This window comes from Dryobates pubescens, chromosome 29 (assembly GCF_014839835.1).
Source record: "Dryobates pubescens isolate bDryPub1 chromosome 29, bDryPub1.pri, whole genome shotgun sequence".
Classification (NCBI taxonomy): domain Eukaryota; kingdom Metazoa; phylum Chordata; class Aves; order Piciformes; family Picidae; genus Dryobates; species Dryobates pubescens.
This window is the reverse complement of record NC_071640.1, coordinates 4,465,989-4,602,236: the sequence shown is the minus strand read 5'-3', so window position 1 is coordinate 4,602,236 and position 136,248 is coordinate 4,465,989. Positions and strand designations below refer to the sequence as shown.

General features: G+C 42.2%; 6 protein-coding genes across 6 annotated transcripts; 4 read left to right on the top strand and 2 right to left on the bottom strand.

Moving 5' to 3' along the window:
• The first annotated feature begins 10,056 nt into the window (after window positions 1-10,056).
• On the top strand, window positions 10,057-18,241 carry STOM (stomatin). Its single transcript, XM_009907520.2, has 6 exons — window positions 10,057-10,156; window positions 11,190-11,262; window positions 12,681-12,763; window positions 14,810-15,013; window positions 15,568-15,702; window positions 16,450-18,241. The coding sequence occupies exons 1-6, from the start codon at window positions 10,145-10,147 to the stop codon at window positions 16,642-16,644; spliced, it is 702 nt and encodes a 233-aa protein (XP_009905822.2). The 5' UTR covers window positions 10,057-10,144; the 3' UTR covers window positions 16,645-18,241.
• A 260-nt stretch (window positions 18,242-18,501) lies between these two features.
• On the bottom strand, window positions 18,502-31,477 carry GSN (gelsolin). Its single transcript, XM_009907463.2, has 17 exons — window positions 31,255-31,477; window positions 29,794-29,995; window positions 28,746-28,900; window positions 27,474-27,635; window positions 27,119-27,268; window positions 26,726-26,815; window positions 25,663-25,795; window positions 25,174-25,262; window positions 24,344-24,559; window positions 23,457-23,590; window positions 22,628-22,718; window positions 22,042-22,212; window positions 20,952-21,126; window positions 20,566-20,690; window positions 19,988-20,065; window positions 19,320-19,380; window positions 18,502-18,875 (listed from the first exon to the last, which is right to left on the bottom strand). The coding sequence occupies exons 1-17, from the start codon at window positions 31,387-31,389 to the stop codon at window positions 18,706-18,708; spliced, it is 2,337 nt and encodes a 778-aa protein (XP_009905765.2). The 5' UTR covers window positions 31,390-31,477; the 3' UTR covers window positions 18,502-18,705.
• A 21,585-nt stretch (window positions 31,478-53,062) lies between these two features.
• On the top strand, window positions 53,063-55,604 carry LOC128898639 (uncharacterized). Its single transcript, XM_054174179.1, has 2 exons — window positions 53,063-53,094; window positions 54,995-55,604. Exons 1-2 carry the CDS (start codon window positions 53,063-53,065, stop codon window positions 55,602-55,604), a joined length of 642 nt encoding a protein of 213 aa, XP_054030154.1.
• Window positions 55,575-71,932, top strand: RAB14 (RAB14, member RAS oncogene family). The gene is made up of 8 exons (XM_009907462.2): window positions 55,575-55,784; window positions 63,490-63,548; window positions 64,856-64,909; window positions 66,352-66,529; window positions 67,624-67,690; window positions 68,541-68,628; window positions 68,948-68,978; window positions 69,808-71,932. Exons 2-8 carry the CDS (start codon window positions 63,497-63,499, stop codon window positions 69,983-69,985), a joined length of 648 nt encoding a protein of 215 aa, XP_009905764.1. The 5' UTR covers window positions 55,575-55,784; window positions 63,490-63,496; the 3' UTR covers window positions 69,986-71,932.
• A 2,043-nt stretch (window positions 71,933-73,975) lies between these two features.
• CNTRL (centriolin) lies at window positions 73,976-107,424 on the bottom strand. Its single transcript, XM_009907461.2, has 42 exons — window positions 107,301-107,424; window positions 105,508-105,763; window positions 104,951-105,084; window positions 104,347-104,477; window positions 102,918-103,059; window positions 101,914-102,100; window positions 101,626-101,819; window positions 99,781-99,900; window positions 98,715-98,940; window positions 98,157-98,266; window positions 97,242-97,436; window positions 94,235-94,388; window positions 93,363-93,583; window positions 92,527-92,703; window positions 92,308-92,442; window positions 91,369-91,514; window positions 90,770-90,950; window positions 89,670-89,849; window positions 89,190-89,369; window positions 88,562-88,678; window positions 88,011-88,155; window positions 87,115-87,254; window positions 86,433-86,616; window positions 85,877-86,187; window positions 85,362-85,570; window positions 85,008-85,200; window positions 84,579-84,709; window positions 84,321-84,461; window positions 84,085-84,211; window positions 83,445-83,609; window positions 82,499-82,658; window positions 81,693-81,808; window positions 80,448-80,665; window positions 79,902-80,059; window positions 79,562-79,635; window positions 78,727-78,915; window positions 77,295-77,520; window positions 76,780-76,985; window positions 76,371-76,511; window positions 75,090-75,359; window positions 74,923-74,985; window positions 73,976-74,374 (listed from the first exon to the last, which is right to left on the bottom strand). Exons 2-42 carry the CDS (start codon window positions 105,728-105,730, stop codon window positions 74,000-74,002), a joined length of 7,095 nt encoding a protein of 2,364 aa, XP_009905763.2. The 5' UTR covers window positions 105,731-105,763; window positions 107,301-107,424; the 3' UTR covers window positions 73,976-73,999.
• Window positions 107,425-109,336: 1,912 nt separating this feature from the next.
• Window positions 109,337-135,995, top strand: C5 (complement C5). Its single transcript, XM_054174426.1, has 41 exons — window positions 109,337-109,481; window positions 110,472-110,664; window positions 111,054-111,216; window positions 111,805-111,875; window positions 112,439-112,530; window positions 113,552-113,634; window positions 114,279-114,369; window positions 114,653-114,758; window positions 115,409-115,535; window positions 115,851-115,966; window positions 116,203-116,403; window positions 116,938-117,141; window positions 117,922-118,131; window positions 118,304-118,453; window positions 119,118-119,247; window positions 119,553-119,618; window positions 120,204-120,404; window positions 121,039-121,129; window positions 121,557-121,633; window positions 122,299-122,438; window positions 123,086-123,301; window positions 123,862-123,922; window positions 124,889-124,978; window positions 125,248-125,460; window positions 125,606-125,681; window positions 126,476-126,635; window positions 127,553-127,648; window positions 127,950-128,121; window positions 128,590-128,795; window positions 128,948-129,100; window positions 129,458-129,520; window positions 130,327-130,408; window positions 131,017-131,068; window positions 131,743-131,845; window positions 132,557-132,631; window positions 132,728-132,833; window positions 133,032-133,118; window positions 133,943-134,032; window positions 134,574-134,657; window positions 135,447-135,585; window positions 135,852-135,995. The coding sequence occupies exons 1-41, from the start codon at window positions 109,417-109,419 to the stop codon at window positions 135,979-135,981; spliced, it is 5,031 nt and encodes a 1,676-aa protein (XP_054030401.1). The 5' UTR covers window positions 109,337-109,416; the 3' UTR covers window positions 135,982-135,995.
• Window positions 135,996-136,248: the final 253 nt, after the last annotated feature.

Below are 136,248 nucleotides of genomic sequence, written 5' to 3'. Positions count from 1 at the left end.
CAAACATTCCACACCCGGCAACTTTTTAAGGTAATGACAGTTTAAGGTAAAGACAGTTTCAGGAATCTCCTTTGATATCATTCTATAATCATTATGGACTACAAAGTAATTAACTATGAGAAAGGGGTTTAAAATAAAGACTGAGGTGCCAAAAATCCATATGCTTCAAACAAGACTGTCCCTGCTAGTCCCTGTGGTTAACATCGCGCTGACATCTAATGGCAGCGCTGGATACTAGTCACAGCTGCTTCAGGTTAAAAGATCATAGGTTGATAAAGAACACATGGGAAATAACTACACTGATAGTAAAGTGGTTGCCTTTTGAGAGGTAACAGAATGCTGCAGCCACTGCCCACAAAAGAAACAGAACAGGGGTTTTCAAGGCTGATACACTTCACACAAATCTCTAAAACTGCCTACCAGTCACATTAGAATGTAAGGAAACATTAAATAAACTCAGACTTCAGTACTGAGTAATACTGAGGAGTTCTTGTCGACCAGAGCTGCATATTTCAAATCAAATTGACTTATGTAAGTGATAAAGGCAAAACCCAATGAGTTGTTTCTCTTCATAAGGCCTGGAGGTTAATAAATCAATTTTCAAGTTCACTGTTATCATCTAGCCAGACCAAAATAAAATTTTCATTCCTTTTCTTTTTATGAAACTAAAATTAGAATGAGAGGACACTCAGATATTATTATTCAATAAAAGTGTTTTGTTTTTTTCTCCTTTCATACTCAATCTGTTAGTATTTCACAAGCTTTCACAGACTGCAGAATGCATCTGATTGAACTCACTCAGACTCACAGAGGCAGGGCACGCTGGGTCGTAACTTTCGAGTTACAACAGCCACCTCTTCCTGATTCCGACGCCTTTCTTAATGTCAGTATTTAAGGAAAAAATAAAATTGTACTAAAAAACATAATGCCATCACTCAGTTCACGTAGCTGAAAGGAGAGGTGCTGGTTAACGTCCTCGGAACGACCCGTGCGAAGCGCCCAACAGGGAACAGTAGATGGCAGCAAGAATCCGCACAAGGAGCTCCCTGCCCTCCCTGCCCTGGGGCTTTTCCGGCCCTACTGGCAAATACCCAAACTCGGAAAAATAAATGGAATGAGTGCCATCTAAAATTAGATAGAAGGCCGCCTCCTTTTCCAGTAAAATGCCATCATACATTTGTACAGCAGCCCACTGCTGAAATACTGCAGCTTTGGATGATAAAGGTCTTCATTGCCTGTTTTGGTGTTTTTTACTTAAATGAACAGGTGCTGCTTCCTCTTTGCTGAAAAATAGACAAACCAATGCAGTACCTTTTTTGATGCTCGATTTTTCTAGTGCCAAATTTGTTATGGGTGACAAGGGCTCTCTCTAGCTTATCCACCCCTGTTTTCACAGAACCTCTTGCTCCCATTTCGAGCACATGCTTGCTTCCTTCCTCCAAGCTTTCCAGAAGGCCCTAAGGTCTGGAATGCCATTAATTCTAATTTAATTACATCATGATATTTACTACTCACAGTTAAATAACATATCACATTGCAAGCTGCCTCATGGTATTGGAGAGCTGTACTGGGATGACAGCTAGAGCCTATGAAAGTACATTTCCTCAGCAGTTCTCATTTGGAGAGCTCAAAGGTTCTCACTTCCACTTACCTGTTTCAGAGTAGCCCTTCCTGTGAAATTTACCCAGCAGTTCTGGACACTTCTGTCATTTCTTCTGTTTTTCTTATGGATGCTTTGCCTGGTAGGGAAATGGAAAGAGACATGATGAATTTCAGAGAAGCTGTCAAACAAATCACTTTATACCCATTATCAATTGCACTGCTCATTCTTAAGACATTTTAGCAGGTTAGTATAACTGCTGCTGGTGGGACCACTGTACCTACTCAATCAATAAAGATGTGGCCTACAAAGATGTTCAGATTCACTATGCAAGAGTACAGGTAAATTCACACAAAACTACAGGGAGCTGGGATTGTTTAGCCTGGAGAAGAGAAGGATCAGAGGGGACCTCATTGCCCTCTACAACTACCTGAAAGGTGGTTGTAGACAGGAGGGGGTTGGTCTCTTCTCCCAGGCAACCAGCACCAGAACAAGGGGACACAGTCTCAAGCTGTGCCAGGGGAGGTTTAGACTCGAGGTGAGGAAAAAGTTCTTCACTGAGCGAGTCATTCATCATTGGAATGGGCTGCCCAGGGAGGTGGTGGAGTCGCCGTCCCTGGAGGTGTTCAAGGGGAGATTGGACGTGGCACTTGGTGCCATGCTCTAGTTGTGAGGTCTGTTGGAACAGGTTGGACTTGATGATCCTTGGGGTCTCTTCCAACCTTAGTTACTGTGATACTGTGATACTGTGATACAGACAACAGAACAAAACATATTGAGGAGTTACTAATATCAGGTCTCAGTCCTCATAAATGTATTAATAGCAACTGATGTTCCTCATATCACTTGGAGACTTCAAGAAACAGGTCTGCATTTCAACACTTCAGCACTCTGCTCACACATACATTCTTCTCAGTCAATCGTGCTGCTTCATCGAAAAGTTTGCTCCTCTTGGTACATAATGAAAAGCATAATTCAGACTGTCTCTGAGGAGGAGTCTAAGCACAGAATAATACCAACACTGAAAGTGAAGGCCTGTGTATTCCACCAGTCTGATACTGTTTCATTCATGGGCTGCAATATGTTTTACAAAGAAGCCAGCAATTGCACACTGTCAGCACAGCAATTTAACATGGTAAATGTATTTTCACGTGCCTCTTTACCCGCTCATTAATTACCAACCCCTTGTGCACTAATCAAAGACCAGCCATAAATCATCTCTAGTCCTCCTAATCTAGCCTCACATGGAATTCAACCCTGGAACTTTATTCAGATATGGCAATCTTTAGGACACCCGGTATGTAATGACTGCACGTGTAACGATATGCTTCTACGCACACCTAGTTTCTGTGGGACGAGCCTTATAGAAAAGCAGCAGAGATCACAGCTTTGGGGACCTCAAAAAGGCATGAGGGTCCTGCAACAAGACAGGAAGCAAAGAGAAACTTTGCTGAAACTTTATCTGAAACTGACGAGGAAATTCTGAACAGCAGGGATTCCTTATCCACTTGCTAGATAAGGAATTGGCTGGATGGCTGCACTCTGGGAGTTGAGATCAAAGGTTCAGTGTCCCAATGGAGACCAGTGACAAGTGTCATGCCTCAGGGACCAGTGCTGTTTAACATCTTTGTCAGTGATATGGACAGTGGGATTGAGGCACCCTCAGCAAGTCTGTGGATGACATCAAGCTGTGTGGTGTGGCTGACGTGCTGGAGGGAAAGGATCCATCCAGAAGCACTCGGACAGACTTGAGAGGTGGGGCCATGCCATGTTGAAACAAGGCCAAGTGCAAGGTCCTGCACCTGTGTCAGGGCAACATCAAGCACAAATACAGGCTGGGTGAGGAGTGGTTCAAGAGCAGTCTTGAGGAGAAGGACTTGGGGGTGTCAGTTGATAAAAAAACTCACCGTGTGCTGGCAGTGGTCGCTGGCAGCCCAGAAGGCAGCTGTGTGCTGGGCTGCATCAAAAGAGTGAGCAGCAGGATGAGGGAGCTGATTCTGCCCCTCTGCTCTCTGAAGGGACTTTTTGCAAGGCCTTGCAGTGACAGAACAAGAAGGAATGGCTTTAAGCTTGAGGAGGGAGGACTTAGACTGGAGATTAGGAAGAAATTCTTTCTAGTGAGGGCGGTGAGACACGGATGCATCTTCCCTGGAGGTGCTCAAGGCCAGGTTGGATGAGGCTTTGCGCAGCCTGGGTCAGTGGAAGCTGTCCCTACCCGTGGCGGGGGGCTGGAGCCAGAAGTTTCCAGAGCCCCTTCCAGTCTAAACCAGTCTGGGACTCGCAGAGGGCGGGGGGAGCACGCGGGGGCCGCGGGCGTACCCCGGCCGCACCCCGGCCTCGCGGGGCGGGGCCTCGCGGGGCTGGGCCTGGCGGGGAGGGGCGGGGCGGGCGCGCGGGACTAGAGGGCCGCGGGCTGGCGGTGAAGCAGCAGCGAGGGGGCAGCGGTATCGACCATGGCGGATCACGAAGCGGGGATAACGGCAAAGGGCCGGCGGACCCAAGGTAACCGAGGTGCGGGAAACTGGGGGAGCGGAGGAGGCTCTCCCCAAGTGACAGCTGGGATGTGGCTCCTCAGGCGGTCGCTCCCCGCCGACTCTGAGCCCGGGGCGTTTCCGTGCCGCTCTCTGGTTTTCTCTTTCGGTTTTGATCACTCTTGCATTTAGTCGCCGAGGAAAGTTTGCGGATCCTTCGCCGAAGTCAGTCCCTCGGAAGGAGCGGGATGCGGTTCTGTCTTGCCGCCTGCCGCAGCCCCCAGCAACACTGCGAGTCCCGCCGAGGCTGCCCCCCCCAGACCCCATCCCTTCACCCCCGGAGCGGCCCCGGACAGCCCCTCGGCGGCGTCCCCGGCTAAGGGCGGCGAGAAGAGCGCGGGAGGCAGTGCAGCCCCGCAGCCGCCCGTCCCGCTTCGTAGCTCGGGAAACCCGCGCTCGGGGAGGTGACAGCGGCGCCGGGAGCTGGCCCCGCTTGCGCAATTTGGGTTTTTTATGTGTGTTGTGTTTCCCTGTGCGGTAACTCGGGTCGCTAAGGGGAAAGCTGCACCAGTAGTTACGAGCAGTCAACAGAAGTAATCCCGGAGGCATCGCACCAGTAAAGGAGAACAAAGCGAAGTTGGGGACTGGTTGTTTGCACCGCTGGTGCTTTTCAGCTTAGATATGTTTGACTGGAGGAAGTGATCACAATCAGCTGTATTTCTTCAAATGGGACAAGGAAGCTGTAGTTAGTTTTTACTCCTTGGTGTCGTTTTGGTGTTTTTATTAGGATGTGTGAGTGTAACCCGGGTCAGCAAGTTTAGGAGGTGAGGCACTGAAACTGACAGTTTCTGTCATAGGGAGCTGGAGTGCTCTGCTCTGAACTGTGTTGCTCGGAAACAGGCTGCAGAAAAGCCATGATTTATTTTAGGGTCTCATCATTTGCAACTGGAGAAGGAAATATATTTATACAATCACTATATACAAAAGCTTTGGCTAGGTAATTGGAGTGGGACTATAAATAACACTAGATCTGTTTGGGCCTCATGGCACATGCTAATTCTTGTATCCTTGGAGGGCATCTCCATTTCATTCTGTGTCAGTTATTAATACTTAACAGTGCTCACTCCAGCATTAACCTTCTCTGGGACATAGTGAGCCTTCCACTCTACATGCCCCTGAGGTTATTTCTTCTGTACTCACTTTGTGATGTGGTGATTTGGAGGCTAAAGCTGGCTATTTTTTTCCATAATAAAGTATCTACAGAATAAATTATATTAGTCATGATTTTGGTTATTAGAGCTAATAAATTTGGCTGTTGCCCATGTGAAATGCTTTCAGAGGCATCCACAAAGACCTTTATCCTTGATTGTTTGCTAATTATCAAGTAGATGAATAACTGTGGTAGAGTAACACTGTTCAGTCACTTTCAGACTATCCCGAATTTGACCAAGTAGTGTGAAAGTGGAGATCTCTGGTACCACTTGCCTTGTGCTCAGTCCAGTCGATCTCCTACGTGCATTTTGGTTCAAATCTGGCAGGTTGTTGGCACAGCTAAGGGAGCATGTCCCCTTCTCTCATGGTACCAAGGAGTCTGGCACAGTTTTGCACTTTGAGAGTGATGTCCTTGTTCAGGCTGTGTAGGCTTTGCAGAAGAAAATAAATCACAAGTGAAGTGCATGCCGCACCCCATGCAGTAATGAGAGCTTCCCCTCCAGCACTAAGTGTTTATGAATTGTTAATAGTGTTGGATGATTTAAATGATCATTTCTTGCTAAAGTAACAGTTCCAGTCAGCCTTAAAGGGACGGAAGGCTGATTCAATTAGAGTATTTTTTTAATGTTCTTTCTCCATCTTTATTTCTTAAAGAAGTATGCAATCTGTTGGAGACTGTCCCCAAATGAGACTCCTCTGATTAAATTCCAGGTGTGAGGTTTTAATAGTGTGCTGATAATAGAACAAGAATGTCTCAAGAAGAGAGATTGGGAGATATGAGAGAGTCTAAAGAGTTTGGTTCTTTAGGAAATCAATGGAGAGGGAACAAAGTGGAGTATCTGGAGTTACTGCATATGGCAGTCAGTGCCGTAGAAGATGTGTGAGCTGCTGAAGAAACAAGATGAGTGGAGGTCCATCTTGTAATGAAATAATAGATGCCTTTCTACAAGGGAAGGAAATAAACCAAGAAATGTTTTTGTAAATTGATACATATAGCTTTAAATACCGAAGCTCACACCAGAAGTTAAGCAGGAGTGCTAAAGAAGCAGCTCTGCTGCAGTGAAGGAACTTTCAAGTTGCACAATTGCTCAAGAATTTTTGCATTTTTGATAGGTTGCCTTGCTTTGCACACCAACAGTCTTAGAATTCAAGGTGTGGGCTTAGCTGTTCTTTACCTTACAAGAAAATTCTGATGGAATGGGTAGAGATGGTGGTGTTGGGCTTGTTCTGGCATGTGGGGCATCTCTCTCATGGCCAACAGAGTAGCTGAAGTGGAGGTCATGTCTTAGTCATTAAAGAATGTTATTTGTTAGTGTAAATTAGTCCTGTGATGGTTTAGCAGTCATGAGGTCTTGGGTGACAGGATGGACTTCCAACCTTATCGATTCTATGATTACTAATCACCCTGCAGTTTGATTATTTTATTACAACTGTTATTAAATAGTCTTGCTTTCATGACTGTATCTCCTTGGCATTGTCTCTGCAGGTCACAGCACCTGTAAAATCATGGTCAGCCTTCAGCAGCAATAACAGTGGATAAAGTGCAGCATTTTCTGTGTGTTTTCCACATCCTCAGAGTTGTTGGTGGCATCCCTTTTTTGAAGCCATTACATTGCTTTTCTCATTGCTTTTCCAGCAGCTGCATACATTACAGTATATTAATATTTAAATATAGATCCCCAGCAGTTAATGATCAGGCATCTGTGGGATGAGCAAGATTTGGGTTTGGGTTTGGTTTGGGAGCAGTAAATTGCTTTTCTCCTTTTGGAGTTTGATCATACAACAGTCAGAAATGTCACATGGGGACTCTGGCTTAGGGAGAAGCAAACTCTGGTTATTTAGAGTTCCTAGGCAGAACTCTTCACTACAAAATTCTTTTCCCTTATTTCTTACTGTATTCTTTTCAGCTAATCTTAAATGCTGCAGATGCAGCTAAGAAAACCCAAACTTCTCACTTTGCCTCCAGATCACAAAATACACTGGCTGGTTTAGGAAGCCCTGTAGTTGTTTTGTGGGGAGCTCGTGAAAGTTATATCTTTTGGAGCTGTTTGTTGACACTGCCTGCCCAAAGATAAGTTTTATCTGTGTTAAAAGGTGCACATATGTGATGGGTGAGGAGGGTTGGGAGGTGGTCTGCTGTAGCCAGCACTTAATGGAGTGTAAAATCTTTTTTTCAGCCCGTTGGGGGGCCGGCAGGGTTGTACCTCATCTGCAAGAGCTGCATCTGAGGCTGCTTGTTCCACCTGTACCCCCTCTGACAGTTTCATTACAGTGCTGTGGAACTGGCTGCTGTTTAGAATCCAGCATCAGTGAGCCTGGCTGAGAAATCTGGCAAGACTGGCCTGTTAATGAAGTTATCCAAGTCCCATAAATGAGATGTTCAAAACTTGCAGTAAGAAAGTTCTTTCCATAAATGCCAAGGATGTTTCTTGGATTTCATACAGCTCTTCACAAGGCAGCATCTCTCTGGCTTTTTCCATTGTGAAATACACCACATGATGGGACAATTGGTGTTGCTAAATGAAGTGGAATCTTACTGAATCTTGGAATTTTACACTATTTGAGTTGTGACTTTTGCCTTCACATTCAACAGGGAAATTAAATACGAATTATCCATGTCAAAATGTATGATTTTTTTCCTCATGCTGTAGTTCTGGTAAGAGCAGATAGCTGGGTGGTAGCAAAGACTTAATGCTAAACTGTTGAGCAGGGCTGAAGCAGGACCCTCAGCTCCTTTAAGTTATTAAGTAACTGTCAGTGTAGATTGTGAATACTCCTTGTGGTTTTAGGCTGACTAATACCTTGTTGGGAAATGAAAGGTAATGTTCCTGTCACTAATGAGTTTATAGATGTTGCTTCATAGTGACACGTGCAGGTGATGCATTTCCTTGACTTTCACAGGCAGCCTGGGTATTACTCTTTTAATCTGCTATTTCCACTTTCTAGTAATAAACCAGGGAGTGGGGATGCCTTTAGATAGCTTGCTATAGATGAACTTTAAAGTGATGTATTAAATGAGTTGAGGGTTATTGCACTGGCATGTGACAGGGATACAAATTACAGATAAGTTGGGCAATGGCTTCAGAAGCTTTGAGTAACTTCATAAAGCTCAAGATGCTGTGTGAGAAAAACATGGCTTAGTCTCCACCACCTCTATGTTCCATCTCACCTTAAAGGTGTAGTGCTGAGATCCACAGCCAGTGCAAAGAGAGACTGGAAATGTCAATATTAGTTCCCAGTGATTTTGCTGACTTCTGTGACTTTAGTCAAATATTGTGGGTCTAAAATGCAAAGTAGTCACTCTTCCTCAGGTCCAAGGCTAGTGATACCTAATGACTGATATCTCTCACTTCCCTCTACCCATTGCATGCCCTCCTAGTGCTGATTTCACTTGTGGGCACAGTAAAAGCCTTACTCATGTATCTGGAGTTGTTAAAATCAATGGATCATTTTCAAAATCAAGATTTTGCTTTATAATAAAATGGGTTCTACTTAAAATAACTTTCTGGTAGAGACTTGGAGACTCAATTCTTGTAACTGGCCAGTTGTAGAAATGGTATTGTAGTAGTGTTTGGTGAATACAGACAATAGTTTATTGTGCAATTCCAGGTAGAACTAAACTAAAACTTCTAAGTTATTTCTTTCAAAACAAGCTGCTGAGTGCAGTCTGTTAGATAAGAGAACTCAAGTCCTTCATGTTTCTGGAGCATTGACCAAGTTAGGACAAGGTTTGTGGATTTGCATCACTGCAAGGGTTTTTACAGTTAGCAAAACAGGGAAGTGTGGCTCCAAAGCAACATCCTTTCAACTGTGAGAACCGTTTTTCTAAGCTTTGTGAGTACTTCTTGCACTGGGTGCTTTGGGCTTTTTACCAGATGGAATGAGAAAGCTGAATCAGTATCTCCACAGCAGGAACATGGTGGTTTTGAGTGCTAGGTTTCACCCTGGGATATCCCTGCTTGGCAGTGGGCTCCTGGCAGCCTGTTAAGGAGGCTTAGCTGGCAGGATCAGAAACTTCCTGTAGCTTGCTGAATGCTTCCAAGCATGTCCACAGCTCATCATGGTGCATGGCTGTTTTTAGCTGTGTAGTCTTTGAAACCACTACCTCTTGTTATTTGCTGATTCTGGAAATAGCTTGGCTTGATGTTTCATGACAGAGAACTATCAGGTTTGTTTTCTAAGCATAAAGAGTCTTTGGCCAAGAAGTGCTTTATAGAGACTTTATTTTGTGTCCAGCTAAATCTTGCACTGCACCTTAACCTACTTCCCAGCTGCAACAATTCTGAGAATTGTGCTTTTCTTAGATCTGCACCTATGGCAGCTGGGAAATAACCCAAAGTCGAAATGTCCTGGCACTAGAGTTGAGAAGTAGTGGGGTATTTGCATTTCACTCCTTAAGCACATGTTGCTCTGACTTCCTCAGACAATAAAAGAAAGGATTTCTGCTGCTGCCAATTCATCATTCTACTAGAGAAAACTGGGGAAGAGAGAGGTGCCTGGAGTCTGCACTTGAATGTTACCATACTTCATTTTGCACAAATGGTACTTGAACTGCATCCTGCCCTCAGCTGGGACATCTTCTGGAGACTAGTGACTAGACTAGAATTTGGCATTTAATTTGACTTATCTTCTAAATCTAACGAGTTTGGCCAGATAAGTGGTGTTAACAGTGGCTTATTTCAAGGAATAATCAACCTATGTAGTAGGCACTTGCTTTAACAGGCACTTGTGGCTTTGAAAACCTGAAGATTTCTGCTCTTTTCTTGCAGATGATGTTGATAGTGGCCTTGGTTTGTGTGGCTGGATCCTGGTGATCACTTCTCTGTTTTTCACTATTATTACATTTCCTGTATCAATTTGGATGTGCATAAAGGTAAAATCATTCACTGCTAATTTGGCTTAAAACTTTAAGCACTGCAGATGCCTCTTGGTGGTTGTTGTTCTCTATTTATTCTAATCTAACTCTGTTCTTTCTTGAACTCTAGCAGACAGTATATAGCAGATCCAAACACTTCAATGCTTTAACCTTCAAACCAAAAAAACCAAAGGGGGGGGGACACATACAGGATTTGGTCAAAATGATATTTATATTGTCATCTTGACTACATCCACCCAGATGTTATTAGTATATAAGCTAGTTTAGAAGATCACAGTAATTGCAAGAATGCTGGTTATATTTTAGGCTTTAATTTTTATGTTCTTTTTAAGGAGATCCTTCCCTTTATATGTATATGTGTAAATATTAATTCTGTGTATATAAATATCTTAAGTGCATACATCTGGGTGGCTGTATGTGACAGATTTCTAGAGACTGTGTCATCTGTGATCAGTTTGGGCTTGATGTTTTCAGTCTCCAGACCAGAGGAAATAATTCCTGCTTTGTTTTGGCTAACAGACCAGAGGAAATAATTCCTGCTTTGTTTTGGCTAACAGACCCCATCAGAATTAGAGCTGGAAAAATCCCTGCTGGGTCTCATCTACTACACTTTGTTTTGATACTGTATGGTCTAGTCATGAGGTCTGTGGAGACAGGTTGGACTCGATGATCCTCGAGGTCTCTTCCAACCTTAGTGATACTGTGATACTGTTGTTGCTGGGATAATTCCCAATGGCTGCTTCTAGCCTGGGTCCTGCCCAGACGTTGTGCAGTTGCTTCTGCTGTGGATAGGTGGTTCCACAGGCTGGAGAGTATTTCTGGTGCAGTATTGTCCTGATTGTTCCTTTCGCTGTTTACTTTTTGACCATAAAGTTCAGGCTAAAATTCTCAAAAGCAGCCAGTATGGCAATAAAATGTAATGTATGCTAATGTTGGAGACTTCAGACTGTCCTAGACTTGTGTATGCATAGTTTGGAATCCATCAGATGGCTCTGGAAACCCTTGCCTGACATGCAGTTGTTTGTTGCAGATTATAAAGGAATACGAGCGAGCCATCATCTTCAGACTGGGGCGCATCTTAAAAGGAGGAGCAAAGGGACCAGGTATGTCCTGGAGAGCATTCTTAATAGTTGTTATGATGAAGCCATCAGCAGAATAATGGCTGTCTAGAGACATTGCATCAGACTGGAAAATGGATTGCTCAAGAATTTTCTCACTTCCAGTAAGAAAGTGGCTCTCTACAACTGTCTGAAAAGAGGCTGTAGAGAAGTGGAGGTTGCTCTCTTCAACCAAGTCATAAGTGATGGGACAAGAAGAAATTGCTTCAAGTTGTGCCAGGTATTAACTAAGGGGATGTGGGTAAAGCTCACAGATCATTACTTTATTGCCTTCTCCATTTAAAGATACCACAGAATTGCCTAGATTGGAAAAGACCTTTAAGATCATCGAGTCCAATCATTAGCCTAACCCTGACAAGTGCTTGACTAAACCCTACCCCAAAGTGTTATATCTACAGGACTCTCAAACACCTCCAGGGATGGGGACTTCACCACCTGTTGCAATGCCTGAGAACCCTTTCAGTACAAAAATTACTCCTGTCCAATCTAACAGGTGGTGTAGGTCAAGGACTTGTCAGGGTTAGGCTAATGGTTGGACTCGATGATGTTAAAGGTCTTTTCCAATCTAGGCAATCCTGTGGTATCTTTAAATGGAGAAGACAATAAAGTAATGATCTGTGAGCTTTACCCCCATCCCCTTAGTTAATACCTGGGCTTCAGATAGGGTCAGCAGCATGGAATGTTGAGGGAGGAGTAATGGCATCAAATGTGCCATTTTAAAGAGGTTCAGCATGACAGTTAACACCCAGATGGTCTGAAAGCCTTGATGTTCTTTGGGAGTAATAGAAGCAATTAAAGTATTTGCTAGGTTTGAAAAGTTTCCTGTGCATGTTAGAAATTTTGATGAGATCCAAATGAATGCTATTTTCAGCTGTTACTCCTGCTGCTCAGAGTGACAGGAAAGGGAAATGGCTTCTTCCTTCATTTTCATCCAGGTTTTGCAATACTTTCATGAACTCTAAAGCAACATGGATTACAGCAATCCACCAGAACAAAAGGAGGTTGATCATTTCTGCTGGCCAGGATTAGGTCCCAGAAGTAACTGTAGGGTACAAATCTGCAGGAGGAGCTGTTAACAGTTCTGGCTTGGGTTATTGTGGGTTTGGGGTTTTTTGTTGTTTCTTCCCCAGATATTAAAGATCTCTAAACAAGTTAGACCTGGATAAATTAAAGTTTTCAGTATACACTTTCAAAAATCCTCTTGCCATGCAAGTCACACACATGCTGCTGAGCTTGCTACAAATAGGGCTGCACAGCTACAGTGGTTGGATTTAAAGTCATTTCAGTAGCAAGTTCAGTCTGTGGTTGTGACCCATTTTCACATCCTCAATATGGTTTTCTTTTATGGATTTCTTTTTTGTTGTTGTTTGTTTTCTTGGTTTGATTTTCCTTTTTTTTTTCAGGTTTGTTTTTTGTCCTGCCCTGCACAGACAGCTTCATCAAAGTTGATATGAGGACAATCTCCTTTGATATTCCTCCCCAAGAAGTGAGTTTGTATTTGCCTTTACCTGCTGAAGTGTTGGCAGAATTTTTTTGTACTTTACTTTCCTTCCCCTATCTCAGTACAGGGTAGCAGGGAGTTTAAATGTAGATTTCTTGTGCAGGTGCAGTGTATTATGAAGAACACAGCCAGCCTCTGGTAACAGCATTCAACAAGAGAAGATTTCTGAAAGAAAACAAATGATGCTGTTCTCTAAGGCCCCAATAATATAACTTAATACTGCCTAAGAGCTAGAATAGGAGGGGGGTGGAATAGAGACTGCTGGGCTTCATGCAATTCTTCTTCTTCTCTAATTGTTTCTGGGACATCTGGAAGATTTCCAGAAGCAGCAGTGATCTTTCCTAACCAATTTATCTTTATATATATATAAAATAATGGGATTAGATTCTTACATACATCAAATGCTATTAATAGGAACTCATGGTCCCCTCCCCTGTGTGGGTTCTGTGTCCATGTTGCTCCTGTGCCCTGTAGTGCACAGGAACATGATGAAGGAGTTCCACCTGTAATGCCACCTGATGGCTTTCAGTGTGTAGGTCCTAAAGAACAACAGCAAGGAAAGACTTCTATTTCTGGTGTGCTTTTTTCCTCAGGCATCTTAATTTTTCAGCTGAATCTCTCCACAGCATTAAGCAGAACTCTGTGATGGCAACTCAGTGGATAACAAAAGAATAAAAACCAACTTCCCCTGTAAAAATAACTCAGTGAACAATTGTATGTCAGTGATGATAACAGTATCTGCTGTGTTGTGCAAGACAAAGATGCTCGATGCAGCCTGCCTGGTGCATCTGTTTCCTGTCATATCTGTTAGGAGCTTTATTGCTCATCATTAGTTGTAGATTTAGACAAATGGCAACTGCCATGGTACACTCTAAAGGGTAATTGGTAGAAACCTAATCACTGGCAGGCAAAATGTTCTTGCAGCTGCTGATGGGCCATTAGTGAGTGAAGCCATCAGTTCTAGAGCTTTTCTTTTGGCTTGATTAAATTATAGTTGTGGATTGAGGTTGGTTTGTCCTCAACAGATCAAAGCAGAAACATTCAGTTGTACAGCATGATTTCTGCGCGTGCTCCTCGTTCTTTGTGTGCCTTCTGCTATAGTGAAAAGCCTGCTGAAATGGGTAGTTTGGGGAAGGGCAGAGCAGATAAGCCCTGAAATTAAGTAACTCACTTCCTTCTTGTCAGATAATGCACCAGTGACTGTCTTAACATGGAATTGGGACACCTCTTCTTGTGGCCTTGGGGCATATTTCAATCTCTTCTTAACTTTAAAATATAATGGCTATTAATATTTTTGTGTAGTGTACCCTCTTCTAAATCTTCAAGAATATGTCTTTATCTTTGCAAGTTGCTTAACAAGCAAGTGTTAAATTCAGTAAATCACTTGACTCTTGCTCTGAGGATGTTCACAAATTGGATTTCCTCTGCAAGCTGTCTAGAAATCACCACATACTCATTTAGTAGCACTAAGGTGGCATTTCAATCAAGTACCTCCAAGAAGCACAATGAACTGCTACATAGTAACAGATATATTGCTAATTAAATGGTGAAGTAAGGCTGACACTCATGCAGCTGCTGCTGCATCAGGCTGTTGGGACAGGCAACAATTTTCTAAGTAGCTGGACATAGCTCAGTGAAAGCTTCCTGTCTTCTCCAGAGAAGAGAAGGTCTGTTTCTCTAAGCTTTACTCTACACTGACATCCTTCTTTACAAAGCTTCTGCAGCTCTATAAAATCACTTCCACACCACTGCTGTGCCTCTAGCATTGGCCATTTCTGTGATCTGGAAGAAACTGCATTTAGCTCCAGTCACACCTGCAGTATGGGAGGGTCTCACTGGAAATGTTTCTTGGCTGAAATACGCTGCCTCTTCCCTCGCCTGCTTCACAAACAGGTTGCCTGGTTTGCCTGTTTCCTGAAGTGCCACACCTGGAAAACCCAGGAGTTCATAGAGTAAAACAAACATATAATTACCATTATATGCAATAAATATATGCTTAATGATTCTGTGCTTTTCCCCATTGCTTTGCAGATCTTGACTAAGGACTCTGTGACAATTAATGTAGATGGGGTGGTTTACTACCGCGTTCAGAACGCCACCCTTGCTGTAGCAAACATCACAAATGCTGACTCTGCCACCCGGCTGCTTGCACAGACCACTTTGAGGAATGTCCTGGGGACCAAAAACCTTTCTCAGATTCTCTCTGATCGTGAAGAAATTGCACACAGCATGCAGGTAGGAGCAGCTCTACCTAAACAGTCCATCAAACAATCCATTAAGGTCAGGATTAATTTTACCTTCTCAGTGATAAGCCAAGTTGAGATTTGGAGCTTTAGGCAGAGCTCTTATCAAGAACTCTTGGGATGGCATTCTGTGTAATAAAAACAATGGACCAGTGGGAATGAGGGATTTGGGAGAGGAGAGCTTCCCTGGATCATTGGAGGTGTTCAGGAGAAGACTTGATAGGGTGCTTGGTTGCACAGTTTAGTTGATTAGGTGGGTTGGATTAGTTGATAGGTTGGACGCGATGATCTTGAAGGTATCTTCTAACCTGGTCTGGTCTGGTCTGTTCTATTCTATCAGTACTCTACTGTTGAAGGAAATCATGACACAGAATTTCTTCAATATATTAATCAAGCCCTGGGGAGAGTTGTAATTATAAACCCATAACTGTTGTATATCAAATACTCACTAAGATAACTGATTTGGTTTATTGGTCATTCTTCAAGTGTGGACATTTGTTTGCAGCTAGGTTAACTTAACAGACTTAATTGTCCTGTCTTATATAGGCCACACTTGATGAGGCAACAGATCATTGGGGCATTAAGGTGGAGCGTGTGGAGATCAAGGATGTGAAATTGCCTGTCCAGCTGCAGAGGGCAATGGCTGCAGAGGCAGAAGCTGCCCGTGAGGCAAGAGCTAAGGTAAGAACATCAGCATGTGGGGTTTGGATTGATTTATTCACATTTTTTTTCTTCATGAATTATGTGGTGAAGTAGAAGACAAAGATTCTCAGATTGTGTTGTAGCAAATAGAGCAGAAGTTTTGCAGGTTTGTGCCTTGTTGCTTGCTCTGTTTCCTCATGGTATTAGCTGGAGCATGCAGTGAATTAGAAGCCAGGCTTCCAGACTTTTCCTGACTGGCCTTGATTTTAGGCAAATCCTTTGTTTTGCTTGTTTACTTCATATGTGAAACAAACCAGCTGTGAAAGATAGCAGCTGTGATACTTGGTTTTATCACCCTGGACCAGTAAGAAACATACCATTCACCTGGGAAGTCCGTGTAGGGACAAAACACTACAGCTTTTAAGTGAAAAGTATTTTCAGACAGATATGGGGAGTGCCTTCTGGTTTTGGGAGGCAGTGCTGAAAGAAGCACAGAAGGAGGTTTTGAAAACAGAAATGCTCCCACTGCATTTCCAAGACATGGTGCCAGCTTTTGTGATCTGGCATCTTGGAGAACAGACACACAGGGCCTTGAGAGTTGACAGAAGCAGCTTCTGTCTGAGCAGGAGAAAAGGCAGAACTGGTGAAGAATGCAGTATGGAGAAGTCACTTGATCAAAGGGATAAGCAGTGTCTGGTTTATTACTTAAGGCTGAAGTCATCCCACAGCTTCCTAGTTTATTACTGTGTCAGAATGAATTCAATTTTCTTCATTTCGCTTCTCCAGGTAATTGCAGCTGAGGGTGAAATGAATGCTTCCAGGGCCCTGAAAGAGGCATCCATGGTTATTACAGAGTCCCCTGCTGCTCTTCAGCTTCGTTACTTGCAGACCTTGACCACCATTGCTGCAGAGAAGAACTCCACCATCGTCTTCCCATTGCCCATCAATATGCTGCAGGGCCTCGTAGGCACCAGTCGCTAGGCTGGGCTGGGGCAGAGCGGTTGGGGTGGGGTCTTTTTGGCTACAGTGAACTTTTGCAACACTGAGTCCCCTGTGTGTTAGAGCTTCTAGTGGTGTTACCAGTTATATAAGTGTGTCATAGAACTTCTGTAATGTTTGTGAGTATGGACAATCAAAACCTTTGAAACCGAAAACCTCTCAAAACAAGGACAAGCAGATGGTCTTAATTAAGGATGTATCCATGCTGTCCTGGAGGGGACAGCTTCAATGAATAGCCTGCCATTTTCAAATAGTATATAAAAGCAATTGTGGTGGAGAGGAGATGATCCAATATTTGCAAAGACAAGTATTCCTTTTAGTAAATGGGTCTGTTGTCCTGCAGGGGAGGAGAAACAGCCCAAACTGTATTTTCTGGTGGTGAAGTCATCAGACTGCTGTCAGGGGGATTGGATCTCTAGCTCAGAGGAGGAAAATCAGGATCAAACTCTTATCTAATAACAGTCCCCCACTCATGATTTTAGTGGAACTTTCCATCTCTATTCTCCCACAGAATGCTGTGGTTCTGGATACAGTAACTTTCAGTCTCTGAGGGGCTAGGCTGGTGCTGTGCTTGTATGGATTTATGCTTCAAGACACTGGGAAGCTGCTGGGTCTGCCTTTATCTGTCTCTCTTAAAAAAAGCCAAAGCAATGACTTCTGCCTTCTATGCAGGTCTGAAAAACTGCTTCTCTAGGAAGTAAGATCTCTGTAATTAGCAGGTGGTGGTAATGTTTAACAGAAGGTGCTGTACTGTTTATAGTTCCATTGTAACAAGTTAGTGATTTACCTGCTGATGCTTCTGTGCAGACTTGTAGTAGCTGTTGTGATACTAAGGGCTTATACTCAGTACCAAAGGCATGTAATCTTGTGCTCATGTACCCTTGAGCTGTGAGTCTGTTACACTGCATTTGTATTTTTGATCTGTTCATTAGATGTAATTACAGATTAAAAAGAGAAGAATTGAGAGTCTGGCAGGGGGAAGGCTCTTTAGGCTTTCACCATCACTGAGTTTTGCATCTGGTCTTGAAAACAAAAAGCTGCGACCAATGATAAAAGTGCCCTCCTCACACTGACCAGCATAAAATTTCTACCTGTGTTCTATCACTGTTCTGCTACCCTCAGTTCTGTACTTACAGGTATTTTAGCAAGGACAAGGATTGTTTACCTGTGCCTTGATACTCTGTGCCTTTGTCACTCTTAGGAAAGATACCCAGGTGAGGTTGGAGTTTGAGCTAACTGCAGCTGTTTCTCTTCTGCCTGCTTGCTGTGAACTTTTTCCTTCCTCTGCATCAGAGCAATACACCTGTGTGTTTGGCAGCTGGTCAGTCAGTATAAGCTGAGCTTCACTTTCTGCTGGGAGAGAGGGGAAAGACACGGTTAACAAAGCTGCAGTAATTGGTATTGCTGTGCTCTGGCTTGCAGTGGGAAACAGTAACTGCACAGCTTGAGGTTTAATCCTTGGGGAAAGTGAATCTGTAACTCCCCCTGCTGCTGCTGTAGATGGTCACTTCGGGGAATTCTTGTTGACACCAGAACATGCTTTTGCTCTCATCCTGAATAAAAAACCATGCTGTTTACTAACGAGTGACTTTCTGCAAGTGTGGTTGTTGTGTTTTTTTTACTGTTAATTTGTCAGGTCTAGTTCTGGGGAGGGGAAGGTAAAACAATCCCAGAAGTGATTTCTGTAACAACTTAGTAAAAAACTATTTGTGCTAAGGATGGCACAAGGCAGGTTCAGTTCTCTAAGGTGCATTTGCTTCAAGCAAGTTCAAAGGTGGGCTCTACAGCTTCTGTTTACTGTTTTCTTCCTTGTAACAAAACACACTCTTTCTATTCACATATTCCATACAAGCTTTATTGTATTAAATATAAGAAAAGCAAGGAGTAGGGTCAATGACTGGTCATGATTGTTGTCTGTAATTATTGCACAGCTAATTGGCTATTAACATCATTGCCTTGTTAACATGCATCCTGCAGGAGGAAGTAGCTCTTGAAGGCATTGAAGGCACTAAACTTGCTCCACTCAAAAAAAGAACTCATTACTCAGACATCCACATCTGCCATTGCTCTCTGTAGAGGATCCACAGCCCAGTAGTCATCATCCCAGCCCAGGAACCAGCCAGAGAAGGTTGGTGGCTCAAAGCCCTGTTTGACCACTGTCACTGGAGTTCTCTTGTCACGGCTGGCCGGGTCCGTTTCGATGTACCGCTTAGCTGAGGACACAAGCCAAAGGAAGATTCATAGAGTACAAGTCTTACCCAGCAACAGCTGAAACAGCTTAATGGTAGCTAAATGGATGCTAGACATACAATTTCAGGCTTCATTTAAACAAAACAAACCCAAAAGTTTCCACTTTTATGGTTTTATCTACACCTCACACAGACTGCTATTAGGATTACCAAGCACTGTAACACCAGGGCAGCCTGCACCTGTGTACCCACACAAGGATACTTCTACATGGCTGGGGGCTGAGCGCACCCTGTCTGAATACTACAGCTCCTCAGGCTGATCTTGGGGATCCTCCTTTCTTGAGAGATGGATCTCTGCTCACAATACTGAATTTTATTAAGATATATTTCTTAATATATCAGATTGCCTGCCTTGTGATCAGATAGTGGGGAAAATAAGAAACAGTTCAGAGAAAAATGTGACATTACCAGATTTCAGTGCCTCAGTCTTTTCTTCTTCTTGGGCATCTTTCCCAATCCATACAAAGACCTAAAGATAAAAACACTCCACATAATTATTTCTGCAACAATCAGTCTATGAAAGAAAAGGTAACTTAAGCAAAATCTCAGTGAACAGAGTGTGGCACAGAACAAGAACATGTCTGGCTTGTTGACCTGTGTGACTAAAGCTACTGGAAGATTATGTAGATAAAAGTCAAAAAGCTGCTCATGAATTCCAGATACACTAGCTCAGCATCAGAAAAAGTATCAGATGTTGGAACATTTTTACATAAAACATACAAGGAAGTCACCTTTTGGCTGATTTATGCAGAGTGTGTTAGTGAATAATAACACAAAATGTGTCAGTATCTGAATCCTAATGGTGGCTCACAGTCCCCTCCAGCAGTGAACAGGCTGGGGACTGACTACACATGATACAACAGTCCTTAAGCTAACCAAAGTAGTAACAGGACATCAACTCTTTTCTCAGATTCCAAGTGTAAGTTCTCTTCAGTAGCACTAGTGAGGTGATTTGTTCTCAGGCCTGAAGATGAAAGGACTCTCTAAAGCAACAGCTCTTCAGCTACTGCAATTTGAGTTTCAATCTGGAGCCAGCTTGCGCCTGCTCTTTGCTCCTCTCTTCACCAGGTCCATACCTGATCCCATGTGTCAAGGAGCATAACATCATCTGTAGCAAGGTCATCCTGAGTCAGATCTCCAGGAACTTCTTCAATCTGGAAAACATAAAATGAGCACATACTTCAAACACCATTTACAGAAGAAACCCCATTCACACAGGTTCACCTCATCAGTGAGATGCATTAAGCTAGACACTGACATGGTACTTGACCATGCAGCACACACTGTGTCAGAACACAAAACAAACAAAAATCAATCTGTGTGCCTAGAGAGAATGTCTTTCACTCACGCCCAAGACTTACAATACTGCCCTCTTTTGGCAGTAGGAGGAGGACTGAATGAAGGAGACTGAATGCTAGTTGTTAACCTGGGGATGACCAGTTTGATGCCCCAGAAAGTTGCTTTGCTGACACAACAGCACAGTGGAATGAGTGCTGTCCGCAGAAAAATGCTGCTGGTGCTTTGAAAGCCTCCTGAATCGCCACCAAGGCAAAGGTGTAACAGCCTGTTGGCTGGCTCAGAGCAGACTGGGACCAAGATTCTCCCAGCTTTGTCAGATGGATACTGAACTCATTGACTCTTCTTAGATACTCACGGTGAAGCGTCCGCTCTTGTTGGAGCACGCGAAAAGCCGAGGGGGGTGAATGTCCATCTTCCTGTCCTTCAGCCGGGGAGAGGTGCGGTACGGAGCTTTGCCACCCAAAGCTGCCCAGAAATTAGCTGAGAAAGACAGAGAGATACTGATGCTTCAGCTCACAGGGAATGCACAGCAGCAGTATGGGTTGGATAGGACTTGAAGCACTCTGTCAGAAAGTCCCAAAGGCCTGCGAACATCAGTGTGCTGTTAAACCTAAGGAAGAGACTTCAGAGAAGCCCCTCTGTGCCTCCGCCCACGTTTCCAAGTTCTGGGAGACAAAACACCAATGAAATAATTACTGGGAATGGGCAGCAACACAGAAATTATCTCAGACTCCTCCTCACCTGGCTCTCTGCCCTCAGAAACCTGTACTGGGCGAGCTCCCAGTATCTTCAGCACCTCTTCTGCTCCTGATTTCTCAGCATCACTGGCTCCTTGGCCAACCCAGAGGTAAGCAGCAGAAGGAGTTTTCAGGACAAAGGCATCATTGGAGTTCAGCTGACTGGCAGTAGGATCCAACTGAAAAGAAAAAACATTGCACATGTCAGATGAAATGGGCTCTGTGTAGAGGGCGATTCCTTCAAAATAAAACTCAGCACCTTGAAAAAGACAAAAAGTCAGTAAAAATCAGCAGGTTGAATGAAGTGCAGACAAGAGCTTCCACACAGGCATGTAGGGCTGTAAGGTCTCTTGGGTATTCACTCTGTCTGAGCTACAAGTTAGATTTAGTCATATGAGAGGAGTAAGTAAATGTGTTTGATCTACAGACAGGTAATGACCTTGGCAGGAGTCTGTCATTGTGCCACTCTTTATGACAGGGGATGTAAGGACTTGCTGGGGACATCACTGCACAGCAGCATCCCTGCTGCTGAGCCTGATCATTTATTAACACAATTGCTCTATGTCAACAAGGACAAGCCAGCTTGAAACTAGAAACTGGGGATGCTTGTGCAGGCATAAAGCCAGTACTCTTGCCTCACCTGCAGGTATTGACCAGGATTTAGTCTCTTTTGTTGTACCTGGGGTTCCTTTGTATGCATTTTCTTTCAAAGGAGTGGCCCTCTTAGCCTAGGTCCTGGCTCGAGTTCTGTTTGCACCAACGGCATTTAGTACTTCCTGCCTTCAGCATTGTCATCATACAGGCTCAGAACAAGCCACAATGGTTAGATCCTGTTTTCAACAGTTTGACAAGTATCATAGTACACAGAGTGCTGCATCTAGTGGAGACTTAAGGGAAGTGTTTTAGATGTGTTCAAGGTGATAGTTACAAGCTCACTATGCCTGGAAGAAGAGAAATCTTTTAACAGCTTCTTAAGGTCCAAAGTGTATTTTGGTTTACATCAGTAAGCTCAGTTTGGCTCAGTTCTGTTCCCAGGACTGATCTTCCTGTCACAGCCTGTGCACACAACACAAATATTGGTTCTTTCCACATACCTCTACCGCTCTGGTAGCTCCTGAGGTGCTGGATCGGACCTGGAAGAGCCGTGTTTCTGCAGGTGCTGTCTGGCCTCCTTCCCTAGAGGTTCCACCCTTGTAAACAATCAAGGGCTTTCCACCAAACATACTCATCAGGTGAGGTGGCTCTTTTCCTTGCACTACTCGTTTCTGCAGAAAAACAAAACTTGATGTCAGTTTTCAGCTGCTGCTGAAGAGTAGCACAAGATATTCTAGAGACAGCCTTTACCATTTCTTCGCAGCTGGAACATAGCAGCCAGCTGGTCACAGGAGCTGAGCTACCACCTCCTGCACAAAACCAGAGCAGTGCTTAAACTGAGCTCTCACAACTGCCATTTCATTTTGATGGTGAGTGATCTACTGGCACATGGGTAACAAGTAACAGTCATAAAAACACTCCTGTCTCAACAGGCTGCTTGTAAAACCTTCCTGTAAAACAGCTGGAGAGTAGGTTAGGCAAGAACCTCTTCATAGCTCCTGGGGGCTACACTGCATGACTGGACTTCTCCACTGCACGTATTTTATTTATTCCCACAGCATCAGGTTTAGTTGATTAGTTTTTTACCTGCACAGGGCTGCCACCCAGTTCCTCATCCAGCTGTACTGCAAGGAATGCAGAGGTTGTAATCTCATCTTGAGTGGAATCAGCACCCTGCCTGAGAGACAAGGCAAAACCTGAAGTTTATTTTCAGCTCTTTCCCCCACCCCTTCCAGAGTTGAAGGAGAGGCAAGGAAAACCTTTGCTGCCAAACCTCTGCAGCACTTCAACACAAAGGAGAAATTCACTATCCTATACTGCAAAACAGTGATGACAGAGAGAGATAATGTTTTCTAGTCGATAAGCACAGATTCTTTAGTATCTTCATGCCTATCTCCCATTATCTGTCTAGCAGCTACTTAAAAACATGCTTGTTGGTACCATTATCAGAACTACAAATGCAGCACCCTATCACAGTTAGCTTGCCTGTGCTCTCTCCACTTGCTGACAAGCAGGAAGAAGACCACTGTAAGACTGCCTGCTGAAAAACTCCTCTTTAAGGGCATGATGTGCTAACTGTGACAGTCCCAAGCCACTAGCTGAGGGGGCAGAGTATCAAAAATTCCTTACAGTGGTCTCAAAAGATGCAAGCACTCTGCAATAAACTGCAGGTTGATCCAAAGAAGGAAGTAACTGGGGAGGGGAAAAAACAAGCACAGTAATTGCCCTCATTTTCCTACTTCAAAACATTCCAGACCTTTGGTATTGTTTTGTTTGCAAGGAAAAGGTATCTAGGGTGACACTTTATGAACCAAGATCCTCTAAGTAAGAACCAGCAGTGATCCATTTTCTAAGTGGGCTCTCAGCCCCACAAAGCTTCAGTGTTTCCTGACTTGCACCAAGAAAACTCTCTTACCAGATGTAAATAATCTGTCCCTGTTTTCCAGCATGCTGGTAGTTGTACAAGATAATGTAGCTGTCCCCTCCGTAGAACTGGCCATACATTGAAGGATTCACTGGCACCTTCTCTGAGCCTTCTATTCTCCAAATCTAGAAAAGGAGAGGAGTAGAAATGTTCTCAGTTCAGGGTGCCAGCAGCTCAAGCAGGCTCTCTCGACAGTGCCTGTCCGTTTCCTTCCTCATGTGAGGCAGAACTCGCAGTCCTGCAGCCCCACCTGCTGGGCACCGCTGCTCAGAGCCTGGCACTCCACAGCCAGCAACCAGGCCTGCAAGCAGGGCACAGGTAGCAGCTTATCTCAAACCTTGGTCAGATTCAACCAGAAGCACTGGAGAAAAGGCAAGTCAGACTTATTGCTACCCACACAGATGTCCATCTTGCACCTGACATGATCAATTCCATTTCTCTGTCAGGAATAGAGCTTTTAGGCTTTACTAGGAATTTCAGAAAGGTCCAAGGTTGCTTGGGAGCCTGTGGGCTTTTGGACAGTACTTGGCCCTTTCAAGCCCACCTCCACCACTGCTTCTATGCACATGTGCATGAGATAGTCACCCATCATGTGTGATGACAACAGCTACAATAATGAGGAGAAACAAGGAAGGAGTTTGGGTCCTTATTGCTGGATGAAGCACTGCCCTCAGGGGGGACAAAATTAACAGTTCATCTAGACTGCTGGTATACCAGACCCTGATGGTATTTCTGGTGTTAAAAATTCCTCTAGCATTTGCAAAAGTGCAGTGTTGATGACTCTCAGGCCTCCATTTGTCTCCCTGCTCTCGCAGGAATGCCATCAAGTAGCAAAAAAATCTGGAACCCTTCCCAAAGGAATTCTGACCAGTGCTCACCTGTTTCTTGCCAGAGCCATCATCCTCCATGCCATGCTGGGCAGCCATGGCCCTGGAGGTGTGCAGAGTGGCAGCATCAAAAGGCACTTTGTCAATCTTGGCAATGTGACCAGAAATGTAAGCCTGTCCCAGTCCATCTGTCTGGTCCTTGTCCCGCCAGTTCTTGAAGAATTGCTTAAACAAAGGTGTCTCACCACTCTCAGGGAGAACTTGGATCTGAAACAAATGAGCAAGTATCAGGAGCAGCCTTGTCCCATATCCCACACTGCTCCAGCTGCTCCTTACTTCGCCTGAGCCTTGGTTTCAGGCTGAGAGAGGATTGCCTGGTACAACTCTTCTGAGATTACAGCAGTGAAACACTTGGTGCCAAGATGTGGTACCAAGAGCAATGCTGGGCTTCACTGAGACCATAATGAGAGAGCACCATTAGGAGCACCTCCAGCTATTACCATACTTTCAAGAGAAAAAAAGACACATCACAAACTATCTGTTTGGTGCTTGTGACCATTAGTTTAACAGGCTGTGTTTCTTTCAAGTCAGTGCTATTGAATCTTCAAGTCTCTGTGTAACTACACCTCCTTGGACAGAGGTCCTGGAAAGGGTAATGAAAGTACCTGAGGAGATGCTAAATCCTAGCTGTGTTGGGGTAAATGCTATTTTAAGGACAGTGTTAGCAGCATCTCCCTGCAGAAGAGCAGATGACTTAAAGCATGAGCTACTTGCAAGTGACACTTCACATGAGCCATGCTCTGCAGACAGTGACCTGTGTAGCAGAAAAGTAACCCCAGTGGTGTGCAGGGGTTGGCCACAGGCATTCTGCACATCCTTACCTGCGTATGTTTTGGATAACCCATCTTATCAATGAAATCAGAAGCAGTTTTCAGTGCTGCCTTCTTCTCTTCAGAGTTGGCACTCTTGCCTTTAATAAAAAAAAAAATGAAGGAGGTCAACCTTGACAATTTCTGCACACCCAAAGAAACTGTCTCAGGTACAGCAAAAGGGCCCAGCCTTCCAGCTGGATGACGCCAAATAGCAAATGACAGTTGTTTGATCTCATTTATGCCTTTCATGATGACTGAGAACACAGCTGCCTTTCTACTTATGATAGTTAGTTTTTCCTTCCTGGTTCCCAGTACCTTTCCTTGAATTCTCTAAAGACCCTGTACCTCAGCACCTGACATTTCAGATGAGTGCTTTTCTGAGATTGTTCATGCCCTGAAAAACACCACCACCATTAGGTGTATCATCCTCTACCCAGCTTGAAAGATACAGGGACTGGTAACTGGATGAGGATTGTAGGCACACATAATCAGCTTCACCTTTCCAAACAAAGATCTTCCCATCTGTGCCATGGTCCAGAATGAAGCAGTCATCTGTATTCAGGGCTGCCTGGGAGAAGGGGTTCTCATCTGCTACCATGGAGACTGCCATGTTCCCAGCCCCATTGGAGACCTGTGATAACACAGCACAGATATTAGATAAGGCACCGCCTGTTCCCCTCCAGCTTCATGGCAATACTCCAGAACTCAGGGAGTGGAAGGGAAATCACTTAGAATGCACTGGCTGCTTCAGGCACTATTGTTTTTCAAACAGGATACCTTTGACAGAGCAAGAGTATAGCAAAAATGTAACATTTACTCTCAAGATCTCACATGCTTCTATCAAAGCAGATACTGTTGGGACCAAAGAAAGATTGATCCAAAATGGTAAATGTCCTTGGTGAACATGCAGCTGAGAAATGGCTTCTGAAGCACACCAACTGCACTCAAGAACTGGAGGGAACAGTCCTGGCAACTATGAATAGGCCTCCCTATATCAAGTAGGTTTAATGCTGTGTTCATGTGCTTACTAATGGATACAGGCCCCCATTAGAAACCATCTTGTCAGACATTCCCCATATCATTTCCAGAGACTGATGGAGAGAAGATTCCTCCCAGAAAGTCTTGGACATTCTTCCCCAGTAATACTAGCTGATGGTCAATGTTACCTTCTAAATCATTGCTCACTGGCTTTTGAAAAGGGCAGATCCTGGTTCTCAAGCTCCCTATTTCTAGTTCTTTCCTGTCACCTTCCTAACAATGCCTGAAAAAGGAAAAAAAACCCCAACCACTTTTTCCCCTACTCATTTCACACAGTGCCTTTCCCTCAACAGTGCCCAGAAAGTCCCAGCTGCTTCACTGTGGTCCAAAGTGGTGATAAAGACAATAGAAAGCATGTGGGTATGTGGTGTAAGAAACCAAGGTTCACAGCTAACTGCAGAGTGAGGCAGAAGCAAGACTGGGATCAGTTCAGCTTCTCTCTGCTATTCCAGCTCCATCGAATTGCGCAAAGATCTCTGTTCCCCACGAGGTTATTTGTCAGTGGCCATCTGTTTCTTGTTACCTTGTAGAGCTTAGCCAGCTTTCTGTTGGCTGTATCAGTTTTGGTCTCATCAGAAACTCCTGGTGGTAAACTGGGCTTTGGTCCGAGGACCTGTGAGAGAGCAAAAAACACATTACCAGCCAAGCCAAGAGGAGCTCTGCTCCCCAGATGCTCCAGCCTCAAGAACAAGTAGAAGAAACTTCTAGACCAACCACAGTGAGAATACACTGGTGTCCCAGCAGAAATACACTGGTGTCCCAGCAATGCAGAGGACCAGGTCTGCACTGAATTGAATGTTGATACCATTACCACTTCATATGTCAAGACACTACTGAGCCTAGGTACCCATCCTATCCATTCCTCCCCAGACCACCCTTCCCCGTCCAGCAAAGGGAAATGGATGAAGTGAATAACCTGAAGCATTTCCTCTCGCTCTGCTCCTTCCTCTGAAACATAGACCCTGGCACGACCGTTCCGCTCATTGTCCCGAATGCCCTTGGCCAGCACAGTGGCCTTCAGCCGTTCTTGGCGGTTGCTGTTGGAGCCACACCACTGGAAGATGTTCTGGAGGGAGAGAGAAAGACCAAGCAGCTGTCAGTGTCACAACCCCACTCTAGCTGGAACAGCAGTATGGCTGGTATTGAAAGATGTTAAAAGACTGGCTAATTCAGAATGTTCAATGCTTGAGATGCCTTCAACAGACTGGGGAGAAAAAGCCTTGTGTGAACTAATCAGATATCTCCTGCCCTTGCAAGTCTGCTAAACTTACACTGCCAAGGTCAAGGATGAAGCAGTCCCCTGTGTTGAAGCTCTCCCAGGTCACAGGGACCTCTGTTGCACGGACTGTTCGCCTGCCTTTGACCTGCAGAAGCCTCTGCACGGTTACTTCATTGGGAACCACATGTTTGAAGCCAGAAGCCACACCACCAGCCTGCAGGGAAACAAGGAAACAACAATTCACTTGTGCTGCTGCTTCAGAAAACATGAAGATCCTGCTGATTTGCTATCAGTCAGCAGGTTTTGTCTCTCACAGGAAAGAGGATCAGCAGCAGCTTGCAGATAGAGTTAACTTTCCCAGGAAGGGCTTTTCTACAGCATCTATCAATACATCCCAGCTCTATTACCATAGCATCCAAGGGACACTCATACGATACACCTGGAGATCTCCAACTCTGAAGGTCACAGTAAGTGAGGTACTACAAGGATATTGACTGTTTGACTGAAGAGTGTGTTTCCATGTGTATTATATGTCCTTGCCTACCAACAATTATCCCAGCCTTGAGACTGACCTTCTCTGCTGACAAAGAGATACTTGGAATTACTCATCAGAGTAGGCAACAGGGCTAATATCAGTTATCCTCAATTAAGCACAATCACACTAAAATGGATGAAAATAACAAGAGTGGGAAATAAGCAAACCAGAAAGACCAGGAAAGTCTTAAGAGGAAATGTAAGCACTTTGCAAGCACTTGACCTGATGTTGTTTCCTTTGTGCCACTGGATTCCTAACAACCATAACTGTTCTGGACTGTATGTTTTCTCTCCTTCTATCCCACTTTACTGCAATGGCACTGAAGAGTAAATCCCACTACCATTCATCTACCAAAACATTATGTGTGCTAACGAGGTGGGCTAAGCACAGACAAAGACTGGAAAAGTCAAACTCTGTTATGTAAGTGGGGAGAAATCAAATCTACTGGGTAGGCATTTCCCATCAACTCAGAATGATGTTTCTTAAATTCATTCCAGACATCTTGGGATTGTTCTTTCCTCTGCTTCTCAAAGAAAAACAAAATCTTGATTCCTAAAATTTCCTGGGGCTTTGCTTGCGTATTATTCATTCAGCCAAAGCTCTCCCACTGGGATCTGCTGTTCTCCACCCTGTCAGTTCCAGCACATTGAAAACATCTGGTTGAGAATGGTTTATAAGCAGCTGGAAAAATGGCAATTCTCATTCTTCTGAGAATTGGGCAGCGGGCAGGATGCCATTTCTTGCTAACTTGATTCAGCCTGGTAGTACAAAGACCTGGTCATCACCTACCTTGTACTTGATGCCTGATTTGAAGTACCCCAGGAAAGTTGGGGACTCATGGCCTTGCACTTCACGATGCTGAACAGCCTTCCCTTGAAGGTAGTCATCCATCTGGACAGTGAATATGGCAGCCGCCCCACGCTCATCTTGAGAGCTTTCATCTCCTAAAAGAGGAAAAGGCAACAATTTGTAGGGGATGTATTTTTCCTCTGCAGCATTTAACTGTGCAAAAACACTGGGGAGAAAGCAGATTAGGGGGAAGTTCAGTTTCCAGGTCTACAGAAGAGCCATTTCCAAACTCTTCTCATAATGACTCCTAACATCAGTATCATTTGTCTGGTTTTGTGGCAGGCTCACAATAGCATCTTTACTGCTGCAGCCCCACTGATTCACAGCCGTCTCTTTATAGCCATCATTCACTTTTGTGACTTTCCCCATCCTGGAAGGACACTTGCTAAGGAGCAAAGAGATGAATCTGCAGGATGAAGGCTGTAGATACTAGCAGGGCAGCAATTCCACAGCAGTTTGCCTCTCTGGAGCTCTGGTGTGGCAAGTCTATTGATAGATGGCAGATATAAGAAGTCACCACGTGAGTATCTTGCATAGCTTTAACTATGACATTGTCTAAGAATGTTAGTCCCCCTTGCCATGTTACTTGGGGACATTTATTGTAGAAGGCCAGTTAGGAGATCTGAACTTCAGGAAGAAAAATCCCAGTCACTGATTCAGGAGGATAACAGACCTCCACCTGTTCAAACAGAAAGGCTTTCAACTGCCTCTTCCCTCTTCTTTGTGGGCCTGATAAAAGACTCCTTGGTTATCTGGACCAGAAAAAAGCTGTTTCTAGGTACAGAGATGGCTGTACTCACTGTTACACAAAACCACATCAATATTTAAGGTGCAGAGCACTATATGCACCCAAAATTGCATTCTCAGAGTGCTGCCAGTTCTGCTTTTTATTTCCTTAGGTAACACTTATGGACAAGACTGGTGTAGTGAGAGGAACAGAGATCACTTTGGGCTCCCAGTTTGGCAGGGGCTCTCCCGTCAGACTCACCCAACCAGAAGTGCAGGTCGTACTGCAGGTTGCCACTCCGCTGCTTGATGGTGTTCAGCACCAGATAGGAATCTCCTGTGAAGAAGTCTCCATACAGATTTTTTGGCACCGGGACCAGATCAAACTTCTCGATCCTCCAAATCTGAAGGCCAGGCTCCTTCCCAGCCTTGGAAAACTCGGCGTGTTCCACCATGCTGACAGGCTGGGGGCGAGACACGGAATGTTGTTCAATATGCACGGCACAAGGAAGCACATGTTTATATTACATTGCTTCTGATCTTAACTCCTGCTCCAGACACAAGTGGAGAATTTCCTTTTTTTCTCTTGCAGTGACTTTTGAAGGAGGAGAATTAAAAAAAAAAAAAAAAAAGAAAATAAAAGAAAAAGAATAAGAAAAAATAAAAAGGAAAAAAAAAAGTGGGGGAAGAAAAGTCTTTGAAGTGATCACTGTTAATTTTCACTTCCAATCAATTTTCTGGCTTATTCCTAACCTGCTCTGTCCTACAATCTCTTTTCTCTGTTCTCTGTCTACCTCTCCCAGTTTTGCTCCACTAAATATTTTACTAATTTATAGCTTTTCAAAGTGAAAGACTAATCCCTTGCTGCCTGTTCTCTCCTATAAATGTTGCATGGTGTTCATGACTCCAGAAAATAAACCTCTTTTAACTATACATGTTGTACATCTTGCACATACATTATTCACAGCTTTCCTAAAAACCTGTGTGATCTTCCCCAGCTTCTTCTGGAAAATGTTGTGACTATCATTAAAGAGCAAGATAATTAACAGGTTTCTTATATCTCATCTGGTCTGTGTTTCAGTGCTTCTGTGTAACTGCTCCCTTAGAAACCATTGGATAATACATACAACATCCCAACCTAAAGACACAGCAATTTTGGTTTAATATGTGCATTGTCATACTCATGCCATGGATTCACAACATGCAACCCACTCTTTCAATAAACAGAACAGAGACTTTTCTCTAACTGTATTATAAAAGAATTCACTTTGGAAATGCTGAAAAGAAATAAAACATTGCTGTTGTACAGGCAAAGGAAACTTGTCTGTGTATTACAGCATGCCTTTGAGTGGTATCAGATAACAGGGAAGGAGAAATTAAATGTTACATTGGAAGCAGACAGTATATTGACAAAGAAGACCGTTCACAAGAGCTGATGGACAGAAGTACAGATCAGCTTTCAAGGCAGAAACAAAGAATGTTGCATACTAGAAAGCAAAATAGCAAGTTAGCTCCCGAGGCGATCCCGAAGCTGCAATCAGAGATCAACAATGCAAAATAATTCCTTTTGGCATCATGATTCCTATCAGCCTGACTTAGTTTCCCCCAAATCCCCACTAAAAAATTGGACAATTTCCTTCCAGAGAGTTAAAAGAGTGTGACTCTTGTAAGTAGTTAAAACCCAAAAGGTTTCCAAAGTGTAATTGTGATGTTAATCACTTACCACAGCTGAAAGCACAACAGCTGCTGTAACAACATATCCAAGCCCTGCCACAGACATGGAGCTAACACAGTTCAGCTTCAGAGCCATTGTGCAAAAAATGGTGAGAAAAATGTAATTGAAGCCCTGTTTGCCCATTTCTAACAGCAAAAGGGCCTCTCCCTTCTTCTGGAGAAGCTGCTGGGAGTCCCAGCTCCCTCCTCCTCCCGCTGCTGGTGAAGCTGAACTGCAGAAGCCAACCTTTTATCAGGGACAAACACACCCACCCCCTCAGCAATACAGGGGCGTAACATGTTTGTGCAAACAGTCCTCTTGGAAGTCTCAGAGACTCCTTCAGCGGCTTACAGACACTTAGTCCCAGCAGGCAAATAACTCAAGACAACATGTTATCAATTACAGCCTACAGCACGCTTACGCTCAAACAAGCCAAGACCCAGTTGTAAGGCCAACCAGAGATGAAGAAATTAAGAGACATCAGCAACAGAGGCAACATTTTGTCAGCTGAAAACTGCAAATAAATGGAAAGTTGATGAGACACAGAGGAACAGGCAGGCTGTTCCAGATGGCAGAGGCTGCAGAGAAAGATTTTGGAGCTGAGAACAGAGAAGTACTGGATGGATACAAATGAGCAACCTGAGGATGGAAGGGATACATCCCCATCTCTGAACCTGTCAGGGGAGCAAGATGCAAAATTCAGCATGTGCTGTGTGTCCTGTGCCTGAATGCAATCTCCACGTGAGCTGCTATGAGAGTAATACACTCTGGAAAGGTTTGAAGTGGACCAATGTATCTTATCTCATTCATTAGCCAAAGGGCATTAGTAGTCTGGTAGGTGACACAAGAAGAGCCAGTTCAGCAATTTCACAATCAAACTGACTGAGGGTGTAGCAAGACCCCGTGACAGGAATATAACAGGCATCCAAAACAGACATCAAACCAGCCATCAAAAGATGGAATTACAGCACAGTATAGCTGATTGTATCAACCACCACTGAAGAGCTTGTCCTTCCACTTCAGGAAGCCGATCTATCACATTTCCCAAGTGTTTGCAGTAAGTGAACTGTGCAGCCAATGTGCCACTCCAGTAACAGCAGCCCTATGCTCTTCCCAAAGGGTGGACCGGCTCCTGGGGGTGCCAGTGCAATGCCTGTGATACAGCATCTGCCAAACAGTGCCAAGGGACATGTAGAGCCTGCCTCAGACAGGCTCTCTGGAATGTGGCTATGAATATCCTGGAAAGCCAAACAAGAATGCTAGAAGGAATGTAACTCATGCCCATGTGTGGTTGTGCTGCTGGTTACTCTTTTCTCTTAAAGCACCCAGGGATGAATTACTGGCAGTCTGATGAATTATTGGCAGAATCTCTCAAAAGATGCTTAAATAAGGGGCCAAATCCTCCACCCATACAAGTCCACAGCAGAACTTCCATGAGGGAAAGCTCGGCCCCATTTTGTCTGTGCTTTCTTTGCTCTCCATGAGAATATTTTCTTACTTTCTCTCATCAGAACACTCTGTTGTCCAAGCTAATGCATTTGGGTTTGGACTGTCACCTTGGCAAACTCTAGTTTAATTATTGTACCTTTGAAAATGTCACTGGAAATTCTCAAGCTGAAATAGCTGATGAAAACAATGTTTTAGTCTTACTGGTATTTCTGATCTCTATGAAGGAAGTTGAGAGTGCCAGAGGTCTAAGACACAGTGAAATAAGTGTTGGAACCCTGACTCCAAGGAAGCCAGCTGTGAAAGGCTTCTGCAGCTGCAGCATACCCAAACCAAGCTGACTGGATTGCATAACATAGGAAGAGATGGGTCCCTTCCAAATGGAAAAATACTTTGGACTTTTTATTAATAAATACCCATAGAGTGCCACACTTAGGCCAAACTTCACAGACTGAGGGTGAAAAGACTTCAGATAATCTTCTTTGTTAGCATCCCAGTTTAGGTTATACTCCAATCTGCAGATATATGCCCATATGCATAGAGAACATTTGGGAAAAACAATTAACTTGGTCTTCTAATTAACTTCACATTTTACAAGTTCAGCCCTCAGTCCAAGCTTGCATCACCAGTTAGCTGCAGAATGTAAATACAGGTAAAAAGCAAAAAGTAAAGAGGGCTACAGTGAATAAACTGTATGTTATACTTTGGTAAAAATGAATATGAAGCATGTCAGAAGGGAGTAAGTGTAACATAGTCCAACAGCTGGTAGGCTTTATTACTGCTGTCAGCAAATGCTGTGGTGTTAAATCAAGCTGCAGAAATCTGTGCTCTGGATGTTTTACTGAGGGCATGTGCCAGATGCAACTGCCAGGACCCTACCAAAAAGGATGTTCTGATGGAGACATGGGGAAAAGGCTTATTTCAAGCTGATGTTAATAAAACTCTCCAGCTTAGTCACAGAAAAGGTGCTATGGAGAGCCAACATCTTATGCAAAGGAAAGCTATTTAAAGGGCTTGGAATACAGGATTTCGGTGCAGATGGATCATCGCAATGATGCTTGGCTGCATTGTGATAAAAACAAGAATTTAACAAGCCCAATGATTTGAGCAAGCAGGGGAAGACAACAACCTATTATTGCATTAGCTGCACATCTGGATACAATCACAACAGGCCCAGCTGAGACACCAGATAATGGAGACTGGCCCACAGAAATAATGACATGGATACACCCTTATGTACCAAACACACCATGAGACTTGGCGTTGGGGGGAGCTGAAACTGGGGCAAGAGTCTGCATCAGGCTCACAGTCCAATGGCAGAAATTAGAGAGTGCTTCTTCAGAACCATGCTACATGGTTTTCCTAAGGCTGGAAGCTGCTTGCTTCAGAGGAAAGGCCAGAGAGGCCAGTCTCTCTGCTCAGCAAGTGTGACATTCTCACCCTGCTGTGCATCCTCTCTGTTATAGTGCTCCTGGAAGCCCTGTCAGCTTCTACCACCTCAGATCCAGGTCTCAGTAGTGTTGTCTCCTGGTTTCCAATCCAAAACACCTTTGCTTTTTCCACTCTCCAACTTCTAATAAACTAAGTCTCCCTCCCTGAACACTTCCATTTATGTCCTTTACATTCATCTCTGTGGCTGTGCCTCCCACTCATCTGTCAGAGTCACTCTGCGCTCTCATTAACTGATACCATCAGCACTTTTGCCATTTGTCCTTGCTCTCCTTAGCAGAACTTGTTTCTGCCAAGAAGGTGCCCGGTTCTGCACTGCTCAGATGTGGCCCAGCACAGCTATACTTGAAAGGAATGTCCTGTACCCTTCAAGAAGAACCTGTGGACAGAGAGCCCAGCATCTCTTACATTCTCTCATCACACTGTAAAGTCCATTATAGGGAATAATGATTGCCTAGCTCCTCCACATCAAATTCACTGTCACATCTTCACATCTATCACCCTCTAAAGGATCTAATGACATTATCTAAAGTATTTTTCTACAAGACAACATCATCCAATACTGACAGGGGTTAAAAAAAAGAATAATATTCTGTTAGGCTGCAGTCTGATCCTGACTCAACCTCAAACATCCAGAGCGGCATTACCAAAGCTGAAGCAATGCATGCCCTCAATCAACACATCCTCTGACTTCTGGTATTGACAGAACATTGTGGAAGACAAAATGCACAAGGCAGTATTGATAGCATTTTAACAGTTTTTAAATTAAACACATAAAGCAAGACTAAATACAATGGAATGGGTGCAAACATTTAGTAGCGAGGTCCTCTGTAGGACAGAGCAAATATTAGCTTACAGGGCTTTACTTAACGCTTTGTACTCAGAGGTTTCTAAGAGCACAGGTATTTTTAAGCCATGGTGTGGGTTTTTTTCTGGATACTTAAGATAGGCAGTAAGAAAAGAAGAGGTTCAAAACTGCTGGTAAAAATAGCAGGTGAAAAAAGAACTAAGTGCAGTGGAATATTTCAAGAGACTTGGCTGTAAATAAGTCTATATCTTGTGAAAGGAGTAAACACTCTGAGTATTTAAATGAAACAGAGAGACCAAGAGGTGTGATCACTAACATTAACAGCATCTTGGTTTAAAAGAGATTGTGCTTGTAAGGATAAGAGGATTTGTTTTCCCTTTTCTCAGAAGCCACTGTTCAATAGCTTACTGAAGAAAAGCTGCAAGGAGAGTACCTGGTGAGAAAAATGAGAATAACTTTTCAATTTTTTTCCTGGAGCTACAGTTAATTTGTGGCAGTTCACATATGTATATACCCACAAATACAGCAAGAACTTACCTGCACAGGGCTGCTCAGGAAGGCTTGGCTGAATTAAAGGAGGCTGTGAGGTAAGTGGTGGCAGGGCCAGATCACCATGTGGTTCCTCTCACTTACAGTGCCAGTGTCTAGCTCATGATAGGTTCAGATAATTTGTCTAAACTTGCTGCATAAACAAAGCCCACACAGCCAGGGCTGCAGCCAATGCAATATTCCACCACAGAGTAGCTAATATTCCACCACGGAGTATCTACAACACCTGCTGCTTACAGCTGGAACATTTTCTGTACCTTTTATTTCAGTGGATAATACTTAACAGAGCATCCAAGTAACTTGCAAATAGAGACTGAGCTGCTGAAACATGGGGAGAGCAGTAAATCTTAGCATCCACACATCACCCATGCTCCAAAATGCTTCTTCTGCACCAATGCTTATTGTACCTCTGGGGGGCAAACAGTTGTATTTCCACCCAGCTAATTTGCTTTTTCCTTCTATTTATTTGCCAAAAGTTGCCTGGAATATTGACAGCTCCAAAGAAATGATAATATGTCTATCTCCTCAGGACAAGAAAGCCTCCCTTGTCTCACAGTACTCTGGATCTTCTATGTCAAGCCCCAGAAGAAGTAAATCAGTACTGTACTTCTGCTGCACCAACAAGAGGAAAACCATAAGTCACCCTTGTTCTGCAAGCAGCAAAGTTGCACAACCCTACTAGCATGAGTAACCCCCAAGAAACCAACAGGCTGTACTTGCAACAGCCACACTCCCAGAATAAGATTTGTTCTCCAGGTCACCATCAGAAATAATGCCACTGAAGAGATCAAATCAATTTATTTGGTTGCTTCAGGTTTAGCTTTTTCTGTACTTTGAAGAGAGCCTATACATTCTGACTAGCCATTTCTTTTTTCCTCTGACCCACTGTGGGGGGTTAATGCCCATTCTGGAAACAGGGTGGAGGGCTTGCAAGTGCTTTGCCCTCCCTGCAGGGCATTTTGCCCCTGGGAAACTGAGTCTGTTCCACTCCCCACCCTCCCTGCCCAGGGAGGGCATTGGAGTCATTAGTGCTCCTTTTTGGCTCCTGCCTCTTCAGAGAGAGAGACTGGTTTTGTAGTCTTGTTTTTCCCCCCCTCCCATCCATCCTTGTTCCTTGCCCTTGTGAACCTTACCTGTTACTGTTACATATATATTGTTTGAAGAAAACTCTTTACCTCTCTACTTCCAGGCCGACTCCAAATTATTGCTTGGTGGATTTGTTCCTTCCCTTTCCTTTTCTTTTTTTCCCCCCCTCTCTGTTGGGAGGGAGGAGGGGGGAGCAGGGGAGAGATTCTCAGCCTTGCCCCCATCTGAGCTCTTAACTCCCAGTTAAGGCTCAAACGACTACACCCACAAAAACTCCCAGTTTACAAAGACTATGAGAGTGAACACTACAGAATCACTCTTGTTCTGGCAAAAAAAAAAAAAAATTCAAGACATGAAGCTGCTTAAAACAGAGAAAGGATGAAAATTCAGCACAGTATTAACAGCTTATGACAGTGCACACTGCAAACGGAAATGCTTGGTATTCCTCATGGCCTCCTTGCCAGCACAGTGTATATTATGACTCACTCTTCAGTAAACCACTGCAAATAAATAAGGGGGGACTTTAATTGTGTTGCCAAGGTGATAGGCATTGGGGGAAAAAAATACCTTAAAATGACAGATTAGATAAGTTTTCAGACTCCAGCCAGCCCTAAATTCATATACACATAAAACTAACACCAACCCCTCTCCTCCCATCCCTTGAAAAAAGCTAGTAAACAAAGCTTATTTGGGACAAGAAAACATTGGCATGGAAGAGCTGCCTCCTGCCCCAGCCACAGTGACTCCGTGAACTATTTCAGTTCTCCGTGAGGAGCACCATAGTCAATGGTATTCCTAGCAGCTACATCTTACCAGATGCACTCAGCCACAAATAAAATTAAAAAATTTAGACTGGCATTGTCCCTTTCAGGAGCCACTCCCTTCATTTAAAATACACATCTGATGCCAAGAACTCAGACCAAGAGTCCTGCACACAAAGTACAGCAGTCTCTGTACAACTGTCAAGTAGTTTTTTGCATTCGTAAGCGAAAATTGCTACTAAACCACTTCAGGAAATTTGAACCACCTGATGATTTGCCTGTTGTTCACTTTCTCCAGCTGCTTGTTTGCATTATAGGATCATAGAATCATTAAGGTTGGGAAAAGACCTTTAAGATCATTGAGTCCAACCATAACCCAACTACCATGACCACTAAACTATATCCTGAAGTGCCACCTCTACATGCTTCTGGAACACCTCCAGGAATGGCAACTCAACCACCTCCCTGGGCAACCTGCTCCAATACCTCACCACTCTCTCAGTAAAGGTTTTTCTAATGTCCAATCTAAACCTCCCCTGGCACAACTTAAACCCATTTCCTCTTGTCCTATCACTAATTATTTGGGAGAAGAGACAAACACCAGCCTTACACCAATCTCTTTTGAGGTGGTTGTAGAGAGAAGTAAGAGCTACCCTCAGCCTTCTCTTCTGCAGACTAAGCAACCCTAGCCCTCTCAGCTGTTCCCCATACAACACCCTCCAAACCCCTCACCAGCCTCATTGCTCTTCCCTGGACACAATCCATGACTTCAATGTCTTTCTTATACTGTGGTTCTCAGAACTGAACACAGTACTCAAGCTGTGGCCTCACCAGGACCAAGCACAGGGGCAGTATCTCTTCCCTGCTCCTCCTAGCCACGCTAGTTTTGATACAGGCCAGGGCGCTGTTGGCCTTCTTGGCCACCTGGGAACACTGCTGGCTCATGTTCAGCTGGCTGCCAACCAGCATCCCCAGATCCTTTTCCACCAGGATGCTTTCCAGCCACTCTTCCTCAAGCCTGGAGCATTGCTTGGGGCTATTATGACCGAAGTGCAGAACCCAGCACTACTGGGATACATAGTTCCATAGCAAAGGAATTCAGATTCAGTGCCTATCTCCACTAGACATAGTGGTACCCAGATACTTTACTTTGCTTATCTACATGTCTTTAGAGGTCTTTGTTCATCAAGAGAGTGTCACCTTAGTCTTTCAACAGCTTGCTGTTTACAACCCTGCTCAGGCTGATGTTGCAAAAGCTTTTTTCCTCTTCCCAGTGTGAAGGAACAACATGCTGTTACTGCATACAGCAAATAAGCTCTACAAATTGAGGAGGAACACACATGCACTGGGATCTTTGCTGTAGTATTTTCATGGAAACTTGAAAATATACTAATTTCAAAATCATTTTGGTGTCAAAATGGGTCTGTGATTTTGTGAAGGAAAAGAAAAAAAAGCTCAAAAATGAATTTGTAGAAAATACAATGAAAGAAATAACACAAAAATGTGACTTGCTATTGACAACTTCTTAAGAGCTGATCTAATTGTCGTGAGCTCTTAGAGGAGGATAACAGTACCTAGGCTATTTGGAGGGAGTTTTTCTAGGGGAGGGATATTTTCCAGGGGGGAGGGGGAAAAAAAGTGGGGGGAGATTAAAAAAAAAGCTCCAGATTAGTGCAAGTAGAAAGCCTGAATGTGACATTCTGGACAAATTCCTTCCCATTTCATTTTTACCTGAACAACTCAGTTTGTGGGCCACTTTACAAAGCTGTGGTCCAACATCTAGACTTCAAAATCTATTGCTGAGGCTCTGAGCAGAAGGCTGCTCTCTGGTCATGAAATTACAAGTGATGTGGGGGGGTCGTGGGGGTGGTGTGTGATGCAGGGAATGGTGGTGTGGTGATGTGATGGTGAGTGTGTTGTGTGGTGTGTTATGAGTCATGTCAGCTCTGTTCTAGTTTCCCTACCTTCTGAATACAATCCACTCCACTTAGCAAACACAAGAGGGTTCAGCCCAATGCACCAAAGCTGAAAACTTCAACACAAGAGCCCGAGTTTCTTCTCGGTTGCAGTGATGTAAATTGGGAAGGTTATTACTGACATGGGAGAAACAGTTGGAGAATATGTAGGCCTCCCATCTGAAACACACCCAGTGACAATCTGCTGATAAAATCAGCTGTTAAAATGCCCTGCCTTAAGAGCATAGGTGAGAGCTGAATCACACAATTAAATACACACCACACAGCTAAGTCTGGATCACTGGAAACCACTGACTGCTTTCATTTGGTTGTGAGCAAAAATGACTCCGGAATTATACACAGACACAAATTGTTGTTCAGTGCTGAAAACAAGTCTTCAAGGGGTGCAACCCATCAGACATAATCCTGTGTATTAAAATATTATGTCCCATAGAAAGATGTGGTGGTGACAGCCAAAACACATTAGTAGAGGCAGTGAAGACATGCCTGTGGTCAGCTGCAGGGAAATGACACAGATGTTCTTCCCCCAGTCACCAGGTCCTGACTGCATACAGGGGAAATGATCTGCAACTTTATGCAAAGTGTTTTTCCCCCAAGAACTAGCCAATGCATTCCTCTGCAGCACAGAAGCCTGTGCAATCCATTACCCACAACCCAAAGAAGAACAGAGTAATACATTATTACTGGAGAGAAGAGCTGGAAACCAGAAGATATGGCCTCTAACAAGTCCTAAAAGAAAGCATAAAACACAGACTTGCACTGCAAAAAAACCCACCATACAGGGTATATAGGGTTTGATACATGCATTTACTCACTGACAGGCAAAAGAGACTGACCTACTGCTCTAATCAAAAGCTCCCTCCAGTCTCTCCATCATCCAGTACACACAAGTACAGGCAGCTTCTGCATATCTCCACCATACTCTTCCTCAGGAGCACTCAGAGACTGGGATCTCTATTTCACATGAAGAGGTTTTCTTTGCAGACACCCACTTTCAAGTAAATCAATGTGGAGAGAGACAGAGGTATTAGGAGTTCCCCTTTCCATTTTGCTATTAGTTCTCCTAACATATGAAAGTGTGGCCACTGCATTAAGTAATCTAACTTGAGGACACAGACCTTCTCACCAAGGCTGTTTGCAGCTCCAAATCCAGCTGCCGCCAAAGCCTTGGCAGGAGGAGTGCCCAGCTCCCACCCCTGCTGCCACAAGAGGGCAATGCTATAAACAGACACACCAAAGGAGTGCCTTTGTCACAGCAAAGCTTTTGCAGCTCTCCCTCTGGTGACTAACAGAGGGGGGTTACTTTATTTTTAGCAGGATACAGGCTCTGGTATTGAGGAACCACAAGCGTTCTCAAAGTAGCCTGAAAGAAGAGAAAGTCCTAATGGTGATAGCTCTCAGCACAGCAGCCTCTGTCCACCCTGAAAGATCCCAGGATGATTCATTTCCTCCAGTTTTACAGACGCTGTTTTGAGCTGTAGCTGTATTTTTACCGTGTGTGGAAACATTCAGTAAATAACATATGTTTAAACTTTGTTTCTGGATGGCATCCCACCGACTGACTAGCTCCTAATACAGGCAAATAGTTGTTTCTCCCTCTCCCAATAGTGCTGGGACATTAGCTGAGATGAGTTCCAGCTCTTCAGGTTCTCAGTGGGAAGTGAATGAGGGACAAGCAGAGAGAGGAGGAAGGGAAAGACCAAAACCACAGCCTGTAGGCAGAAAAGAACGCTTTGAAACATGGGGGAAAAAAATAAATCTTCAGAATTCATACCATCTGACCCTTCCACCCAGTCACCACTGCACCCCAGATTTTGATCAAAACACCTGACAATCTGGTTTGAATATCCTGACAGAGGATGCAGTTACTTGCCAAGTCCCAGTGCACTCCAAAGTCGGGAACAACACACTGACAAGCTCAAATAAAGGTTATTTTTTCAGAGGGAAGTGTCAACAGTCAGAAATCCCCAGAACACCAACCAAATAAACCACTCCAACATCAGCAGCACCTCCACAGTCTTCCAGATGAGTGTCACTGATCCAGCATGGCTGGTCTGGTCTGGCATTTTCAGGTTGCCAAGCCCTGCAAAGCACCCCAGGAACTGGAGCTCACTTTAACCTTGCAAATGCATTAGCAGTGGATAATCAGAGATAAATACCTGGCAATCCTGCTGAGAGTCGAACCTTACTGTTAAAGCTGCTACTTCCTCTTTCCTTCACTGAGCAGATCTGAAGTACTGAAACTTGCCGTTTTATGAGCACTGCTCTGACCTCACCTGTGGCTGGGTTTAACAGTGACACACTATCAGGCAGCTCTCTCCAGTGCTCTGGATACACATCTGGGTCAGCAGGCCATGTACTCTGAGGATCTCTGCAAGGTGGTGGACATAAGACTTGTGCTACTGCAAGAGAAGCCTTTGTGCTATGGTCAGGCCAGTACCAGCCATGCAGCTGTACCTGGAGGGTATGAACACACTGCTCTGTGCACAGAAAAGAGTCAGCTAGCAGTGTGCCAGACAGCTAATAAGAGCTGATGAGTCTACTCTGGCAGCCAGTGTACTTTTGCTATCAGGGTGCCGAGGGCTGTAGGACGTAGTGTCAATATTGGAAACTTGCCAATGCCTGTGAATTCTTGGGAAGCCAAGATGAGGCAGAGGCATATCCTCTGAAATCCAGGTCTGGTGTACTAAAGTGTCTTCAGACACTCCTACTGTCAGTTCTTTAGCTTTTATTCTCCTTACTTTAAAAAATAAATCTGAATGCAACCTTCAGTTTGCAAAATCCCTAATCAGGACAGCTCTTCACTGCTCAAAGCCACAAGGATAGGCCTGAGCAAAGCTGCCCATGCATACTTCATTCTGCTTTTGTCTAATCATCTGCTGTGAGGTGCTGTCAGAGACACTTATGAACCAGTGTGACAGCTTCTCTGCTCCTGTGCCCCAAGGACTGGATCTGACCACACTGCCTTTTCACACCACCACTGTTTTGTGGAGCCTCCTGCAGACAAACACTTGACAAACTGGCAGAACACAGTTTTAGGCTCAATAGCTGTGCACTATCCCCACCTAGGGAGCTTGTGCCTGATATGAGAAAAACAGTTTCAGCACAACTTGTGGCTGAGAACTCCAGCAGGTTTACTGCTTTTAAGGGAAAAGAATTAATCATCCAGAGCATTTCTTTCCCATTCCCTTAGTTGTCTTAGTGTTTGAAGTGATTAATTAATGATGAGGAGGCTGAAAAGACAAGGACATGAACTAACACTGTAAGAAGCTGAACAAATGACATGACAGAGGTACACAAAAAGATAAGCCTCACAAAACCAGATAACTTAATGTGAAACCTCAGTAACCTCAGAAAGCCACTACACAAGAGAGATCTTCTGAGTCTTGAATGTAAAGGATTCAAAAGCTATTACAAGTGAACACATAAAACAATAGATACTATTTTCTTTTCAGTTTAAACTTTAAACAGAATATCAAATGCCTGCTTTGGAGAATCAGACAACCACTAACAGGGCAAAAAAACCCACAATTTGTTACTGGTAAATTTGCCTATATCAGAATTTTCTGCCTCTTCACAGAACACATTCAGAACTCAATTACTCACACGGCAATTCCTAGGTGTTGTGAAAGCAAACAAAAACCAAGAGCAGCTGCTTCTTCCTAGACAGTAGTTATTGTGCCCAACCCTCTTTATATCTGTATTTAACTATGTTCTGCTTTACTGCAACCAATCTGCATCTTGATTACTTCAGGTCATATCTACAAAAAAAAAAGGATGGGGGGGTGGGGAAGTTTCTTTTGGTGTCAGGATTCCAAAACAAAACTGGGAAATAGTTAGTTTGTGAGGCTGCATATTTCTGTCCAACATCCTTGTTCACATGATGCTTCTCAGTAGCAACACTGAGGTCTGAGGCTGGAATTAAAACAGAAAGCCTGCATTTGTAAAGCGGCTTGGGAGCAGATCGAAATGCTGAGGTCTGACGTACGTCACAGCCCTATTTTAAGAATGGTTTAGTTCCCATCAGAACTCTGCAAAACACCCAACCTACAACAAAAAGGTATTTTATCTAAACTTAGAGTTGGGGGAAGTATTGGCTCAATATGGACCTTTGAAAACAGCTAGCTGCTGCTCTTTGTCCTGTAGGAAGGTTCTTACCTCTGCTCTTCCACAGAAGAAGCACTTAGTGACACTGCCGACCACACTACCCACTCATTAAGTGGCTGGAGCACTCACAGAAGTATACAGAGTACCTACAAAAACAGCCTTGTAATGAAACATGTCAGGCAGCCAGTCTTTTAGCCAGAGCTGGCAGCAGTCCCCCTGGGTAACATCAGAACCATGAAACTCAACTGTGGAATGTTATCTCACATCTCTGCTTTGGTGATGAAAGGAGCGGATTCACAAACGTGTTGGATTTGTGCCTGCAAAATCAAAGTTGAAGCTAGCAGTAGCATTTTTTGCTTTGCCACCCTTTAGACATTCAGAAATGGCCAAAGATTGATGGCTGGTTCAATATCCCCAGTGTTTTCCCCACAGCACTGGAATTTCATCCAGATGGGGAAAGCCCCAACTCTGCTGAAAGCAGAAGACATTTTCCCGGGGACACTGCAGGTACTCAGCTCTTAGTAAAACAAATTGTTATCTAAACACTCAGATAACCACTGGAAAATCCCTCCCTGTATTTAAACAATTCACATTTACAAGTTCACCAACATTTACAATATCACCAAGTGCAAGTATGATTCCTGCTCTGTTTTCATGCTGAATTCTAGTGAAATCCTTGGAGTTGCCCCTCTCACCACTCCAGCAAGTCAGTGCTGCACCAGGGCCTGTCAAAGCTACAGATAAACTACCACTGAGACCCAGGGTTGGTGTATGTGCAGAGGACAGCATTCTCATTATCTGCTCTGGAGGGAATCGTCGTGTTCAGTTCAGAGCCCAAAACCACACCAGCCACAGTGCGGGGCCGACAGAGGGGTGGCTGCAACACCAGCCACAGCCATCCTGTGGAGCAGGTGTTAACTTGTGCTGACTTCTGTTTCTCTCTGCTAGTGGTATGAGTTAAACCTCAGTCTCTCATTCCTCTGTAGAAGGGACTACAAAATAATCTATTCTTATGGGCAACATGGGAGAAATCAGTTGCAATAGCCAAGGTTGTATGAGACCACAGTACTTGGGTTTTCCTTCCTTTGCCCAGATAGATGCTAGACAGTACTCTAGAAACCTAAAGGAAGAGAGATGTTTAAGGAACCCCCACCCCCGCTTGACTCTCAAGTCTAAGCTGAGCCATGCCTTACCCCAGCAATTTTGGCGTTTTTTGGCTGATAAACTTGCATCATGCAGAAAGTTGGTAGTGGAAAATGGAAATTGTAACAATCAGTAAGAAAAATAAGAGACTCAAGGGGAAAACAATGCTAGTATCCTTGTTAGCAAAGTCGGCTATTTTACATCCAAAAGCAAATAAGATTCAAAGCAGTTTTATTCAAAGAGGATCTACTTACTAATGAGGCCTCCTTGAAACAAGTCATCCCCATAACTTTTTTTTTTAAACACTCTTCCTAGGAAACATTTTAAATACGTTTTAAGTGTCTACATTTTTTACATTTCTATTCAAATAAAGCTTTCAAACATTCATCCCCCGGGCAAAGTACAAAACAAACCGTTTCCATCACGGAAAGGACCTGCACTGCTCCCACCAGCTTTCACAAGCACCCGAAGCTGGGTGGGGGGCGGCGGCAGCCCAGCCCTTCATCGGTGACTCCTCAGCCTAGCCCCAGCCCCTCACCGGTCACTCCTCAGCCCAACCCCGCTGCTCTGTGGTTTTTCAGCCCTTCCTTCGCTGACACACCGGGAGGATTAACGCACCCAACCAAACTCTCTGAAGGACGGTAATTGTTTCCCTGAGGCACCGCAAAGTCTGAGGCTTTGTGCTGATAGAAATCACCGAGACCGATCAGGGAGCCTGGCCACAGCAGGAAAGGCACCAAGCCGGAACCCAGGCGCTTGCCTCCCTCCTGCGAGGGGCTGACAGCCTCCCCTCACCGTCCCCCCGGCGAGCATCCCGCGGCTTTTCCCTCAGCGCCGGCGTGCGGCAGCCCGAGGGGCCTTGGGGAGGAGACTCCCCCTCAAGCTATGGCGGACAGAGCAGCCCGCACCGCCGCTGCCCCTCAGCTGACTCCCTAGGGCGCGGCCCCGCACACCCGGTCCGGCCCTACCTGGTGCTGGCGCTCGCTGGTTAGAGTCAGCTACAGGGAGCTGAACTAGGCCGGGCGGGGCAGGGCAGGGCCGGGCTGGGTGAGCCGGGCAGCCCCGGGGGCGGGCCGGGGCGTGTCGTCACCCCTGCCTCACCGCCCGCCGCCAGGGGGCGCGGCTCCCGGTAACGGCTTTTGTGGCCCGTGCGGAGCGGTACCGGCGTGGCTCGGCTCTGCGATGCCGGTGTGTGCCTCAACCTGCCCAGGCGTTCGGCCTCCATTTTGGTGCTCGCCTGTCACCTCAGTCCCCTCACAGCTCGGCCTCTTTTACCGTCTGTTGAGGTTTACCCACTACCGCGGAGCTGCGGACAACTGTGGCTTCCCTGCCGGAGCTGAGCCTCGGGCTGGGGTATCTGGAGGGACAGGTTATGCCTGGCTCTCTCTCTCACAGGCAGCACACAGCCCCGTTGGAGCATCCCCACAAGGGCGCAGACCCTGAGCGATCACAAGCAAACCTGGGGAAGCTTTGGTGCTCCCACACCTAATCATCTCCCCGCGAGCTGCCGGTCCCGTGCCTGCCCTCTGCTCCCCAAGGAACAAGACGCCCGTTGAGCCTGCTGAACAAAGCAGCCCTTCATCTCACACTGTGGGAGGCTCGGCGGCTGCATTGCCCTACGGTGAAGCCCTGATGCTGGAAAACCTGATTCTCCACCCAAAACTGGGTGACAAAGCAGGAGACGACGGCAAAATAAGTGCTGAGAGGCCATAGCTTGCCACTGCGGGCGGCTCCTGTGGAGCCACACAAAGCCATGTCTGCAGTATTTGGGTTGTGAGCACACAAAAGATCAGTCCCTCTTTGCAGCGCCACTGTGGAACAAGAAGCTTGTTCGGAATCTGGTTCACTCCAGCTCTAGATGGCTACAGCCTCTCCCAAACTCATCCTTCTCCATGTTTCTTGTGCATTAAGATATTCTGAGCTTTATTGTATTTTCTGGACACCTACTAGTTGTTTCCTGGCTTTATCCCTGTCTCAGGAATTGCATCCAAGACAGATGGATTGCTTTTTTTCTGTTTAGACAGGGTTTTCCTTGTGGTGTGGAACACACTGCACTAACTGGCAAATATTTCCCTCTTTCTTGATCTATTACTCTCAGCTGTTTTAAATGAGTTTGCTTCTGCCCCATCTTCCCACTTCTTAAATTCCAGATATTGTTTAAATGGTTTAATTTGTAGTATGAGTGTACATGTTTGGTTTTATATACTTCCCTGCAAGTATTGCTACATCCACACAAAAGCACACATACAAGAAGCTTGTAGTACAGTCGTCTTACAAATTAGTGTCATTAATCAAGCATCATTCTACAATGCAGAGTAGAGTGTTATAATAAATCAGTTGTGTGGGGTGAGAGGCTTTAGTGCCTGTGCCTGTGACCTGCTGTCTACAGTGGTGGGAGGGAGGACCCCAGGACTGCTGGGGCCAGCACTGTCAATTGCCTTGAAAGCCATTGACAGTTTCCTTCCTGTCACCTGTTTATAGAACCCCACACCCTCCAGCCAGCTGTCTAGGATTCAGTGTATGTGTGTGCACAGGTATGTCACTCTGTGTGCAGACAGATGTCTTTTTGACTCTGAGACATTTAAAGATAATTTTTGATGCTTGCTAGCTATAATATACCTCAGAGTATCTGCTTCACAAGTGCCCCTGGGCACAGCATGTAGGTGAATGTGGTGAGCAAATTGTGATGACAGGAACAGAAGTTATAAATACTGAGTAGATAAATTCCTTAGGAGCTTAAATGGGTTAATGTAATGTTCAGTTTCTAAAGTCTATCAGCAGCAGATGCTTTACAACAGTACACTCCAAGATACGGATTTTATGGCTCAGGTTCTCCTGTGGTTATGTTTGAAAATCTAGAAAGGAACACAATCCTTAAAAATCAATTTGCTACTAACAGTGTTTTGTGTAACATTGTATGCAGTAACACATCTGACAGCTGGTAATATTATTTCCAGCATTACTCAGAAACAACTGACAAATCTAACTTTGTGCATTTTTAATGTCGTTTTTGCTAGATACTACAAGTGAGCTGTGGTAAATCTGAGACAGGCAGGCAGGCCACGAGCGGCTGCTGGTTTTCTTTCTCTTTCTACATCGTGTAATCGGAGAACTGCCTTGTGTTCTTGAGAGGAGCATTGTACTGAGACAGTGGCACCCTGGTGTGGGTTTTTACAAAACCAGTTTCTATGCCGTCAACAATGCCTTCAAGTCGCTGCTGGAACGGCATGGAAATGTAACAATGACATGCTTAATGATAAAAAAGGGTGATATTTCTCCTTTGTCATTGCTGTAACTGAAGAAGATCACTGTTATCCTTTTGCTTTATGAGGACCCTATTCTCCAGAATGTTTTAGGAGGGCTAAAAACTAGCTTGCTGTTTTGATTCTATGATCTGGGAGAACTGTGCTTATCCAGGGCAATAGTAACCCTTTCATTAAATTGGGAACAGATGTTGAAGTGGTTACACAGTCACGTGGATTCTGTTCTCATATCTTCAACTATCTGCTTGATGTTCTGCAGTGTGTTCATATCAAGCAAAGGTGCTATTTAGAGCTACAAAGGGACAGATTCCTCATTAGAGCTAACAACTATGTGATGTTCTGCTCTTTCAAAACATGTTTTCATGCCAAATGTACATGTTTACTTGTGCTCTTAATTAAAAAGAGACATAATGCATAACATGAATTGCACTGATAAGATGATCATTACACAGGTAACCCCAGACTTCTTTAACTGCCAGTCAGATATGATTAATATGAAATGATTCAACCTAGAAATGCAGCTACAGCTGTGTTGATGACCATATTAAAAAGTGAACTTGGCATGCTGGAAGTTGAGAGTTGCTTTTCAGGCAGAAATCTATCTCACTGTAGAGAGAGTGGGATGAGCAGTTACTTACATCTGTATCTAAAGTGGAATCAAGGCAGTGTACTGATGTCTGGGAGAGCCTCAGGATTCACTGAGTAAGGAGAGGTGGAAACTTTGAGGCAAGCTGCTGTGCTGTGCCAGCCTTCTGTTGTGCACTTGTAAAGTACTGCTACAGAACTGTTCTTCAGCAAGAAAACCCCTTAAAACTGTGCACAAATATCCAAAGGTACTTGTTAGCTTCAGTCATTGCTTTCTGTTCATGGGAAGTTCTGTCTAGATCTAATCTTGATTTGTGCAAGACGATTGACTCATACATTCTTTCACCACTTTGAAGATGTGGTCTATGGCTATGTCATCATATCAGCCAGGAAAACCATGGGACTTGCATTTCTTTGAACAGCTGATGCTGGTGTTTTGCACAGTTCTATTACTGTACTCCTTTTTTTTTTCCCTGGTGCTAAGGTACAAGTTACTTGATAAATAGCACATACAAGCTTGAACACATCGTTGAGGATTAAGCTAAAGGAGACATAAACCAGATAGAGTTGAAATGTGATCTCAAAGTAAATCAAATAAAGGCAATGCAGCTCAGCTTTGTCTTTAGTCAGGATAAAGGGAGTCCTGCTGAGCACTGACCCTACCAACTGACATAAATGCTGTGTGTTCTTGAAAACCAGTGTCAAAAGGCTGTCAGGCAAAGGAATATGCTCCCCTCTTGTACTTCCAATCCTGGCCTTCGATGAAATCTAACATGAACAGAGAGAATCCAGCTGAGCTACATTTACTTACACAAGAATTACTCAGATTTAATATCAATAAATTTAATTTGAAGCTTTGAGATTCTGTAAGTGCTAATGAAAACATGATTTAGGGACTACCTATTTTAAAAGAGAAGAAGGAACTAAAAACAATAGAGAGGGAACTTAAAAACAGGTACAACTCACCACAGGAACATTTCTACAGACACCACAGAACTGAAACAGTAAGTTATGAAAGCAGAACCTAGCAACTCAAAATTAAAATACAAATAAAGGCCAATTAGTGATTTCAGACTGATCCAGTGTTACATGACAGCTCTCACAGGAGTGTATTTTAAAACAGTTCCTGAAAAATCCCACACTTCTTCTTTCTCTATTTGCATACATGAACTTGAACAAAGCCAGAATAAGAAGCTGTTCTTCAAGAGAAGAAGAAAAACAGATAAACCATGCCTGAACAATCATGCCTTACTTCAGTTACCTTTTACTGACTGTTTGCACATGACAGTTTAAATTCTGTCACCCTGGTCATTGTTGCTGCTGGGTTCCTTATGTTTTGCTAACTGTTGCAAATTGCTGCTTCTATGTTGTTCTTTTTTTGCATTACTTTGTTGCTGTCACTTCTAAATATTTTCAGGTGCTGATGAGAGTGTGAAAATTCCTGGGTTGCAACAGAAGGACAAATGCTTACTAGTTAAATGGAACCTTGCTGTTACCTCATGCATGTGTACTCTAAGCCATGAAGGAATGGAGTAGATTAGCCACCTCACAGGGGCATTAAGGGATCTTTATCATGAAGTTTCCCAGGCTTCTTGTGTGCCTGTTAGAGGTGTTTGTCAAATTGTTCTTAATGTTTGTTGATGTTTTCTTTGTGAAAACCTATTTTTATAAGGAAGCTAAAAAGTGGCTGAGATACAATGGCTGGTTTAAAGCCACAGTCCCACCACAGTGGGCATGTAGCCACAGTTTGGACTGGGAGTTAGGAGTCAGCCTGGCTGCTGTTCCTGTCTTTTTGGTGTATTTGTGTCTCAGTGCAAGGCCCTCAAGCACACTGTTCTTTAGTTTTTGTACTTGTGGCATGAAGATTAGAATGCTTCCCTTCACAGGAATGTTGTGAGGTTTTGTTCTGTTAGCACTTAGTCAGAGTTGAGAGTTGTATAATAATAAATCCTATTACTGGCAAAATTACTAATTAGAGTGTAATAGGTAGTTCCAATACATTATTTTTTTTATCACACAGGTAGAGAATTTTGATAATATAAAAAGGTAAAATTATGTTTTCAGAGTCTGTCTGAAACAATAGTAGGAAATGAACCTATTGTAGGATTAAAAGAATATAGTGTTGACACTATATTCTTACTCCTTACCAGTAGGGGTATAAAATGCAAAAGAATCTGGAAAAAGAAAGGTTGCTTCAACTATTTTAAAGCATGTCATTGCAGGTGGCTCACAGAGTGTTTCTTTTAGGAACAGCCATAAAGCAGATATTACAGACCCCTTCTGCCCTTGTCTACATTTAGCCTGTATCTGGGGCTAAACTACAGCAGTTGCTCTATCATCCAGTGACCCCCATCCAGCTGAGAAGGGAGAATGGGGAAAGGAGAGGAAAACAAGAGTTTAAAAAAAAAAAAAAGGTTTGGTGAAACAACCAAAATCATCCCAATGCCAGTACAAAATATATAAAGTTATACATAGCCCAGCAAAGGTACAGCAGTCACAGTGAACAGGAAGACAGGCCTCAGGAGCAGAAGGAAAAGGAGCAGAGTCAGGATAAGCCCAAGCAAGAAAAGAAACCAAACCAAAATTCCTTTTTATACTGAGAGTGATGTTCATGGTCTAGGTCACACCTGTAGCCAACTCAGATCACCAGCTCTGGCTGACTCCAAACTGCTAATGGCCTGCAGCCCATGGATAGTCTGGGATTCTGTCCCTGTGAAACCAGGACAGCCCTGAAAACTTAGAATATGCTTTCTTCCTTTTTCATTGTCCCTTAGTCCTTGGATTAAGCAGTGTTCAAAAGGATTGTTTGAGTCCTGAAGAAAAGTGACTCTTTTCCTATGGTGTGAGAAATCTCTGTGTTAAGCAGGCTGTGCAATACCCCCCTGGTCTGCATTTTCCGCGGCCAGGAGTCCAGGGAGCTCTCTTTTGTCCTTGGTGACTCTGGGGGTAGCAGGATCGTGCTGAGGTCACTGAGAGCAGAGCTTGGCAAAGACTGAACTGACTGAGTCAGGACCTAACCTTCGCATGTGTGGAGGTATCTTTGTCCCAGAGGAGTGGTTAAAGTGAGGCTTGTTACTGCTGCTCTCAGTAAAAAGAAAGTGTTTTGGATAAAACTTGGCAGTATCTTTCTGTACCATTCAATCCCACATTCTTCACAAATGCTGATGTGTAATTTAATCATTATTGAAATCCTATTTGACGAGGTTGCATTCTAAAACAAGGAAGCAGATATTACAGATCATTGTCTGTAATTTATTTGAGAAGGGCAGGATCCTCAGACCTTCTAGCAACTGTATTAACTCTGAGTCTTTATTTTGCTAGGGCTTGTGGTAAAAAAAGTAAATCCAAGAGCAATTCACATGTGACCAGAACATTTAGATGTCTTTTTCTTGACAGAGACTTCAGAAAGGGACACATAGAAAAAGTGTTTCAAGAGCAGGCTGTATTGACCCAGCAGAAATCCACAAAGCAGGGTGGGACGATAGGCAGTGTTCTATCTCCAGCAATTTGGTATTGTTACCCATTTAGTGGGTTTTTAATTACTGTTGTTAGGTTCTGTCCAGATGTTCAGAATGAATAGGCTGAAGTCAGCCTTTTCTCAATAACTGGTGTTGAAAAACTGCTGCAGGCTTTCAAACACTCACAGAAATAAAAGAATCAAAGAAGAAATATAGATGCCAGTACTCAATCTTCTGTCTTGTCCACATCTTTTCTGTACTTGAAACTTTATGGGACTATTTGATAAAGCATACAAAATGATTCAAACCCACAACCTTTAAAGCAATTCTGTGTTGTCTTTTACCTCCTCTGACAAATGAAGGCAGTTTTATGTAAAATATGTTTGGGATTTTCAGATTAAAAAGACTGATCCTACTCATAGTCAGGCAATGGTTTATAATTTTCTTTGTTGCCAACAAAAATAACAGTAATTATACTCCAAACCTGCTCTTTATTTCTGTTCAGAATTAAAATAAGTTCTCCACAACCAAGACTTCAGATTAAAGTGATTTTGAGAATGGTTGAGTAATTCCAAAGATGTCTCTGTTGTCACTGGAGGGGAGAAGTGCTGGCCTGTTAGCGTCACCAAAGAGGTGCCATGTTCTGCTTCTACTTTGGAGAAGCAGTTCTGAAAGGGTGATGGGTTTGCTATATTCTCCAGGAAAGCCAGCCACAGTATGTGTGCTGCAGTGTGTGTGCCTGGAAAGGGCCATAACTGCTTGGAAAGCTCACTGGAAAGGAAGATCAGGTTCAAATTGGCTCCTTACACCCTTGGCAGGCTGGGTAGGCTGTTGTCCGTTCCAGGGCATCACAAATCATCAATCACAGAACACTTTGAATTGGAAGGGACCTTTAAAGGTCATTCAGTCCAACCCCCCTGTAGTCAGCAGGAACATCGTAAACCAGAGCTGGTTGCTCAGAGCCCCAAACAACCTGACCTGGAATGGTTCCAGAGATGGGGTATCTACCACCTCTCTGGGCAGCCTGAGTGAAGGTCTCATCACCCTCACTGTATAAAATCTTTCCCTTGTATCTGGTTTGAATCTCTGCCTTTTTGTCTTAAAACCATCACCCCTTGTCCTGTCACAACAGGCCCTGCTGAAAAGATTGTCCCCATCTTTCTTAAGCATTGAAACAGTGCAGATAATGGTGATGATTGCTGTCACGAATTTCATCTTGTAAGAACAGGAAAGCTAACACCATTTGACTAACTCTACCAAATTGAACCAGAAATAGGAAAGCATTCAATGGCTTTTTGGATGATTCTTTAACATGTTTGAAGCCTGATAAGCAAATGTTATAATGTTTGTGTTGATAAAATAATATTTGGGGAATACAAAGGACTTAAAGGAACTGTGGTTTTTTTTTTAAGATAACAAACCAAACTGTAACTGGGTCAAAATCGTCAGATCATTTTCCATTTAATGACTCCCCCTTGTGGAAATCATTCTTACTGAATTGTTTTGACCCCTTTTTCTAGTAAAAGTCACTCCATATAAGGTATTGCAAAACCTGAAAATGGTTCTGCTGCATGGTGCTACCTGTTTAAAAGTCAGGGTTCTGACAGTGACTGGCAGTAGTTGTACAAATTGCTAGCAGATTTTCTGTCATTCTACTCAGTCCTTGCTTTTTAGTTTTCAGAGATTGATTTATTTATTATGTAGATGAAAAAAGCCTACCCTAATTTTCTTCTGTCTGTGTTTTCCAGCCTGAGTAAGAGGCACGTGGAGTGTGGCATCCATGGTAGGGCTTGGGTAATGATTAGGGGCTGAGTGAGTCACTGCAGAAAGCAGAGGAGCAGAGGATTCCCTCTACATTGCTACACTAAGAAAACTGAGTAAGTAATGTCATAGTAATGGAGATGGAAAATGCCTATTCTGGAAAAATATTTCCATAAGGATCTTAATCCCAGTGGTGTGCTGCCTTGTGGAAAGTACAATCTGAATCTTCAACACTGATACACAATGGAATCTGATGCTTTCCATAACGTGGTGGGACTGAAATAAAATCCTTATTGTCCTCTAGTAGTCTGCTAGGAATGGAAATAATTTAGATTCAATGTCTAATATGTATTTGAGCAGGAAAAATCATTAGCTGTTTTCAATCACACTTAAGCCCTAACCGTCTCTCAATTCTAAAATAAGTTTAATGCCTCCACTTGCTTTAATCGAAGCTTTTGTGGCACTAGAGCTGACAAAGCATCCTATTCCTTCTGCAAAGCAGAAATCATGCCCTGCAAACAGGCTGGGTGGCTGCCCTCTAGCAGCTCGTGCGGTAATTTCTCCTTAAATAGGATGTAACTGCCTTTAACTGAGTTGTAGGCCCTGAAGCTTTCCAGAACAACAATCCCAAACGAGTCTCAGTTAAACACGATGTAAAACCGAACCTCTGAATATTGATCTGGAACAAAGGAGTCTTAATTGTGAATGTCTAGACTCTTTTTATGATTTCTGTGTTCGTGTAAGGAAACTTTGTATGTTGAGCTGAGAATTTAGGTAAGATCATTGAATTATGAATCCTTCATAATGTTGCTTTTATTACATATGTTTTCACCTCCTGAACCACTGAATTACTGTATTTTTTTTTAATCCCAAGAGCTGTGAGATTTGTGCAACAACTTCCATTTAGTACTGCCTGCCACAGGTGTTTTAAAAGCCTATTAAAAAAAATCAAAGGCAAAATTAACAAACCAGTTAAGAGTGTTTCACAGGATGCTGCAAAAGACATGATATATAATATTAATTTTACTGGAAACAGAGCTCTTCACAGTTGCTTAGAAATTTTGTGTGCCATAGAATCACGGAATCTGAGTGGTTTGGGTTGGAAAGGACCTTAAAGCTCATCTGGTGCAATATTGGATTATGCTGGAGCAGAAACGTCCTGTATCCCTGCACCTTACCGTGCCATTCCTGTTTGCGTCTTCCCCAGGACAAACTGCCTCGCGTCAGTGATGATGGGAGGGATTTCGTCGTTCTGGAGATACAGGTTTTACTGGGATTCTGAGGCAGGAGAGGAAGCAGGGACGTAATCCTTCTCGACCGTACATGCACTAACTCGGGAGTCTTTCTTTTTACACAGTATTAATCTTCCTGGTTCTAGAGATTATAGAAAAGCCGAAATTGGAAGATTGTATCAGTTGCGAGGCAGCTGCAGCGGTGACCCCGGAGAGGGGGAACACAGGGGGCAGAGCACTGTGCTGCTGTTCTGGCGGGCTAGGGCTCCCGGGAGTCACTCTGCTTTTCCACCCCGAAGAGCTGGGAAAGCCGAAGTTTTCCTCAGTGCTCACACGTTTACCCGCTCCCACGCTCCGCCTCGCTGCGGGGCGCGGGGCACAGGCCACAGCCTCTCCGCTGCCTCCCGGGGCCGCCCTAAGACCGAGCACCCGCCGCGGAGGCGCCGCCTGAGGGGGCGCGCGCACTGCCCCGCCCGCCGCTGTCCCGCCCCTCCTCTCGGCGCGCGCCCAGGCAACCGGGAGCGAGCGCGGCCCGAGCGCGGCCCGCTGGCGCCCTGCCCCGCCCAACCCAGCCCCGCCCCGCCTCGCGCTCTAGCGGGGAGGCGTGTCGGCTGCGGCGCGCGGCCTCCGCGATTGGCTCCGGTGCGGCCTCTCGCGCCCACCTTTGTGCAGCCCCAGCGCCCGTCGAGAGTGGGAGGGGAAACCCCGTGCGAAGGGTGCCGCCATCTTGGATAAGGGGGGTGATGGGGGCGCAGTGGAGCCAGCGGAGCCGAGCCTGAGGGAGCCCCGGAGAGAGGCGGAGACCCGGCCTGGCCGTTGCCCAGCCTGAAACAGAGCGCTGACAGTGCCCATAGGGGGGGATCGGGCTGCCACCGATAGAGCCACGCTGCACAGCCGCCCGCTCCCCGAGCCCAGGTACGGAGGAGCCGGGGAGGGGCACCCCTCCGCCCGGCCGGGCCTAGAGCGCTAGGCCCCGCGGGGTTGCCCGTCCGCCGGTGAGACCCGCTCAGGCAAGCACGCTGCCCACTCGCCGGGAAGCCCGTGCAGATTCCTTGCTGCCACCCGGACTGGTAGACTTCCTCCTGCTGCTGTCTGCAGTTGAGGCCTAGTCGGGGCCGCGCTGCCCGGCAGTGTGCCGCTGCCCATCTCCGAGGGTGGTGCGGGCAGGCCCCTGGCCTCGGCGGGGCTGGCTGCCCTCGCTTCTGGCAGCAGGTAGACAGGGGAGGGGGCCGCTTTTCTATGTGGGGTTGAGGAGGGTGAGGCTGACTGGGCAGGAGCTAGGCCGCTGCTGCACTGTTTGTCGCCACCGCCTCCCATTCCTCCTCTGCACTGCACACTCCCTGTGCAACACGCCACCATCGAGTACTCCTGCCCATGCGGTATATGTATATACGCTTCTTAATAATCGTTGCAGTTCCACGTAGGGTGTTTGCAGCGCGTATATATAGCGCTGTGTATGTGGCTGATGTGCAGTGTTATCTGCTCTTTTGATTCTGACGTTGACTTGTACTGAAATTAACTTTGTCAGAAAAATAACTTTAGGGAGGGTTGAGGGAGGTGCCATTTCTTATTCGAGAAAGCAACAAAAGTTTTCCTGTTTTGTTCTCTATTTTTGTCAGTGATTGTTGGGGCTAAGCAGGAGGAGTTCTGTGCTTTCACCTAGTTGTGTTACAGCCTGTTGACAACCCTCCTAAGGTTTCTATAACGTCCGTGGACAACTTTGTTTTGATGTAAAATGGTACTAAAGTATCCTTGCAGTAAACCTAGTAAGAGGTGTCTGCCTGCATTGGGGTCTTTGGTAATGCATCTGTTGCTCTGGAGGTTACTTGATGTGGACTTTGCTTTCTAGGCCTCCGAAACAAAGTAGATCTATGTTGTATGACATGTTTGAACAGAAGTAACAGTACCTCTTTGTGAGCAGGATTTACTCTGGTTGTCTGTATCCTAAATCATTTCAAACCCCAAGTCAGAAGTCTTAACTTTTCCAGTAGCCAGATGTTTTCATATGGGATGCATTGGTTTTGGCATTGATTTCTACCACGGTTTGGATTGAGGTTCTCTTGTACTTGGGCGTTACTCAAGAATGGGAAGAAAATCCCAGTGCTGGAGGACTTAATAACTAAGTATCACATAGGAATTTGCTAGCTTGCTGCAGGGATTTTAAAATGTCATAAATCCAAGTGGAATGAAGAAGATCCCATTTTCCTTTCCAGTTTTATGAATAATAATAACAGTTATTGTGAAGGACAGAAGTTTGAAAACAAACCTGTTATACAGGAGGTACTAGGATTTAAAATGTAAATAGATCTTTCAAATTACTTGGTTACTTCTCTGCAGCTAATGGAACCTGCTTGTGATTGGTTCTCATTTCACAGTATCTTCCTCAAACAAAGGAGACAGGCCTTAACTTTGTTCTAAAATGTGTTTGTAACTTGTTGTGTTGCTCCAGACAGTTACATGTTCTGATTTGTTAGACTGACAACAAAACTTGTCTGGTTTCTGTATATACTGCCTCTAACCTTACCAGATTTCTCTGGAGCTTGGTTCTCCTGCTACAAATGCAGACATATGCTACAGGTTAGACTGCTACAGGAAGAGGAAAATAGAATAAATGAGGATACAGAATGGAGAACTGTGGCTGAGAGAATGGATGTGGGAGAAAATGCTCTTACTGGTGAGGACAGGTATAGGATGTTTAATTTAGCTGGGGCGTTGGGGTGTGGTTAGTAAGAAATGAGGTGTGCACATACAAATGCAGGAAGTTTAGGGAACAAAATGGAGGAACTTAATGGAGCAGGATGTGAAACCCTTCAAAGGATAACCAGCAACGTGTGTGTGACTGGATAGCTGCTGAGGAAAAACAAGAAGTTGAAGCTACCGTGATGCCTTGACATAAAGCTCTGATGCAGGAAGAGAAGTGAAGGCCTGTGAAGTCTTCAGAAATCCATACTAGGCCTCAGGCTGAGTTAAGGTACTTTACATGATTAAGGAACATGGCAAATGCATTTCTGCAGGAACAGCTTGAAGCAGGGCTCTGCAGAGCTGAAGCTTGTTAGTCTGAGCCCAGTAGTGTGCAGACCTTCTGTGCTTCCAGAGAAAGAGTTACTGATCAGGGAAATAGCAAGGCAATGCAAAGTGATCTTCAACAGCAGATTATAAGAAGCCTGCTGGGTTGCTGTCTGATCAAAGATCAGCCAAATTTACTGGCTTGTGCTAATCGGATGCTTTAATGAAATCCACACGGGGAAGGTGAGAGACCATAACTCTGGAAGAGCTGAAGAACGAGTAAGGAACTGGCCAGCAGCAAGTAATGCTGTTAGATGTGAAAGTATTGGGCTGGACAGGCTGCTAATGAGACTCCTCGGGTGTCAGTCTCAGAAGAGTGCTTTATAAAGACAAGCCTGCAAAAGTAAACAGACCTGGGAGCCTGTGTGGGGCCATCCTCTTAAAGAGGGCCAAGCTTTCCACAGGTTTAGGAAGACCTAAATGTCTTCCATGTGTGAAAGTCATAGAACCACAATGAAATTTAATTGTAATTGACCTTGTACTTTGCTATGGACAACAGACTTATGCGTGTATTAATTGAAAACAAAACTGTTGCTGCCTTTCAGTATAATCTGATTTTTACAGAAGACCACAAGTGAAGCAATTACAGACTGTTTCTAGCAGCCCTCTAAAGTAAGGTCCCAGTTAGACTGGGTTGTTGTGTGTGCTTGACAAAAGCCTTCATCAAGGGTGTAGTACAATTATGAACTGAAACAATTCTACCCTTCCCCAGTTCTTCCCTCCCTTATTGGTCTCTTCCCAGTGTTCACTGTTAATTGACATCTCAGTTAATATGTAGGGAAGTGAAGGAAGAGGATTCCCTGGGAAAGAGGGTAACTACCTGTTCATTTTGGGTAGAGATTTAGAAGCTGTTCTAAAGAGTAGTTATTGGTTGCTTACAGTTCCTTGTGTGTGCAGCTATTGTCTTCCAAATGAAAAATCTTACCAGCTCTTAAAAACTTGTTTCAGTTCATAAAAGGAATCATATGGTAGCAGTAACTTCTATAGGTAAGCTTACTTGTACTCTGAGGTCCTTTCCTCTTGCATATCCTTGAGGAGTGACCTAAATAACACTTGGATGGCCAGATGAAATACAAAATGCCTGTTGCATCAGACTAAACAGTGGTCCTCTGGCTGCAAAGTGGTATCATTTTAAGGGAAACCTGTAATAATTAGACAGGCCTGAGTTGGAAGCTGATAGCTGTTTTCAGAGGTGCCATCTCTGTGTACGTTGGCCAGCTGATGGTATTAACCACATGCAGTATCTAATACAAGCTCTGGTCTCTTCTGATAACATCCCTGCTTCTGGCTGAGCATGCAGCTCTGAAATTTCTCCATGTAAATGATATCTAGTGAAGAGTTAAAATTGACTCTCTCTGTGAGCTGAGCTAGAATGAACTGCATGGCTCTCAGGAAAGTCAGTATGGATTTGATATTTACAGTTATGTTATTCTGATAAAGAATGTTGAGGCAACGTGCCTGGAACAATCTTATCTCAGTTTGTACAGATGTGTGCTGACACTTGAAATACAGCTTCAGTGAGATGTCAAAATACCTGTGTAGTGCTTGTTGACTGGAGGAGGAAATGTGGAGAGACTAGGATCTCATTAAGATAATCTTGAACTTTTTCTAAATAGATAACAAAAGCCTCTAAGGAAGAAGTTTGTACATGGAAAATGGATTTATGATGACACTGCTCACTGTTACATTTCTACTTCTAGCCATAGTCCAGAAGTGTACAAGACTTTGAAATTAGCAGAAGTCTGTATAGTGAAGCCTGATCCTCTGGCTAGTTGCCATTCCAGGGAAGTGTTGCCTCTGAACAGGGAACGAAAACTTCTTCTGAGCTGGCAGAAGAAAGGTGGCAGGTAGACCAAACTTCCAGACTGAAGTGCTTTTACTTTCTGTTAACAGTACCTTCACGGCTGGTTAACCTTGATGTCATGCTGTATAATGGCAGCAGTGGATGAAGTGAAGGTGCACGTACTCCTGTGCACCTTTCCCAGTCCTGTAGTTCTTACCCCTCAGCTCTCCCAAAGGGGAAAATCCCAGCTCCCCATATTGAGATTATTAAGATTCACGTGTCTAGAGCAGAGGGCTGTGGAGGCAGAACTCTAGTTTCTACAGATGGCTGATGCTGCCAACACACATTAACTCCTTGCATTAACATGTAGCTAATATTTTTGTGCTTTTGTCTAGACTTCCTTCTTTCATTTGTAGTAAATGCTGAGGTTGTCAGTTTTCTAAGGCTGAATTCTCACAGTGGCTTCTGTGTTTAGTTGGTTCCATTTATTTTCTCCCATCAGCACAGAATCCTTCTGGAATATCAGTTTTATTCCAAGATCTGAGTAGAGATTGAACTTCTGCTAATCCTTACTGGAATTTGAGTGTTTGAAATTTCTTCAGTTGGTTTTTAAAGAAGTTACCAGTTCTCCAGGAAAGATTCCTGGCCTTTGGGAGTTGTTCAGAGTATTTAAGAAACTTTCCTGTATTGTAATCATTGGAATAAATGCAGTACCCAACTGTAGCTTTATTTATTTCAGTTTAACTCCAGAAATTGTGTTTAAACTTAAGATCTGTGTTTCTGCAAGCATTCAGTAAATAATGTCTGTCAGACAGAGTGACTTCTGCAGCAGCTCTCAGACTTGAGAGCAGGTCTAGACTCTTCTTATCCATAGATTTCTCTGTTGGTATTGCTATTAATAATCTGTTTCTTGAAGCTGTGGAGAGCACGTGCTGGGTCTGGCTGTGCACAGCAGGGTGTGGGGTATCTCTCACCTCCTTTAGGGGCCTAATGTCACTGTAAGATTGATGGTGAACTCTAAGCAATGAGACGTGGCTTGAAGTTAGTCTTCTCTTCCCACCTTCTTAAACTTGGTTGCCAAGCAGGGAGTGTGGTTTGCTTTTTGTTGTTTGTTTGTTTCTTTTTAACTCTCACTTTGAAGTGGGAGCTGATTATGATGCATGTGTAGCAAAGCTGTGACAGTTTTCTTTTTTGTATTGAAATAGCCTAGTTAAAGACTGGAATGAACATTGACATATCCGAGCAAGAAAAACAGCCTGCCAAAGAGAGAGGTGTGTTTAGCAGTAAAGAAGCTAAGTAAGAGACTCACTTCACATTCAGTTTGTGATGCAGCCTGCACTCAGTTCCTATTCTTCAAAAAAACGTCTTCCTCACCTCCCAGGGATGCTGCTTAGGAGCTTGGATAGCAGCAGTGTTCCCCTCGCTTGTTACAGCAACAATGCAAAGGCATGCACTCCGAAACATGAAATGTCTTTGAGTGCTTGAGTACTTGGCGAGCTGGTATTGTGAAGGAATCCAGGGTCACTTAGCTCTCTGCAGGACAGGTTTCACAGAGGCCACATCAGTGGTTTCCTGCCTTGAGTGTGCTGCTGAATGATTCCTAAAACAGTGTAAGTTTCTCGATGCTGCCTCAGAATGCAGCATGCATCTTTCCTGCTAGGTGCATGAGTGCTCTCTGTGGCTCAGCCTGCCTTTACCACGGTTTTCTGTGGAAACCAATCTGGTTCATGCTATCCGTATGAAGTACTTGCATATAGAAATTCACCTTTTAAAGCCTTTTTTATTTTGTACTTCCATACCTCATAATCCTCCAGTTTAACCTTGTCTGCTAGCAAACTGAGCTGAGCTGTCAACACAGTCGTCCTAGCTTCATTTTATAGAGCAAGTGGCAAGTTAAGTCTCCTGTAAGAACAAGTGCATTGGATCAGAAGATGCTCAGTTTGAATCTTGCTGCTATTGGGATGTGCTGGAGAAGAGGAAGAACATTATGTGTGAAGATGTATTTGGAACATTTGGAGTATTAGATGTTTCCACAGTGACACATTAATTTTGAACTCTATATGGAGCAGGTGTTGAAAATAATCAGTACACATTGAAGCTCATACTAAAATTCTGGAATCTTCCACCTCCAGGAAATAAGGCAGTGAAGCTGCTGACTGGCTTGTAAAGGGCAGTGCATTTTCAGTCATGGATGTGAATTCTTGTCCTGTACAGCAAAATGTCTGTCCACTGAGCAGTTATTGCCAGAGCCTGAGGAGGATGGAGATGGGGTGGCTCCATGAGGCTTGCCTTGACTACAGCAGAAAAAAGTACTTTGTTGACCTGACTGCTCTTGGAACCTGTGCAGCACTTGGTGTGGAATTCACCTGCCAACACAAACAAGAATTACTGTCCAAAATAGTCTTTTGTTTGCTATCTTGGATTAAACTTGATTTTATTGAATAGTCTCTGTGTGTGTATATATGTGTAAGACTTAGTGTAGATGCTTTGTGTGCTGCTTGGGATAGAAGAACTTGAGAGTTTCCATATCCTGAGCCAAGCACAAAGGCAAGACAAGGTACAGCTCGGTGACTGGCACACAGTAAACCCTTCTTAACTGCCTGTTCCCCCCTCCAAGGTCTAGATAAGAGTGTTTGCTTTAAACCTCTGCTGTGTACTGGGAATGAGATTTGTTGTCAGTCACTTTCTTATGACTGTAGTTCACTACTCTGCATTAATTGTGGCTGGAGAAACAATAACTAGCTGTTGGAAAAAGTTACAGGCCTGTAAGCTTTTCTGTAGTTTTGTTTCTTTACAGCATTTGAAAATCTTTCTAGGCTAAAGCAATGCTCTTTTTACAAAGTACTATGTTTTTCTCATGGCTGGCTGCCATTGCAGGAGCAGGGAAGGAAATGGTGAATTCCTAATAGAAGTTCTCCACTTGCTTAACTGATAATGCTGTATATAGTTCAACATAAACCATGGGGAAAAGCAGATGTTTGTGTTAACTGGCAGTGTCTGGCCTGTATAGACCTGTAAGCCTGGTTACCTGGCATATTGGCTGGTAAGTCAGCTATTGATGCTTGCAGGTTTACACAGCTGAAGCCAGTTCTAGTTCCTCCTACTTCTAGGGAAGCATAGGAAGACTTTGGAGTAGAGGAAGTACTCACCCCAATTTAATTTTGACTGTCACTCAGAGAAACTGCAAAGCCTTGCTGTAATATCACTGCTGACAAAGCCACGGAGATGTTAACTGACTTCCTGAACATCTGATTTGTGGCATGGAGCACTCCGGGCCCCAGTTAAGGCTACTACAGCATTCTTTTAAGTAATTCTTAGCTGTCTGATGCAAGCTGTGCTGTTGCCTTTGTTCCTGTTGCAAGTCTCAAAATGTGAGGTAATAGTTTGGAATTGCTGGTTTTGTTAAACCCCTGCAGATTGCTCTTTTGGAGCTATGTGGTGAGTGCTGGTGCACACAGTAACTGCACAGGGCAAGAAGCTACTGGAGCTTTTGGACAGCTGTAAATCTCTGGGTAAAAGTGAATGAGTATTGATGCTACACAGAGCATATTTCTACTTAGAGGCCACACTAACAGGGACTTAGAGCAAGTGGTGTGGGAGTTTTGCTGCTAATTTGGTGGCTGTGTGGAAGTGCAGAAACCTTAACTGTGAATGAGAGTTGGGGGGAGAGGAAGAGGAAGGGAGTTTTATTTGCTTATATGAACTAAATTGGATGAATTGGACTGAGTTTGAACAAGCAGTGGTTCTGATGTGTTCTATTTTTTGTTTTAGTGCCACAATGGCAACTGCACCTTACAACTATTCCTACATCTTTAAGTACATCATTATTGGTAAGTATTGCTGGGCACTTACCCTTTATGTCAGTGTGTGCATGACAGCCTGCCTACAGAGCCTGGGACTGGACTGGTGTTGATTTCTGCTGCATGCTTCTTGCTCTAGTGATTCTTCCAGTAGTTACTTCTCCAACCTCAGTCCCTCACAGATCACCACCATTTGCTCCAAAGCTTTAGCAACAGACAATATAAAGGCAAATGTGTTTGTACACTACAGAACCAGAGCTGTGTGACTGGTGGCCAGGGCACTGGGAGTGAGGGCAAGTGCCAGTGTCTGTATTGCTGAGTTACTGTTAAAAATAACTATTCTTCTTAACATACATACTTCAGTGTTCTGGAGCAGCTTCACTCTTGGGACCAAAGTCCTTAGCGTTCTGCACAGCACTAGGAAAAGGCATCCTGTACACATGTGCCTGGGGTCCTCTTCTCCTGAAATCAAGTTTCTAGTTAGAAAAATTGCTAAATCCATTGGAAACTTGAGAAGAACCTCAATGGGAGTCAATAGCTGGGATGTTGTGTTGAGTGAAGTTTGCTGTAGTGCTTTGCATCATTAGTCTAAAGGTTTTTCAAATGTATTGAAGACAAGTGCTAACTGGAATCTGTTGCTTTAGACAAGCTTACAAACCTTGGCCAGGCAATGTTTCTGTGTTTAAATGCTGCTTTTAGCTGCACCTTCTTTGGCTGTTTAGAGTCAGAGATTGATTGTGTTTATTACTATCCTGGAAGAACTGGTCTTGCTGTGAATCATTTAATTCTTAATGATCTTGTGCAGTTATAAGTGATCTGCAATCTTACTGTAATGGTTTCTAAGTCAGGCTGCTGTGACATCCTCAGGCTTTGGACAAGTCAGTTCTTAAGAGATCTTGCTATGTTTCACTGTTGGCATTGTGTAAGTGAATCAGTGGAAGCAAAGCAACTCCTTGGTGTGTTCTGGGTGCTTGTCAGTATTTTTGTGTCCTTACCAGTAACTGCGAGACAGGAGCAGGGCAGACACAACATATGTTTTACATTTTGTTTTTACATATCTATTTCTCATAACCATGAGAAATACAGCTGTAAAGTCAGCATTACAGATTAACTTTTCCTTTGAGTGTTCTGCTCCATCCTTGTTTGCAGCCCTGTACCTGTCACCAAAACTAGTGCAGCAGTTGACAAATGCAAGGACTGTAGGTACTGAACGCTGCCCAAGAGGTCTGAGGAAGGAATGGCTGCCAGTCTCTGTACTGCCTGTTGTGTGAGGTGAAGAAAGTATGCTTGTTGCAACAGTGATGTGGTGTCAGCCTTAATTATTCTTTCTGTAACAGGGGACATGGGTGTAGGAAAGTCCTGTTTGCTTCATCAATTTACAGAAAAGAAGTGTAAGTATTCCAGTTCACAATACTTATTCTCACTGGTGTGCTTCATCCTTCTTTCCTGCATTTTTGCTTCCCTCATGCATGAGCTGGGTGTGGTGTCTCTCTTAATCTGTGTTGGGTTGGGATTGTACTTGGTCGGATTTTTGACTCCTGCAGATGTAGAAACAAACTGTTGATGTAGTGGTGGCAGAACTGCAGTTTCACTCAGTCCTTCCTGTGAGAAGTGGGATGACTGTGACTGTCTTTACAGCTTTCCAGGGAGTTTTGGTGTGGACCAAGATGAAATTTCTTGTCTGAAATTCACATTTTCAATATTGATGTGTCTTGAACATGAGCAGCTGGAATTTTCAGTGCTGTCAAGGACTTCAAAAAGAGAGAGAAGATTAATTCCTCTGTTTGCAGACTTAATTAGCACTGTCATTCTCTATCTGCTGTGACTCATGACACTGAGTCTGCCCTCTGTAATGGTGTTAAGGCTTACTGCACTCTGTCTCAACTGTAATGTTTTTTTCATGTATAGCTATCATGACTAATTAAGAATTACCTTCTTAATGATCTGTGTGGCATTGGAGTTTGCAGCAGCTCTTGGCTCTATGGATTCCCTTGTAGCTCCCACTGGATGGCTAAACCTGTAGGTGTTTATTGGCACAAAGTCAGTCTTCAGTGTGTGCTACCTGAGATCTGGAAGTAAGAGTATAAAACATTACAGTGTAAAATATTTCTATTTTCTACTAGATTTTAACTGTTGTTTTTTATTAAAATCCAGTATCAGCCAGTTGTTTAAATGCTGATTTACACATGGTGGCACCTTGATGAGGATGTGTCTTGTTCTTCTATCAGCAATAAGCCAAAGCAGTACAACAATCAAACTGACATGCCTAACATCTCAGCCACAACACTGTCACTAGCTGTGGGTAGCTTGAATAGCTACTCATCCTTTCTGTATCTTCTTGGCCTTTCTTAAAGGTGAACTTAGTAGTATGAGTTTATTATAACTAGACATAGTACTTTTGGGGGTTTGATTTATATGGACAGCTACTTCTGAAACTGAGCTTGTTCTGTGGACAGTCACACTGTGATCCATGCTGTTTCTGAGAGGGTGTTTGTTTTGAAGCTGTGTTACAGACTTCTGGCTGTATCTTGGTATTTCCCTTTTCCTACTGTGCTGGAGGACTTGGTACCTCCTGATCTATATGGCCAAACACTGTCAGTGTCCATGCCTCACAGAGAGCAAGGGGTTTTATAACTGTTCCTTAAACTAACAGCAGTTCAGGAAAGACCTCCTTTCTAGTGAAGTGATGCAGTTTGGATACTGTAACTGCAAAAATACTTCCTTAGAGTCTGAACATCTAGGAAAGATAACCAAAAACTGCTAGCAGTGTTTTTGTAGCAGGGAGACCTTGTGCTCGGGAGATCTGATCTGTGCTCTTAATTTTCCTGAACAGTTATGGCAGACTGTCCCCACACAATTGGTGTTGAATTTGGCACAAGAATAATTGAAGTTAGTGGCCAAAAAATTAAACTACAGATTTGGGATACAGCAGGACAAGAGAGATTCAGGGCTGTTACAAGAAGCTACTACAGAGGAGCAGCAGGAGCTCTCATGGTCTATGACATTACCAGGTAAGGAGCTGTTGACTGGTGCTGCTTCTATCTTCTTTCTCTGGATGCTTGACAAGCTGTTTGGATACCACAGCCTTCTGTGTGCTGTCTCTCCTGTCCTTTTGAGTTAAAGGACTGTGGATGGATTTGTGTCCTGTTGTGTGAAGCTGCTTTTTATCTAAATATTTTAAGTATTTTAAGAGCTGAAAATGAAACACAGGGAATTATGTGAGCTGCTTCTCTTGGAAAATGTCACTGCTGACAGGCCTGAGGCTCTTGCTGTCTCAGGCCTTGACTGCCTGTGGTGAAGCCATTTAAAGAACTTGTCCTTGCTCTTCAGTACATAGGTTTTTCTGCTCCTGGGATGCAGTGGATGCTGCTGCTTACCTGGGAGGTGTATTCTTGGAGCAGGCACAGGACAAAATAGTATCTCTCTCGAAGTGGGGTGTGTAAATGTGCTTCACAGACTCTGTGTAGATGAGAGAGAGCACTGGGGAAGTCTGACCTCTGGGCCTCTTCACAGGCTAGCCCTCCAGCAAAACAAGGCCGTGTAGAAGCTGTCCTGTCTTCCCTTCATTGGCAAAAAACCAGAGATGCTGCTAAAAGAACTAATCAGATGTGCAACATGAAATACTTCTGTTTCACATGTGTTGCATCTTCATTTGGGGTTATTCTTGATACTTCCCAAGCATGTTTTGGGTTTGGAGTTTTATTCTTTTTTGTTTAGTTGGTTGTTTTTTTTCCCCCCCTGCATACATGGGTGTATTTCCTGTTTGCTTACATCTGGAGTAAAACATCTTATGCACCATTACTAAAGTGTTGCTCTGCTATACAGTGTTCTGTAAGGGTATTTGACAGGAAATCCTTCATTTTGTTCTCTACAAAACTACCACCTCCAGATGTGTGAATTGGGTTTGTCCACTCAGGGGGTTGAAGTTGGCTTGTTTGGACTTGGATCAAGATTTCAACAGGCTGCTGCTGCTTTGCCTGTCAGGAGGTTGGGGAAGAGCAGGGGTTACAGATGTTGGTGTGTTTAAGGGGTGCTGACTGTGTTGGTGGCACTTGGGTATTTTAAAAACTGCTGCAGCTAAAAGTGCTTGCTTGGTTCTTTGCAGAAGAAGTACATATAACCACTTAAGCAGCTGGCTGACAGATGCAAGGAACCTCACCAATCCAAATACTGTAAGTTGGACTTTAATTTCCAGGAGGTGGAAGTCTCTGGCCAAAGTATCTGCAGTGGTAGCAGTTTTCTCTTGAATAAGATACCTGTGTTTTCTCCACTGCTTAGCTGAGAGTCATCCCTATGTCCCCATTTTGTAGTGTATCTGTGACTCTCCTCCTTCAGTGGAACTGGAGCAGAAGTGGGGGCTCCTGTGCAGGAGAGCAGTGGCTTCCTCTGAAAGTCTGCTCGCACCACTCGCCCCTCAGGGGGTGATTTTCAGCAGCTGGAGACAGCATTTTGACTAACCCTGGACAAACCTTAACTTTTGTTACTAGTTTTTGCTCTGTGATAGTAAGGTGAATGCTGTCTCAGCTGAGATTGGAATATAAATAGAATTTTCAGCCAGATCTGACCAGTTCTCTGGAGGGGGGCGGAAAAAGTTGTTCTGTGTTTCTTGACCGTACCACAGAACTGTCCTTCAGGCTTTTTCTCCATGCCCCTAAAATCCTTTAGCACCAAATTATGGGACAGCTCTGTTGTGACAAAAGAGAACTTGTGAAGATTGTGGATGGATTAGCAGATGATTAAACAAGTAGAAGTGGTTCAGGGTACAACTTTCATGATTAAAGAGCAGGACCGCTGCTTTTTAGGACCTCATCTGATTAGAACAGCCTAAAGCATTTGAAGGGGCAGCTGGAGATGCTGTCCCTGACTCCACAGAGGGGCACTGCTGGAGCTGAGTGGTGTGAAGAGCCATAGCATTTGCAGCTAAGCCTTCTGCAAATTTTCTTTGGGGTTTTTTTGTCTTAATAACAATGAGGAAAAGCTAATAAGCTTTTTTCCAGACTAATTTTCTCTCTCCTGACCTAGGTGATAATCCTCATAGGAAATAAAGCAGATCTGGAAGCACAGAGGGATGTCACATATGAAGAAGCCAAACAATTTGCTGAAGAAAATGGTGTGTGGTTTTGTTCTCTTGAGCTGTTACTTCCCCTGCAAGCTAGTGATGTTGAAGTGAGCTCTCAGCATTGAGAGCTGCAAGTTAACATTGCAGAGTAATGTAATTACATGTACTGACTTCTGCTCTGCTTCAATGTGGCTTATCTCTAACTGTGCTTAGATCCAGAACTCAGCCTCTATCGATGCCTTAACTTTGTTAGTACTAACCAGTATTTTACGACTGTGTCTTGCATGTAGGCTGAAGGTTGCAATGTAACTAACTTGGGGCTGCTGGAAGTATGTTTTGCACTGACTGTTACACCTCTGTTTCTGAACAGGTTTATTGTTCCTTGAAGCAAGTGCAAAAACGTAAGTTACTTTTCTCTAGAGTAACTCTTTGGATGTGGTCTGCTTAAGAGAGGTATGTTGGTTGTGGCTAAGTACAGTGTTCAGGGGCAGCAGGCTTTTACAAGTGCCAAATCCCCACGTTTTTACAGTGTCTGTATCAGTTTCTGTCGTGTCAGTGGCAGCTTTGGCTTGAAGGTAGCTTGGAAATTAGACCTCTTGCTACATTTCAGGCAAAGACTTGTTGCATTGAAATGAACTGATTTGGGTTTTAAGAAATAGTGTAGAATGTGGGTAAGTGTTTCTGAATTCTCTTGGACTTTTTGAGTTGCAAGCAATTTCTGTAGCAAGCAGCCAATTCCTTTGGTCATTGAGAGGAACCACCATGCTGTATTTGTGGTTTGCTGAAGAGCTTGGTAGACCACAAGGGATTGGACCTCCAGTGACACCAGTAGATGTGGTTCCAACTGGCACTTGATGTAATGGAGCCTTTTAACTAAAAGGTTTTGGCTAACAGTGGCTCTGTCAAAACTTCTCTGTGTGTAGCTCACAGCCTCAGCTGATGGGTTTTTTTAACTTGCTGCTGGGTGTTTTGGTACCTGTTTCTTGCTCCTGGCTAATGCTGCTACATTTGATAGTTGGGGAGTGAATTGCCCTGTGGAAGGTTGTCCTATCAGACTTGGTGACATGTCTGCTTCCTGTACAGTAAGCTCGTCCTGCATGCAAGAGGACAGGGTAGTGACTGCTGCTGCTTGGTGACCTGTCACACCCAGTGAGGGTGTTCTTCCAGGTGACTCAGCCTGCATTGCTTTGAGGTGTAGCCTGTGTAACTCCCACTGCTCTCTCTTTGTAGTGGAGAGAATGTTGAGGACGCCTTCCTGGAGGCTGCCAAGAAAATCTACCAGAACATCCAAGATGGAAGCCTGGATCTGAACGCTGCAGAGTCAGGTGTACAGCACAAACCGTCAGCTCCGCAAGGGGGGCGGCTAACCAGTGAACCCCAGCCCCAGAGAGAAGGCTGTGGCTGCTAGTGACCTCTGTTCCATGGCTCCATTTCTGACCTTTCACCTCTGTCTGAGGGGAGTGGTGCTTTTGACCACTTCCCTGTCTTCTGTACATCTTACTGGGTTTAATTAAAACTCTGAGACAAGTTTAACACAGTACTAAACTGCTAAACAACTTTAGATGTAATCAGGTTATCAAAGGCAAGTAGAGTAATAAAACCTCTCCTGCATGGTAAATCTAGAAGTTTTTTTTTCTCTCTTCTTCTCTCCTTGATTGTCCTTGTGATAGTGTCACCCATGCATAATTTAAAGCGAGCACTGATGCTGGACTCCTGATTTTACACTTTCGCAGGGCTTTGTCTCGTACGGTTTAATTTTTATGGTTCTTTGGCCTTTCTTCCCCCAACCTCCTAACTGTTTAGAGCTGTCCATAGTAAAGGATAAGTTTTTGCTGTGAAATGAATTCCGATGGTAGCAAGGGGCTCTGTAACAATGTGCTTTTGTTGGAAGAATTCCCTGTGGTGTGTGTCTGGGGGGGGTCAGGGTGGGCCGGTGCAGGAGCGTTGGACTTGCACAGGGAAGCGATCCGTTCATTCTCGTGCTCATAGCTTTACGTCGTTTCGTTTGCCACTTTTATCCTTTCCATTTGTTAACAGAACGTAAATATGTATAAAATTTGAAGGAACTGAGCTAACAGTTAAATACATCCTGTGTATATGATTTTAATGAAGAAAATGATTACTGGCATTAGAACAGTATATAAGAAAATACCAGTTTGTACAGTATGACCTATCCGTGACCACGCTGCCCCCCTCTAGTACAGCAATCGATGTGGCTGCAGATCACTAACATAGGCTTAAACTGCTCGGTGTCACCAGTGGACATTGTGCTGGGGGAGCTCTAATCCCGACGCAGAAATTAACACTAGTGGAATCTGTCCTTCATCTCTGCACTGTGGTGTTCCCACGTCGTTCTCTTCACCCCTCCTGTGCAATCAGCAGTGTGCTATAACCTGCTTCTCTTCGGTGGGCCTCTCGCGTTACTGGGCTTCGGCACCCGCCTTGCACCGCAGCCAAAGGCTGGCTCTCCTGCACATCTTCTGCTTTTGTACCTTTAACTTTTTGAGTGGTCAGAGGCTGAACTGGACAGTCTGACAAGGCCTGTGCTCTCTAGGGATTTTTAACTGCTCTTGTATTTTTTGGCAGTCCCCAGTGAGGCTGTTTCTTGAGACTTGAGCTTTTTTGTCAAGCTTTTGAGTGTGTCCCTCGTGGGGTGCCACAGCCTGTAGTGCTTGTAGGAAGGGGAGGTGCTGAGTGGTGACTGCACACGTGGGGTTTGTTGGGGTGTCAGGCTGGGGGTGTGGCTCTGTGAGCAGGGCTGATGTATCTCACATGGAGCTTCACTTGGTAAACATCACATGTGGTTTAAAATGGCAGGGGGCGAGTGCTTAACCACGATGAAATGTCTGACTGCAGGCTTGCTGCAGTGCTTGAAATACAAAGTGGTCTCAAAATCCCTCTCTAGACACTAAAACTACACTGTTCAGACATGTAAGTAAGCAGTGGTACCAGAGTATTGTACAGTCAATGTTAAATACAAGCCAAAAACTGGAATGTGCAGACAATAGGATTTGGGTAACTTGTGCACTGTCCCTCTGTTTTGTCTGGTTAGTCCTTTTTTAAACTAATATTCTTAAGTAGATGGGTATGTCCAAGATCTACAGCTAATGAATGCATCCAGCTTAAACCCAGGTTGCACCACAAAGGGGTTTGCCCAGGGACCACGACCTGCTGCTGACATGAAGTCAATGTTCTAATGACTACAGCTTGTTGAGGTGCAATACCTGTACTCCAGAGTTAGTTACAGTAGGTCTTCTGTTTCTGTCACAGAAAGGATTTGTTTGGACTGCTGTACTCCTCATTTGATGTAACAATACTATTAATCTAAATATTTGTAAATAAAGTACCTGTATCTAGATAACCTCTGCTGCTGTGTCATTTGCTCAGGCCCTCTCTGCTTAGGGTGGGACTTCTGATGGGGGCTTGTGCCATGAACCTCTTTAAGAGGGACTTGCTGCTGGTTTCCACCCACCCCAGCAGCTGACCTGCAAAAGCTGCCAGGCAAGTGCTGCTGCTGCCTGCAGTCAGGCCTCTGGTGGAAAAGGTCTGTGAGCACTCTTGGAGGTTATGCAAGAATTCTTTGTAGTGGTGCCATTGGTGCTTTAACTACTTGCAGCTAACCTTTATGTGGACCTTAAGTGGTTAAAGCATCACAGGCTCTTCACAAAGGGTCTGCCAGGCTCTTCAAGAGCCCCAGCCTGGGCTGTAGACAGTGAAACACGATGTGGTTGTGACATCTGCTGCATAGCAGAGGTGTCAAAGCCACTCTCCGGGGAAGAAGTCACTGTGTGCGTTTCCTGCTGGAGTGAAGAGATGTTCTCCATGCTTGTACCTTGCTCTTCCAGGTAAGGATGCTGTAGGTCCTCTTTTGGTGCCTTGTTTAGCTGCCTCGAGGCTTCACAAAGTGTTTTTTCCACTAATTCAGAGAAAGTTGCTTATAACTTTGTTACAGAATCATTAACCGTGGCGCCATGCTTCAGGAAAGGGATGCAGCTGAGCCTGCAGCAAAGGGCAGGCACCAGCGAGCTCACAGACAGGAGCCAATACTACAAGTAAAATAAACACTGATGGTGAACAAGTTTTACTTTTTCCAGCTAGGATCCAGAGGGGTCAGAGCTCACTGCTGCTGTCCTCAGCAGCACAAGTTAATGACCTTGAGAGCAATTTCAGGACAACAACACAACCAACCAACCTTGGGTAAAAGCAAACAAAGTTTATTTTCAGGAAGTACTCAAAAATAATTGCACTGCAAACACTCATGCATTTGACAACAGGTAACTGGACAGAGAGCTCTGTCCTTGTTAACAATTTTCCTTGACAGTGGAAACTAACAAAATCTGCACTTAAATAGGAGCTGGACACATTTAAATCCATAGTTTAAAATGCTTTTAAACCCCAACTTGCATAAATAAAGCTCAGGTTTTCACTTGTACCCAAACTTCACAGTACAGAGCAGGCCCTGCAGCCAGCCCTGTGTTACAGTGGCAAACATCTGACAGGGCTGCAGAGGAGTGAGGTAGACATCTTCAAAGGTGGTGACTGAGGGCACATGTCTGAGGAGCCATGCAATGAGGGAAGGTGCTGGGGAATGGCTTTTTCACCTGCTGTGCAGCACAGACACCACTTACAGCTGTGGGGAGGCTTTGCCTGTCCCAAGAGCCCAGCTCCCAGAGCAGCTCTGTCTGTGCTTGAAACTTTGCTTCTCATGCATGACAACTCCTGAAGTAATTTTTAACTTAAATCATCACAGAACAGTAAAGTACCAGGCTGGTACTTACTGCAAGCAGCTGTAACTGCAGGCTAGATACAGAGCTATGCCTGTAACTGAAAGATGCTCTTGTTCTGGCAGGGGTGGTGGAGTGGATGATCTTTTGAGGTCTTCTCCCACCCCTAACATTCTGTGACTCTCTGAAGGATGGCAGCAGTTAATGCTTGGTCAGAGCACTAACTTCTGTGCCATGTGAGATTTACAAGCAGCTCTCACCAGCGAGTAGTTTGAAAATAAACATCAAAGAACCAAAACAGCATCAAGTGCCAGGACACCAGCCACAGGAATGCACTCACTGGGAACTGACAGCACATCTGAGAACCCACAACTGCCTGGGGCTACCACCCTCTACAAGCCTCAGCCCTCAGGATGCTCCTGACTCAAAGTTCCAGCTGGGCTGCCATCATGCCCCACCTCTGGGCTTCACTGAGAAATCCCTCGGGAGCAGGAACGAAGCATCGGTGGCACCACTGGGACGCTCACTGGCCTGCTGGGGACGTGGGTGAGTCTGGTCAGCATGGCCTAGGAAAAGCAGAACAGTGAGCCTGGGTGATCAAGTGATGCCTTCCAGGAGCAGAGACTTGGTACTCTTTAGAAAACAAAAACACATTTTGAAGAATAAAAGCCCAATAACCCAAACCCTTTGAGGAAAGCCTACCCCTTTCTAACAGATGAGGCACTGCCAGAGTAAGTCAGTGACTGTGTGAGCAGCAGCCCCTGCCCTGCCTCCACAATGGTGAGTAGGTGGCTGTACAATAGCCACCAGTGAGCTACAAGTGACTGAAACCACCAAACCCACAACTCCCAGACAGAGCAGAGCATTACCTGAGGGTCTGATAGATTCAAAGCCTCATGAAGAGACACTAGGCTAGAGCTTTGGGCTAAAGCCAATGAATCTGAAGAAGTGCTGCTGATGAGGTCATGGAGTGCATCCACTTGCCGCTGCAGGCTGTGCAGGGTGCCTTCTGTTTGCTGCCTCCCTCGGATTAACACCTCCACCTGCTTGGACATGCACTGCCGGAGCTGAGCCTGCAGAGATCCTTAGTTAATGACACCCAGCCAGGGGCAATGGTCAAGGCTGTTTGAAAGGTCTGATGACCTCCAAAGGGATGTGATGTGAAGTCTCAAACCACAAGCATGTGGCAATGGAGTTGTTAATTTTAAGTACTTCACCACCTCCTGTGTCAGAAACAAGCTCCACTGCTACAGCCTTGGCCATGAACTGCCTGAAGAGACACCAGCAGCCCTGAGCCTGGCCATCACCTGTGCTTCAAGTGATCACTCCTGAACTGTCATCCCCAGGGCTGCTAACACATCACAGTATGATGTAAACAAGGGAATCTTGTTGGAATGCTCAAAAATCCAATTAGCTTTTAATTAATTTACTCATCTTGATAGAGCATCCAGGTGCTGGGCTTTCTCTCACTGTTCCCACCCACAGATACCCTGCTGCTAGTCACTAAGCACAGAGGGGACAGGCCAGCATTGGAGGAGGATCCCCCCCAGCCCAGGATGTTTGGGTGGTTTCTAAAGGGCCCCAGGGGACACATGGGTGTGACTGGGACAAGATGTGTCACCTTCAGGCGGTCTTCATGATGCTGCAGTTTCTCTCTGAGAGCTTCTCCACGCCACTGTTCATCCTTGGGAACAGAAGCACATTCAGCACTGAGTGTTACAGCTACAGGCACCAGCACCAACATGCTCAGCCAGAGCACGAGCAGCAGCAGCTTTTTAAGGTTTTTACCATTAAGAAGACTTTAGAAAAATTCAGCTTTTCTTCCAAGGAGGGGAGTCTCCTGTCAGCAAACAGACCAGTCTCCTCCAAGCTACCAGACTCCCACTGGAGGTGTCCCTGTACTTCAGAAGATGCTTCCACATCCTCTAAAGGTTCCTGAGAAGAGGGGCTTGAAGATTTAAACTCCATCCTGATTTCATCTTCAACCTCCAGTTTAAGCAATGCTGCTGCATTCTCCATTTCCCTTTGTCTATTTTCCAGGTCTTCTTGAGCTTTAACCTGCATCAGAGAACAGTCAAGGCTACAAATGCACCAGGCAGGTTTTCCTGTACAACTGACCAAGGCTTGCTTCTGAAGTGTTTGCATTTTGAGTACAGCAACCAGAATTCACAACAGCTCTGGACACAGCTCTAGTGCTGCCTCTGAAACTCCTCAGGTGGTTAGGAGGTTACTGAAGTGACCTTGCAGAGTCTTTTGAGTTGCTAAGAACATTCTTCTCTGAAGGACCCCATTTTTAAAGGGCTTAGCAGAAGTTTATGAAGGATTTATTAAAGGACTAGAAGGAGCTGGACCATGTGGAATCACTTCTTGAAGTGAGTATCAGCAGAAGAAAATGCTGGTCCAGGCTGGCACTAACGAGTTGGTGAGTACCTACTCAATGTGGGAGACATTCAGTGATCTGCATCAATTGTGATTCTGGTTATGCCAAGTTCCCATTTCCAAACTTAACACAAACAGAGCCCTACGTCATGACTAAAGCAGTGCCTGGATCAAACTGACCTCAGATGTTGAGGTGTATTAGCTACATATCCTGGGAGCACCCAAATCCAATTACTCTTAACCAGCAGCCCACCTCCTTCAGCCTGCCTCCACAGACCAGAGTCTCCTTGTCAGGCATTGTGTTACTGGGCAAGAGGGACTGATCCATTTGCAGTAGCTTCAGTGGCTGGAATTCCCCCCGACAGGATGAGGAGGGAACCATGCCTTCAAGGGTTGAAGGAGGAAATGCTGCTGTAGAGAACCTGGCAGCCCTGCACTGAGAACTCCACATGTGACTGCCTGGCTAGAGTCAGTTTGTTCATTTTTAACTGGGATTACAGAGCGGCCTCATCCTGCTGACTGCTAGCAGAGCTTAACCTCTCCCAGGCTTGGGAGAAGCACACAGCAATTTTCAGTAGGTCTGCTTCTAACTGATACAGCAGGAGGAGATTCCAAAGCACTACAATATCATTGTGTCTGGAAGGCACAGCCTCCCCTCAGACCTGCCTGGCCTTGGCTGCTGGGTGATACCTGGGTTTGGAGGTCCACATAGTCCTGCTGGGCCTGGCCAAGGTCCTCCATAAGGCGCTCGGCTCGTTCCCGGTTAGTGTGTGCTGTGTGTTCAGCAGCTGCTATTTTACTCTGCAAACAGGCATTTTCCTGCTTTTGCTCCTAGGAAATGCACAAAGATTCCCTTTCGCTGTGAGCATCCACTGCAGGAAAAACTACATAACAGTTTCTTCATGTCAAAAGGCAGAAGCAGCATTGAACAGGAGTAGCTTGGGGTGTGTTCTGCTGCACCGTCTAGAAATACCACAGTTTGGTTGCCTCAGGTTCTGCCTAGTCATGAAGTTCACACAGTATTTGTTCCTCCTGCTGCCATTTGGCTGTTTAAAAATAACCCAAATCCCCAAACACTCTCCCCTCAGCCAGGACTTACCTGCAGTTTCTTCTCAAGCTGCATCTTTTGCGTTTTCATTGCTTCTTTCAGGCTCAGGATTTGTTTTTTGGCTCTTTTTCTCTCTGATGCTATCTGCCCTTGGAGATGGTTTAGCTCAGACTTGGAGATTTCCAGTTCTTTTTGAAGAGTTTGCACTTCTCTGTTTTTCTGTTGTAACTGGAATTCTTTTTCTGAGAGCTGATGTTCTGTAATTAACATTTTTAAAACCAACCCTGATTATCAGAGACATTTCAGTATCTCATACTTCACACACAGTAGGTACTTTTTAAACACATGAATCTCCCGAGCAGAAAAACCACTGACAAAAGGTGAGAGCAGACACCACCACTTGGCTTTAGAATCTCAGTTCTGGGAGCAAGTCAGTTTAAGAGTGACTGAAAGTCAACCCATGTCCTCCTGCACTCTAATCCAAGCAGGATGAGCAGAATTCTTTGTTGGTTTCTTTAGATCAGAACCCCCAGGTGGCAACAACTGAATTGTGCAAGAAATCTTACTGCTTTTCCTGATGACTTCTTCAAGTGCTGCACATTGGGACTCCTCCTTCTCCAGCTTCCTGAGGTTTTCTTCTGCTAGCTTTACTTTTGCTACTGCCTGTTCCAGTTTTGTTTGTTGATCTACTAGTTCTTTTTCCAACAGCATTCTCTGGTCCTTCACTTTTGCAGTACATTCTTCCAGTTTTTTTCCTTCATGCTCCAAATGTTGTTTGAGGCGATGAAGAATCTGCCAAAACCCCAAACAAAAACAAACAAAACCACCACTTCAGGCTTGAACTAGGAACAGCTCCATGGGAACAATCAGCAGCACCAAAAGACGTTACATAAGTTGTGTAGCCTGGAGAAAAGGAGGCAGAGGGGAAACCTCAATCTACAACTCCCTTAAAGGAGGTTAGACCAAAGTGGGGGTTGGTTTCTTCTGCTAAATAACAAGTGATAGGATGAGAGTAAACGGCCTCAGGTTGCACCAGGGGAGGTTTAGGTTGGACACTGAAAGATGCAGAGATGTGGTGCTAAGGGACATTGTTTAGCACCAGCCTTGGTAGAGTTAAAGAATGGCTGGACTCATTATTAAAGGTCTTTTCCAACCAAAATGATTCTGTGAGTCTATCCACTGCAAAGCACTGCAATCTAATATTCCCTGCTGACAACCAATGTTTACCAGTTTTTCTTGTTTCTCATTTTCAGTACAGCTCCCTGAGCTCTTCTTTTGGTTAACACTTTGTTGAAACTACTCAGCCAACTGAAGTTAATTTTATTACAGGAATATAGGATTAAGCCCTAAGTTTGATGGACAGCTGATGGACTTTGCACAGAGATACAGTACAAGAGAAGAACACTAGCTGCCAACAGTGATCCACCCAAAATCAAAAGGAAACTTGAAGACAAAGCCCTGGAATTTTTTATGCTTAGTTTTGGAATTAGGGAGTTAAGTTTTCATTCATTTCATATGAAATCCACCATATAATTTCAGGTACTCTACAGAGGTTGCTATTCTCCCAAGAGGAAGCATGGGAACAGAAGTTCTCTGAACTAAGTCCAGCTGCTGTGTCTTGGCAGCTGACTGAATTCTAGAGAATAATCTCTTCACCCACACCAGCTACAGCAGCAGCTGAGGCACGACTCTCTGCACAGTGCCAGCCCCTGCACCAGCCCCTCCTGCACTCAGGGCTCAGTGCTGATTCTTTGCAGCAGTTCTGTTATCAGTTCAGAGACAACCCTGCCAACAAGGCAGAGTCCTTTGTTCTAACACACCACTTTTTGCTAAGATCACTAAATGCTGGAGCTTTTTGTTCACTGTTGTTCCTCTGAGATCGAGGCTTCACGCTTTTCAAGCCCTGGTCCATCATCTGTAATCTCACACCCAAAACGTTTTGCCCTGAATTATTTCTGGAGGACAGGAGAAAGCAAGGCAAGGCAGCAGGGCTCTTACCACTTCTTGTCTGGATCGTTCTGTTTCCTTCTCTTCAATCTCCTCCTGGAGCTGCTGCAATTGGTTCTCCCTCTTCTTCTGCCTCTCTTGGCACTCCTTACGTTTCCTTAAATACTCTCGGATCTCTCCTTTCAGGGTGGCCTGCTCCCTCAGCAGCTCAGCCTTATGCCTTGTATTATTTTTCAAATCCTGCAATATAAAATATAGAAGCACCAGCTGGTGAGAGTCCCAGCTCCCTGGCTAAAAGGCTAGCATGGGAAAGGACTTCACCGAGCACCCCTAACCACACTGAAGATGATCTCCCATTAAACCAGCCCCTGAGGGAATTAACACAGTAAGAACCACCAGAGAAAAAGCCAGGACAACCCAATAAACCCTGGTGATTTTGGTCTCTCTCTGGATTGCTTTCTAGAAAAAAGCTAAATTCAAACTCACACAAATACAGACAAAAATAATCACCCCCCAAAGCCATCAAACTGAACAAACCAAAACTACAACACCCCCCACACTCCACCTTGGTATTAACTAGAAGTCATCGCAGTTGCCACTTAAACAGGAGGCCCACAGCAGGAATCTCATTTGGTTACTGAGTACCAGCTGGGGTCCAAACCGCTCCAAACTCCGCAAGAACAAGGCAATAAACCAGCCACTGTTTATCAGATCTGCAAGGGTCTGGTTCTGAGCTAGGGCCTAGGTAAAACCAGGCGATGGAAAGTGAACTGCTGTGATAAATGACACCCCTGGGGTTCCAAGCTACCCACTATGTGAATATATTTACATTTATAGATGAGAATACAACATGTCTGTGACATACACATCATTCACCAAAACTGACCTGTTCTACTAGGTGAAGCTGCTGCCTGGAGTCATTTAACTGTCCTTTCAGTGCTTCCAGTTCTTCCTCTTTCACTAAAAAAAAAGAGTTGGTGACAGATGTTCAGTCAGTAATCTGCAATCCCCATACAATTACATTGCTACTTTTCATCAATGAAGAACAAACAGAAAAACAGATTCTAAATTTTTCCATCAGTTTTTTTTGTCATGTTGAATACTTTCTGCCTGTAGATACCTGAGGATGTTGAGATGTTTAATAGCATACAGTACAGTTACAATGTGTCTTTTAACACAGTTTCTCTTAAAACATATTACAGTTTAAGCCCCAAAATTATATCCACCTTGAAGGTCCTTCTGTACAACAACAATGTCTCCATGCAGTGATTTTTTCTGTTTGCTCAGTAGATCTACCTCCTGCTGTAGGTTTTTGACATCCAGTTCCATTTTTTCTATGTTGGACAACACAGTCCTGCTGCTCTCTTCAGTAGCAGTTAAGTCTCTGTAAATGTGAAAACGTTCTTGGTTTATTGAAGTACTTGGTGAGGACTCAGCTGTACTCCAGTCCAAGTTCACTCAGCTTAAGGGGACGCTACCCAGTAGTCCCAAGAGCAGGACAGCTGTCCTGTTCCATGACTTAACATTTTGCTTTTCATACCGTTTCTCACTGCTCTGCCATGACAGAACAAACGCTGCTGCGTTCATCAGCTTCACTGCTGACTATTTTCTGTAAGTCTGCTTAAAATAAAAGCTGTGCAGGATACAGGAAACAGCACATTCTGTGCAATTGGGCACCTCCAAGTCAACAGCTACATTGTTAATCATGATTAACAGACATTCAAGGCACTTCCCAGCATTTCTGATCTTTGCAGAAAAGATATTCCCCCCACCTTCTGGTTTGTGACAACTTCTTTTCCAAACTCTGACAGTCTTCCTCAAGCTTTTCCTTCTCTTTATTCAAAGACTCGACGTTATTTTGCAGAGTGCGCATCTGACAAACCAGATGTTCATTTTCCTGCCGGTCCTTCTCAAGTCGTTGTTCCTGCCAAGCTACTTCCCCTTGCTGACACTGAAATAATCTCTGAACATTCTCCAGTTTTAACTTCTCCTACAAAAGAAGGCATTGCAAACAACAATTTACATGGTCAAGAAGTAGAACAAGTTAGGAACATCTTTAGCTGTGGCAGTTTGAAAACCTTTCCCTCACAGCGATCCCCTGCAGGCCAGAGCAGCCCTGCAACTGCTGCACTAAGAGAAGTAGAATTGCTCACAGTGTATCTATGTGAGCATGAGCAGAAGGACTGGAAGACAGGAGTGCAGTTTTATTTCCACAGTAGTTTAACCACCATTTCCCTCCCCCAATCTGTAACAGCAGCATGTCCCTCCCTTGCAGGGATGTGGGTCTGTGGTGACAGGTTGGACTCCATGATCTTTGAGGTCTCTTCCAACCTTAGTGATACTGAGAATGACACCAAGGGCTGTGAGGTGCTCAGGTGATGCAGGAAGGTGACCACTTCAAGCATAATACTAGAAAGGTACCAAGCTTATCAGCTAGTCCCTCCTTTCCCTGTCCTTCACAGGAAGAGTACAAAGAGAAGAGGAGAAGACTTTTCAAAGCAAGCTGCAGGTAGTGTGTGTTTCTGTATGCTCATAAATGCTCTCAGAAAGCAGGTGTTAGATTTTCTGGAACTGCACACTGTGACCCAGTGAGACTGCCAGAGGGGTATTGCTGATCTCTGCCACCAGCAGGCAGGAAGTTCAATATCTGTCTGTATTTGTCAGAAAGAGAAGAGGCTAGCTGAGCTAAAATGGTAGAGATTGCCCAGATGAGTAGGGAAGACAGTTTACTAACTCCCTCTTTGCAAGAAAGGACACAGATTGAGTCCAGATAAAAACCACTCTGGAAGCTGACACAAAAGAACAGCATTCACTGTTCTACAGTCTTTGTTCTCCCTCATATGCACCAAAACCCTCCCACTATTTTGAAGGGCCTAAGTAGACCTTTCTGTGCTAAGCAGCCATCAGACTAGAAATGGATTGATTTAAAGTGCAGGGACTGTTAGCCAGGTCTGTGATCACAGAATAAGCAGATCTCTTTTTTCAGTCACTGTAGTAGCTACAGGAGAAACACTTACGTCTAGAATCGCACGCTGAGTCTTCTCCAGCTCGTTGACCTTCTGGTCATGCTGTAGTTTCAAACTTTGGAGTTCATTATTTTCAAGCTCCAGCATTTCCAGAACATGTTTCAGTTCTAGTAAGGTGAAAATAATAAGAGGTTGTTAGAAACACATCAGACATACTCCATTTGCATAAAAAGGCACCAAGGAAAAATTAAGGGATGCTACACTGACACCATCCCTGGAAAAAACCTCCACGTGCTCAACTGCTGTCAGACACACCAGCTATTACATCTGATGCTGCTCTACTAGCAAGTTCTGTGTCCCTAGGTCTGCTCTTTCTGCTCCCCAGGGAGTTAAGTCAGGACAGAGTCTCTGACTGATGAACAGTGGAAGAAAATATTGCAGAAGGCACAAAAACTGCTGCTGCTTGTACTTCCTGCAATCTGCCACGATACAACTCCTTGAAGGGAGACTCCTCCACCTCCACACACATCCTGATGTTTAATTTTTCCATGAATGCAGCAGCTAGCTCATGTCCCCTGACCACACAGTGCTCCAGTGTGAGCTGATCAGTCCTGACAACAGCTTTGTTCATGCTTTTCTCTGGCATGTAAAGCTCCCATCCCAAATACAAAGCAGCACAAAGCGCTGCCTCAACTTCAGCTCTGCATCAACCAGCAGTACACAGGAACTCCTCTCTGCAGTCCTTCACAGAACTGTACAGGAGTGAGCAGCAGAAGACTGAAGCAATGCACAACTAAGAGCTCAGAGCATTTCTTTCCAAACTGCCCAAAATCCTGTCTCCAAGGCCAGGGCCATACCCATCTTATGCTTGGCAATTTGCCCAAGTATTCCTTGAAGATTTTCTTCCTCTTTTCCAATCTCTTTTTTGATGAACAAAAGCTGTGCTCTTTTCTCCTTCACCTGGACATCCAATTCCTTCCTTTCAACATTAAGCTCCTCCAGAAGTAGCTTTATTTCCTGTGGAAATGCATCAGTATTACAAGGGGTGCCACTATTTGTCATGTTAAATTGAGTTTTCCTTGAAACAGATGTACATATTTATAAACAATATATATATTAAACATCTGTCAAGAGTATTGTGGTCAGTTGAATCCCAGCGGTCACAGTTAATGGCATGGACAAAAAATACCTAACATTCAGCTTAAAGTTTTGCTCCTTGACAGTTCATAGTAGCAATCTTGCAAAGATTTTGAGCTCCAACTCTGACCACAACACTGCTGTTTGAGTGAATAACAGGCATTAAAGGCAGATAAAATGCGCCCCCCCCCCCCCAATATAATTAACCCTGATACTTTGTTTTCATTTCAGAAAGGAAGTACAGCATCCCTTCTAAGTAAACAGGGATGGAGACAGCTGATTTATGCCAGCTTTGTTGTGTTTTACACACACTCAAGACTGGTTTGCTTTAGCAGCTGCTTGTCTCAGCAACTCTAAGTCATGCAGAGACTTCTATTTAATGTGATTTAGTTCTCAAGGGACCAAGTCTGTAACTATTACTGGAACCAGGGAGTTCTACTTATTTGTGCATCTGGACCAAGCTCTTAAGTCACCCACAACCACAGGCTTGCTTGTCCTATTTTTCAGTGGGCTTTGGCAAGTTGCAGAAAGCAAAACTGGTTTTGTGGAAACACTATGTTTTGGCTTTGGGGTTTTTGTTTGTTTGTTTGTTTTTCCCTCTATAGTTCTATTCTTTTGCTGTTCTTCAGAGACAGAATGAATTTTAAACTCATTTGGAAACATTACTCTTATTTGGCACAGCTTTTCATTCGCTTCAGTCTCTCCATCTTGAAGAGCTTCCTTGAGGTCACCTTTCTTCTGAGAAATACAGTCCTGAAGGACACGAAGCTCTTCCTTTCTTTGACTTAACTGCTGGTCCAGAAACAAGAGCTCTTGCTGCTGAGCAGTGATCTGCAATGGAGAAGTTGATCAGAAGCAGCATTAGGTTTCTCTTTCTGTAGCTACACACACAAGACCCAGCACAGCCAGCATGCTGGCCCTGCCAGAGACTGATCTGAATCATAACGTGGGAGGATCCCACCAGAGCAGTGAGCTTCATTCACTTCTCTCTAAGAAAGCCAACACTAAAGACTGAGTTCTGGTCTGGGCAGTGCAGTCCTGTACCTCAGGGAGTTGTTTCTGTTTCTGAGATGCAGCAAGGACTGTCACAGGGAACTCTGCAGTAGTGTTTATTATGCAGAAACACCAGCAAGATGGGGATCATATTGTGAAACAAAACAGGGACAATTCAAATAGCCAACATTAAAATGAACTTAAGAATTAAATTCTTCAGATAAGGCAGTTCAAAACTGAAGATTCTTCTCAGCTTTCAGTTACACCAAACCCAAAAAATCTGACAGTCCAGAATGGCCAAGATAAGCCTTACCTGATCTTTCAATCTTTCCAGCTCAGTTTTCTTGCCTTGAAGAAGGCTCTCTGCTTCTCTAAGGATTTGCAGGTGATGTTCTTCATTACCTTCTGCAACCTGAATATCTCCTTGAAGCTTCTGAAGACTGCCAGTAGGGACAAAAACATGATTCAGGAGAAAAAAGGCAGTAGCCTATTGGAGGAAAACACCTTTAATTTATCTAACATAGCTTATGCTAAATGAAACCCACTTACCTTTCCGTCAGCATTTCTATCTTCTGGTTTAACAACTGGAACTCAGAGTCTTTTGCAGCCACCATTTTGTTGATTTCCTTCAAAATACCTTCTTGTTCCCTCTTATGTTGTTGTAAATCCCTGGTATCTGCCTGCAATAACCTAAAGAAGCATTTATGGCTTTTAATATTTATGTTTAACTGCTCTCCCTCTCCAAAAGCAGTATATTGAGATTTGGAAGAGCTCACACCCCTTTGATACAAAGCCACAAGAGTGTACCTTAGCTGCTGGTCTGCTTTCACCAGTTTAACAGCCATGTCCTGAGCCCTCTGCTCCAGCTCCTTTGCCTCAGTTTCAGTACAGGACAAACGCTCTTTGGCATGGTTGTATTTCTGAACAGTGTCCTTAGTCTAGAGCAAGAAGTGAAGATTCTTGAGAAAATACATTCCCACCTCATTGCTTTCCACATTCATAACCTGCAGGTTAACTGTTTAAAGACCACCTCCTCTTGGCTTGAATATGCCACCTGAGCTTTCTCCCCCTCTATACCAAGGAGCAGAAAAGCTTCCTTCTCCTTAGCAACAACTGAAGCATTTTCTTTTAGCACAGGTTATCCAAGTGAAAGTAAACTGCTTAGACAAACAAAAATCCTCTGCTTAGTCTAACACATGTAAATCCTTCTGCACTCAGACTTATGGCTTTACTTACTTTCCCCCTTGTGCTCCCCAGTTCCACTTCAGCTTCTGAAAGCAGCCTGTCTGCCTCTCTAAGCTCTGCTCGTCGTTTCAGAAGAGTCTTCTCTAGACATTCAATTTCATCTGCAATGTCTTCACGATGTCTAAGAGACTTCTCTACCTGCAGTTCTGCAATCAGGTCATCAGTATACCCTTCAATGAAGTCCCTAAAAGGGTCAGGGGGAAAGGCATGAAATGAAGAAACAAAATGCCAGCGGCCCAGAGCCTCTTGAAGTTCTGGTCTGTTTATCGATTGTGAATGAGTCAAAATTGACTTTTATTGGGGAACAAAAAGTTTCCTTCCCATGCAGCCCAGGGCAACCCTCACCTGCGTTTGGTAGGCCTCTGAGCTGCGTGGCGCAGCTCTGCTACTTCCCGTTCCAGCTCCTCTCTTTCCTGCAGAAGTTCTTCCACATTTTGATGCAATTTTTCCACTTCTTTCCTGCATTTACGCTCAGCTGCCTCTGACCATTTCTCTTTGTGTTTCTGAGACTTTAAATAACACACAGTGTCTTCCAGCCTTGTGACTTCACTTTCCTACAGACAGGAAACAGAACAACAAAATCAAGACCTATTTTCTGTTGCATTGCTCCTGGGACACAGGAGCAGCTACAGACAGCCAAGACCAGCACTGAGGCACAGCATTCTCAGCAACCTCTCTCAGATCCAAACCTCCCCAGCAAGGATTTTTTAATTTACTACTTTTTTTTTTTAAGCTAGACTAACCTGATCAGTAAAAATGAGAGGGGTTTGCATTTTTTGTGAAATTAAAAGATGTTCCTAATCTGTTTTGTAAGTCAGCTGCCTGTGGTTAAACCTGCAGCTTACAGCTCGGTCTCTTACCAAATCGTGATGCTCAGGCACATTGCAGTGAAGCACTCCAACAGGGACCAGTGGGACAGTGAAGTTTGGAGGAAGAGGGCCATAAACAACCTGGGCCCCCACAGGAGGTGGGCCATAAATAACAGACCCAGGAGCAAGTGAAGCTCCACTTGGTGCTGCAGGAGGAGGGCCATAAACCACAGTTCCCTCAGGTACAGGGCTACCATCTGGAAGGACTGTGTAGATAACTGTTCCAGGGGGTGGTACAAAGGGAGGCTCCTCAGGAACACGAGCTTCTTCCTTTCCTTCACGATCTTCTTTTGCTCTTCTATCTTTACAGAAATTTAAGAAAAGGGCATTTTAAATATTTTTTTTCAGTAAAAAAATATTCTTCCAATGCAATTTTAAATTCTATGTAACATAAAAATGTAACAAATGCTGCTTAAGGTGATTAATGAGTTCAACAGTCATCAACTTTTGTAATTCACTCATGTGCACAGGTAACTTCACTGGGAGCTCTACGCAATCCATCTTTAGCAGGCTCCTAAACATTCTGCAGACCATGAGACTGACTTACCTTTATCAGAATTTGTTCTGGGCAGCCTATTTCTGACTGGTGAATAAACCCAGCAGCCTCCTTGACTGGGCATGTCTTCCTTCCTGCACTGCCCGTCCTGACCACTCCCTCTTCCTGGTGGGGATGTGCCACAGAGTAAACAAATGCCAGAGTCTTTCGTGCTGCGGGAAGCAGGAGTGGAAGCCTAAAGCAAAAACCCAAACCAACCTGTATGTGTTCAGCTAGAAATGACAAGTCATGAAAAAAATATTTGTTGTAGACATTTCTAAAGCATTGAATTCCACCCCCCCCGCCCCCCCAAGAACAGGATGTACATAACTCTGCTTTCCCTTGCTTCTGAGCATGATGCTACTTTAGAAGAGAACAATCTGAATTCAAAAGAGATGTTGTTCAAACAAACACTGCTTTGCAATAACTGTTAGTCTGTTATGTCCTCTTTTAGCCTTTCCCTAAATTAATTTCCATTACTGCACTTGGAATAGTTGTCTCCAAATATTACATTCACCAGATTACCACACAGCACCAGGCTTTATCAGGGAACATTTGTCTGCCTGTTGTTTCAGGATGTCTCCTAACATGCCAGCTAATATTTTTTTCTTATGTTTCTTCCAGACTGAGCAAGTGCAGAACAGACTTTCCCACATCAAATGGCTTTCCACATAACAGTGTTTTTATTTCTAACCTGTGATGATGGCATGTAATACCAGTATCCCCTCCTTTTCAATGGATCTGCTATGCTATTGATGTAATCATTCTGGTTTGAAAGCATGTTTTTGAGTGCTGCAATTTCATCTTGCAAGTTGTCAATTTCATCTCTGTTACCTGCAAATTAATCAGAGTTTATAGACATATAAGGCAAACAGTTAAGTCATAGATACTGCATTCAGCTTTCCCCCCTTATTGTTATCCTCTTAAATCTGAAAGGGTACTAAAAAGCTGAATTGTTGGGGGAAACAAACTAAAGGTTATTATATAGTGATGTGGATACCCACTGGCCTTGTTTGTCATTTTAAGACTGCAGAAATACAAAATCCAAGCTCATGTACTGATGCTCATTTTTCCTTACCACACAGATCTCTGACCATGTCCTAGAGCAGTGTAAACTGAAGGCACAGCACACGTACTGTTTCCTTAAGAGTTGGACAAAGTGTTGCTAGTACAAACTAAAGAAAACTACAACACTGCCATTCTGATTTTCAAAATAAGGAAAGATTTAAGTCAACTTCCAAAGGTCACATGGCAGGTCAAGAGGCGATGCTAGAACCCTGAAGTGCTGGTCCTTAACCACCCATTTCCTTCAGTCTTCATGTCTGAAGCAGCAAAATCCCATCAATACACTTCACAGAACTGCACTTTGGCTGTTTGCTTAATATACAGAGAATCCACTCAAGTACAGTGATTTAAGGACTGGATGTATCTGTATAGGAACCACACAGGAAAGATCCCTCAACAGTTTATTCCTGAAAAAACTTTCTAGAGCTCTGAGGAGCTTCTCAGATCACAAAACAAAGAAACCAAGTAAGTTCAGTCTTCTGCATCCATGCTTATCTGCATGCCATGGAGAGAAAGAGAGATTACCTGTCCCAATGTTGTCCAACAACCACCTTAAACGGTCAAGTTCTGCTTTTTGTTGCTCCACAGCTGCATTTAATTTATCCATTTCAAACTTCTGAGAGCTTGATGCAACAGTCTTCTCACTAGCTTTCTCCATTTCATGCTGAAACTGTTTAAAACACGATTTTAAATCAAAACAAAGTGCTTCAGTTGAGACTGCTTTGAAACTGTTTCAAGCATGCCCACCCATTCCTACAAAAACACTCAGTGTACCATTGCTGCATCAGAACATTCTTCCCACTCCTTCATGTGACTGAGGTTTACAGACATTGCCACACAAAGGCATTTAAATTAGCAAGTGAGTTTTACTTCAAAATCAGCTACTTGAGGCAGTGAGGTTCCCATGTTCTTTGGCAGATGTCAGAGGATGGAAGAACAGCTGTCACGTGGGAAAAACTTGAGGAGAAAGAACAGCTGAGAAGCCCCTAAATATGGCATTTCAGAAATTCATTGAACAAATACCTAAGTGTTTAATCCTTCCTGTACAATACAGAGCAAACATCACTGCAACCTACTTGTTCTTCCTTCTCTTTGAGGAGCTGTTGTAACAATTCTATTTCTGCTTCTGCTCTGGCAAGATCCCGGGCTGCACGAGCTGCCTTAGCACAGAACTCTTCAGCTTCCTCTATCTCCTGAAATGGAATTTTTCATTTGAGCTTTAGTTTGCAAGAATATTTCACAAGTTTGCAGATGTCTCATGCAGCTTTGTGAAAAGCTGACTAAGAAGGAGCATCAGCACTTGTCTGTTCTGGAATTCCAGAAACTGGCAACATTTATGTGAAATAATGTTTTAACTTACAGGATTTCTACAGAGGAGATGTTACTATGCAGCCAAAAATGGCTCCATATTTAAAACACATGAGGTGGAATAGCAAATTTTCACAGTCCCAATGTATTGGTTATTGTATGACCTTCAGTTATTAAGAGGTTAAACCTGCCTCTCCCTCACCTAACTAACACACAGCAAGCACACCTGTCCATCCCCAGACTTACTCAGGCATTCATCTACTGCATTTCAAGATGATTCTGTCTGAAGCAGGAGCTCCTATGCAGCAGGGCAATTCAGAATAAAGCTCTGAAGCTGAATTTGGCACTAGAAACCACTACTTAGACACAAGCAATTAATTATCAGTATTCATTTACCTCGGCTCGCTCCTGATTGATTTTGAGAACAGTCCCATGCAGAGCCTGCAGCTGATTTTTAGCAATGGAGAGCTCTGTGGCTGCCAGTTTGTCTGAAGTGATGACTGCTCTCTTTAACTCCTTCAGCTCTTTATCTAGGCTGACAAACTGCATCTGTGCCCTGGCATCTTCTATTTTTTTCTGGAATCAGGGAAACAATAGGTTCTGTAAGTGAAAAGCACCGTGGAAGCCAGGCTTTCTGCTGGCTATGACACTTACCCCCATACATATCCCATTCTGTATCTTATGCCTAGAATTAACAGGGGAAAAACCTGAAGCAAGCACAACCAATACAATTTAGGGGCAAGAAAGATGTTATATTTAACCTTTGTGCTCCTTTCTGTAGTTGAGCTATCTTAGAAAGCAAAATAATTCAGAATTTTTTGAATCTTCTTGTCATGAGCACCCAGAGTGCACAGGTTTGTCCTTACTCATTCCTACCTTCTTTGCTAAATCTTTCAGTTGAGCAAGAATAGTCTCCTTCTCTTCATCTGCCTCCTGCAGCTGCTGATCAGCAAGGCCCTGAATTTCTTCCATGCTCTTTATTTTTTCATGTAAATGCTGGATTTCATTCTCTAACTGATGGACCTTGTTCTTATTTTGCCTGTTTTCAGCTTTAACCTAAAAAAGAGAAGTAAGTTAGAACGAGTAGCCAGAAATGTGTGTGTGGGTTTTCACCTAAAAGCCACCTGTGATGCAAAGAAACAGCTTTCTGGCAAGTGCAGTTACCAGCGTAATTTGGACCAGAAGAGAAAGAAAAAAGAAATTCTTTGCCACTCTAATTATTGCATTTCAAAAGTGCCCAAGTGATTTTGGTAGTAGAATAGGTTACTGGCTCTATTTTTCTACCTATAATTCAACTCTTTTATTTTTGCCTCTGAGACATACAATTGAGTCTAAATACTAATTCACCAAATCATCAGGCAAAAATCACAAGGTCTAATACTTACAAGAAATAAATTCAGACCCCTTGTTACATGAACACCAGGAGGTGGTTCTCTTCTTGTTGTCATACAGCTAAAATTAGAGGTTGCTTATGGAACTTTTAACACACATTAAACCCTTCTCCTCCAAAGCACATTTTTAACAAGCTTTATATAATAAAAAACAACAAAAGGTTGCAAAAGGAGCATGTGCCCTGTCCAGCACCTAATTTAACACTCAAAGGAAAGCAAGAATGGCTGATGTATTTCACTGCTTTAAGCAGAGTATCATGTTATACACAGTGTGGAAGTGGTCACTTATTTGTTTTCTCACCTCAGAAGCTTTTGCCTACTTATTCAGTTTCTTTAGAATGAAAATTACTACATGACATTCATGTATTGCTCCTGTTCTAATCACAAGTAGCAGCACTGTGCTCTGATGTGTGTTGGCACTGTGCTTTTGACAAGCAAATGTATTGCATTTGTCCACCTTCAGTAAAATTATCTCCTAAAAGATGGAGAGTAGCAAAAGTACATCAGTAGTGAAACATCCTTCAGCTGCAAGTTACATTTTTGAGACTAAGCTGAAATTGTCTTACTCTGGCTTTTGATACTTGCCTGTCTGTATTTCTCCTGTACTTCTTCCAGTTTTTCCTGCTGGGATGCCATTTCTTCCTGCAATTGCCTCTGTCTAGCCCACGCTTTCTCCTTTTCCCTCTGAGCATCAGCAATGATGTCACTGCATTCCTTCTGCAGATTTGCAAGGCTTTTCCCTAACACATCAGCTGGATTCCGACATCTGAAAAAGAATCAGTACAGGTGCCAAGACACAAACCCACTGAGTTTACATCATAGACCAAGCAAATTAATTTAGGTGCAGCACTGAACGTATTACACTGCACAGTCCTGCTCCACCCTGCCTCTGCTTATTCCATTCTCTCCTTATTACCATTCTGTGTTGCTGGGGACAAAGGAGCAGGGGAAAAGTTTGCCCCATCCCTTGCAGTGAAGCACAAAGGTACCATCTATTTCCCTCAGCACTATACTTACTGAGCTCAGGTGATGCTCTCAACAAGAACAAGGTGCTTAAGCTCATGCTTGAACTGCCCCAAGATGCGCTCAGGAGGATGCAGCACATGTACCTGGTTGCTCTCATTTGCTGACCACTTACACATGCTCAAGTCTAACAACACTGTTTATAGTTATATTTTACTCACTTCATCTCTCCAACTCCTGTCTGAAGTTTTTGCTTGAGTTCATTTATCCGAGCTAAGGCTTCCTCAGGATGAATCAAGTTACCAACTGCATGATTCAGCTGATTTTGAAGATCTTTAAGCTGCTGTTTTAGGAGATTGTTGTCTCCCTAAAAAACCCAACACAAACCCCATACCATTCACACAACAATTTCAAACATGTACAAACAACAAAAGCCAGAATGTTTAATATCTAGATCAGTTGGAGGGGTTTGTTGTTATTGTTTATTGGGGGGGGTGGGGTGGTTTATCATTTCTGTTTTGTAAATAGATTCCAAACAGGTTTTTTTTCCTGTGACCTGAACCAGTATCATCAACAAAACAAGAACATCCCAAACAATCTTTGCCTTTCAGTTGTCTCTATGTTGAAAGGTTATTTAAATACCAGCTCAAAAATTATCTTACCCTTTCCTTAAACTACCTATGCAGTTCATGAGATACCTGTGACTTCAAGGATCACAGCTCTGTTGCCAATTGCACTTGGATGCCATTATTGTTTTGTGACAAGTAAGTAAGATTCCTCAGGATCATACCTTTGAACAGAGGCAATAAATTCTGCTTTAGGCATTGGGTCAGTTTTTACTTCTGCATTCAAATAGTTTGGGTTTATTGCATGAAGCTTGCGGGAACTCAGACACAACAATGTAGCAGTTCTGGAAGCCAGAACTGAACAACTCTGAAATCATTTCAAAGGTCAATCTGAATGTCTAGAAGACAGGACAAAAAGACTATGGAGTAGGGTCTCTGCACAAGAAAACTAAAATGAGGAAAAGTCATAAAATACTACTGAACTTCAAACAAGATTAATACAGAATCCTTTAAAATTCTGATCACTTCCCCTTTGAGGGAGTGGAGAAACATACTGCATATCAGGTAAGGTTTTAAATACAGCAAATATGTCACCTGCAATTGCTTGAATTGAGACAGCAGCTTAGAATTTTGTTGTTCCTTCTCTTCTGCGAGTTGTGCTTTGGTCAGAGCATTCTCTAATGCTTGCCTTTCTTTTTCAAGTTCAGCTTGCAGGGCTGACAGTTCCTTCTACAAGCACAGAAAACCTTATTACAGTCACCCCTTGTCCTGGGATAGATTATCCCTTGGGCAGCACAAGAGCTCTGTTCTCACCTGGCTGAGTTGCTTCAGTCTTTCCAGTTCTTCTTTGTGCTGATTGGCTTCAGTGTCCCTGTTTCTTAGCTGGGCTTCCAGTTCAGCCTCGTAGGCACTGCTGTCCCTTTGTGCATCTCTAAGTGATTTGTTTGCTTCTTGCTGCTCCTGGAGTGCCCCCTCTAGCATTGAAATTTCCTGGAGTTTTGTATTCACATTAGAAATAAGTACACAAGAGAGGCAGGATTTCTTTAAAGTACATTGCCCCTCTTCCTGTGTTACTCATCATCAGCGTGACAGCAAACAGATCAAAACAGAGACACTAGCCCTACCCACTGACCATTAAAACGCAAAGTAGGTGGCACTGCTACATACAGAGGTGAGGTCAATGACACTGCTCTGACAGACTGTACAAAAATCTACACTCAAGTTAGGAAAGTGTAACTTAAAGTGATAGACATTTGTCTCTGGTATTAAGGTTTGCATTAAATTCATCAGTTCTCCAGTAAGCTGGTGATAGGACAGATGCAAGGTCATAATGTGCACATCCTTAGCTAGAGTCCTGCTGGTTTTCAATGATGCAATTCACTAAACAGAACCATTTTTATCAACATCTGAAAGATAAAACCTCCATTTCTGAGACAAAATGCCACATCTACTGTATGTCTCTTGCAACTGGCTTTAAAGGTCAAATTCTGTTTTTAATGTCTGTGGGAAGAAAACATTTACGTTACAAAGTTAGGTCCAAAATGCTATCCAAGAACCGTGCTTTGCCATGCCCAGTTTGGTTATTTACTTCTTCTAAGGTTTATTTTTAAGTATCTGAATTTGGGAAGAGACACAGTATTAAGCCTTACTTTTTGCATGTTTTCTGCATCCATGGCAACTATTTTCAGGTTGTTTCTCTCCTCCTCTAGATCTGCCAATCTCTGCAGCAAAGATTCTTTATCCTTCTGCAACTCCTTACATTCATCATTGGCCCGTTTTGCCTGGCACTTCATGCTCTCCAGGTATTCCTGTAGTCCAGCAATAATACCTTCTAAATCCTTTTTCAGTGCTTCATTTGATGCTATCTGACCTGCAGAAATGCAAAACAAATTTGAGACTGTTAGGAAACCACACTTACTTACCACACAAACAAAACTGCCTTTCTTCATCTTCTCTAAGCCATTCACCTATTGAAATCTCTAATAACAAGGAGTAACTAGAGCTCAACCAGAAAATGCCTGTGCTGTGTTTTAAGGCTAGGAGTTTCCATATTATGGTATTAACCTGCCCTAATGAGACAGAACCTGCAGTTCTTTGTGCATTCCTGCCCACTGCCCAAGATCTTTGCTACCTCTACACTTATATCAATTTTGTTCCAGTTATTATTTTCACATGCTTTTCTGAGGTATTTACTCTCACACATACCAGGCGTATAGCAAAGGCATACATAATCTTGGTAAGTCAGTTTTCAACTTACCCCCATGTTAAGAAACAACAAGCAAATAACCCACATCTCTGTAAACCACATTCCTTAACCACATAAAGGTGAAGTGAACAACATATAATTAAAACCAGTATTTAAAAAATTACCCAAAGCCTCCTTTTAGATCAGTTGAGAAAGGTTTTGAACCTTTTCCTGCACACTCTGATTTTCATTTACACAAGGATAAACAAATCTGAACCCCCAATTCAATTGCCATGTTATCCTAGATGCAAAACAGGCTGCAAAAGAAACATTTACCATCAGTGAGCTGTTGCTCCAAGTCCTTAATTTCCTCGGTTTCCTTTGCAATCCTAGAGAGCATTTCATCCAGGCGACTCTCCAGCTGCCTGCAATGTTTGTTCATTACATCAAACTGCTGCTCTTTACTGGCTTTTTGTGCTTTCATGTGAGCCTGTAAATTAACATTAGGAAAGGTGACGTGGGACAGGGTCAATACAGATTTAACAAGTCAAGTCAGTATTTTAGCTCAGTTCTGCAAAGTCTTATACCAGCAGTAAAAATCACAAGTGCAGTGTGTGTTGTGGTGCTTGGTTATTTTGGGGGGTTCTTTGGTTATTTTTCCTCATTACTGCCCCCCAAAGAATCCCAGATAGACAAGCACCCTGTGTGACTAACAACACTGTGAGCAGTTTCCCCCTTGCCCAGGCACGATGAATAAAGCCTGCACTTACAAACGATTACTCAGGACTAATACCTTTCTTCCTGTCTTTACTTTTTGTTCTATTTTCTCTTTCAGTCAAGAACAAACATGAATTACTTCAGAAGCTTTAATCCTGTCGTCCTGCATTGCCTTCACAGCAGATGATGCTTTAGAACATGTCAGGTCACCACCCGAAGGAAAACTCTGAGCAGCCAGCAATCAGGGCAACTTTATAGCCAAGGTTTACTTAAAAGAGATTTATTTTGCTTTTTAAACATTCCTGGGAAATGCACTGTCCCCACAGCTCACAGACTCTGGTCAGGACTTGATGCATTTAGTATGAATTAGGGTGATTGTTTCAGCTGCATACAAACCGTGGTTATCACCACAATACAATGCTCTGTTTCCCACTGGTATTCAATCAACCACAAACAACTCAATTGTCAGAAAAACCGGGAAAACACAGACCTGCAGGCATAATATAATTCTACAAACAGAATGATAATCATGATAAATTATAGTAATAATTTTACAACCAGAATTATAGCCATGACAAACAATAGTTACTGCTCACTTTTTGAGTAGCTTGTTTTTCTGCTACTCAAAAAAAAAGGAAAAAATAAATTGAGCCAACGGTAGAAATTTTAAACACAGCATCTTAGGAAAATCACTGATCAAGTTGCTCCTGTAACAGAAGTAATGGGTGAAACACAGAACTTTCTACACTTCGGATGTATTGAACCGGAAGTCACTTGTAGCATTCACATTCGTACCGCTCAACTTGTCACCTCGTTAAACACAAACGACCGTCTGGCTTCCGAAGGGGGAATTTCACCCAGTAAAACCCGAGCAGAAGCGCCGCTCCTGGGTCATTCAGCGGCAGCTGCCGAATGTCACGGAGCTCAGTTTAAAAACCCCAACACTTACAGCTTTGCCTTTGTCTTTTCTTCCTCCGAGCGCATTTGCAACACGCCCCACCCCAGATCTAGAGTTCATTTGACTAGAGAACCGGTATCTTCAGCACAGAAAGCAACAAGTAGCGCGGCCCATGATCTCCGTCCGCCGCTGCTCCCGCAGCCCGGGAGGAGCGGAGGGGCTGGAGTTCCGCTGCCCGCCCGGGCCGCTCGTTCCCGTTCCCCGTTGCCGCTCGGCGGGCGGTTGGCCCCGGCCGGCGCTTCCTGTGTTGTGATTTGAAGCGAGGGCGGCCCGCGGGAAGGGCCGGGCTCAGCCTCTGCGAGGGGCTGGCCGGCAGCTTTGGGAGCTTGCCCGAAACGGGTACAGGCCTTCTCTTACTCAACGGCTGAGAAAATTAATAAATAATATATAAAAAGCATTTTTTAAAAGAGTTTGAGGGCCTCAGCTCAAAAATAGGAGCCAGGCATGGAAAATCTTTGCATACACAGGAGCATCGAGATGACCCGAAAGGCTCTCATTTAAATGGCATCAGCTTTCCTAAAACACTACAGTAAAAATAATTCTAACTCATTTTAAGTTGAAGGAGCTTGAAAGGCGTGTGTTGGCCTCTTCTCCCTAGTAACAAGTGGCATGAGGGAAGAAAACAGCCTCAAGTTGCATCAGGGAAGGTTTAGATTGGATATTAGAAGAAACTTCTCCCCGGAGAGGATTCTCGAACACCGCAAGAAGCTCCCCAGGGAGGCGGTTGAATCCCCAAGCCTGGACATATTTAAAAGATGAAGAGATGTGGTGCTGAGGGACATGATTTCGCATCAGCCTCGGTAGAGTTAGTTAATAGTTGGACTTGATTTTAAAGGACTTTTCAAACCCAAACAATCCTATGATTCTGTAATTTATAATTCCTATGGACATTTGCTGTACCCAAACACAGTTGTTAACTCAGAAATCAAGTTTTTCTTCCCTGAAGATCAAAAAAAAGGAGACTATCAAGCTAAAGCTGCTCTTGGTGTATACAGCTTTGCCCTGACCCTGGAATGTGCAACCTGAGACCTTGCTGAATTTATCAGCAATGACAAGACTGTGACAGCATGAGATCCCACCAAAAAGGTGCTATGAATCTTCTCAGAACTAAAACTATTTACTGAAAACTGATTCTAGGTTTAGGATGCTGGACTACAATGTAACAAAGCTGCTGCCGCCGCCTGCAGCTTTCCGCAGTTCACACACTGCTGGACTATTAATACAAGCTGTCACCACTTCAGCCAGGTCAGCATCACCTGCTCCTCTGGACACCTTTTGTAGACTTTTGTGCCAGTGCAAGAGCTCTCTGACAAAGTAGCACTTCAGCTATAGGTCTGCAGCAGTTACACACAGCTTTACAAATCTTTAAGGACAGATTCTACAGGATTTCTTACACAGAAATTATCCCCAAGGCTCTGCACAGCATGTTTTGGCAAAGCATAAAGATCAAGTTCTTAATGTGCTGTACAGCTGCACTGAAAATGAGTTGCCCAAGTGTTTTACCAGAGTTAATTGGTTTGGGGCTTTTTGCTCTTTTTGCTAAGGGATTGCTAAATAGCAAAAGAATATAATTGATGAAATGGGCAGAACTGAATGGTAATGAATTAAAATATCCTTGACTACATGTCTCAGTACATTAAAAAAAATTAATAATTTTGATTTACTTACATGTCTTGGATCTTCAGGATTTACTGAAGCAAGAGAACTCTGCAACTCTTCAAGCTCTTTCTGTTTTTTCCCTATTTCTCTTTTCTGTTTCTCCATTTGTTTTTCCAGTTCTAGAGCTTCCTTGCGTAGCTGATGCAGGATTTGTATCTTTTCACTCAGCTGCTGTTCAAGACCTTCCTTGTTGGCCTGTGACATCTGGGGACAGCATTAGGAGGTTGGGTAAAACAGGTGAATTGGATATACACAGGTGACACAGAATGTTTTCATGTTAAGTGAGACTAGTTTAGCCTAACAGGTTGCCTAAAAATGATCTATTAATTCTCTTGAGCCTTCTGTCTTTTCTGAAGATAAAAACTCATAGGATTTGCTAAAAAAAGGGAAAATAGACAAAAAGCAGAATATATCTTACAAGGTCTTTTCTTACCTAAATGGTTCTATTATGTGAAGTTTGGGTAAAACTTCCTTTCTCCTGAACACATTGTCATAGGCCACCAGCACTGCTTATGATGCTGTACCATTCCTCTGTTACTTTCTGTTCTGCTGAATAAGTCTTTAAGGAGCTATAAGGTTATGGCTCTTGGAAGCAAGAAGATACATTCAAATTCTAGTCCAAGCCTCCTGCTGGGTAATACATTGACCCCTAACTGTCCACTTGCTGCCTATTTATGTCCTTCCAAAGCATTCTGAGGACATTTAACAACCATCATCCCACGGAACATGTTTAGCCGCAATTATTTGCGCCAAACACTGACAGCTTATTTATAAACAAGCTATCCAAAGCCTGCAAGACTTTTCCAATGCATGACAAATGGATTTACATATGCAAAGTGTGAGAGAAAAAGCAGTTATATTTTCTATATCAATGCTGCTTCAAATGTTGTCTTTTGCTATTCATGTAGCAACATCTTTGCATACTTTTTTCTGAGCCAGAGCATCCTCCAGTTGTTGCAGTTCCCCTGTTACTTTCAGAAGTTGTTGTTCTGCACTTCCTACTGCACTCTGCAGTTCTTCTAATTTTCTTTGTGCTGCAGACAAAAAACAACACAACCCCCCAACACATTAGAATGTTCTGTAGAACACTGATGTGCATTTTTCTGTTAACACATAATCAGAATGTGTTTTAGTACAGCAGTGAGAATTAAAGCTAAAAGATTCTTGTTGCTCAAAAACAGCCTAGCTTTTTAATGAGTTTTATACAATTAATGGATTGTGAAGCCTTCCCAGCATCCTCTTTTCAATAACATTTAGCCCTTTCATCCTGAGTTATCTTAAAATAGCAAAAAAAAAGTAATTAAAAATTGTAAGTTTTGACCCAAAATGCATCAAGCAGTGTTCAGAAATGACAGAATTTAGAGCCTCTGACACACCATTGATTTTTTAATGTCAAACATATCAAGCATTTAATAATCCATGATATAAACTCCACTGATACACATATTTTAAATTTCATTTGATAGAAATTAAGATTTTTACCTGAACTGATCTTTCTTTCTTTATCCTCTAATAGCTCATCTACAGTTTGGTGCCGCAATTTCAGCTGGGGTTTCCTAGAGAAGTCATCTCCATCTGGTTGCATTTTTCCAATCTCCACCTGCTGAGCTTTGCTAGCAATGTAGCCTTCTCCTATGAACATATTCCTTTTATACCTGGCCTTACCAATGTATGGGCTTTCACCAGGGACACTGTCAAGCTCAACATCCTGAAAGGCATGAAGCAACACGTCTTTGTATCCATCTCAGAAGTAAGGTTGCAGTCAACTCAGAATATACATTTAACTCCCTTAACAAGCATATAAAGTAAAATCAATGTGAAATTAGGATAATTGGAAAAAAACAGACTACACTTGACTTGTTTGGACTTGAACATTCTTGTTATTTTATAAAGGAGTTAAAAACAAACTACCCCAGTTGGGGTATGATTGATCAGCTTGCTGCAAATGGGCAAAGCAAGTGGATATGTAACTGGAGGAATTTTTCTTCAAGTGTGAGGTAATAGAAATTATATTTAAGCCCATCACAGTGTTCCATGTAAGCTTTACTCAAACATAACTTTAAAAATCATTCATAGTTAATGATCTTTGCATTTCTTGTTCAGACTGCTTTCATTCAGGCATCTCTACCGTTTTTTGCCGGTATGACAGTTTAGCTCTAGTAGGAGGAAAGAACCATCAGAAAAAGGACAGAAATTCTAATACCATTTAACTCAAGACTGTTCTGGCTTGTGCAATTTCTTCCAAGTGAAAGGGCCTCCAAAAATAAGCTGGAAGGCTTGGTTAATAATCAGAATGAAATGTTTGTTCACTGACTCTACCTAGCTCAAACATGTGTGGTAATAACAGACACTAAGGGTCACTGAAATTCAGTTTAGTTCGATTCTGTTAACTTTTATAATGAAATGCTTACATTTTTAAACTAATAACTCTATACAAAGATGTAACTAGTAGAGAATTAAAAACAAACAAACTATTATGTTTTCTATTTTCCAAGCTGAAAAGCAAGAGAAACAGCAATGAAAAGATCCGCTATTTAAAAATTATTACCTCTGATGGAAAATAATTTAAGGGCTCAAACTTCGCATCAATCTTATAAAATGCCAGCTCCTGTTCCAACTCATACTGCTTCTGGCAAGCCCTGGTCAGCTCCATTGTCTTCTGCTTTAGCTAAGAAACCAGAGAACAAAGTAAGCTGCATTCACTCAGGTGTCATCATTATCACATACCTTTCAATTCAGCAGAGAGCAGGGCAGACATTCACTTTGAAACAAAGCTCACATCAGAAAACATTAAGATGGTGCATTTTGAATCCAAAATATCACAAGGTGCAACTTTATTACCAGCTACAACACGATGACTAAGAGTAGACAAGAATTAATGTAACACAAAGGATCACATGAAAGGCCTTTGAAATTTATACAGATCAATGGTTTGACAAGAAAGTTATCACTAACAGGATAAAACAATAATTTGGGTACCATGTTTCAGTAGACTCTATACCAAATAATGTATTTACTGCTACTAATGAGCAGTGAGAACTATTATCTCTGATTGTCTGGAAAAGAAACAAAATATGTCAATTGTCAAGTGCACAGAGCTTATGCTTCTCATTTTAGCTTAACCTGGTGCTAGTTTGGTTTTCAGGTTTTGGATTTTTTTTTTTGGTAAGCAAAAGTCCATCATGTGATTTCTCTTTAAATCAACTTTTCACAATGAATACCTGGGGTAGAACATGCAGCAAAACTCCAATAGACAGTGGAAAGCAGGACTAACGGAGGGAAAGAAATAGAACAGACTGGAATGAAGGAAAGGCTTAAAGGAAGATATTTAAAATCTGATATATGTCATGCAAAAATTGTTTCAGAGAACAGAAAACACAAAACCAAGAAAAGCCACAGTCAATATAATGTCTCACTGGAACACTTTATACAAATGCTCCTAATTCAGTAGACATGCAAATGAATCCTAGAAATAAAAACAACCATGCAACCCAGGAGCACCATAGGGCTACCTTTAGTGAAGAATAAGGGCACTGTGGAAAGGGAACTGTGACAAACCAACACACCAGCTAAAGGAGGAAAGAAGCAAGCAAACTTTGTCATCTAAAGGATAAAAACAGGTTAAGTGGAAAAATATATGTTGCTAAATCTCACTCTACTGAAAGCTACATTTTAAAGTTAGGCTGCTGGTTACTGTGTGTATTCACAGTAGTGACAGCTACAGAAGTATCAGCTACAGAAATTTCGAAGGATAAAGTTTGAGAGGATGAGTTCAACAAGGAAAATAAAAGCCATGGATTAAGTTCCCACCAGGTCATTCCCAACCAAGCATTCTCAAGTCAGCAGGGCTCTTCTTGCTTCTTATAGCTACCAATGAAAGATACTCTGTCAAACCAGAGATGATGTGAAAGAAGTACAAATAAACGAGGGGACTTTACCCAAAATAATAACCGAGGGATATTACTGACACAGAGCTTGTATGCATGTCTTGCTTTTGAAAAAGCATTCCATCTTTAAAGTGCTGCTGCAATAAGGGAAAAGTCCAAACAACACAGAAGATTCAGCATATCAGCAATTTAGCACCCAGAGGACACTAAACTTTTCATCGAATGACAAGTTTTTGAACAAGCCAACAAAATTACTAGAGACAAATAAGTTACTATAAACTATAAATTACAAGACTGATCCTGACTGCTAGTTCAATATACTTACTTTTGCCACAAAGAGAATACTAAAGAACTGGTCAAGGAATAGTCACTCTTTACAAGTTGAAATGCTTAAGCTTTGTCTCTCTTAAAAGATAAATCTCCAGCCCCCTGCACTCTTACACTAACAACTGTTTCTCACAACAGAACTATTCCAGATGTTTACTCAGTGCAAGCGACTATCTTACCAGTTCATTTTTCGTGTCCAGGTACCTTTGAAGGTCTTCATAGCTTTGTTTCTGTTGCAAAGACTTCTCTTTTAATGATTTGTTGACTTCATCTTGATGGCGAAGTTGTTCAAGCACTTTGGACTGGTTAAGTTTAAGATCCTCCATCTCTTTTACTGCATTTTCCAACTCTCTTTCTAATTTTTCTATCTCTTCTGAGAAGCAAAACAGAAACATTCAAATAGAAAATCTTTCCATCTCAACTTTAATGTGGTGTAATTTACTAGAATTCTAGCAAATCACTATTACCTAAATTAAACCTCTCTAGAGCTTCCTTCCTGTCATGGTTTGTCACTGGCTGTCCATCCAAGTTTTGCAGCGCTCGCAGGTGGAATATGGTGTACAAGCGGTAGTGAGGTAGACTTACAACGGGATTATCAGCCAGGAATAGAGAAGTCAGATCTTGTAGAGGCTTTAGTTTAGCTATGTCTTGGAGCTACATCAAAGAGAAATGGAACAATGATTAGACATCCTTCCAAGAACCACCCCTATTATTGAATTTCTGATTGTCCATACTGTCTTAATGTTAGGTTCACCTCAAAGGATCTAGTTTAGTGATTCTTATAAAGACAGAGTACTATGAGTAAAGTAACTTCCTAAAAATCAGATTGGTATTTTTTTCATAGGAGAAATAAAGAGTGCAACTTTAATCAAGCTTGACCCTGAAAATGTGAAGATAACGAGGCCTGTGGATATGTATAACATTCCGCCTCCCAGACTAAAAAGAAAGGGGAGTTTTTATCATGAGGAGTACTCAAAACTAGTGATCTCTCCTCCAGAGTAGCATGACTTCTTCAGGAGTTGTATTAAGTGATCTCATTTCACAGACACCCTTGTGTAGTTGCAAAACATGGAAATTAACCTGGGCAGCAGAAGTAAATCTAGTCATGTCCTAAACACATAATACAAGCAAATGGATTATTTATAGGTCTCCAAAACTGTATCATTAACTTATGATAAGGGACACCACCAATAGCATGCACAAGTATCTGCATTTTCACCAAGTTTTTCCAAAGTCTCTAAAACCTTTCCCTTCCCTGAACAACAGAGTCCAGGTTTATGCTTTGAACACCTGTCACAAAACAAGAGTTTCTGATCAAGAGCTTAATTAGGCTGACAACAGTTGTGTTTCACAACAGACTTTGTGGAAAGACACTCAGCAATTGTTCAGAGTAAGGTAATCAATGTAAATATACCAGTTCACCTCATGAAAGGATCGTGAGCAATTACTGCTCCTCACTATAATCACTTACTGATGATAGTTTATTCCGTTTCAAATTGAGCATGCGCAGGGATCTCAGTTTCTTCCCAAGCCACACAGGAATGTGCTCGATCTCATTCCCGGCAAGATTCAGCTTTTGTAGATTCTGCATATGTTCAATACCTTCAATTTTACTGACAATAAGAAGGAAATAGAACTTACCAACCATGGCAAATTGACAGTGTAACTGAGCTGTCACAGATAAAACTACAGCAAGACATTTCACCAAATAACTATCATCCAAGAGATTAGGAAAAACATTTGTTTACTGCAATGGATTCAATTCCCCTTAAATTACACCAGCTTGCTTCCAAGTACTACATTTAGACAAGGAAAAAGAATTCACAGCAAGACTTTCTCACTGGAGTAAGACCTTGTACATATTTTCATTTTAATATTATTTTAGTGTGGTAATTCAATCTTAATATGTACAATTTCTTCTGCTTCTCCAGAGAATGTCATGGGACACAGATGAACCAAAATAGAGATATTTTAGGTTTGTTTTTTTTTCCCCCCATACAGAGGAAGGATCAACTGTAAAGTGACAGCATGCAAGACTACATTTTTTAGTGTTTTTTTCTTAAACACTAACTAGCTAATGAGGGAAACATGCAAAGTTTTAGTTTTATCTTACTTGGGCATTTATCTAAATATAGGAATATTATATCAAAGTATAGGAGACTGTGCTCTTGTGACCATAGTATTTAAGTAGGAACCAACTGTACATTAGTAAAATCTGAAAACACACATCAGTAGCTAAGAGCTACTCTGATCCTTCCAGTTCCTGTTGAGAGAGAGGAAGTGGTATGAATGCAACATATAGAAATGCTGGGGTCTTGCTTACTTCCTGTTGTTAACTTCTCTACTGCAAAGTCAGGCTCGTGTAAAGATCACCATTCACTAACAGAAAAATGTAAAGAAATAAAGAATCTTGCTGTAGGCTGAACTGTTTCCCTTCAACATTTTTATACCACTCAGCCAAGACACCAGGTTCTCAAAACAGTGAAAAAGGCAATTTAATGAGTTGATGACCTGCCCAGTCAATTTTTCTTCTAAAAGAAAACTTCTTCAATTACTGTAATAATACAAAGTAAAAGTTTAATTAATTTTAGTAATACACTTAATTTGTGTTATTGTACATGCTTCGTTATGGCACCTGGAAACTTGCATTCCTGGCTTGGTCTCCTAGGTAAACAAGTTTAACTGCAGCCATGGTATGCTAACAGCTCCTCCCAGAACTATTATCTTTATAATACCTAAGAGCTTATGTTTAAGAAAAATCTCACCAAAATCCATTAGTCTTCATATGTAACTGATGGGAAATTCACCTGAAGTGCTCACATCCGAGAGAGAACTTACTTAAGAGAGAATGTCAGTTTTACTGCATCTGGGCTTACCAAACCATCAGTGTTTCTGCTTACCTGATCTTGTTGCAAGACAAGTTGAGTTCACGCAGCTTCATCAGTTTATCCAATTTCTCAATCTTCTCTATCTGATTGTTACTGAGATTTAGTGACTCTAGTTTGGAGCACTTTTCTAAATTTTCTACATACTAAAGAACAGAAAATTAAACCTTTATTATCATAGCTTTTTTTTTTTTTTAAGAGAAAGGTAGATTTTTATTCTTAGCAATGACCTACTCATTAAAAAATGTATTTTTAAAATCAGTTTCACTATTGCATTCACTCTGCTTTAGGTACAGCCTACTAGAGTGTTGGAAAGAAGAAAACTAGATTTTAAATTCAGAGTGGACCACTCTCATCTACACAATGAAAGAAACTAGCACAATCCAAAAGCCACAGATGGTGTTCTGAACTTCATTCTAACTGATTCAAATTTTCTTTTGCACAACTCTCCACTGACAGGTTTGGGTTTGGGGGTTTTTCTTTGACAGTAGCTGCTTGTAGAACTAGGCTAACATAATTAGAATATAGCTGTTTACATCCACATAGCATTAGGCCTTTACTAAAAATATAAAATCAAAATCAATTTTTAACTTTGGTTAATTACCATTTTCAGACTTACCTTAAATTTCTTGTCTCCAGTCTTTGGGGTTGAAAGATTTAGTGAGCTTATACATGTCAAGTTTTCCTGTTTAGACAGACCTTTTATAAGGGGTTCGGTAATGTACTTGACTCCTGGACTAACACCATTTTCATCTGAAATTAAACAGAGAAAACTACTGTCAGTAGTGAAAAAATGGTGACTTTAATTCTTTTACTTCACATTTAATACTGGGAAAAAATTGAAAATTATTTCCTCCCCCCAGGGGATGAAAAGACATAGCAGTACACCAGAAGCATTTACAGGAAGTGACACGTTAAAGTGGTTACAGCCCTTCGAAAAAGGCACACTACACATCTCCCTTTCTCCATCTTTCCCCACCAAAGAATGTAAGGAGGAAAATACTCATTACACAGGTTTCATTACCATCATTTCCACATTGGCGTGTCAAAAGAGCAAAGCACAGTTTTCAGGATTCTTGCCAACAGATCACACATCTTTAATCACACAGTTCACAGAACACTGCCTTTTTATGCTTTCAGCATGTACTTTTATACCAGCAGTTATTTATACAATACCTTTATGAAACTTAGACTCAAAAGCAGCTTCTAAATTTTCTGCTGTAATATCAAGTTGTTGAGGCCTCTGCTCCATGCTTTTGCAAGCAGATGGAGATGTCTGTTGACCAAGAGGAGATGGCGATCTGGTACTTGAACTGACAGGAGACATTGGACTAGGTGTCCGAGAAGCTGACCTCTGTGGGTTTCTACATAATGCTTTTTTCATGGAGCCTTTCTTCATTGCCAAAAATACAGAATATCATATGACCAATATCTGGAAGAAGAGAATTAAACATTAGTTTGTACATAAGTCTAAAACTCAGTGTGCATTCCAACAAAGGTACTTAATGACACAATTCATCACCTCAGATGATAGAGTTTGGGACATCATAGAAGTGATATCTGAAAAATTGTCCTTTTAACATAAGAAACTACTTCCAACAATGACATGACGTGACAAAATCACATCTAAGCCAATCTTCCAGTGGGTGACAGCTTCCAGTTTTCATGGGCTAACATATTTAGAAGAGTAGTACAAGTGTTTACTTACACCATTCTACAGCACACTAGGAACTGGCTGAACTACTTTCTGGTTTGCAACTCATCTTGGTAACTGTCCTGCAATTTGTGGTTTACACAAAGTCTGTTAGGTCTGGACACACTCTCAACTCAGACTAACACAGCTGGCATAGGACAGAAATGAGAAGATTTGGATCTCAATTGTTTCTACCAGAGCTAAAAATCACCCACTTTGTGCTAGAAGAGTGAATACAAGCAAAAAAAAAAAAAAAAAAAAAGAGCAAAACATGGGGGCAGGGAGAGGAAAAAAAAAAATCAGTCTATCACTGGCATTCCTTCAGTGTTCCCCTTTTCTCCAAACAAGTTATTCTGTGACTGCCTGGAAATTCCACAGAATGTCAACAGAAACTTCCTCCAGTGACAAATGCATTTCCCTAGGGGTACGTGTAGGAACGGTCATGTACGATGTGTTCCACGTGTCCAACCCCCTTGTAGTAACCATCTTCAAATGACAGGCTTTTTACTAAAACCTTGATCCAGTAAACAAAAAACACATTTTAACACGGAATCATAGGCTTTTAAAGGAGCTTTGAGCTATGAGTAATTACATTGTCTCCTAAGTTGAGATTTTCTTGATTAAAACGTCTTCTTTTTTTCCTTTCCCCCCATGAATCTTGAAGGCGACTCTCTCTTCTACCTAGTTCTTGGGAGCACCACTCATTCAGAGCCAGAAGAACGAGACTAAAAGAAGCAAGAAAGGGAGAAAGATGATGAAATGCTAGTGAAATGCTACTCTAGGAAGCTTCTCCACGCTTCTAGGGACGCAGTCAGGCATTTTAATGCTGATTCTTGCGAACAGACCGGGCTTTAGCTAGGAAAAACACGACCGAAGTCTCACGATGTAACAGGAGGTGAAGTGGGGAGCGTTGAGCAGACCTGGCCGCGGAGGTGTGCCCTGGGCGTATGCCGCGGCCCGCCAGAGGGGTCCTCGCTGCTGCCCCTTCCCTCCCGACCCCCCGGTTAACGGCTCTGCACCCGCCGCGGTCTCTCCACCCGCGGGCGACTCAGGTGAGCCACCGGCCCCTCTCGCCCTCCTCCACCATACCCGGCCCGCACCTGACAGTATGACGATCGCAGACTGAGCCCCGAGCAGAGCTCCCTTGCGCGGGGCCGGGCCGCGGGCAGCACTGTGCCCTCAGCCCACGGTGAAACAGCAGGGAGCAGCGATGCTCGCCGCAGGGGATCCCAGTTCCCGCCGAAGGCGGTTCCCCTCAAGGCACCGCTTTGATTACCTGCGTTGACATGGTAACGCCGCTTCACGCTTCCCACCGGAGCACTGGTGGGCAGTGGCGGGCAGGGCAGCCTCCGGGCGGCCTAAGAGTGAAGGCACCAGCACTTAACACACTTCTCCTCCTCTCTTCCTCCGTCGAGCAATTGTCTTCTCTACCAGCCTCCAGGCCCAAGGTGCTGCGGCTCCTTTAAGAGTCCATCCAGAGCGGCCGAGCCGACGCCATTTTGTCTGGTTGTTGGCCGGCGACGAGTGAATGGACCCGGGGCGGGGCGAGACGGGGCGGGGCGAGACGGGACAGGTCCCTCCCAGGGCAGCTTTCCCGCCGGTCGTGGGCCCTGCGGCGCGTGCGCCGCTTCCCTGCCGTTCCCGCCGCGCTGCCTCAGAGGCGGGCGGTTCCTGCCCGGCCTCGGCTGTGAGAGAGCAGGTTTTGAAGAGTTTTGTTCTAAATAAAGCCGAAGTGACTGTATAAATAGCAGTTTTGGTTTAGTTTGGTGGGTGGTTTTGTTTGTTTTTTTTCTTTCCTTTCCTTCTGGGGGTTGGCTTTGATTTTGGGTGTTCGTTCTTTGTGTTTTAGCTGTATGTCCGTTAATATATGCGTGTAGAATGGTATGTAGATGGATTTAATTCACACACACCGTGTAGCATTGCAAATAAGTATGTTTAATCACGATAAACTCATTGCAGTGTGCCTGAATTTCAACCATTTTTCACAGGGGTGTTTAAACCTCTTGCAACCGTTTTGTGCTGTGTTAGTACAGGATCTCTACTCATAGATGTGAAATCGTAAGTTTGAAAAACCACGGAATCACAGAATATTAGGAGTTGGAAGAAGCTTTGAAAGATGATCAAGTCCGATGCCTCTGCCAAAGCAGGATCACTCCAGCAGGTCACACAGGAATGCCTCCAGGCAGGGTTTGGATGTCTCCAGAGAAGGAGACTCCACAACCCTTTCCCCTGAGCTGCTCTGGTGACAAATGCTTTCCTGAGATCGGGATCACTAGGCAAAATGTGAAAAGGAATGTAGAAAAGGGACATAATCAGATTTTAAAACCATTTCAGAATAGTGGTAGATTTCTGAAGTATTTTTCAATGATCTTCATTGTTTGCTCCTCCTTGTTTACATACCACCCATGGAAAATTAATTTATGAATTTTCCTCTTTTTTGGTATTTAGTAATAGACACTGAGGTGTTATTTTTAATAATATTAAGGACTTCACATTTTATAAGGTTTTATTCCATATATTGTTACTTCCCTCATAGTTTATTACATCTGTTGAGAAGCCCCAGTTGGCCTTTTTGTAATTTTCTATTGATCAGAAACAGTCCTTCCCGTAAAGGTAAACTGTATTGTTTGCTTTAACTTCAGAAGTCTTGCACAACTTTAGTTTGACTTTACATAAACTTATGTGTTGAGGTCCCATGCATACATACCAAGCATGCAAAGCTTTTGTCACCAGTGGTTTTTTAGGTTGTTTTTTTTTTTTTTTGCAAATGCTGTTTAAAATAGTACATGTTCTAGATGCAGTGCACCCTAATATTTTCATACTTCAGTTTTATTTGTAATGGAAGCACTCAGTTGTCATAATCAAGAACATAAAGGGCTAAAAGATATTTGCAAGTGAAGAGTTATTTCAAAGCAAAAAATAAAAAGAAGGCTAAAAATAATGGCAACACCTGGTCTAAACAGATCAGTGCATTATGTTTGATATAATTCAAATGGATTTATTCCTTCAGATGCAAATTTTAAATCACTTTGATTTAAATATCTATTCCTGAATGGCAGACAATCTAGTTCTTTGCCTGTTGGGGTTCTTTGGATGCTCTGAAAATTTTTTTGTGTCTGTGTGTAGCTATCAGAGAGAAAGTTAAGGCTGTGATGAGATTTCAGTTTTTTTATATATCCAGAGTAATTCTAAGTTAAAACATTCTTCAGTTCAGCTGTTCTAGCTTCCTTGGGAGGGGGCAACAAGGTTTTAGTAAAACATGATCCACAATTAATAATTAACTGTGAGTGAAATGTGCTGGTGGTATTTCTGTTCGTCTACAGCAGAAGCCAAATGCAGTTTAATGCAGACTGCCTAGCATCTATGGTTTGCTGTTTGTTGCCATAGACACTATGACTGGTTTGATATATTTTTTTGTTTTGCTATTTTCTGGAGCAACTTTCAGCCAAGAGAAAACGTAAGTAAAGCAAGTACAGAATTTACTGGAACTGTTATTTGATTGTGGTCTGCCATTTTAGGCAAATAGATAAAGAATTTAAGTAGAGCCAATACAAAAGGTACTGGGCAAAGTGATGTGTTTCACAAGCAAAATTCTCACAAGTGTACATGGGACTCATGCTTCTGGAATTACTGTATTTGCTGCCAAAGAAAGCAACAGACTCAGCTTCTTGTTTGCCACAAATACACAGAAAAAGTTAAGAGATGAAATTGATGCTCATTTATGTAGTGCCTGAAGACAGATACTTTGCTACAGGTGTGATGAAAGCTCTTACTTAAATGTGTGTTTTACAATTGTACTTGGTGTGGTTTTGATACTTGTGTCTGCTGGCAATGGCACCTAGAAAGCAGCCAGTCTAAGTGCTTTTGGCATCTCAGAAAAAGGAGATGCACTTGTATCAAATGGATTGTTGCATTTACACTTTGTGTGTATTTGAGATACCTGATTGTGGTCAGGTACTGAAGCCTGCCTTCTCCTTCGGGGAATGATGCATGCGTCAATTTATAAAGCACTGAGGAAATTAAAGTAATCCTGCAATTATGTATTCACTTTTTCCTTTAAGTTGCCTCATTAATTTCAGGAAGAACTTTACTGGTAGGAAAAAACCCCAAACATTTAGGTGTAGTATTATGAAGGTTCAGGATTTCATTTGGCAAAAGGAAGAGTTATTTCCATGCAAACAGCATGGTTTAGTAGACATGCTTTTGGGTGTCTGCAAAATCAAATCCTTGAACATTATGTGATGTGTTACTTGGTAAGGTTACATTACAGTCTTTGTAATAAGTCTCACTGAGGTTCTGCTGGTTTTAACTGGTGGCCTAGAATAACTTAACCTGATTGTACTGTTTGCTTTAACAGTGTGTACATAGGTGAATTACAAATGGTAGTAAAAAGTCCAAAGGAAATACAGTTCCTTTACCTTTTTGTTTGTTTTATATTCCATACCAGGTATGTCCTTACAGCACCAAAGATCCTCAGAGTTGGGGCATCCGAGAAAGTAGTAGTTCAAGCTTTTGGTTATGAGGCGGAATTTCCAGTCAATGTTGCCCTAAAAAGCTTTCCAGATAAGCTTACTCTTTATTCTTCTGGCCATATCTCTTTAACTCCAGCCAACAAATTCCAAGATGCTGTATCTTTAAGAGTAAGAAATCCAGACTTTTCTTGCAGTGTTTTTATTGTCACATGCAGTTTTAAGCGTTAAAGTAGATTATGGTGAGTTTTCAGTTGTTTAATTTGGGAAGGGCCCCAATTTCTGTTTGCCACCTGTAGTTTCTTTCATGGGACAAAATAACCTTTGAAGGTCCTTTCCAACCCAATGCAATCTGTCAATCTCAGTCTGTCATCTGTGGCATAAGCAAGAATAAACCCTTGTGGGCATTGATGTTTTTATTTAATGTTAATTAACAACAGGATAGTAATGGCTATTCAGCTACTCTTCTGAACAAAAAAATGCTGTAGAGAAAAAAGATATTTTAAAGAAAGAAGTTAATATTCTTTAAAAATATTTATTTTACCCCCACCCCTCCCCAGCTTCAACCAACAGATTTACCACAAACAGGGAATACAGTCAAGTTTGTGTATTTGGAAGCTGTTTCTCCACATTTTACAAGGTTAAAAAAAATTCCTATTTCCTATGAGAATGGACTTCTCTTTATTCATACAGACAAACCAGTTTATACTCCTGATCAGTCAGGTAAATAATGCTTGTTTCTCTTGCCTGTTATTTAATTTTTAAGGAGTTGATTTTGACAAGGAAGTAGGATTTAAATGCCCTTTAAGATCTTGGTTTTGCTATGTCGCTGTGGGCTGCTATTTATTTTTCTAATCAGCAGAATAACATTTTGAACTAATTGATGATCATGCTGCAGAAATTAATCACCTCTCCCAATCAGTTACTTCTCAATCCCTGCCTTCTACACCCTGAGTAATCTGTGGCACAAAGAGTGAATGATTTTCCTGGGCATATGTGAATGTTGACTGAATCACTGGTTTCATGTAGACTGAGCTCTTTTTGCTTCTGCAAAAGTGATATGCTGCAATTGTGATGGTTAAAAATTGCACAGCACTGGGGTGATTCAATGGGGAAGAATGGTGCTGCAGGGTCTTTTGTTTTAAGCATGCATAAATACTGTTTGGACAACACTATACCAACAAAAGGTCAAGAGCCTTCTATAACTACTAAATTAGAAAATTATTGGGGATAAAAGGGCATTTCTTGAAATTTTTATTTGAGATCCCTCCAATGGCATGACTTTGAGATTTATTGTCATAATCCTTACAGTGAAAGTCAGAGTTTATTCTCTGAATGATGAACTGAAGCCAGCTCGTCGAGAAGTTGTCCTAACCTTTGTGGTGAGTTTGTAATTTAATTTAATCTTCATATTCTGTAGATTACAAAACAAATAAATGTAGTTAGATGGCAAGTCAGTGCTGCAATCAATAGTTAATAAAGCTGTTAGGTGTTTTTGCAGGTAGCCAGACATCCTTTAAAAGATTTTAAAGTAACTTGGCATAGTTGGATAGAAGTTTTCAATTCCCAGTTCTAGGATATCTTGGTAAAGGATTTTCAAGGGAATTTTAATCATGTATTCTTTTCGTACTGTTGCTTATTTCAGCTAAGATATAGAAATAATCAGTATCTACTATACTCTATTTTTTTAGCCTTTAGCAGGTTTGTTACTACAGTAATTTTATAGCAATTTTAAGCATTGTGTAGTAACAACTTCTAATTGTTGGAACCGCAGTAAAATGTTTTGTCAGAATTTCAGTCTGAGTTGTTTCTAAAAGTGTTTGTGGTTTTGTGTTGTGAAATAGGCAAAACTCTTAGAAAAATGAAAACAAAATCACAAAATAAACATTTTCCCTTTGTTGAGAATGATCTGTAACATCTGCTTCTTTCCTGACGTCATTTAAAGGATCCTGAAGGAATAAAAGTGGATATTACGGAAGAAGAAGATTTTACTGGAATAGTTTCTTTTCCTGACTTCAAGATTCCTCCTAATCCTAAGTACATTTATTTAGTGGTTTTTTGAGAATTATGAACATATTATTACCTTGTCTTAAACACTGTCAGGGACACTTTTGTTTGATATACAGAGTGTGCATGACTTGAAACTTGGACATTTCTAACATTTCACATGGGGTGAGACTATGGTGTAAATAAGGAACTTAGGACCAAATGTTGTCCTCCTCAGTTGTCTTCCAAACTAACATTTGCCTCCTGAAGCCCAGTCGGAAGCTTACACTCAGACAGGTGGCATATTCTCACTGAAATGAGACAAAGTGAGGAGATGTAGTGAGTGAAAATCCTGCTGATAAAACTGAAGTTAAAAACCACTTAGTGGTAGGTTTATCATGCTCAATTAAAAATGAAGGTGTAACAGAAGCTTTCTACTATAAGGATAGAATCAGTGTCAAAAACTTACTGATTTCAGAGGGGGGAACCTTTTGTGTTTCATATGTCCAGATAAATCACTAGCATTTTCCCATCATTACAAATAATAAAGTGTGATAGTTATTACAAACAGTACAATTATTTTTGTTCCATACAAAATCAGTATTTTGTCAGTTCTTCTTTTAGTCTTGAGAGGGTGCTGAAGATTCACTGAATTGGCAGAAGGATGCTATCAGGTTCTTGAAAAAGTAGATTTTTTTTGACTGATTTACTTTGCATCAGGAAATAAGCATCAGTTTATTTTTTCAGAGAGAAGATTAATGCTGTCTCCTGGTTAGATTTGCAGCCTTCAGAATGTATTTCTGCCTGTAAATATAAACCAAAACATTCTGATGGTAGTGATAAATGATGGCAAATTCTTTTCCATTTTCTTCCAATGCTTTAAAATAGTTTTCAAATAACTATCAAAATATCAAAGCAAAATTCTCTCAAAGTGGGCATTGAACATGTGCAAAAACTTTGTCCAGAATTTTTCTCCCTAGTCATATTAATATGAAATTTTGTTAAGCAGTAAGATCATCTTCAACCTTAATTTTTCATCTTGGAAAAAAAATGAATTGCTGACATTTTGTAGGTATGGAATTTGGAAGATTGAAGCCAAGTACAAGAAGAATTTCATAACTTCAGCTGTTGCAGAATTTGAAGTTAAGGAATATGGTAAGGTGTGCCCATACTGTGAACTTTCATTTTGAGATGGGTTTTTCTCAGTGAAATTGTCTTGAGGACATCTCTACAACACAGAGAAAGCAAGTTCAGAAATGCCTGCAGTAACACTGGCCTGCTTCTACATGGCAGGGGGATGCAGTGTGATGCTAAGTGCCAATGTCATAGAATCACAGAATGGCTCAGGTTGGAAGGGACCTTAAAGATCAACTACTCCAACCTCCCTGCCATTGGCATACTGAAGAACTTCTTCCTAAGATCAAGACTAAATCTACTCTCCCTCAGCTTCAAACCATTTTCCCTTGTCCTATTGCTAGACACTCTTCCGTCAGTGCAAGCCAGTCAGTCACAGCAGTCTAAGCCTGTATTAGTGCCACTTGCTTCTACACAGAGCTATCCTTTAGCATGCTGAGTCATTCTGAGATAGCTGAGATGAGGTAAATGTGAAGCCACTGCAACTGTGAATAGCTTAGGGCTTTACAACTCATGCTTCACTGTGGACAACTATAATACAGTAATTTAGATGACTTGAAACTGATAAGATTCTTTGATGATTTCACAGAGATATCTTCCTGAGGATCTGTAACTCACTGTGTCAAACCATGTCTGAGTGGCTTTCTTTTCTGCTCCATTTTCAGCAATGCCAAGCTTTTCCATTGCCATAGAGCCAGAAAGTAACTTTATTAGTTCTGATAAATTTGAGAACTTCAGGATTGTTGTGAAAGCTAGGTAAGGAAATTCAGCATTGCTTTCTAAATGTGTGTATCTCTTCTTCTTTTACCTGAAGAATGAGTCTCCCATGTCCAGAAGTTTGCTCTTTTCTTCCTCAACAAGCCCTGTCAGCACAGTCCTCTCTGCTGTGTAATATTATTTCTCAACAGAAGTGTTTAAAGCTACACAGATACCTGTATTTGTTTTCTGTCTGCCTAGGAAATTATTCTTCTTTAAAACCAAGTGCTTTGGTGCAGCCATTAAAGTAATCTTAAAAGCATTTGTATTCTTTTGTTCTCAGCTATTTTTATAACAAAAATCTTGCAACTGCTGATGTCTTTCTTCGGTTTGGAATAATTGACAAAAGTGGAAAGAGAATGATACCTCAGACATTGCATATAACCAGGGTAAGAGGAAGCATGCCTAGTTTGTGCAGATTTCATGTGCTTACTTCAGGACTGACCCATTTCCACAGGAGCTTTCCCATTAAAATTAATGAGAATGGCTCCCAACTCGTAGCTTGTATCAACAGCCCTTTAGTGTCAGCTTTTCCTTCGTAATACTGTCATCAGGGTGATAAAAATGCACTTTAAAATGAAACTCAGATGCAGCATCTGAGACATTGTCATTCAGCCTGATTCAATTACTCACTTGAGCAAACTTTGTGGTTGACATTTCTGGGAAATAATTTTTATGGTATCTATTACAAAAGAAAGGAAGGAAATTAAATGGAGACAAACAGATCCAAATTATAGGGATGTATTATGGGCAGTCTTTGCTTCACCAATTATCCCTCCCTAATTTAGTGAAGATATCTCTGTGTTACTCCTACCTCATGTTGTGCCTGCATGCAGACTTTGCAATACATGCCATTTGTTGATTAATTATCAATGATTTTAGGGAATAAATAATTCTTCTTCATTAAAATAATTCCACCTTTGATTTCCTCTGAAAGTAGACAATAGAAACATGGTGCAGTCAGAATTTGCATATAGTGTACCTATATATTATTTCTAAATTACTCACTATAAAGGAATGATTCCTGTTTCATTTCCAGATTGAAAATGGAGTGGCTGAGATCAATTTTAACAGTAAGAAAGCAGTGAGTTTTATAGACATTCAAAGTCTGGAAGAATTGGATGGGTCATATTTATACATTGTGGCATCAGTGATGGAGTCTACAGGTAAATTGCTTTTTAACTGATTTAGTTTTTAAACATATCTGCAAATGTCAGCAGAGCTAGAAAATGAAATTATATGGATAACTTTCCTTAGTATTCAAAAGTCCTTATTCCTAAAGTTTATAAGGAGGAGCAGCCCGTCTGTCACTGTAAAAATGTTTTAAGGATTAAGCTTTTCTCTTTTGGCTGTTGGTTTTCACAACACTTTGCACTCTTTGGATGCAAGGACATCACTGTAATAGACAGATTGTGCTATCCTTTGAAGGCAAGTGGAGGAAACACAGGATCTAGGATGTGATTATTAAAATGTTTTGTTAGGTGGCCTCAGTGGTGAAGCAGAATTTTCTGGAGTTGTATTTGCTGTATCTCCATACAAACTGTTCTTGATTGCCACTCCTCTCTTTGTGAAGCCTGGACTTCCATTCTTCATTAAGGTTAGTTAACAGCAGCTGTATTGGTGCACATTGCAACATAAATCCCAGAATGCAGGTTCCTTATTCTTTTTTTTCTATATAAGTTACTGTAGATCTTAACATACTTTTCATTTCAACTGATCTGTTGCCTGGTTTTTTCTTTACACTTGGTGATTTAAAAGCTTAACAGCTTGAAAGTTTTCTCCTATAAAAATGTCACCTTTCTTTGAAGATGTGCGATCTGTTCTGATTATCAGGTGCAGGTGAAAGATACGGTAGATCACTTTGTTGGAAATATCCCTGTCATTGTCACTGCAAAATCATTTAGTGAGCAAATGGATGAGACTGAGCTGATACCAGAGGGCTCAGAATCTGGGAGAAGGAGCACGAGCATGAAGGATGGAACAGCTTTGTTTGTTGTTAATACCCCATCTGATAGCAAAATGTTGGAGTTTCAAGTGAGTGAAATTGTTCCATAATTTTATTTATTTGAGGGTTTAATACTGAGTTTTTGTGAATGGTAAACGCTATTAGGAAGATACTTACACTCAGAAGTTTATAAAGTTAGAGTTATGAAAACTGCATGTGCTGTAATGAAACATTGCTGCTCTATTCAACTCATTAAATGGTTCTGAAACAGTATCCTAACTTGTCACATTTAGCTCATAATAATTAATAAACAAAAAGTCTAAATTAATTGTGAAAACAAATCTCCCACTGTGCTTCCTTCACTAGGTAAGGAGGCATCTCATTAACCTTTGCTTCTTTTTGTACATGCTTTTAGACTGCCATTTTATATTTAACTTGGTATTTGTTGATCTTTTTGGTAAAGAAAACACAGAAGTCTTGAGCTGACTTTTAGTAATCTTTCTGAATAATATATAGCAGAATGATTTTAATATTGCAATGATTTGTGTTCTTGTGTGTAGTTCTGAGGGGGTTTGTTTCCTCCTTTACTGAAAACATCCGAGACATTTTGATTATCTTTGCAGGTAAAAACTGCAGATCCACGCCTTTCAGATGAAAACCAAGCAAGTAAAACCTATGAAGCAAGAGCTTACTCATCATTAACTCAAAGTTATTTGTATATTGACTGGGCTTCAAAGCACAAACCACTACAAGTAGGGGATTTAATAAATATGAATGTATATCCCCACAGTGTGTATATTCAGAACATACATCACTACAGCTATTTGGTAAGTAACAGATGTTTCTGCAGCAAACACTGAATTGTTATTTAATATATGGTCATAGATGAAAAACCTCAACAATCAAGAACTAACGTCAGCGTGGAACACAGCAGTTCAGACCTCTGCTCCTTCCATAAACAATCTGCCAATCTTATAGTCAGAAATTTTAACAGTCTCATCTTTAAATTGGATATTAAGTCTCTGTTGTCTTGAATTGTCATCTGACCTAGGCTGAGATTAAGAACAAGTATTCTAGTCTCTAGAGCTATTTCAGGAGGAAGAGAAAGACTTGAAGCACTTCTTTTCAGGGGATGAGGGATGAGTTTATAAATACATGAAGGGCAGTGTCATGAGGACAGAGTCAGGCTCTTCTCAATGATGTGCAAGGGTAGGACAAGGGGCCACACGTACAAGCTGGAGCAGAAAAGTTTCCACATAAACATAAGGAAAAAACTTTTTTCACTGAAGGTGACAGAGCCCTGGAGCAGGCTGCTCAGAGGTTGTGGAGTCTCTTTCTCTGGAGACACTCAAAACCCATCTTGATGCATTCCTGTGTGACCTGGTGTAGGTGATCCTGCTCTGGCAGGGTGGCTGCGCGGGATGATCTTTTGAGATCCCTTCCAACCCCTAACATTCATAATTCTGTGAGAGAGCTACCATCCTTTGATCAGACAAAGCATTTTTGTCTGTTTTGGATTATATCAAAATGCAAGTAATTAGTATATGTAAGAAACATTTTAAATGTAAACTTTGACTTCTGTATTCTCCATCATTTGTCTGTTATAGGTCATATCAAAAGGGAAGATAGTCAGCTTTGGAACTCAGAAAAGAACCGATAATTTGGAGTATGAACATCTAACTTTTAAGATAACCCAAGAAATGGTTCCTTCAGCACGACTTATTGTTTACTACATAGTCACAGGAGAAGAAACTGCAGAGTTAGTAGCTGATTCAATCTGGCTGAATGTGGAACAGAAATGTGGGAATAATCTTGATGTGAGTAGTGAAACAAGCACTAAAATTTGTGGCTGTGCAGTTGTTTTATGGTCGGATTTTAATTTGAATTTACACAAGCGTTTTAACGCTTCCTTGCCACGTTTGCCTTCAGATGGATTTATTTTGGAGCAATGTGCTTTTAAAATTACCAATACTTGTTTTCAATTTACAGATTAAACTGCAATCAAGCAAAAAGATACTGAATCCAGCAGAAGTTGTATCGCTTAACATGAAAACACAGCTCGATTCCTTTGTTGCTTTGTCAGCTATTGACAAGGCAGTATATGGAGTCACCCGAAGAGGAAAGAGAGCGCTGGAAAAAGTTAAGTAGTAGCCACAGAATTAAAACAAGCTGCAGAACAAGCAGGAGAGCAATTAAATCCAGAGTAAAAGTTGCTGGTTAAAATCTGTCAGGTCAACGTTATAAAAATAATTAATGTACAATATTTTGATTTCCAGTAAAATAATTTGTGGTTTTAAAGACAGACCTGAGCTGTCTCATCAGAACCCTTCATACTTGGCTGAAAATGTGTTGCAGTGTTAGAGAGCTCCTCGATCAAGGAGCTACACAGAGACTACATTCTCCTTCTTAGCTCTTCCTATAATCTTTTCAGGCTGTATTTTGAAGGCATGTTGGTAGAATGGCCTATGCTGCTGAATTTAGCTCAAATACTGCTAAATGATACCCTTCAACAAGGCCATCTTCCAGACTCAAATAGTCCACCTGCAAGTCTAACTCATTCATCTTGTGGTCATCCACTGAAAGAGTGGTCAGGCATCGGAACAGGCTGCCCAGGGGGATGGTGAAGTCACCATCCCTGAAGGTGTTCAAGAAATGTGTGGATGTGGCATTTTCAGCCATGGTGCTCTTGGGCTGACAGTTGGACTTTATGATCTTGGAGGTCTTTTCCAACCGAAACAATTCCATGACTCTATGATATATTCCATGGTTTAGTTAACTGCTGATGCATTTTTTCCCCCTTCAGTTAATGCTAGATGTGGAAAAGAGTGACCTTGGGTGTGGTGCTGGAGGAGGGAAGAACAATGTTGATGTGTTCAGAATGGCTGGGCTTACATTTTTAACGAACGCAAATGCTGATGATTCAAATGAAGAAGGTAAACTCATTTGTTTTAAGCAGCAAATTGTGGATTTCCTTTTCTGAAATGCTCTATTGTGACTCTTAAGTTACTCTGTTGGCACTTGAATTAATAATGAATGCATATACTAATGATTGTTGAGGGAGGAAACCACAATGAGTTGTGGATCAGTTACTGTAACGGGAATGAAAATACTTTGTTGTAATTAAAATAGTAAATGGGGAAAAAAGTCTCTCAAATTTGGAATGTGTTTTTTATGGAATGATTTTAAAGTGGACTGTGCTGTTACTGTGCTTGTACTTACCTATTTATTTATTGAACAGATGGACCTTGCAATGAAATTTTAAGAACAAAACGATCTGACTTCAAGGATCGGATAAACAAAGAAGGTATTGAAAAAAATCTTCTAAAGTAGATGATGAACAAAAATCACATCCATTACAAGTCCAGAATCTGAGTGTTTGCTTACTACTTTTAATTATTGTTATTAACTTAACTGCCAAATATGGAAGACATCTTTAGAGAGGGCCCCATTTATAAAGCCTCTTAGCCATATGCTGACTTTGAAGACAGCAAGATTTAAGTACACATTAAAATTAAAATCTTTTCTTTTTCTGAAGGGTCATAGCCCTAAAACCTCACAGCTGTCCTGTATGGAAGCTTTTGCCAGGGACCAAGCCTAGCAGAAGAACCTTTGACTGTTAAATCTTAAACTGCAACACAGCTCATCTAGTTAATATTTTTATTTCAGAATAGTATTGGTTAAGTGTGTGTCACTATCATCTAGTTAATATTTTTAAGTTAAGTGTGTGTTACTAGCTCTGGAAAAAATGCCCAGCTGATGTTCTTCCTCAAATCTCTTCCTTCTCTGAGATTCAGCACATTTTAAAAATATGCTGAGTGTAATGAGTTGAGATGCATTTGGAAATGAAAAGTTCATCTGAAGGAAAGGAATCATTTCCTTATTATTTCAGTATCCAAATACAAACAATCAGAAACCCGAAACTGCTGCAGGAATGGAATTAAAGAATTTCCAATCTTGGAGACTTGCAGTGACAGAGCGAAACGAATTCGACGCAGTGCCAAGTGCGTTGCTGCATTCATAGATTGCTGTGAATTTGCAAACAAGCTGAGGGAAGAAGAACCCACTAAGCTTCTGATACTGGCAAGAATGTGTAAGTCTGAGAACTTCAACTCTCTTGTGGACATGGGGTGAAACACTTCCAGCAGGACATGGGTAAATCTAAAGGTGACTACTTTGTTAATCTATTAACCCCTTCCTATTACTTGTCAAGCTTATTCCAGAAAAAATTCTACCAGTCTCTAAAGACCTTGGTTGTATAGCCCTGGAGAGGGGAAGGAGAGCAGTTCTTTATCTGTCAAGATCTATACCCTGTCTTTAGAACATGCAGAGCTGCAGTAAAGGAGCACTGTTGCCTGTGAAGTCAATGTCAAACTTGAACGCTAAATTTGAACCCTTTGCCGAGGCCCAAACTAGCCAATGAGTGACATCCCAGTGGGACTTTGGTATTTCTTGCCTTCCTATTCTCCTCCATTACTGCTTGTTAATGAATTAATCTGTCTGGGACATTCACAGGTGTAAATAGATGAGGTGGGATTAACACAGATGTTTGCTTGAGGGTGTTGAGATACAAGAAAAATGTTATCAGGCAAGTAAGCAGAATATAGTATCACAAGAGAAAAAGATAATGATTTTGAAGCCTTTGGTGGAAGGCTGTTGCCAGATGGCTTGGGTCTTTTTGTTTGGTTGGGGTGTTTTTCTCTCTTTACTTGCTTTATGTTATTCAGATTCTGAGGATTTCTTGGAGCTGGATCAGGCAGAAGTTCGTAGCTACTTCCCTGAGAGCTGGTTATGGGAAGTTCACCAGGTTTCTCCAAGGTACTGTTTTTCTCAAATCAGTTACCAACATTTAACTTAGTCATTTGTTCTATAGAAAATAAACACTAAACTTGAGATGACCTGGCTAGCCTTGCATATACCCAAGATGTGTGCTAAAATGCAGGTCTGGACAAACTCTTCCTGCCTTGTTTCCCCCATGCAGGATTTGCCATCTGGTGCCCACACTGCTGAATTACTTTTCCTTTCATTTTCAATCTTCCTAAGCAGCAGTTTTAGTGAAGTCAGCTAAGTGCAAGTTTAGTCAAACAAAAATCCAGAAATTCTGTTTTCAAATATGCTCTTGTGTCTCGTTGAAGCTAAATCTCTCCTACATACAGGGGCTGCTCTGGGCATATGCTGCCTTTGTGTTGATGAGCTTTGGTGTTAATAGATAGCCATTAATGATGTGCAAGTGTTCTCAATGCAGGTCAAAGACCCTGTCTGTCACCTTGCCTGATTCACTGACTACCTGGGAAGTACAAGGTGTTGGCATTTCTGATAAAGGCAAGTACTGCAGCCTAATTAGATTTGAGCTAAAGAATTAAGGAGCTTTTCCATTTGGATTTTGGGGGACTCCTCGTTGCAGCTGGCAGTGTTCTAAAATGTTCATTTGTTGGTTGATAAACAGGAAAAGAAAGCATCAAAAATATTTTTTAGGACAAGGAAATTACTTCATTTCTTGTTATGAATGCAAGTGGCTTGGAAAACAAAGCCTGGCTTGTATTTGACAGCAGCCTATAAGAATAGCCAAGAAAAATGTAAGAACAAATAATGAATGACTTTTCTCTGTCAGAGTTTTACATTGTCCTGCTATCAATAGCTCAGGGACTTCAGGAGAGGAAGAAGCACATTTTCCAATAGATATGGTAGTGCAAAAGATGTGGTAGTCCAAACATCAAATTTATTTCTCACCATGAGAAGGAGGAGAAGCAACTCAGAGAATTAGTATGTCAGCAGGTATATGTGGAGACTGAGAGACAGCAACTTGGAACTTGACAGATACTCAAACAAGAGCCTGGTCCCTTCTGAAAAAGCTTGGGCAATTTCAGAGTATATATTGAAAAATGCTAGCTCATCTATGAAGGTTGCAAGAATGTGAAGACCTCTTCAGGCTTGTTTGTCAGCAGGGTGGATAAAACATCCTGCTTTTGTGTTTTTGATTTTCTTAGGTATCTGTGTTGCTGCACCATTGGAAGTGCACGTTGTAAAAGATCTCTTCCTGAGCGTTTTTGTTCCATATTCTGTGGTGCGAGGAGAACAAATTGAGTTAAAAGGATCAGTTTATAATCATAGAGATTCTGCAATTAAGGTAATTTGTGGACTTACTGAGTTCTACAGAAAGATTAACAAACTCAAAGAGCATTTCCCCTGTGAGTATCCAATACAAACAGATCCCAGGATCAGATTTCCATTAGTGTTATGTGTGCTCTACATAACTGTGTAACAATGAAATCCAATCAGTAATTATTTGTTTTCCCACCATTCCACTGATTACAACATTGTCATTCTCTTGCCCTGCAACTTTGCCTCATGAAAGTTAAGCCACCATTTTTCTATCTCAATTGTTTAGAGACTGTCAAAAAGTGCTGGGATTCTTTTTGAATTTCCTGTTCCAGAGCTCACAGGTCACATGGCACAGGGATTTAATATAAAGAGAAATACATGAAACAAAAGTGCAAAATGAGTACTGAAAAAATACAAGTAAAGTAAGCAAAGCAATCTGCATGAAGCAGGGGTGTGTGTGTGAAGCTTAACATAGTGGTTCTCTGGTGCTGCTGCTGATCATTTGTTAATGGTCTTTAGTGCAAGTAATAATGATTAAAAGATAGTAACAATTACTCCTTGTAAACAGAACAGCAGAATTACAGCTCAGTAGGGGAATTTAGTGGCTTTAAGATTTCCCTGGAGTTGTACCTGTCATGGAGGCAAAACATTTCAACTCTTTCAACATGTCAGTTCTGTGTTACAGTAGCCACTGGGAATGGAATTTGTGCCTTTGGAAGTTCTGCAACTACTGGACTGAGGAGCTGTCATCTTAAGACTCTAGATGGTGGTTCTTCAGCAGCACTTACATTCAGGATACTTCCTTTGGAGCTAGGTCTTCACACCATCAACTTCACATTGCTGACAACCAGCAGCAGTGAAACTGTAGTGAAAACTTTGCGAGTAAAGGTGAGACCAACGATCAACATGTTTGTAATGGGTTTGAATTTCATATTGATTCAGTGAGAAATTAAAAATCTATATAATATAAAAATATTGCTTAATTTGAACACTATCAGAATCCAAAACATCACTAAACTCACTGAGGTGTATGCAGAGGAAAATTGCTTAACTAAGTATTCGACTACACACACTTTAAAACCTTGATTATAACTTTTAAACCTTGATTATAATAATTGTCCTAAAGATTTTACAGAGAGGCAGAGAAGATACTGACATAGGGAGCAACCTTGTTATTTGACTCAGATTTTCAGCTGCTTAAGCAAGACACTTTTCTGTATATTTTATACTTAAAGATTTTATTTAAATCTTTGGTTACATTTGCCCAAGTTTTTGAGAGACAGAATGCTAGCTTAAATATATGTGGAATAGATGTAGAACAGCTAAGGAAAACTACAGAGAAGGGTGTAGAAGGCAAAAATACTATGGTTTAAACTGTTAGTTCAGCTAATATATTTAATTAAGCAGAAGTGTTTTCATTTTTTGCTCTTTACCTTTCATGATTTCAGCCAGAAGGCATTAAGAAAGAACTTCATACAGGCTTCACTTTGGATCCACAGGGTGTTTATGGTAAGAGAATTGATTATGTCTTTGTTTATTTTTTTCATGTTCTTAGTTCATGATCAAGTTCTCTGTAATGTGAGCAAAATGGACATTTGTCCTTCTTGAAATATTATTCCTATGTCCCTTCCAAGGCTTTCTTGTCCTTTCATTCACTAACAAATCCATCTCTAAATAGTTTCCAAAAATACTTGGATTCATTTCTTAAAGAAACCTTTCTATGTGTCTTTTACTATGAAATAGGTTTTCTCAGTGTGCTTGAATACCACTTAGCAGTTACTTTATCAATGAAAACAGAGTATTTTCTTATTTACAGAATCACAAATTGTTAGGGGTTAGAAGAGACTTTCAAAGATCATCCAGTCCAGTGCCCCTGCCAGAGCAGGATCACCTAGAGTAGGTCACACAGAAATGCATTCAGGCAGGTTTTGAATGTCTCCAGAGAAGGAGACTCCACCACCTCTCTGGGCAGCCTGCTCCCGGGCTCTGTCACCCTCACAGTGACAAAGCTTTTCCTTATGTTCATGTGGAACCTCTTCTGCTCCAGCTTGCACCTGCGTCCCCTTGTCCTATCCTTGGACATCACTGACAAGAGCCTGACTCTGTCCTCCCAACACTCACCCTTCACATAATACATCCACCTCTTAGTCTCCTCTTCTCCAAGCTAGAGAGACCCAGCTCCCTCAGCCTTTCCTCAGAGTGGAGGCATTTAACCAGACATGAATCTGAAACCATGAAGTTTAGGCCAGATCAGATATTTTACTTATCAAAATAGTCCAAATTAAGATGAAAGTGTTTGTGTCTATTCTTCTTCAAAGGTCAATATTGTTTGCATGAACACTTGAGCATATTTCTAGTTTTCAAGCTAACACAGGTGTTTTTATTGCTGATTTCTCAGATAATTATACCTTTTAAATCTGACTCATGCATTGGTTTAGATGGTGTGATGTGATATATACACATTTTCAATTATAGGTTTGCTCAAGAGACGACAAGAATTCCGATACAAAATCCCATTAAATCTTGTCCCTAAAACAAAAGTTGACAGAAGTGTCAGTGTCAAAGGTAAACTGAATTGAAACTTTTAGTCTGTTGAATGTGTGCTTTCTGCATTTATGTTCTTTTCCTCTTATTTCCTATTCCTTTCTTTAAATTTATCTGAATGTATTCTTAGCTTCTCCTTCTTTTGAGAAAAGGCTTTGCAAACCGTCTTTTAGTGTAGCATTTTAAATACTTTACCTGGAATGATTGCTGAGAAATACCACTCAGATTCTGCCCTTGGATTCACTCTCATCATCTCATTTAAATACATTTTGGGTTTTGCCTTTCCACAGGACATCTTATGGGTGAAGTGATTGCCACAGTCCTCGATCCTAATAGTCTTGGTGTTCTTACTGACCTACCAAAGGGCAGTGCAGAGGCAGAGCTTATGAGTATTGTCCCAGTATTTTATGTGTTTCACTACTTGGAAAAGTCAAACAACTGGCATTTACTTGGTCCTGAAACCTTAACTTCAAGGACACGAATGAGGCGGAAGATGAAAGAAGGTAGACAAACATAGCTTATTCTCTTGCTTCAGAGCTGTAGAGGTGCATAAACTTTGCTGACTGAGAAAGATAATCTGACTGAGCAAATGCAATTTTAATACAAATCTCTCTTCATAGTTTATTTTCTGCCTAATCTGTCCCTTAGGAATTGTGAGTATCTTGTCCTTCAGAAATGCTGACTTCTCATACAGCATGTGGAAGAATGGGGAAGCCAGCACATGGTGAGTTCAGGAGGCTTTTTGATTAGATTGGATGGAAGAAGCTAATTTAATTCATTTGCTGTCATAACTAATTTTTAGAGGTTGATACTTTCTAGGAAGCATGAGAGGTAAGATGGATGGTAGATTTAAATAGTACTTAAAAATTTGAAGAGGATCTTTTGCTAAGTCTTTTGTTTATGTCCATACCAGTACAACCAAGTTGGGCTACTGGTTAGGAGCAGACGTAGATAAGATGATCTGTAGAATTTTGCTCAGTTTTCTATGGGCTTAGAATTTTGCAGGACTGCATAGACCTTGGTTCCTTGTAGAAGTCATAAGCTCAGGCAAAGTCTGAACCCCAAGTTTGAAGAAGGAAGGCTAAGTGCAGGGACATGAGCAAGGACAAAATAAAAATACCTCTTATTCACACCAGTACACCGTTGAAAGGCTAAGTGCTGTTTATGGGAAACAGAATCTGCTGGGGAAAATGAGGGAAATACAGCCACTGTCTTGCCTTTCAGAATGGCAAATGCAGTTGGCTGAGAGAGGGAAGGAGTAAGATGCTTCAAAGGCATCTTCCTTAAGTTCTGTGCATGTGAAAGAAATTAACCCTTTGGGGATGTAATGAGTTCATATCCTGAAACATGGAAACTGATCCTTGTTGAAAATTGAGTAATTCCCATAAGGGAAATTTAATCTGCAATATTTCTTTGAACTGTGGGAGCATGTAGCACACCTAAATCATAAACAGTGCAAACCTCTAGCAATGTAGTATTATCTGACAATCCCAAGAAGTATTTCTATTTCCTTGGCAGGTTGACAGCTTTTGCTTTAAGGATTTTTGGACAGGTTAATCAATATATAGATCTGGATCAAATTTCTGTTTGTAATACACTTCTGTGGTTGATTGATAACTGCCAAATGCCAGATGGGTCCTTCAATGAATTTTCAGATTATCACCCAGTGAAACTACAGGTATGAAAACCAAATGCTTTCTGTGTGTATGCAATGAAAGCTGAAGATAATGGGGTTGAGGAATGCAAGGTATTTCAGGCTGCATTTCACCATTCAAAGCAGTTTTGCAAGATTTGTCTTTTTCTCAGTCTGTTTCAGAAATGGCACAATCTTGCAAACCTTTCTGTTTTCCCACTAAAAGTAGCTTCTTAATATTAAAAAAAAAACCATTCAGCACAAGAAGGACATGGACCTGATGGAGCAGGTCCAGAGGAGGGCCATGAAAATGACCAGGGGGCTGGAACACCTCTGCTATGAGGACAGGTTCAGGGAGCTGGGGTTCTTCAGCCTGGAGAAGAAAAAGCTCTGGAGATCTAATAGTGGCCTTCCAGGAGCAGAAGTAGCCTACAAGAAGGCTGGAGAGGGACTGTTTCCAAAGGCCTGTAGTGATAGGATGAGAGACAGTGATTTGAAATTAGAGAAGTAGATTTAAGTTGGACATTAGGAACAAGTTCTGCACCATGAGGGTGCTGGAACACTGGAACAGGTTGCCCAGGGAGGTAGTTGAAGCCCCATCCTTGGAGATATTCAAGGTCAGGCTCAACAGGGCTCTGAGCAACCTGATGTAATGAAGCATGTCTCTGCTCACTGCGGGGGGTTGGACTAGATGACCTTTGGAGGCCCCTTCCAACCCAAACCATTCTGTGATTCTATGATTTTACAATGTAATAGCCCTGGCTTGCCAATAACTTCATGTATTTACATGTTTTTTTTCAAATATTACCATCAGTCAACAGTCAACTGATCTCCAGGTTGAACCAAGTTGATAATTCTTACAGGAATTCTTATTTGTTTCCTCAGCTAAACTGTAGAAATTTTAACTTATTTAAATTAACTGTTGTTCCTATATAATTAGTTTTACATACTTGATTTTGTAGGGTACACTACCCAGAGAAGCCAAAGAAAAAAATTTGTATCTCACAGCATTTTCTCTTATTGGAATTGAGAAGTCAATTAAAATATGTCCTACTCAGGTAAATGTTACTTGTGTTTTTGCCAGCAGTCATGTTCTGATTCTAACTTCTTCCATTTTCTTTAATGTTTGTTCAAAGAAACCAAGAGGCTTTTTTTCCCCTTTTTTTCTTAATTTCAAAGATGAAGATTAGTTTGCTTTGTGAGGCTTTGTCTTTCAAAATCAGTAAAAGAACAGGAATGCAATTCTGGATCTCTTTATTATCAGATATGTTGTAGGAGATAGTAGATACAATTGCACTCTGATGTGTTTCTTTAAACATAACTCTCATTGGTGTAAACTGTAGCCTGTTACCTTTTCAGAGAATCCATGATGCTAAAAACAAAGCAGGAGATTATTTGATGAGAAATGTGAGGTCTGCTCAAAGCCCCTTTGTGATGGCAATCACTGCCTATGCGTTAGCTCTTCTGGATGTGAACCACCAGGCTGCACGATCGGCCCTCTCCGCACTGAAGAAGGAAGCATCTGTCATAGGTATTTTAAATTCTCTTAGAGTAGTTGGCTCTTGGGCTATTTTTCTAGTATTTTTAAATTCTCTGGTGTGATGGCACTAACTTGGAGAGTCAACTTCAGTGGTGCTTGCTTTGGCATAAGCAAATTTTTAGTCTGTGTGGCCTAGTGCTTTTGCTAGATTGGGTCCTGCTTTCAGCTTTTGAGCAGGACAGTTTTATTCACAAGATACAAGCCAGCTGTTTGTTTGGCCTCTCCACCTTTGTTCAGGACCATCAATATTCAGATATGCATCAGATGCTTTGCATCACATCTCTTTACCATCAAGTTCTAGTATAATGGTCAGAGTTAGTAGTGTAAGTATACCTTTATTTTCTGTTAAATGCAGAGTGAGTTCCTCCTTTTCTCCTTGACCTGAGTAGACAACACTTCACCTTGTGTAGTCTGGAGAGAGCTGTTGCTATGTGTCAGTCTGAAACCTGCCTTCTGTAGGTAACCCTCCTGTTTATCGGTTCTGGGAGAACACTTTCAAGGCACAAGACCAACACACTCCCAGTGCTGTTACTGCACAAATGGTTGAAACTACAGCATATGCCCTGCTTACTACTCTGCTGAGAGGGGACAAAGACTATGCTAATCTAATCGTGAAATGGTTGTCCAAGGAACAAAGATATGGAGGAGGGTTTTATTCAACTCAGGTGAGTTAACTCATATGAAGTGTACTCCTGAGCCACTAGCAGTCACCATTTTTTGCAGTCATGTTTAAGTGGCAGAAAATAAACTGCTTTGTAATACATTTTCACTTCTTTTGAATCCTTGGAATTAATCCTTTATAATTGATTTCTGGCAGGACACAATTAATGCCCTTGAGGCATTGACTGAATATTCCCTTCTTGTCCAACGGCTGAATTTGGACATGAGTGTTAAGGTAGCATACAAAAACCACGGAGACATACAAGTGTTTAAACTGACAGAAGACAATTTCGTGGGAAGAACTATGACAGTGAGTGAACAGTATTGCTTTAGGAAAGCAAAAGCAGAATTCTTAGCATCATGTTAAGTATTTGAACTTTGAACTTGCTACTGCAGTAGCTTTTTCTTTTAACAATCTGGTGGTAATTTGGTATAGTGAATGGTTAAGGACTTTGCTTATCTGCTGCATTTTAATGCATTTGAATGTTCATTTGAATTTAGCATCTCTGCTTATTCCTATGAAGATTTACTTTTTGTAGAATCTGTTTGTAGCTTCAGGCCTTAATATGAATTTAAAATGTAGAAAAGCAAAATTGTCTGACTTGAATTGTTGCTGATAGAGCTTTGTTATTAACCTAGAACTTCTTGTTTAACATCAATCCTTCAGGTACCTTTGGAGGATGACATCTATGTGAGCACTGGAAGCAGCACTGGCATAGCTACAGTAAATGTAAGCAGCAACCAGTCTTTCTACCTGGAATCTCTGGTTTGTTACTAATAACATGGAAAAAGAAAGTGAAATTTCTCATAAGCTCTCCCATTTGTTGTTCTTTACCTTTAGACTGAAGCAACAGATATCATTATGATGCTATTTTAGATTAAATTCAAGTGATTTATGGCTAAGGAGAAAGAAGTTATGCAGTTTTTCCCTTTTCATCAGAGGTTTTAGGTCCTATAAATACAAATAGATGATCAGCTTGGTTTTAATTCTCACTGATGGTTACAGTCTCTGTTTAGATGGCCAAAGAAGGAAGACCCAAATTAGTCAACAGTTTTGAGAAACTGCTCAGTTCTCTGTGATTCTGGTGTTTACTCTTACTTTATTAAGCAATATCATTGAAAAACTGTTTTCTTGCCATATTTAAAGGAATACTTTTTGTATGCCTAAATATTAAGTGCATGTATAATAAGCACAACAGAAATAAATTATTTAAGAAATCTTCTGCCTTTTAATAGCCTCTTCTAGCATCAACTTAACATCTGAAAAGTACAGATTCTTGTGTACTAGTATTTATATTAGTAAAGTATGAGGAGCTGGGGTTAGTTTTGTAAATAAACCCAGCAAGAGTGGTGTGGTTTGGCTCAAGAATTCCCCATCTCCTTCTGTGCTGATCACTGACTTACTTTGTGCCCATCAGAACTACTCATGTTGTGCAGACTTAGGTTTATTGCTATTCTGTTATGAGTTTTCTCAGTTCTATGCCAGTTTTGAGGATTGTTTGCTGTTTCTCTTTTGTCTTATTTGTACCTGTGCAGGTGAGGACAGTATATAATACAATTGGTACTTCTGAAGAGTCATGTAACTTTGAATTGAAGATTCTTGCAAGGAGAGATGATGGTAAAGTTTTAACATGGTTTCAAATATTGCTGTTCAGGTCAGTGCAAGGGAGACAGGAAAAAAAGAAGAAAGCTTTAGTTGATTTAACAAAGGGGGTTTTAATAAGAATGAAACTCGAGTAAGTTCTGCCACTTCCTAAACCAAAACTGGAAAAGAAATTGCCAGAAGCCTTTCTAGCCCTTCTTGAAACTATTGCCTTTTTTGTCAATAGAATTAACTTTTAGTGTATTTTTGTTAGGTGCCTTTTTACTCATTTATGGAAGACATTTTGCAGTTGAGGGAGTGAGGAATACAAACTAACCACTGAAGAAAGAAATGGGATGGGGGAAGCCAGAGGTTTCAGTGAGTTCTAGTCCAGTTACAACAGGGTATATAACCACAGTCTGAGCTTTCTCCGTGGAGCAGTATTGGTAAGTACATAATAAACTAAAACCTTAAAGCTGTGTTACTGCACCTGGATTATAAAAACAGTATAATGTTACTTCTTTGTGGCTAGACAATGGACTCCTATAAAAATAGCCATCAAAACTTTCAATGATAAAAATGCTTTCTGAGAATTTGGGAAGAGTTAGAAAATTACTTACTTTGACTCTACTTGATATGAAAAGGTCACAGAAGAGAAGAAGGGGAGCCACTTGGGCGCTTAGAGGCCTGTGCAAAGTAAGTAGAGCTGATGGGGGTTTTGGTTGCTTGATTGGTTAGGGTTTTAGTTTGGTTCCCCACCGATGGAGCCAGTGTTTTGCATTTAAAGGTTATAATTTAACTAAATGTTGTCTCTAATCTGAATTTTCTAACATTCAATGCTGTTCCTGGCAAAGGTGGAATTCCCAGCTGACATGTTAAGGAATTGGAGCAGTGCAAAGCAACTGCAGTTAAATCTAATTTTATTACAAAGACTTTCTGGTCTGTGGGGTTTTTCTTGTTATTGTTTTAATATTACATTGACCAACATATATATATATATATAAAAAATTTATTTGCTTTTTAAAATAATCACAATGGTTTGTTTGTTAATAATTACACCTTTTCTTCCTGTTTCTTCATTTTCATGGATAGGTGCAAAGAGAATTAGAGGCAAAGGTCAGGATCTCCATAGTAGGGAGTTTTTCTTTAATTTATATATCAGTTCTCCTGGAACAGAAGCATTAAGAAAATCTTCTTTATGCATGACATTGGCATGAATCTGAAATGATTCATCTGGTCTGTTTTCTTTCATTATGGGGTTACTGTGGTCTAAATGCCAATAGCATTTTCCTGACATTTTTCTAGGGCTGCATTTGAAGAGTTATTTTAAATGTCAGTCATGTTTAACTAATATTTTAAATCTGTTTTAGGTACAGACCCATTGCCAGGGAGCCACAATCAGGGTCTGCCCATGCTGTGATGGACATAGGTTTGGTTAGTGGATTGGAAGCGAACACAGACGACTTATCTACTGTATGTGTTGGAGAACTTTTTATCTTTTACTGAAGTTTTTCTTAACAGAACTATAATATTTACTGATCTTCATCTTCTTCTGTTAGAGTAATAGTGCAGATTTATTTCATTGTACCCTCATTGCTTTTGAGCACTTCTAATACTAGTAAGAATCATCTACTTAAGAATAGATCATGGATTTTTGATAGTCAGTATTGAGATATCGAGTTGAAGTCTGACAATCTGGACTCACCTGTGAGTGGAAAGACCAGTAGATAGAGTGGATGTCACCTGTGTTAGGGTAACATGCATCAGCCTCTGAAGATGATTTATCTGCTCACTGTAAATGGAACCCTCTTAGTGTTCATATCTAACTGCAAGTTGGCTAAAGTTTGTCAGCTGAATCTTGCTTTCATCCAAGCTCCTATTGACAGACATGAGGTTTAGTTAAAGACAGAGCTACACTTAGAGTATTTAAATAGGGTACTATACCCGGACTCAAGTATTCTCTTAAGGATAATTAGCTCTTTATTACCTTCATGTAATAAGTAAAAGGACGAATTTCCTTTAAAAAGAGAAAAAACAAGTGAGAATGTAAGCACTGTAAAGAGCATCCCCAAAATAAGATTTTATATCTCAGAACTGTTAAAGCTACTGATCACAGAATCCTCAAGACCATCCAAAAATGTTTAACTTGCATGAAAGATTTGTCTCTGTTTTTCTTCCCAACAGCTTGCAAGTGGAATCGATCATTTGATAGCAGATTATGAGATAAAAGATGGACATGTTATCCTGCAGATAGACTCTGTATGTTACCCTTTTCCTAACTGTAAACACTACTTGAACTCCTTGGAATGATTTTGTGAACTTCAGAGCTCCTTAATTCCTGTGTCTGCCAACTAGGTGCCAGTTGATCGATTTCTCTGTGTTGGGTTCCGAGTCAGCGAGCTTTTCCAGGTTGGAATGCTAAATCCTGCCACGTTCACTGTATATGAATATCATGCACCAGGTATGTGTTCCATATCTTTAGATTTGTTTGTCTCTTAACTCTTTATTCCTCCCTAAAGACTGCATTTTTTTCCTTCTTCATCTGCTTTTTAATCCTTGTTATTTTAAGCTCAAACTTTAGATTTACAATGTTTCAGAGCTGACTTCTTGGACTTTGATTTCCTATCTGTATTTATTCTTCCTTTTTTGGCTCTTGTAGATAAAAGGTGCACTATGTTTTATAACCCCTATGGAAATGAAAAACTTGTGAGATTGTGTGAAGGAGATGAATGCAAATGCATGGAAGGTAAGCTATTTTTTAAGATGTTTTTCCCATTTCCCTTGGTGGGAAAATGCAGTGCAGTGCTTTGGACAAAACCACACAAAACACAAGTCAAAAATCCCTTTTAAGAACGCAGCTGTTGAACTCACCAAGTTTTACACTTAAAATAAATGACTACAGGACTATCAAGAATATCTGACTGGATTAAGCTCAGGTGACTGAGGGTGTTATTTTGTATTTTAAACATTTGTGGTTCCCTCCTGCAATCCCATAATTACAGTGTTTCTGTTACAGCACCTCTGCTGTGAGGATAGGTTTCCTAGGGCTGGAGCACTTCTGCTATGAGGATAGGCTGAGGTAGCTGGGCTTGTTTAGCCTGGAGAATATCTAGGGGAGTACCTTAGAAAGCTGCCTTCCAATACCTGAAAGGATCCTACTGGAAGGCCTGAGAGGGACTTTTCCTGAGGGTGTCTAGCAATAGGACAAGGGGGGATGGTATTAAGCTGAGGGAGAGTAGGTTTAGACTGAATCTAAGGAATAAGTTCTTCAGTACAAGGGTGGCGAGACTCTGGAATAGTCTAGCGAGAGAGGCTGTGGATGCCTCCTCCTGGGGTGTGTTCAAGGCCAGGTTGGATGAGGCCTTGAGCAACCAAGTCTAGTTGAGAGGTGTCCCTGCCCATGGCAGGGAGGTTGGAGTTAGATATCTTTGAGGTCCCTTCCAACCTAAGCTATTCTATGATTCTATGATTCTGCCCCAAATACGTAGAGGTTCTTGGTATTTTATTTGTGGATGTGTGATGACCTCTTAACACTATTTGTGGGGTTATTTTTCTTCTTTCTCTATGTAGCTGAATGTAGCAAAGGACAAGAGAGGCTCGATCGGTCACTAACTGCTGATAGCAGGAGAAGAGCTGCCTGCCAGAGTCATATTGCCTATGGTAACATTTCAGTTGTCATTACCTATTTCATGTGCTCTGACTGAAGTGTTCACCTGTTTACTGCTGCTGTAAAACATTTTGTTTCAATTCGATCTTTACTGATTACAATTCAGTAGGCTTGACAGTTGTGAACAGTATATGAGAGAGACATATGGGAGCAGAGAAGAGTAAGTGCTGCCTGTACCCTCTGCTGAATAAAAATCACATAACCAAGGTTAGTGCACCAGTGATTCTGATCTGATGAGTTCTGCTATTAAGCACTGTGTTTCTCTTGCTTGTTCTAACATGTTCATGTGGCTTTGGGGTCACATGAAATTGTGAGGCATCAGATGAGAGCATGGATAGAGCTTCCATGAGATGAGAGCATGGGCAGAACTTGTTAATGTTTCTTAGCACTGAAGTGTACAGATAGAGCCATCATTTCCCCAGAAATTAGGATTGTAAAGGGACATTATGTTCTCCATCTGTGCATCTGTGAGACATTTAGTGTGTATTGCAGAAACAAGGAATAACCCAAAGGCTGGTTTGTGTTGTTCTGCAGTTTATAAAGTGAACATCTTATCACGCAGTGAAGAAGGATACTTTGTAAAGTATTCTGCAACTCTTCTGGACCTCTATAAAAGAGGTGGGTGTCCTGTTCTTAATCCACTTAACTTATTCAGAGTAAAAGCTCTCTGGTTGAGACACTGAATCAGTTGATAAAAATCAGCAGTCAAACCTAGTCAATTGATGAGAGCTGAAAATCCTAGCCACAGAGCCTTTGAGAATTCTTTTGGGTCCTGAGCAGGACAGTCTTTGATGTCTGTAGACAGCTTTTCTGTATCATAGCTGTTGTGAAACCTAAACTGTCATCAGGTAAATCTCCTTTATGTGACAAAACAAGGTGAACGTAGTCTATAATCAAATAATACAGTTGTGAGCTTTGGTTTAAATGTCTTGTTCATTCCACAGAATGCTCTCCCTTACTGTGTATCCCGTGACTGAGGTGGGGCAGTGTGCAAGGAGATGCCATGTCTCAGCTTTCCTCAGACTATTGTGGGTTGGGCACTTTTGTGCTTCTAGGAGAAAGACCTTTAGAATGTTCTTGGGCACTCACTATTTTGTCTTTGGGAGAGGTAGCTGCTCATAGGTGCTACAGAACTGAAGCAGATAATCACTCGTTTTCCCTCTGAGTTTATGCACCCAAAATGTCCTTATAATTACAATACTATACAATTACTTAATGTGTGTGAGGCTTACTTACTATTCCAATTTAATTAAAAATCATGGTTTATGTCATAAAATGTTCCTGTTACCTAACTAGTGGCAAATAGATCTGGCTGTGCTGGTTATAAACCACATTTTGGCAGTTTCTAATATATGAGTTACTGAAATTCTCTTGGTGACATTTTGCTGTCCTGACATTCTCCTTCAGGACAGGCTTTTGCTCAAAAAAATGATGAAATAACCTTTGTAAAAAAGAAGACCTGTACAGATGTGGAACTGAGCCCAGGAGAGCAGTATTTGATCATGGGGAAAGAAGCCTTAAAGATAAGCATTGGTTACAGCTTCAAGTAAGTAATTTGCCCTCAGAATATGCAGAGATGTAATGTCAAAGTGTGCTGTGAAATGTTTGCATGCCATAATTCTTCTGTAATATATAATTAGTTTAATTTTTTAAGTATTAATTTAACAAATTAGTTCCCAGATGTGTACATTTAAAGCAGGACTCAGAACACAAAGCAAGCAATTTCATAGTGTATTGGGGTTTTTTTTCCTCTGTCTCATTTTCTGCCTCAAATATTAGCCACCAATGATCATTTTTCTGTTGTGCTCTTAGATTTCAGTACCCTTTGGACTCCAGCACTTGGATTGAGTGGTGGCCTTCAAATACAGCATGTCCATTTTGCCAGGAGTTTTTAAATACAATGGAAGATTTTACTGAAGATCTCTTCATCAGTGGCTGCTGATTTACTTTTTTGAATTAAAATGAGAGTTCAAACCTCATATTAAAAAACAAACCCAACTCTTCACCTGTTTCACAGACCTTTCCCGAGCTGAACATTCGTGAATAGTTCGTCTTGGAAAATGGTCTTTGCTTGAACTTCATAGCCACGTTCTTGTAACATAGTAATGTTCAAAGTGTGGTTTATTACTTTTTTTTTTTTAAGCTTGGATGGGAGACTAAAGCACAGAACACTGCAAAGACATTGGGAGTCAGAGGAAGTGGATCAACT

Excerpts from the sequence above, each read along its gene's own strand:
- GSN (XM_009907463.2), bottom strand. The coding sequence starts at position 31,389 with ATGGGCAAACAGGGCTTCAATTACATTTTTCTCACCATTTTTTGCACA. Across the intron at positions 27,636-28,745 it reads AATCAGGCATCAAGTACAAG|GCTGGTGGTGTGGCTTCTGG; the intron begins GTAGGTGATGAC and ends GTTTCCCTGCAG. Across the intron at positions 23,591-24,343 it reads ATGGCTCTGGCAAGAAACAG|ATTTGGAGAATAGAAGGCTC; the intron begins GTGAGCACTGGT and ends CTCCTTTTCTAG.
- C5 (XM_054174426.1), top strand. The coding sequence starts at position 109,417 with ATGACTGGTTTGATATATTTTTTTGTTTTGCTATTTTCTGGAGCAACT. Across the intron at positions 129,521-130,326 it reads CTGGCATAGCTACAGTAAAT|GTGAGGACAGTATATAATAC; the intron begins GTAAGCAGCAAC and ends GTACCTGTGCAG. Across the intron at positions 135,586-135,851 it reads AGCATTGGTTACAGCTTCAA|ATTTCAGTACCCTTTGGACT; the intron begins GTAAGTAATTTG and ends TTGTGCTCTTAG.
- CNTRL (XM_009907461.2), bottom strand. The coding sequence starts at position 105,730 with ATGAAGAAAGGCTCCATGAAAAAAGCATTATGTAGAAACCCACAGAGG. Across the intron at positions 101,820-101,913 it reads TCTAGAGAGGTTTAATTTAG|AAGAGATAGAAAAATTAGAA; the intron begins GTAATAGTGATT and ends TTTGCTTCTCAG. Across the intron at positions 80,060-80,447 it reads AAGTTGTCACAAACCAGAAG|AGACTTAACTGCTACTGAAG; the intron begins GTGGGGGGAATA and ends TCACATTTACAG.
- RAB14 (XM_009907462.2), top strand. The coding sequence starts at position 63,497 with ATGGCAACTGCACCTTACAACTATTCCTACATCTTTAAGTACATCATT. Across the intron at positions 64,910-66,351 it reads TCAATTTACAGAAAAGAAGT|TTATGGCAGACTGTCCCCAC; the intron begins GTAAGTATTCCA and ends TTTCCTGAACAG. Across the intron at positions 68,979-69,807 it reads CTTGAAGCAAGTGCAAAAAC|TGGAGAGAATGTTGAGGACG; the intron begins GTAAGTTACTTT and ends CTCTCTTTGTAG.
- LOC128898639 (XM_054174179.1), top strand. The coding sequence starts at position 53,063 with ATGGTGATGATTGCTGTCACGAATTTCATCTT. Across the intron at positions 53,095-54,994 it reads GCTGTCACGAATTTCATCTT|TATTAATCTTCCTGGTTCTA; the intron begins GTAAGAACAGGA and ends CTTTTTACACAG.
- STOM (XM_009907520.2), top strand. Across the intron at positions 15,014-15,567 it reads AAATTGCACACAGCATGCAG|GCCACACTTGATGAGGCAAC; the intron begins GTAGGAGCAGCT and ends TGTCTTATATAG. Across the intron at positions 15,703-16,449 it reads CCCGTGAGGCAAGAGCTAAG|GTAATTGCAGCTGAGGGTGA; the intron begins GTAAGAACATCA and ends TCGCTTCTCCAG.